General features: G+C 42.4%; 3 protein-coding genes across 3 annotated transcripts; 2 read left to right on the plus strand and 1 right to left on the minus strand.

Annotated features, from left to right (window-relative positions):
• Window positions 1-798: 798 nt before the first annotated feature.
• cyldl (cylindromatosis (turban tumor syndrome), like) lies at window positions 799-8,928 on the minus strand. Its single transcript, XM_041040827.1, has 15 exons — window positions 8,635-8,928; window positions 7,935-8,397; window positions 6,611-6,874; window positions 6,033-6,111; window positions 5,772-5,947; window positions 5,347-5,512; window positions 4,651-4,792; window positions 3,702-3,812; window positions 3,521-3,612; window positions 3,363-3,426; window positions 3,090-3,222; window positions 2,525-2,633; window positions 2,320-2,438; window positions 1,934-2,147; window positions 799-1,849 (listed from the first exon to the last, which is right to left on the minus strand). The coding sequence occupies exons 2-15, from the start codon at window positions 8,364-8,366 to the stop codon at window positions 1,665-1,667; spliced, it is 2,286 nt and encodes a 761-aa protein (XP_040896761.1). The 5' UTR covers window positions 8,367-8,397; window positions 8,635-8,928; the 3' UTR covers window positions 799-1,664.
• Window positions 8,929-9,685: 757 nt separating this feature from the next.
• zc3h3 (zinc finger CCCH-type containing 3) lies at window positions 9,686-58,113 on the plus strand. Its single transcript, XM_041041110.1, has 12 exons — window positions 9,686-9,744; window positions 10,298-11,744; window positions 12,009-12,181; window positions 37,133-37,277; window positions 44,070-44,233; window positions 46,257-46,332; window positions 46,770-46,925; window positions 47,446-47,515; window positions 50,215-50,346; window positions 55,172-55,335; window positions 55,444-55,601; window positions 57,822-58,113. Exons 1-12 carry the CDS (start codon window positions 9,699-9,701, stop codon window positions 57,851-57,853), a joined length of 2,763 nt encoding a protein of 920 aa, XP_040897044.1. The 5' UTR covers window positions 9,686-9,698; the 3' UTR covers window positions 57,854-58,113.
• A 6,349-nt stretch (window positions 58,114-64,462) lies between these two features.
• On the plus strand, window positions 64,463-67,695 carry mafaa (v-maf avian musculoaponeurotic fibrosarcoma oncogene homolog Aa). Its single transcript, XM_041040872.1, has one exon. It carries the CDS (start codon window positions 65,441-65,443, stop codon window positions 66,374-66,376), a length of 936 nt encoding a protein of 311 aa, XP_040896806.1. The 5' UTR covers window positions 64,463-65,440; the 3' UTR covers window positions 66,377-67,695.
• Window positions 67,696-144,179: the final 76,484 nt, after the last annotated feature.

The following is a 144,179-nucleotide window of genomic DNA, read 5'->3' on the forward strand; positions in this document are numbered from 1 at the left end:
CAACAGTTTTCTTCAGAATAAAAACATAAACCACTCTCTCTGAGGAACTTAAGGTTTTTTTGTGTAATGAAAGGTAGTGTTAGTAATGCTGCTGATGACAACATTTTGGAAATCAAGATGACAAACAGCAATGAAAGCAAAGGTTTGTGACCTGTGGGCAGAGTGAGAGGCTAAATGAGAGCATATTTCCTGCTGCTGAGGCACCAAGAAAAAGAATCTCTGTCATTACCGAGTTGCAGGAAACTGTGAGGCATCCTGTTTATTTATGTTTTTAATACACTTCACCGTTAACTGGGCTCAGGCTTTCAGGGGACAGGGATGAGTACAGCATATTTAACGGTAGCACAGTGTGTGCAAAAGTATAGACTAAACATTAGAGGACCATGAATGGATCCCCGGGGAGCACCACATACAGTCAACCTTCATTAAACACACTCAAATTCAGGGGTTCCTTGCAGACATTCCACTTAAGGTCTTCATCTGGGATTAAATTAGGACTTTGAATATGGCTGCAGGAGCATGTGATCATGTAAGGAACTTCTCCTTAATTTTTTGGACCGCAAAAACAACAACAAGTTTTTGGAAACTGCAGTTTTATACCTACATAAAAATATAATGACAACAAAGAAGATATGATGAGTTTCAGAGTAACAGAAATTACTACATACTTTGGATGATCAGGTGCAACTGATAAATAAAGGAATGGGGACACTTTCTATATCAAAACATCAAATATTCTTTTTCATTTTTGCCATAGGAATGTGTGAGCTGCTTTTTCAGTAAACACACATGTAGGACTTGCTTTAATCATTTGTATTTATTCACCTGAACCAGTTGCAATTAATATACAATATATATGAAAAAGGCTCGGCCCTAAGTAGCTATTCGAGTGCAATTTTTCCAACTTTGAATAATATTGCATACATTTAGTCCCAAAAACATCAGTCAGGATGCTGATAAATTCAAAACAGCATTTTCATATCCAAGAGCAACAAATCACTTCCTGAGGTGAAACTCAAATATCAAATATTCGAAATTCCAGAGAACAGAAACAAATTTTGCTGACATATATAAAGTAACTGATCCAGTCACCGTCCTAAAGTCTAGTTTAGTCAGAAAACATTAAGCTACAATACTGAGCTTATTTAGCAAATTAACAACAATTATATTTACAGTAGTTCTGTGCAGTGGCATTCATTAGATGCCACACTAAAGTCATTACCGCGCTGCTTCTTTGGTGGATTTTTTTTTGTCTGAAATAATTATTCACTCTTATTATAAAAATTGTAAATAAAAAGTTTAAAGACAATTATCAAACACTAACAGAAAACATTTTTTATCTCTGCCAACACATCCTGCATGTCTGTGACTGTCAATTGTCTTGTCTCTAGATTATAGTGCAAAATTACCTAAGCTATGTTGTTGTACTTTTTCTTCCTACAATACTAAACAAGTGAAAAAAAACAATATTCTTCTGAATTATGCAAGCCTGATCAACCTTCCCGGAACCGACACAGAAAATTATATAAATCTCCACGTTTTAATTGTTGATGTGTGCACTTCCACACATTCATAAAAGAAAAACAAACCAATCAAGTGAAAGGATATTGCTGAAAGGACAATGAGTAAGCTGAGGGGGGTTTCCAGCGTGGTGAAGTGCCCCCTCAGCGATAGAGACACATGCTGGTGCTCTGATACAGATACATGTAGGCATCGCAGAAGAGGCGCTTGGCCACACCCTTCATGTCTCGAGGCACCTGACTGGCCAGCTCGGCGGGAGACATTTCCAGGTACATGCCGACCTCGGGGCAGGCATGTACCTCAGGGATGTTGAAGCCATCTCTTTCTCCTGAACACAACAAACAACTGAGCCAGAGAGTATCTGTATAAATGATGCATGTGATGAAACCATGCATAAAAACAGACTGCTCACCTTGTCTGTCCGCCATGCTGTCAAAGAAGATCCAGTCCTCACTCTTTGGTCCGTGTTTGATGAAGGACACGTAGTGGCTCGTCTCGATGCAGAGCACAGCGAACAGCTCCAGTTTGTCTCTGCTCAGGGTGTGAGGTGTGCTGCGACCCAGGTAACCTTTGGGGATGTCCAGAGCAGTTGGCTGATGGGACTGACGCTGCGGATGAGAGTGCACCTGAAAAGAGAGACAAACAATAAGAGCTATAGCTTTTCTAAATAGATATTTGTTTGTTTCTTCCCTGTATTCTAGCTCTTAATAATAGCCAGAGCTGGTGAAGTGAGGTGGATTGTATCATATTGAAAATTAACAGACAAAATCACACAGGTGTCGAGACGATGACACAAACCTGAGATAAGCATGTCTTACAGAAGACTTTGAATCCCGTCTGGCTGAACACGGGATCTTTAAAACAGTCGGTGCACTGTTTCTCAGCCAGGCCTCCACAGAGTACGCACTGCTGAGGACCTGAAATGCACACACATACCACAAGTTGTCTTCACTTGTGTTTTTGTGTGTCAGTCTGTGTGCACCATGTGTATGTGTCTGTTTACCTTCAGAGAGGAGGTCAGTGATGTCCAGCTCCAGAGAGGGAATGATTTTTTCAAACATCTTGAATTTCTTTCCAAAGCGAGGCATCTGGAGGATGAGGCAGGAGGGCACCTGCAGTGATACGACAACAAAATGAGAACAATAAACACTGCACAGACAGAAAACACAAAAAAATAAACTGGTTCCAACAATAATATATTTCAAAGTGTTTGTTCTTTACCGCTTCAAAAATGCAAAGTGTTTGGTGCTTAATAGGTATTTAAAGGAAAAGGAATTCATGGTAACTGGATTCATAGATCACCTTTATCTGGAGATGGGAAAGTGCCTCAAAAACCACACATTGAAATGAAATGACATGAAAATTATTATACACAGCAGCATTTGTTATTTAATTTACTTTTAGTTCAGCCCATAAAAAAATAATTTGCATACATATGAAAAGTTAGTGGAGATACATGTCACTGCTCATCATGGTGTGAGAGACTATTTGCAAGAATGACATGAAAGTGGTGCATCAGTAAAAGTGCAGTATATGAGGAGTGTAGCTGAAATCCAGGGGGGTCTCACCTCTGCCAGTTTGAGTCCTGCACTGTGGAAGGAATGTTCTAGCAGCTGCTGGACTGTAGGCAGCACCAGGCTGTGGTTCTGGTCAAGGAAGATCTGATAGCAGTAGCTCTCCTGCACTTTGCCACCAGCTGAACTAAATGGCAGAGGACAAGTAGTTCATGAGGACAAGTAGTTCATGACCGTTCCATAATGGAGCCGTAACAGCTCATTATACTCTTACGGCTTTACAGTGGGAAGTTAGTATGTAAGTATTCAGTGGTGTTGTAAGCCTACAGTTTGAGTAGAGGGTCCAGGGCGAGAATATGCTGCATGATGACAATAAGGAACTCCTCTGGGTCTACAAGGCAACAGTCACATCAACAGTCACTTTAAACCAAAAAAAAAAAACAAATCATGTGTTTGTTTCCAGCAGCTCTGCATGTCACACTAACCCTTCTCCTCCGTGGTGAAGGAGCGACTGTAACCGTGTTTCTGCAGCTGCTGCCGGAGCTTCATGATGTGCCGACCTTCCACAAAGCCTTTACTGCAAGGAGTACAGACAACATAACGTGTAGTGTTTTTATAAAATAAATAAATAAATAAAATAATGTTTTGGAAAATCCATAAAATCACCTGCGGAGGGGGTTGACAATGTCATGAAGCAGTGTTCTCTGGATGGGGGCATCTTGAGGTGCTGTTGATTTAAACAGCATAGAGTCCAGCACAGAGGAGCAGGAAAACAAACTGAACACACACACAAATGAAACAGAGGTTTGACATGAAACACCACAACATTACAGCAAAACAAAAAGCTAATGCTTCACTTGGTTATCTACAATGAAAGCTGCCGGTTTTGATTCTATAAAAAAATGAAACCAGCTTGAGAAAGGTGATGAAGTGCAGTACACAATCCTGTACCCTGGGATTGTGTTCAAAGCATGTCCATTCAGCTTTTTAAAATTTGGAATTGACGGCCAAAAAAAAACTTGCCTTTGTGAGCTGTAGTTAGAAACTGTAATTCAGAGGATTAAAAGGCAAATACAGCCTCAGTAACATGGGTGATGTGAATATGATTAACAGCTGCCTGGGACGTAGGAAATTATTCCAAAAACCACTGACACAAGAAAATGCTCTACAATCAGGTAATTTACCTGTGATTCATAGAGTTAATGGGATTAAACCTGCTAAATTTCAGCGTAGACCTTAAAACACTCTCTTTGAAAATTGAATCGAAGGCAACTGGACATATGTTTGTCTGGGAAGACGTTTCGCCTCTTATCCAAGGGGCTTCATCAGTTCATACGCATCGGTCTATCTAGTCCGCACTAGTCTGACGTCAGAGTCAGACTAGTGCGGACTAGTGCGGACTAGTGCGGACTAGTCAGACTAGTGCGGACTAGATAGACCGATGCGTATGAACTGATGAAGCCCCTTGGATAAGAGGCGAAACGTCTTCCCAGACAAACATATGTCCAGTTGCCTTCGATTCAATTTTCAAAGAGAGAACTATGACCTGGATGAATGAGAACATTCACAGACACCTTAAAACACATATTTATCATTATGTGTTCATCATCCTGACCTGAAGAGGGCAGCATCCATGTAGCAAGAGTTGCAGTGGCCTTGGATCCCCTTCATCCGTCCAGTCAGAATCTGCTTCACCTGCTCAGTGCTGATGGGAGGAACAGTCTCCAGCTTCCCTGCACCGTGCTCAGTCTCTCTCTCTGTTGTAACACACACACAAACACACACATAAATTATTATGTATGTAAACACGTCAAAGCAATAACACATTACACAACAGGCAGGTCCAGCTGGTGATAATTTCTGATGCAGTGTTGCCTCCAGCTGCTGGACCAGCTGGTAAATGCAGCATTCAGCTTTATGTGAGATACTATTTTGTGTAATTTATATATGTAGCAAAGCATTCAAAATACAATATATAAATGTAAATTTTTCTTTTTTTACTAACATCTCACTCCTATTGTTTTTTTTAATAAGGATTGGAAAAAGGGTAAATGCTTTACCAGAAACTGCCTTTATTTTCTATTGCAGGATTGTTAATTTCTTCATTTTTTAAAAAAATATATCCTCCACATAAGTGGACAGTAAACAATGCAAAAGACTTCTCCAAATTATCTGTCACTCTGCTGCCATCAGGACCACTGTGTCCACAAGAGGGCACTGAGTGTTCCCACAGTTAAAACTGTCTATTAGAACAAATAATCCAGAACAAAAGGAGGGAAGTTAGACGTCAGATGATCAATCCTGTTCTAACCTGTGTCTTCCTCTTCTGGCATCTTCTCATTGTGATTGGCTGATATGCTCTGAAAGCGTGAGTCGGGGCGGCAGGAGCTCAGCTTCACAAACAGAGCTCTCTTTGGAGGACAGCTAAAGTAACGCACATTTTTAAAGGTCCCATCACTCACTCCCCTTTCTTCATCCTGCAGACAGAAATACAGACTGATGTGACTGATGGATGAAACAAAATCTTGTTGTACTGTACAACTCGTGTTCTGCAATGACGATAAAGATTATTCTAATTCTGAAACTGAATCCAAGGTTAAGGTTAAGGTTAGGTTGTCTAAACCTAACCAGTATTCCTAAAACTTCTAAATGAGTTCCATGACATTTGAATTAAAAAATGTGGCCTGGCAGCTAGTTTTGAAGCTGCACAGTAACATAACTCAGTATAAAGATTACCAGCTCTAGTCCAGCCATGATGTTCCCTTGATCAGTCAAAGTGCCGATCCAGCGGATGATTCCATACGAATTGCCTGCAGCCAAGGTCACCTCTACCACAGAGTTCAGACTCAGACCCATGTACAGATCTTCACTGTGTTCCACTGGCGGTGTATCAAAGTTCATGCTCTCCGGCTCTATAGTGAGGAATATATTTGGGTCTGTTTTATCACTAATATGAGAAATAGCCTCACACTTCATCATGTAAACAGTTGCTCAAACCTGCAGGTACCACTCCCTTCGCGACACACTCTAGTGGAACCATAACTTCCCCTCCTGTGTTTACGTGCTCATCTGTGTCCTAGAAACACCAACAGAGAAAAGTTATAAATGTTGTGTCAAAGGAAGTGGCAAATTTGTTTTAAATCTGAAGGTTTTGTTTTATCAGAGAGCTCATGGATGTGCAGGAGCATACAAAGTGTGATAGCATGGTGTCCGATGGCCAAACAAGCTTACAGTATGTGTAGATATGAAAAATAAAAAACAAACAGCAGCTTGAAAGATCATTATAATCAAATTCACAGAAGAGGCTGTTCTGACAATGACAGGATGGTTGCTAATTTCATTAACTTCTATTCTAAGACATTTTTAATGTTATTCACAATAGAAAATAAAAAAAAATCAGGTAAATTTTATCAATTCAAATCTAAGACAACTGGTCACATTAAAGGAATTAGTCAGCATATCTGGTTCAGTTTATTCACCAGAGGAGCAGCACACCATGGAAACATTATCTGAAAGAGCAAGCACTGCATTTTATTATTAGTGTAGATAAACTAAAAAACTGAAATATTACTTACTGTTAAGATCTGAACAAAACGTTTTCCGTCCTTTTCCTGCGCACCCACCACCAATCCATGGCAACATTTATCACTGGTGAAGTAAGTGACACTGTCCCCTAAGCACAGCTCCTCTCCTTGTAGCTGTGGAGAGGGTGACAAGGAACTGGGAACCAAAGGCCTGACTGTGGAGAATGGGGCAAAAATGCCACAATCTTCTGAACAGGTGAAGAGGAATTCATACTTGTACATCCCATCGGTATTCCCCTTGCCCCTGTCTGCTCCCTGGAGGTGGAGAGAAGCATAGTCCCTGTCAGTTTCTCTCAGTTCCATTCTACTAGAAATTGAATCTGTACATTTTATTGTTAAAGATGAAAAGGCATATACCTAAAGTCTTTTTTTTTATCTCTAGTGATACTAGTCATGCAGATACTTATGGCTCCATTTATTGCCTGAATAATACCGAATTTTTTTGAGGCTGATACTGATTTAAAAATTTTAGAGTGTAAAAAAAAAACCCTTATGTTTAAAAAAAAAAAAAGCATTGACCAATACGTACTTGTTAAAATATTAAGACATAAACAAGTGTTGTGAGCACATTGTGTACTAAGTGGGACATTTTCAATTTGAAAAGTAAACTATTCATTACCGTTCATTTTCCTAAATCACTGCATTTACAACATATATTTTGCAAAGCTGCACTGCTGTTTATTTTTACATATGTATCTGATAATCTGCAATAAACTACCGCACAGCAATACAGCAGCCAGACCAACTGAGTTTCATTTTCTGACCCTCTGAGGTATCTGTCTCTCAGATTCTGCCTCCACACTCACACCATAAAATGGAGGTGAATGGAAATTTCTTTGTAGCTCTCATAGATCTGAAAAATGTGGTGTTTTGCAGCCCAAATTAATGCAGTATTGTCTGGGTGTTCTGTAAAATTAACATATGTAAAAAGGAGTCCCAATGAAAATTGTTCATGGCCTCTGGAATACACGTTATTACTTATAGAGGTAGTTTGTGTGTAAAAAAACAGAAAGCAAAAACATGCAATCGGAGAAAGTCTGGACATGTAGTTCACAGCACAGAAAAAAATAGATGCTTTTTCAAGCATAATTGAAGGTGCAAAACACCATATTAAACTAAATGTTTTTAATTCTGTGAACACCACAAACACAATTCCATCCCCCTCCATAAAGTTGGAAATATAAATCTCAGAGAAGCATATTTAAAGCGAAATGGAGCCAAAATAACTGCATATGCATGGGCAGATAAAAGTAAGGGAAAGATACAAAATATTTTTTTTGTTTTTTGTCTTGAACTAACACTTCACAGTCCTGACCTGCAGCTCAATCCCAAAGAATGTTCCCGGTGCAGGATTTGAAGCAGATGGTTTTGTCAGGCTTCCAATGTAGCGGATGGTGCCTCTCAACTCCTGTCCTCTTTCCTCTACGGTAACTAAAGTGCCGATAGTGAGTCCTAGTGCTGTTCGGAGAGCAGTTCCCTCTTTGAACCACTTCAGCCTGTCTGCGTCCTCAGGCAGGGCTATCAGCAGCTTGGCTTCCTCTGCACTCAGCTGCTTCATGCAACTCAAGTTTATCGTATAATCTAATACATTATGTGAGCCCAAGGGGATGACTGGCAACTTTGAAGCAGGGCTGTGTCTTCTGTAGGTGGATTCACGGATGTAACATATGCTGCCAGAACTGATGTGTCTAAAATATTCTGGCTTTTCTGTTACGATGAAGTAAAGGTTGTTGTCTGTTGATGTCATGTTGCTGAGTGCCAGGAGATGTAGCAGGTTACTGTACAGAAACACACACACACACACAGTATGTATACACAGGTGTTAATATAACAACAATACGCCTTTCACTAGATTATTTTGCTGGCGACGTTAATGAACACTGTTCAACATCAAACTGAAATCACAGGTAACACTAAACAACTTCAGTGTGGGTTAGCTAAGATTTTTTTATTCCTTACTTTCTCAAACAATCATTTTTTTCCTTTTTAACAAACTTAGCCTTAGTTTACGTTACCTTCACTTATTCAGCGACTTTAAAGTTTGCTTTCTGTTTATTCCTCGGCTCCTCTTGATTTATGTCCAACCAGTAAGTTTCACTTCCCCTTTCATTTCATTTCAGAGCGGCGTCATTTGTCGTTTCACTCCCCTCCGCTCAGAGTTTCACTTCGCAGCTAAGTTCGTACAAGTTTGTAACCCAGTTAAACAACCATGTTTTTGTCCGACAGAGCTCATTAATGTTTTGACCGAATAGTTTCAGCCGTTCTCAAATCACTTGACAGGCTTCAGCAAGTCGTGCTATATGAAAGGAGTAAAGTAGACCCTCCGTGTGGTCTTACAGGCAACCTCCGGCTTTACCGGATTAGTACTTAAACTTTATTCTGTTGAAAAGCAGGCGTAGTCACATGGTGCTGAGTTTAAATCTGGTTATATAGCACGTACACTTTGAACTAGTGGTTCGCTGTTTTCTACCTTTGCATCTTCGTTCTGTAACAGCTGAAACCAGAGCTGTCTTTAAATCTTTGTTACAAAGTCTCGAGTCCTTCGTTCCAGTCATGCAAGAACTTCCACATGGTTTGGATTGTGTCACAAGCATTAAACAGCTGTCCCATTGTATCCACATTTGTGCTGCATGGGTGATTAAAATGTAGGCGCTTTGGATTATCTGCATCAAATTTAAAACATTTAAATCTCGTTCTGATGAATTCGCGTGAAGGCTAAATTTTATTAACACTTAAAATGCATTTCCTTACGTTTAGGAGGATGTGGGAATTTTAGGAATTTTATTCTAAATGGCAGTATTTTTTTTTTTAATTAGGTGCCCTCCTCATTAAATTAGCGTATATCGTATTTATCAAATATTGAATTAAAAAAATGTATTATTGCACCTTTTGTGTGTACCACAATCGTCTCCGTAAGGAAAGTCCACCCTGTAAGACAAAAGCGCGGGCATATTTCACCCAAGGATTTAATACTTAGGGTAACTCCGCTGCGTATGCTGTACTCTGATTGGACAGTACAAAAATCGTCATCCGCAAGCGCCTGTCTAAGTCCCTGTTTGATGAGAGTTCAGGCGTCAACATGGAGGAGAAAGAAGCACTGAAGAGGCAAATTGAACTTCTTCAGAGTAGGTCTTGGTTCGTAAATGTCGACAGTTGTATGAGTAGCAAGCCGTTGAGTGCGGCCCGCCCTGTCTGGCGTTTACAAACGAACGTTAACCGTTAGCTTTTCCTCCGTCTTCAAACCAACCGTTAACGTTACTCACCCGTCTAAAAATAGACATACCATCATAACATAGGATATCATTTGTAGAGGCAGCTAGCTAATATACCTGTGTCTAATTTCTGTTAGAAGCGGGTAACTGGTTATTTATACAGCAAACGGTTAGCTGCCAGTAAACGGTTGATCGTTTTCAAGTTTTTTCATATCATGTCATATGCGTTACTTTTCTCTGATTCTGATTCTTTTATATATCATTGATCAGATTGTCGATGACAGTGATGCTGAATGTCCTTGCTTCTAACATCTCACTCAGCAACTTTCATTTACATTTGATGTGACAACGTTAAATCTAATGTTTCTCAGTGAACAGACCCATTAAAATGCTTTACGTTTTCCTATTATTGTTTATCAATGTGCAAGTGAGTAACAACTAATTCACACCCATTTTAAACTCCCAGATCTCATCAACAAGCACAAGAGTGTCCATGGTGACGCACCATTTACAAGAGCTGAGCAGAGGCATCTAGACGCTCCAATCTCTGCGAGAGGCAGAGGCCACAGCACAACTGTCGTCCATCCTCACAGCTCCAGAGGGACGCTGTATGCTCCTCACACCCATGAAAGTTGGAGGAAAACGTACTCACTGAGAAACAAGAACCCTCAGTCCTCATTTGGACATCACTCAGCTTCTGCCTCCTCGTCCTCTGTGGATCAGTCTAGTTCCCAACCTGTATCTCACAGCATCTCACTGCCCAGCCACAGCAGAGGGGAGGAAAGTGTTAGAACCAAAACTGCTGCTTTATCATCAGGGACTGCTCAACAGAAGAAAGAGGGACATGTCAGCAGGATCACAGGGATTAGGGAAGGTACAGCAAAGGGACCATCCACAGACGTTCTTCATAAAAGAGGTGAAGGGCCAGCGGTGTCTCAGCACCAAGATGGAAAAGGAGGTTCAATCTCAACAGGCACTGGCTTTCAGCAGAAGGCTGACAGTAGGTACGTTGTACTTCCAAGAAAGATAGACAGTGGTTCTTCAGAAGTGCCTTCTTCAGTCAAGACCAAGACCTCAGCCAGTTTGCAGAGCACCTCTAAAGTACAGATCAAACCTTCCCTGACCAGCAAAACAAGCACTGTGACTAAACAGACTCCAGCAATTCCTACGACTGGTAATGCCACATTACATCTCTCTGCGCTGTCTAAGGAAGCAAAACAACCTTCCCTCCAATCTCAGAGCAGCCAGGCCCAAGTCAATCAGTCTTTTTTGAAAAAATCCAAGTTCACTTGGGTAAAGAGCCAGAGTGTGGGAGGTGTTGAGTCCAGACAAGGTAGCTCCATTTCTTTACAAACAGCAAAAACTGTGACTGTTGCCCCAACGTCAGTTTCAAAAGCTGAAGTAGCCAGTGGGAGCTCCCCCTCCTTCACAATAAGTAAGAGAACCCCTGCTAAGAAGTTACCCCGAAAGCTTAGCCCAGTCACTGTCGCACCCAAGACCTCCAAATACAAATGGGTCTCCTCCTCTGCTGGAGCCCAAGCCAAGATGTCTCGAAAACCACTGTCGCCCAAAACCCTGAGTCTTGCTCAGAGAGCTCTAGAGAAGGGAGAGACCACCAAGAAACTCAGATCACCCTCCACTCCCTCTGCTAAAATAAAAAAGGCAGCCAGTTCTTCACTCAGTAGCCGTTATCGCTGGAAAGCTGGGGGCCAGAATACCACTGGAGTGGCAACAGCAGGGGTAGCAGTGGCTCGTCGTAGGTCTGCCTTCCACTGGACTTCAGAAAAAAGCAACAAAGGAGTGAAAGGAGTTGTTTCCCCATCTCTACCTCAACGTGTCTCCTTCCCATCCTCCTCCCCTGCTGGGTACAAACTCCGCAGCAGGATGAAAATCATTAGGAAGTCTGCTAACAGGTATATGATGGAAACATGCACATGATCAAATTTACTTTCTTCGAGGTTTCTTTCTGTAATTATGTTATTTTAGCAGAACTTTCGTTTGCCAGAAGGTGGCAGCAAAGTATGGCCTTACATATTTATGTTTCCTTGTTCATGTTGACTGTTACATTACTGTACATTATTTGCATTGATTTTTCTTGTCATAATTTGGTTAATAATAACCTCTAGTGTCTTGCTGATCACACTGTACTCTTTTTGCCCTCTGCACTGGGACCACAGTGGAGGCGGGTCAGAGAAGGGGAGCAGCCCGTCAGCAGTAAAGTACTCCCCACGGGGCCGAACATACACCTCAACTAGGACTCCCATGGGAGTTAAGAGGACACCCTCCAGGGAGCTTGTGTCTTTTGGCAGACACAAGTTGAGGCGGCTCTCCCCCACCCTGTCAAGGACAAGTAAGGAACACACACTAGAAACTATAGCACAAGATTATTGCTGTTTAGATCTGTTCTGCTCAGTTTCATTAAGGCCAGTTGTTATACACAGCTTTTCTGTCTTAAGTTTTCCGTCGCCAACCAAAAACTTTTGCAGGTCTGAACTTTCTGTGATTTTCTGCATTGTCAAAACGCTTAAACTTTTGTATGTTGTTATTTACATCTCCTCCAAAGCTCACCAAACCTGATTCTCACATCCACTTTGGTTTATCTGTTTGTTGTCCCTTAAAAACAAAAGAAAACACATGTCCTTGCTTGCAACATCTCACTCAGCATCCCTCCTCTTATATTCTTCTGCGGCCTCAGTTTGTTGTATCAACTTATTCTGCCATCATGGGGTTTTCGGGTCGAGCACATCAGTCTTCTGAGCAAAATGCTTGTCCTGATCGTGTGTTAATTTCAGATTCTTAATAATATCCACTCAGAGAATCTCCAGTTTAAGTTTTCACCACTGTTCCTCTGCGTTTCTGTTGCTTTCTTTCATCCTGATTTTAGTGATTTGCTTTGCTTTTTTTCATATCTCTCTTCAGTGGCTGTGTCAGTTCTACATGAGCTGTGCTCTAGTGTTCTCTGACTGCAGTTAACTACATGCTTTCTTATGTAGTTTGGGTTTTACTCTTACTTCTGTTGTTTGCTATTTTTGCGGTTAAAACAAAAAAAATATTTTTACTTTTGTGGGAAATGGAGAAAAAAAAGGGAAATCATGTAGTAAGTGTTCTGACAGAGGTAAGAAGTGTTTTCAGTTCCATTCTTACTCAATTTCAAGATTTTTCAGTTAGTAGCTTCTGCGCTGCCTTTGTGTGTTGCATTTTAAGACAGTTGTGTAAAGTGACAGCACATTCAAAAAGCAATTTAGTGTCCTGACTCCTCTGAGTATAATTTACTTTTGGACAAATCCTCTAAGTAATTGGCCCGTCAGCTGTAACTGACAGTAACTATTACGAAGGTCTCCAGTAGAGGGCAGCAGCTCACACCCATGTCTTCCTTGTAGGGGCTTTGTGTTGCTGGCTGTCACAGGAGAGGAGTACACACGGGCTATAAGAGGAGGGGGGAGGTTAATTGATTGCCCAATTCAACCGTGATGGCGAACAAGTGCCGATAGCGGGTAATTTGCAGAGGTGGAGGCAGGCAGCGACACTGCTATCAAGCCCTGGCACCGCTCTCCCTCCAGTAGATAAAAAGGAGCTAATGCATAATTATCCTTTTGCAAATTGGATTGTTTTAACGAACTGTAGAATATAGGCCTAACCTGATGGAAAGCAATCATTGTTTTTACAGCCCCCCCTCCCTCTCTCTCCCTCTCACTCCCCCTCCCCCCTGCACTTGCCCCTCCAACCCTCCGGTCATTCTGTGTGTACCCTACACGCCTCATGCCCATCTTGGTGTAATCTCCCATACTCAATGGAGTCAGAAGACATTAGAAAAGCCATCACTATTAACATTAGGGTTTATTCGTCCCCATGGCTCTGCGTCTATCAGTCCGCTTCTCTTTTTCTGATTCTTTAACTTTCAGCATCCTTTCTTACACCTCCTACATCCTTTTCCTTTTCCCTTCCTCTTCATCATTCCTCCATGCTTTTTTATGTTTTGTGGAGAACCTGAACGGCCTACTGCAGGAACACTTGCATCTTTAATTAAAGATGTGGATTCAGAATCAGGGACACAGGCAAGGTGGAGCAGGGGTGAGAGCAGAGGAAGATGGAGTGAGGAAAGCTGCTTGTAGCCGTCTGTGCCTCTGATAAGAGCTGCTAATAAAGAGCAAATTGAATTACTAATGATGGGAAGGAGAGTCCCTATAGATGAGCCCGTTAAAAACCAACCTTACGACCACTCACACATGCATGATAATACACTCGCAAACAATGTTTCTTAATTTCCTCCCCAATGAGCAGCTTCAGCCTCCCCACTTCACGTTAGAGGGTGAGCGCTTTCTGAGGTGCTCGGTTATCTGCGGTTTAATTTAAAGAGGGCATAAACCTAAGTAAGCAGTTAAAGCTGTAATGAATCAAGAGGTGTGTGTATGTATATATCTATATATATATATATATATATATGTATGTGTGTGTGTGTGTGTGTGTGTGTGCTTGCATGCGCTTGGAGACAGCCATGTAGCCCAGATAATCTAATAAAGCAGATAAATGTCAGGAACGGACAGAACACAGAGAGGAAGAGTGCTGAGCCGAGCGGCTTCAGGCCCCATGTGACAGGCTTCTGGAGCGTTTTAGGTCTCTATCTCACTCTGCTTTCTTTCCTCCCTCACCATCTCTCATCCAGTCTCGCTCAGTCGTTTTCCTCTCTGTAGCCGTCTTCACTGCTCTGCTAATATTCCCTGTGACTTTTTTTTAAGCCCAGCACTATATATCACTTTGCAGACTGCAGACATTTTCTGTATCATCTCATTTTAGGTCTGAACTGTACCATAAACTCAGTTAAGCAGACTTTCTGAATTGAAACTTTCTAAAAATACAGTGTGCGGAGCTAATGTTTAATTAACAACAACAAATCAGCACACAAAACATCTGTTTTTACAAGATAATGAAACATCACAGTGTGTAAAGTAATAAATCTTGGGATTAAGCACATTACAGAATAATTAGGATCTAGGGCTGCAACCGTTCTTCCCACTATTGATTGTTTTTTCAATTCCTTGGTCTATAAAATATCAGGAAGTGGTGAAAACTGATTTTTACATTTTTTTTTCAAATCTCAGGGTGATGTCTGTAGATGTCCTATTTTTTTTTTAGTTTCAGTTCAAAACCCAAAGATTCAGTTTACTGTCACATAAGAGAAAGAGAAGCAGCCAATCCTCACATCCAATAAATTGTAATTAAGAAATGATTGGTATTGTTGCTCTGACAATGAAGATCAGTCATTTATCCAAAAAGCTGCAGATTAATTTTCTGTTGAGCAGCTGATTGATTAGTTGTCCACTCGTTTCAGCTCGACGCTGACTGATAACTGCACGTTTTCAAAAGACACTTGAATAGGAAAAAGGTAGTACATTGGAGATTTATGAGAAACACTCTACAGTCCACTGGACTGAGGCATTAGAGTGGGCACCATATACAGGGCTATATTGTATGTTACCTTGAGGTAATGTTTTACAGCATGTGTTAAAGTATTTATTTATAGGGAGAGTTTATGGAAATGTTATTATTTTTACAACTTGGGTCTGTTATTTTTCTTGTTTTTCTCATATTTCTACCAGTATATAACATTTTACTCACCGCTGTCAGTGCAGAGATCTGGCTTTGCAACATGTAGCTTTAGGCAGCCGGAGAGATTTGTCCAGAAAAGCTCGATATTTTAGGAAATACACTCATTTGCTTTCTTGCTGACTCCAGGTTGATACTGGTCCATCCATGACTGTGCAATCAAATATTTCTATCAGTCAAATATAAGTGCAAATTCCAGTGAGAGTACTTAACTGTACTGTAAACTTAATAGTGTAATTTAACTTTAACCTTGCAACTGTCCAGACAGGGAATAAAATGATTGCTGCTGTGATACCTTTCTGGAGTTGTAAAGTCCTGTCTTATGGTGTTTAAACCTGTGGTCTTGTACTCTATTTTCAGTCTGAACAACGCTCTCTTATTTCTCTAAATTAGCAGTTGGACTTTGATGTGTACGTTACTTACACCCCAGTTGTACTTCTGTTTGTGTAAATCATAAAATGGCCAATCGCACAGACTGGGGTCAGATTGTTGACCTGTTTGTGTGTTGTAGCAGGAGTGGCTCTCTGATGGTGGCAGTGCTGCCACCTTTGCTCTCTCAGCATCAGCTTACCAACATGCTGCCCCCCTCCACCCGCCAACACCACGGATCCCATTACTACCACAAAAGAATCCTCCCTCCTCACCCCCCCCCCCCTGTCAGGGATCCTGTTACTGCTCCTACAGTGATCCCATTTATTTCACCCATAAATCACATGTGCTGCTTTGCATCGAGGCCCTGCTCTCACTGACATTTTCCATGTTCTCTAGTGGTATGTATGTACACCCTACTGTATGCACAGACATATGCACACACAGATGGAATACTCTTAATGATCATAGGCTGTACTGTGCAGTGTAATCATTTGAGAAGCTCAGAGCCATTTTTATCGAAGTGAATCAAACTTCCTCATGAAGTGAATCAGCAAATATGCCTTCAGTGATTAATGTAAAACATGGCGACTCTTAATGTTGTTTAGAGCCAGTCTTAGTCATTTGATTGGTTTATGAAATTCAGGCAAGATGAGCGCATGACAGTATTAAACATGAAAGGAAGTTTGTGGTGCAGTGTTGCATTATTCAAAGAGATGCGTCTGCCATTTAGCCCACCCTCATTGATTTAAATGGTGTGGACAAAATAATAGGGACACCTGCCAACATAACGCAACGCAGTTCAACAACGCCACAGACTACATCCTCCAAAAATGATCGTGCAGTGGAATCATCGCCTCTTTAACACAGTTTCAACACAGTCTGAAAATTGAAACCCTTGTGGAGGAGGATTTATTGCAGGACTGTTGAATTAAACTGCATTCGTTTTAGCTAGGTGGACCTAATAATGTGACAAGTGAGTATACGATAACTTCACAGTTGTATATTGGGAGTTATGTCTGTCTTGTCTCGGTCTTCTCTCAGTCTCAGTTACAAGACTGGTAATCTGATTCTTGGAGTATTATCAGTCTCTTAGTTTATCATTTATATGCTTTGAGTTTTGAAACCCTACTCATTTGTTTGTTTGTGCTGGTGGGTGAAAACCGTGTATCTCCTTGTCAGCCATGTTCTTTTTGGCTTAACAACATTATATTTGATGATGTTAGCTTTGAAAAAGTTTTTGTACGCCCAAGTAGTCCATGAATTTTGCTCTCAGTGGTTATATGATAACACAATAAATATTGCAGCCAATACATTTTTCATGCATTGCAACATGTGCAACTGCACTCTAAAGCCCTGTCTGTCCTTTTGTGACTTCAGCTTGGCACGACACACGTTTGTTTATTTTTGTTTGTTTATTTGCATCACTCTCTGGTTCACACTTGCTCCAGTTTCTCCCACTTTTCCTTCACACTGTGGCCACTTGTCCTGCGCTCTCCTCTCACTGACTCATGCTCCCACATTTACACACACACACACACAGAGGGAGCTTATAGAGGACACTGACTCACTGGTTGTTTGTTTGGACCTCAGAGCACACAGCTAGTGTTGCTATGTGCATACTGGAAGTGTCACTCAATATCCTATGTATTTGTATGATGATCTTTCTCCGAACTTTTTATTGGTCAAATGATTTTAATAGTTTGTTTGTGTGTGAGTGTGTGTGCGTGTGTGTGTGTTTTTTAGTGTGTATCATTGTCCCATCAGCTGCTTTTCTACATACCGTTCTCTAAATGCCATTCCCCAGTGCTCCCATAGTATTATCAGTTGGATGACACGCACACATTTGCACCATGTGGACCTTAACTTAATGCAAACACACACACACTCTCATACTCTGGCATTCTGCTCATTCCTCTGCACTTTCTCAGGCTCTCTGTGTCAAACAGGTGGACCTCTGTCTTCTCTTTCCGTCTGTCTGTCTCTAACTATGGCTTTCTGTCTCTTCCTTTCTCTTTATATCTGTCACCATTTGTCTTGCTCACACACATGCTCTACAAGACGTGTGCCTACACACATGCAAACAAATCATGCATCCAGATCTGCTACATTGCTGTAATGATTTAAGTAGAGACTGCTGTTGCCATTGCAAACGAGAGGTACAAAAATATTTTAGTTTTCCTTTGTATATTTTAGTATTTAGGATGAAAAAGTAGCTTGAGCCTCCACATGCATTTATCTTTGTGCCTATATATAAACAGTATGCCTATTCGGTTGCATGAATGATTCAGTTTCTCGTGTAAGATGGTGTCTTGTGCAGGACTGGCTCAGTATAGCTCTCTGGCACGGTGCACAGTAACATTTGGCATTTTGATTAACCCCAGGACCCAGGGGGCCGTGCATGCTAGCGACCAGACCCCTGTACCTACAGTATGTCGACATGAGTAACTCCTCCCCATCCGTGTTGTAAGACCTCTCCTCCTTCCTCAGACTCTCATCAAACTGTCAACTGGCCATAATTAAACTTCTGACTCATTTGAGATCAACATGCAGAGTGACCTCTCTGGTCTTCCTGAGGACACACAGCGAGTAGTGAACACTTGTAATGCTTCACTAAACCTGGTCAAATGACTGGTCAAGTTATGTGAGTGAATGAGTTTCAAATTACTCAACAGAGTTTATGTATTTTCCTTAAGTAATATTAATTTCACGCAGGATGTTCGAACAGTCTTTTATTCATATTACTTGATCAGTGTGTTTTTATTTGAACCCAAAATCTGCTTTCACACTTCAACTTTTCTAGACATTACCCATAGGAGCTGCATGTGAGAACGCAGACACGCAAATCGGTTGAACTTGACATTAAAGGGACTTTACCCTGCCTGCTCTCTAGTTCAAAGTCTTGTTAATGTCTGATTTAGCTGGAAGTTGTCCGCAGCAAGCGAGTGAGTGTGTTGTATGTTTCTATCTGGCCTCCTGCACGCTCTGCCCAGGTGCCACGCCTCACCTAAACCAACAGAGTATTCCTAGTAGGTGTGAACATGTCTCACACGGGCATTCTCTGGTTGTGCGGTGCATATGTGAAAGGGCAACTCAGGGAAGGAGAATATCTGGACCTGGCTCTCTGGACATTGTGCAGAGTTCAGATGTGAAAACGGCCTAAGATGAGCTCAGAGTGCTGTGTGTTGTCGTGAGGGGGTGTTTTTATGCAGAGTATCTGCGATGAGGGATGAGCAGCATGTGTTGAAATGTGCAATCAATACTATTGAGTCCTGAAACTTTAGCCTGAGATGACTGTGACTCCTTCCCAGTTAAGGAGGTAAATGTTTTCTTGGTATCCAGAGGAGTGGCCCATGTGCCAGGCTGCCTGAATAAATCAGAAACCTAACTGGATGCAGGCAGAGCCCTACTAATTATCTGAGAACACATGGCAGGCAATGCAAGTGCCATTTATTGGTAAATGGCTTGGCTGTGGTAGGAAGTGTTGCCATAGGAGTATGAATCCTGATGATAATCTAATATTCCAGTATTTAACTATGAACGTGCCAGATTCCCTATGACATTCTCTTCTGCCCACAGATTGTGGTGTCAGATTTATTCTGTTCAAGTAATGTTTGCTGAAACTCTGTTTCTACAACTTTATTTATGAGTGTGTTTCAGTCCAGTGGGGTTTTGGTCTTGTTGTGTTACATAAAGCTCGTCTGTTCTGGTAACAGGGAGGGGAAAGTCAGGGGCTGTTAGGAGCTGCTCCATAAATCTTCACCTTTTGTCAGCTGGAGAGCACGCTGGTATAGCTGCCCAGACCCTCACCCTGCTGTACCTCCGACCCTATGACAGTAACCCTATCCCCCCCAGCTCTCCTCCATATGTCTGCACACACTGACGTGTTACCATAATAATCATTGGGGGTTTGGCGTTTACGTGGGAAGACGAGCAAAGAGTCTGAGGAGCGCTCGGCATGTTAATAATGTCCCACACACACAGGCACGGACACATGGTAGAACAGGGATTGTGTGACTGATTGGGGGTGGTTGGTCACTGGTTGGTCATTATGGCCAGAGCAGGGTTATCTGGGCACTGGGCATGGCTGTTGACGTTGGGGATGGTTTATGACTTCAGGGTCTTGTTGGGAATTTCTCAGAAGTTTATAAATTGCACTGTACAATACAATAATACATAATGCAACAGTCTTTTTAAGGGGTTGACTCTGGGATCCCTGTATTAACTTTGCAGAGCCAGAGTTGCACTGTGGATCAATCTAAAACACTGGGCGCTTCCAGTTGTTAGGGTCCAGACGATTGCTAGGTGTAGTTTTTGTATAGACAGTTTCAGTCTATCTAATCAGGGTAGAAAGAAGATGATGTGTTGGGTGCACAAGCAACGTGCAAGATGCTTCAAAACTCTTGGAAGCATTCAGACCTAAGGTATCTATCATTGTAGGCTTCAAACATCACAGTGTACCTCGTTATGAATGATGTGCTGATAGTTTTGCAGTGAGTGTTGATGCTTTCAAAAGGCATTTATATGGGAGGATCTTCGGAGAAAGAATCATTAGTAGTAGATAGAGTAGAATTTTCACTGCATCAGGGCTCTAAAGCCAGCAGGGATCTTCTGCAGAGGTCACTGACCACTCATGTGTACAGCATACAGGTTCATTTCTGTACTTTCCATCTTTTTTTCTCTACACTATCCCTCTTTCAGGTCTTCCATCTGCAGTCACATTTTGTAATTGCTCACCCACACTTTCACTCTTTCTCCACTTCCTCCCTGTCCAGAGGAATTAGCCGTATTTCCCTAATTGATGACTTGGCTGCAAGTCCGAGTAGGTTGGTGGAGCCAAGTAGGGGCCAAGACCCGTATTCCGTGAATTCTGTGTGGTCATGTGAACTGATCATCCCTTCTAGCTCAGGACTCAGGTTTTATGATCGTAAGCTCTTATCTTTTTAATCTCTGTCTTGCTGTCTGTCTCCATCTTTCTGTCCCACTTTCGATATTATGCCCCCCCCCCCAAGCTCACCTGCTCCTCCTGGCTCTCCAACTAAATCCCAGAGCCAGGCTTCAGGTTGAGACAGCAAGCTGAGGAGAAACCTGACCCCTTATCTTCATGACGTTTTTTTTTCTAAGCCTTTCCAACTTTCCATTTCAGTCATACCAGCCTGGACACCCGAACCCCCCCAAGTCTATTCTGGTCTTGTTGAGTTATTCAGTGACCCCCTACTATCTCCTCCACTGGCCCTTACTACTCTTTTCCCATCCATCTAAGTACCTCCTTTCCTCTCTTGGTCACCACTCGTCCCCCCTTTCCTTTTTCTCCTTTGCGTCTTTGTCCCTCCCATGGGGAAAGTTAAGTTTTGTCCACTCTCTCGGGGCCCCACGGGTATTTGACAGTGTGCCTCCAGCCATGATTGGCATGCAAACCTCTAAGCTCAGTGCCCTGACTTTCCCTCACATCCCTGACCTCCCTGCTTGCGGTCAGAGGGTAGGCTTCCTAAGCCCACGGTAGCCTCCCTACAGGTGTCCCCCCAAATAAAGTAATTAGTAATAATGCTAGGTTGGAAACAAATGTGGTACAGATTCTTCAGCAGAGACATGATGGACAGGTGGAAACTGAATTATAGATTGGTCCTGCCAAGCACTTCCTTTTATTCCTCTCGTTATTACAATTCTTGTTTACAATCTGTCTGATCATCTGACTGCTCATGTTTCTGGATGTTGCTGGACTTTGTTTCAAGATATTTGAGACCTTTGTTTCCAGATCTCAGCAATGACTTTGGAGAGTACAATTTAAAAAGGATTGATTTGACGACAAAAACTACAAAAGCAAGTTGCAAAAAAAAAAAAAAGTTGCAATAAAGTGGAAGTATCCTTTAATTTGTCCTTCTTTCTCCATTTCATTAGTCTGTTTCTCCCTCCTCCTCAATCTCATTTAACTCCCCCCCCCAACAGTCAGTCTCCCACCTCCTCACCCTCCTCCCATCATCACACCACTCGTACCCTTGATGTTTTCATGTGCCCCTCCCTACTCCCCTCCTGTTCCGCATGATCGCGATGTTGTTTTGGTATTTAATAATGGATGATTGTTTGTATTAGTCAGTCAGCACGCTATTGTTAAAAGGTTTTAAGATAACTGCTAATTCCAGCAAGGCTGTATTGATTAGCTGCAGTGGGTACGGATTGTTTTATAGCCAGAGAAGAATGCTGCATCCCCCTCCATCATCCCCTTCCCATGCTCCTTCTGTACCCTCTCCCTTGCCTCTCCCTTCGTCAAGGGTCTCTCTCTCTCTGGTTGAATAATTAATGCTTAACCTATTTAATTAGTGAGATTTGCTCTGAACAGAAGCAGAGTAATTGAGTCCTCAACTCTGGTGTTCTCTGTGGCTGTGTGTGTATCCGTCGCACATGCAGATATTGCAGCATTAAGTCACTTCCCCCTGCACTCCCAGTTAAAACAGCTCGTATGATTTACAGTAGCCCTGTGGCTTCGATGGGACTGTCTGTGAGTTGGCATTAGCAGTTCTGGCATTTGTTGTGGCGGAGGTGTAACCGTTTTGATATGGCAACTCTGGCGCTGGACGCTGTGGTTGTTTTGAGCAGCAGTCACGTCAGCAGGCTTGTCATGGAGTGCAAAGCGGAGTTCAGACTGTGAGCTGTGATATTAATAACCGGTAACACAGGCCAAAACAATGATGAAGGATTTGTTGATCATCTTTGGTGTTGTAATTGAAGCTCAACACTTTGGCCCTGCATTCTGATCTGACGCTAAATGTTCCAGGAATCACGGTGCTCTGTTGGGAAGTTTGGCTGTTGTGAATGTGAGACACTGAAAATGTGACAGTGACAGTTTGAGACACCAATTTTCAATTCAGCACAGCATTATCTAAATTGTTCCCTATGTTAACAACCCTTTTAATAACCACTTTTAACTGAAGCAAATGACTCTGCAGACGCCAAAATCAGTCATAGTTCAGAAAATGTTATTCTCAAATAAATGTGGAAATTCAATGTTTGCATTGTTGTAGAGTTTTTGATCAGTAAGTTATTAAGTTTATAAAATGTGAGAAAATGGTGAAAAATTCTCCATCTTCCAATTAGTTGTTGTCCAGTAGACGTGAAGCAGCATGTCTTCACAACTTTGAAACTGGAAACACATCATTCTAAATTACTTAAAAATTAAATTCAAGTCCTGTTGATTGTTGGTTTCAGCTTTTTTGATCCCCTAAAATCAACGGATTTTTCCAGGGTGACATAGCTGAGCAGAAGTAAAAATTAACTTTAGTAAATTTAATAATTTGATGATGTCTTGATGATTAGTTGGTCTGTTCCTAATTTAAAGCCTGGCTGATTATCAGCAGTGTTTAGAGTCTGCTGGCAGTGATAAAGATTTGACTGTTGTCCCACACTGGCCCACGGTAGAGACGGCACTGATTGGTCAGAGAATTCCATCATGTCCTCTTGGCCTGGTAGTGACTTGGCAGAAAAACCCAGAATGGGGGGTCAGTACTATTTATACTCACCTGTGAGTGGGTCAGGGTGTACGGCCAGATTCAGGACATGCACACACACACACGTTGACACACTCACACTCTTTTAAAAACACACCTGCACATGTACGCTTGTGTGCATGTGAACCATCAGATCCTCCTTCTGCATTCCTGCCAGTGATCTGCAGAGGGGGCTCTGCACATGTTCCCTGCTGGCTCAGCAGCCTGAGCAACTGGTGGACTCCTGCCACCCCCCCACCCCCTTCCCCTTTTCAGAACAGGGCTACTAATCTATCACTTTAACACAAAACTAAGACCGAGGTTTCTTTGGCTCTCATAGATGCGCATATTTCCTGAGATGTGCATTTGTGTCAGCATTTAAGACCACTGGCAACCCTGTCAACTTTTTTCAGCATTCAGTATCAAAACGTTGTGAGGCTAATGTTTACACTCATTAGAACAACAAAGGCAAACAATGTGGAAGCTTGTTTTGATATAGGAGCATCTCAAAAGCAAGCATAATATACATACCAGGGACAGAATAACATTTAGCAACAATTCCAACATTACAGAAACATAAGGTTTTAACAATAGTGATAAAAGCTCACTATGAGAGCCAGCACACATAAAAACATCGAATATTGCATATAGCAAACAAAGGAAAGCAACACACAAGACAGAATGTGCAAGTACTGATGCATGTAGAAGCTTGACAGTATTACTTATCATATGTATAACTGGCACATTTAAAAAAATAATAAATGGACAAATCAAGATGAAAATATGATCTAGTATCAACTAAAGTCATCATAAACATGTTAGGGAGCAGCACTCACTGTGATCACAGGCTTTTCATTAAAGTTTATTAAAGTCACACAGTGGTGCTGAGAGATGACGCAGTAGCTGGTGGTTCTGTTGTTTTTATACTGCTGTACTTCTGTGGGTGAATCATTTTATTTGTGGGTGTGTTGCTCCAGGTAAACTGGTTGATTCACTGAAGGGGGGATGTTGAGTTGCAGTGTGTTAAAGGTTGACCTTAACCGGAGTATGACAAATAGCCAGGTCGCATCACAAATGCAAACATACAGGAATATTCTTACATGGGATACCTGCATCTTCACTGGTGTCCAGGGTTCTCACTTGCAGTCTAAAATACTTGCACACTTGCCCTTTTTTTTTTTTTTTTTCAATTAACACTTGCGTGAGGTATTGCATGCAAACACAGTCATTCTTATTTCCATCTCCGAAACTGAATGAAAACTGAAAGTGTCCTCCTCTGCTTGGTGGGCCACACAGTGCTGTGTGTCTGTGGAGGAGAGCAGAGAGTGACTGTGAGAGAGAGTACAGTATTGATCCGGGGCAGTTCATTTTCTGCTGTCCCTGGTGAGTTGCTCTGGGGGAAATAGCTAGTTTGTCTCCTGTCATTGTAGCTTCAGAGTTAAAGAGGAGTTAAAAAAAAAAAAAAGAGAGAGAGAGAGAGAGGTGGGGGAAGAAAGCCACTTGTCTAACAAGAGCATCATGACCACAAAGACTTCCTCAGTCTCAGAGAAACATCAGGATCCAACTGGCCTCAGTTGGGTCTGAAATGTTATGTTTATGCATAGGATTTAAATGCTGTCCCCTGGAGACATGTTTGTGTATTTGCACATGCACTTGTGTATTTACATGTGGGGCAAATACAGTATTGTGTGGGCTTTCCTGAAGGAGGCAATATTGATCACTTGCCGTTTACTGTCCCCTGCTCCCTTGTGAATTTCTCTGTGGGAAGTGGTTAATTTGTCTCCTGTCCAGGGGGCTTCTGTGTGTGTGTGTGTGTGTGTGTGTGTGTGTGTGTGTGTGTGTGTGTGTGTGTGTGTGTGTGTGTACGTGTGTATGCCTGTAGTGTGTGGTTAATTTGTGTCCTGTCTTTGGGGGGCTTAGCTGTTAAATACCTCACTCTGTCTCTGTGGCGACACACACTGATATCATTGATCGTCTTGTTCGATGACAGTAATGCCGGACTGATTGGCAAATAGCCGTCATTAACCAAGCTCTAATGTAATCCAGAGTGTTCTGGTGAAAGTGAGGAAAACCACAAGTTAATGTTTTTTTTTTCTCTTTTGTAATTAATCATGTTTGGCGTTTTATTTTTATATTCCCAGTGTTAACCTGTCCACCATCAGACACAACGCAGAGTGGACGCGTTTACAGCCATATTCCTCCTTTTTTCTGTCCTGGTCTAAACATCGACATCTTAAAAACTATAGACAAGGATAAACATAAAACAGCAAAAAAAAACAACACACAAGTACACATAACATCATGGTCACCTCATAATACGTCCATAGTAAATCCCATAGAAACACAACACAAAGCATATTTACAATGATAAACTAACAGCTACAAGTCCGTCGATCTAAAAATACAAAAGTAATTAAGCAGGAATTATGTAGTTTGTTTTGAACCAAACTCATCTGCAAATCCTTTGTTTTTCACACTAAAATGAAGAAATGTCTTTGAAAGATGAGGGTGGATTCATAGGAGATATCCTGGTATGAAAACCTCTACAGTGTGCTATTTATGATGCCAAAGCTATCAAGTCTCATGCATTTACATCAGGTTTATACTTCCAAACCATCAGTATGATGATTAAACTCAAAGACCAGGTCATGCAGTGAAATACAGAACCCTTAGATCAGTTTCTCCTGCTAACACCTCCTGTTTACAGCAGCCATCCTTTACTTGCATGTGATATTTTTATAGCATATCTGCTCTCTTACAGTTTCGCTTCTGTACTTGAAGTTCATGGCCTCTGGTCTATTTTGGAGAGGATTACCATGCTTCTATTTCCTCACTTATCTGTCTCACATCGAGGCTTGGCTTTCAGTGTATTCTTGCTTTAATGAGTTTGTACATATAAACAACCAGTTTGAACGTGTGTTGAATTACCACGGTGATGGGGATTGTGTAACTAATGCTGTGGCTTTGAGAGACGGAAATGGAAAAAATATTCCTGTGATGTTACAGTCCTGGTCATTTCCATCTGTTTTTAACAGTAGTTTCTCTAAAACCTTGGTGTTTTTTTTGTCATTGGCTAAATTAATTGATTCATCTCTTTCATTGTTGAAAGAAGAGACATTGGATTGTACTGGAAAATAATTGACAACCCACAGCTGGAATGATATGATGTTTTTCTTGCTGGGCAGTTTTTATGTGTTTAGCTTTAGTTACAATGCTGGTAGAGTCGATAGGTTTTCTGAATGTAGCGAAGGTTGATGGTAGTGTTTCAGCAAACACAATATGCATAAATAAGTGTACCTATTGTTTTCTGTGTAAGCCCACACGTTAGCAATGTCGTAACACGGGTGGATTGATGCATGTTGATGTGTCAGGGTATGTCGCTGTCCTATTTCTTAACATGGATGCTTCACAAAAGCAGAAAATGTATCACATTTCTTCCTAAAATTAGCACATTTCAGCTGCCGTTCATAAGCTGTTTTTTTTTCCCCACTAAGTGCTGCTGGTGTCAAATGACACGAAACATCACAGAAAGTTTGCTAACCTGCTGGCTAATGGTGATACCACCAAGTAGGCAGTGATTTATTCACTGAGAATACTCACAGTTTGGAGAATTATTGTTGAAAATCTAACATCTTTTATATATACTTTTTTCCTCTTTCTCTGCTTCAGTAGTCTGTGATGTAGTCAGCGTAGTTTAAAACCAATAAATGATAATACAATAAATGACTAGAAATGACTAGACTGTTGTGAGTCTGATCTTAATGTTATTGGGTAGAGGCCCTTTAGCTGTTATGTTAAGGTCTGCTGTGACTTTGAAGGACCTTTATTAGTGCATATGCCTCAGTGCATTTGTTTGTGAGCGGACTCTGCCAGTGGTTCAGCAGCAATGCCCACTCCTCCTGGTTGTGATCAGCATTTTAGCGGGCTGCTGCCAGTTCTTCCTCGGCCCAAAGGGACCAATTAGGCCCTGGCAGCTGCACCATGAATGCCACCACGGAATGAGGGGGCTGTGGGTGGGTGAGGATGTTGCACAAGAGAAGGGCAGATAGAGCTAAGGACATACATGTAGATGTGGAAAGTAACAACACTGAGCTATTACAAAAAGGGTCCACAACTTAGACTAAAGAGCAGATGGTTTGTTGCGAGCAGAAAGTGACCAATTACTGGAGCTGATGAAGAAGAGAAATTTGGAAAATAGCCGGAGGTGCACAGTGTTTATTTGGATCCTGTCTTCTGATTCAGAGCACCTGCTGGTCTTCTAAAGGATCAGAAAGAGCAGAGTGGAAGCCCCTTGGCCCCCTGCCCTCACCAAATTAGCACTCAAGCCGACAAGAGACTTGACTGTCCCTCATCACGCCGTCACCCCCCTTTTTCCCTCCTGACCTTTAGCCCCTTAACCCTCACTTTTCACCCTGGCAAATGCTGTGCCATGTCCAGAGCTGTGTGGCCCTGTTACTGAGCTGACCATGGCCTGTGGCCAGAAGGAACCATTAGACGTAAGTTCTGTAGTTATTCCAGCAGGCCCTCCTCATTACATTGAGATTCAAAGGGCAAATATCAGTGTCATTGCCGATGGTCATCTGAAAATCTGTACTCTGTATATTAAACACGGCAACCCTTATAGTTACTATATACTTACCACTTTCTTATCCCAGTGTTGTTGTCAAATGTTGACATTATTGTAAAGGAAGGTAACTTCTAAATACAGTAGTGATTAAAGTGGTAGCAACGTAAGGATCAGCATGATAAATCTTGGTGAAGAAGACAATAACAAAAACAATAAGTTATTGTTCAAATGTATATTAGGTTAGATATAACATCTTGTTTTTGAGTGTATCGCGCAAAACAAATACGAGGAAAGCGACAAAGTACGACAGTGCCAGTAATAATAGGACAACCAGCAGTCAACACAAAGTCAATCAAACTGCATTAAAGAAACAAATTGGACTAAACAATTACAACCACAGGATGGCCACAGAGAATGCAATAAGGAGGCAGTGATCAATTTGGGTTTTAGATAAGAAAACAAAGAATTCTTAAATAAACCAAACTAGCACAACAATCAACTCTGTACAGGTAAATTATCCTAATCAAAAGCAGCTTTAAACATAAAGGCTCCTATTTCCAATATTTGTCCTATGGGCTATAGGGACCAATAAAATGGAGCTCATCAGAGTGCCTCAGTGAGTAATGGGAAGTGTAAGAGAAAAACAGACTGTTTTTAACAACACTGTGCAAAGGTATGTGGACACCCAGACATTACACTCACATGTGATTATTCAGCATGTCATTACAAAACAGTGGTCATTTACCTCCTGCCCGCAGCGTCCACTCTCTTAAACAAAACTTTCCCAAATTTTTGGAAACCTGGCTTCAAAGATTTCATTTTATTCATCCACAGGAGCATTAGGGAGGTTCAGTACTGCAGGGGTTTGCATGTGTCTTCAACCTGTCACTCAGTATGATGAAACAAAGTCAAATCAACATAGTGTAGGTCCGCACACCAGCCCTTTCTCTACATTAAGGAAGTAAGTAAATAGTAAAAAAAAAAAAAAAGTAAATTTTCTGTCCGTACAGCTGAACAATATAATGAAACTCAGCATAAAGCTCCATAAAGCTGCGGGAGGCTACAGATTCAGGTGAGAATTCTCTGTAGGCTCATCACTAGGAGCAACTGTCAAGTGAAACATTATTATACAAATAAAATTATACAAATTATGGCCCATCTACCAAACTGTAATTAGGATACAGTACTGAGATGGACATTTTACAGTTGTAAGTTGTCACCGCTTTATTGTCTATTATAATAGCTTTAAAAAAGAAAAAAGCAAGTGAAAATGAATAAACGAAGTAATTGAAATGAACTGATAATAAATTCAAAAATAAAAACTACAAAATCCATCAAAAATAATAAAAACAAATAAAAACCTGTCCTCAGACCCATTAGTGGCCTTTGTGCGCACATCTTTCCGTTCTTCGTTCTCTATCACTCAGACTCAGGGCTGCTTCGGTGCTCGGGGTCTTGATGTGTGTTTTTAGGGCAGAGGTTCACATCCCTTGTGGAATCTTGTGTTGCCCTTTAGGGATACACTCACTTAACCTTCAAGTGCCCCAGTCACATTTGGAAAAGGTTTTTATGACACACACTTATCCCCCAAGCTTTTCACTCTCTCCCACAAGCACACATACACTGCCTTACTCTCTCCATACTCACAAACAGATGCACATATAACGTATGTAATAATAGCAGCCCGTAAGTGGACAAAGCCTCAGGCTCTTCCTCCCGATGCATCTAATGGGATCTGCTGATTGACAGCCACAGTCATCCCTTTGACCAAACATGACACTGTGTGTGTAGCACACTTGTCATGGGACACACATGAAATATTTGTGGTGAATCACAACCTGACGGAGTCCCAATCACAGCTAAAGATTTTGTCAGCTCTCGAGGTTGGGGTCAGGGTCAAGGTTGAGTTCACAGGAAATAAGTGTTTTCATCATGTCTTATTTACGTTATTGATGTTCTTTATGGCTACGGGAGCATATGGCTACTCTGGAAAAGCACACATAGGGGCTATTATCATTTAATTATTCATCAAGGATGTTGTCAGGTCTCCTTGCATATTGGTCAACATTTGGAAAAATACTTAGACGTGGATGATGGTCTTTAAGTGTGGAGACTGTGTGTTTTTATCTTTTGATTAAGATGATGTGGTTTTTAAACTTGTAGATCCACAATGTAGTGATAGAACTTTAATGCTGATTACACATGACAGTCAAGAATATTGGCTCATTGTTAAAATATGTGCTAATTTACAGACCTTGCTACACTTATCTAACCCTTCAGGGCCTGGGAATCAAACCTTATTTGATTCCATTGAAAATGTGTGTGTTGCACAGAGTATGGCACTTTTTATGTTATGCGTGACTGCTTGTGTTTCGACAACATCTCACAGTTGAGAACTTTTTTTTTTTTCCCCCTGACGTAATGCATGCATGTTTTAACTTTCTTCCCGGGAGGTAGATGAGAAGGTCGGTACACCTCTCATGTGTCTGAGTTAAGTATGAAGCTAAAACCAGGTTTGTTTAAAGACTGGAAGCGGGGGGGGCAGCATTTAGCCTGGATATGTCCAAAGTATAACACCTGTCTACCTCACTAATCAATATGTTGCATTTCATTTGTTTAGTAAAAAAAATAGGAAAGTAAAAATGAGAGTTTGTGGGGTTTTTTTGGGTTACTTGTTGTAACTACTTCCAAAATGCAGCTGTCATATAGGCTCTAGAATTTGAAGAATTTCAAAAAATAAATGACAGACTGTCTCAGACTATTTCTGGCCCTCTAATATCTTGTTGCTTTTAATTACAGAGTTTCAATCAAATTTAATTTCTCATTTTTGTTTTTGATTTAAAAAAGCTGTACAAATAATTTACTTTAAATAGCATAGCTATAGCAACAACCTACCAGCATGCATTTGTGTTTGCATTTGCCTGGGTGGAAGAATTCTCCCTCCCCGAGGTTCCCCAGGTCAGCTGGTATATGTTACAGCTGATGGCTCCACTGCGATGATGGACGAGGCCACAAGCCAGTAGCCCCCCCGTCCCGTGCTCCCCCACCATCATCACCACCGCCACCACCATCCCCCTACCACACCCCCCCAAAACGCACTCTTCCCCCCCGAAGACTCCTCTCTGAGGTGATATCACCACCACACTGGCTGACAGTGTCTGTGGATGGCACGCACCAGGGGCCTCCTGTGTCAGTATGTGGCCCCATGCAGCCATCAGCCTGTCAGTTCATGTCAGCCCAGCTCTTCATCCACATACACACTAATGGAGCCCCTGAGTATTCCTCTAAAAAGACTGTTGCAATTCCATCATACAGAAATACTTTCTTAAATATAATACTGTTTATTCTCTGGCATCTGACATGCAGGCAAGTGTTAATTCGGTAATGACACAGAATAGAACTGAAGAGCAATTGATTAATGTTCGGCCATCTGTCATCACGCTTACAGTAACATCAGTTCTCTGAAGGCAGTTCTGTTTTTAGTCTGCAGGAATGAATCAAGGTCAGATGCAGTATTACTTAAAGGATTCAGAGTACATAAACAGATACTCATGCATCCTTAAAGCTCCACTAGTCATTTTTGTAATCTTAAAATAAAATCAGATAACTGTGTAGTGTTCCAGGTGTCACTGGTATTGATGGGCTGACAGGATTATTTTGGACTCTGCAGCTCTGTGAAGCTTTTTAGCCTCTTTAATTTCATAGTTTTGGTTTTATGACACGTTTACTGTCGAGTTCAGTCTCATTACTGTCATCAACCCTGTTTCTGTTTCTGTTGTGAATGTAAATAGGCGATTTTTTGCTAACACTCTAACCATAGCAACTTTGTAAGGCAATAATATGCAAGGGCTGTGTTTCTGTCAGTTTGTTTTGGACTTCCTTTGCCCCTTAGTGGGGACTTTTAATGGCTAGGACGCTTGTGTGGCAGGTGTTGTGAGGACACTGTGCATGGGATTTCATATTATGAACGATGTAATTCTGACCAAATCCATATGTATAGCTGCATATCTATCCAGCCACTACATGACACATGAAACACGGACGCACATCTGGACTTTAACAGCAGGTCAGTGATTATAAATGGATCCACATCCTGCAGCAAGGAACCCAGTGACCTTGTCTCTCATCTTGGAAAGATGAGGTACACTCTTGAGACTTCACAGGCAGGGATAGCTCTGGCATTGAGCATCAGTATAAAGAAGTGTATGAACATTTTATGATCTCAAAGCAAATTCTTCAGTCCTTAATTTTCTTAAAACAAGATGTTAAACTCTTTTACACGCAAGGTCTCCATGCAAAGCTCATATTCTAGTCATGCTCTACGAGTACATGATGTACTCTGATGAGTTACAGGAAGCAGTATTTTTAAAACCATGGAATGCACTTCTCTGTTGGCAGGGTGGGGTATCAAACTCTGTTGACATCTCTGGGTAGTGTGTCAGAAAGTATCACTGGGTGTCAAACAGGCAGAGATCATATTATCATAACTGCTCTGGCTTACAGCGGGTTATTAAATTGTGGTAACTCCCTTGTTAAGTCTGATGTTAGCATGGCACCGCTGTCTTCTGTAAGAGCGGCAGAGCAGTGGGAGTCGGAAGATGAGCCCCAGGGGACAGGAACATGGGATGGCAGGGGGAATAGGCCCTGTCAATAATAAGATTTATTATCCATTGGGTCGTCCCAGGGAGGGGGCAGACGGACACCGCTGTTCCCTGGAATTAGCCGTCAGGTATGGAGGGGTAGACTGCTGGGGGGGATCCCTAAGAGGATGGTGGAGGGGAGGTGCGGTGCAGTGGCCTGTCAGTAGCCCCAGTCAGAGGGCTGAGGATAGAGAGATCGAGAGCAGGGAAGTGTCAAAACTCTGAAGTGGAAGACAACTTTACTCAAAGTCTAGTCCACACTGCTTAGACGAGGCTCAGTCATCTTACTAATGTGGCTCTAGTTCAACATTCTCAGATCCACTTATGTGATGCTACATCTGCTGCTTAATGTTGATAAAGCAGAAGCTACATTAGTGATTTGTCACAAATTTTGAGTGGATTCCTCTCAGGATCAGACCTGTTAAATTGTAGAGGGGATAAATGACGAAAAAAATAAAACTGTGATTTTGTTTTGAAGGGTTGGTTCACCCATATTACTTTTAGTGGTTTCTAGCCAGGCAAATCCTTGTGGTTTTACTTTCCCAGATTTTGAGATATGTCAGATTTCTGCCTCCACTGATTTAAAGTTTAGATGAGTGGAATTTTGTTTGAGAAATAAAATTCAAAGGATAATTACAGTTCGTTACAACTTGGATCTTATTTTCATAGCATTGGCTATATAATTTTTTTTTTTTTTTTCTGATAGCATATTACACAACAAAAGTAATTGTAGGGAACATGGCTGCATGTCTTGAAGGACGACCAACAGTGCAAGAAACATGCAATGAGACAATCAGAGTTTTCACTTTTTCAAATGTGAACATTTGGTAGTTTTTAGTTTTCCACAAAAGAAAGTGAATATCTTTAGGATTTGGACCAAAAAAAGCAATTTGAAGATGTCACCTTGGCCTCTGGGAAACAGCGAATGGTCAGTATTTTCCAATGTTTCATTTACCAAACAATTAATAGAGAAAACAATTGGCAGATTAATCAATGAAATGCCCCTGTTGAATTGAGTTGGAGGCACAGATTTCAGAAATGGATACTTGAAAACCTGGATAAACAAAGCCAAAACTATCTGCATGGGTCCATTCCACTAGAGTGAGAAACTGTGTTAAGCCCACCCTTTAATGTGGCTCTGGTACTAGAAGCCAGACCACTTGCAGAAGATAAGATAAGATAAGATGAACTTTATTAATCCCAGAGGGAAATTAGTTTGTACCAGCAGCACACATACAACACAATACAGTTAAATAATAAATAGGAGCGATGAGAGCAGCTTGGAGCGACTGGAGTAGATTATCTGTGGATTCACAGCAGCGAGTCAGCGAGAGATGGATGGACCATGTGCTAGCTGCATGCGTCTGCAAACGGTGTCTCCACAGCACAGGGCGCCACTTTGCCCAGCCCACCCCCCGTTGCAAGGCAAGCCACTGTCAAAGGTCTATTAAGGGAAGATTGAGACCCCAGGTGTATATGTGTGAGTAAGTGTGTGTTTGTGAGTGCGTGTGTTCACATGCTCATTGGTCATGGTCCTATAGTGGAAGATTGAGACCCCATTGCTCCCAGAGCCACTCAACCAACACAACCTGCAGTGGTTTACAATCAGAGCAACACCGTCCATCCATCCCTGCTGACACACACACACACACGCATGCTGAGAGATCACACCACACACCAACCAACAGCACAGCTCACTATAGATGTCATTAAACAGTAGCCAAGGTGGAACAGCTGTGTGACAGCATCCTGGACACGGCAGGTGTCATGATGTTTGGAACGAAGGTTTAAAGGCAGATTGAGGTACAGGTTAGGGATGCAGGGGGGAGGGGGTGAGGGGAGTGTAAGAGGTTGTGGGGTGGGAATCATGGCAGCACCTTTGACAAGCCCTATTTGTCATCTGCCAGGACGCCCAAATAGCTCTGACTGCAATACAGATGGACTGTGGGAGAAAAAGTGACTTCAAGCCAGGCAACTAATCCTCTACAAAACACCACCTCCACCCCCACCTGCATCCATATACTCTCTCTAGCTCTCTCTCGTGCTGTCTGTCTTTTTTTTTTTTTTCTCCCAGGGTCTCTCTTTCATAACACACCACAATCCTTCTTTACCTACAGATGTGGGGCTGGGTGATATGGTTAAAATGAATATTGCCACATTAATAAGAGTTTTTTTAAATGATATTGATACATGACATAGTCTCGCATGTAAATCTTCAAAATCACATACATAATACCCAAAGTGATCCTCTGTACAGACCTATGTTGCACTGTTCCATTCCACAAACAAAACAAAAGAAAATGTAAAACAAAAACTTTAACAACTGGTGGGCTTGATTTGTCAGTTTTATAATGCACTTAGCTTGGATTTATTGAAGGATAGTAAAAATGACGAAAGTAATAAAGTCGTGAATAACTGAGACATGGGAACACAGCAACATTACCAGATGGGGCAAGGAAGGTTGTAAATTGACCAACAGTTTATCAGCCACATTCTCTAAACCACTTTCTTTGGAGGTAAAACTGAAAGTGAGTGCACGTGATATGTAGAAAAAACTCTCTAACTGTAAAGGAAACCTGTGAGCACACAGAGTAGGACAGGTCAGGGTTGAACCCGGAAGAGTGTCCCTTAACAGTAGTGGATTTAGTGTTTCTTCTTGTGTGTGCGTTTGTGAGTGTCCTAAACATGTATTCAGTATTTCGGCACCCCCCCAGCTCGCAGTGATTTGCTCAACAGTAAACGTTTGTCTGAGATGAATTCTCCAGCTGATCCAGAGCTTCATCCCGGCCGACAAATGAAAGCAGTGCCTGAGGGGGAGTAAGAGGGAAGGGGAGGAGTGGAGACATAGAGGGAGAAGGTGGAAATGTGTAGAAGTGGAAATCGAATCATTTTATTGTTTGTCACTGCAGCCCTTGTGGTCACGGTTTGTTATTGGATGCTAATTAAAACGGCAACAATCCTGATAATTGGCAATTAAAGACTTGTGAAAGAGGCGATTGGAAATGAGCTCCTCACCGGGTGTATAAACTCATTTGTTATCCCTCTCTCACACCTCTCTTCACTCTGTCTTTTCTTTACTCATTAGGGAGAGTGCTGTCACTGACCACCAGTGAATGATTGGTAGAAGGGGGAGGAAGGTAGTGCAGACAATGACATTTTTTGGGGGGATAGAATAATTTAGATATGTTGAGCAATTGATTCACATTGCATTAAGTGTTTTCAGGCTGTACCTGTTTTTACCTTTGCTTAATTTATAGAAGGCCTGATAGAATGCAGCTTCTCACAAAGCTTTTAATCCATGTCTGTGAAAGCTTATCCGTAAGGATCCTGTTTATTACAACTTGGATCTTATCTCTGTGTGTGGCCATTGTTTCTGTCTGCAAGATAGGAGAGATCTGGAAACATGGTCACAAGCGGACCTTCAGGTTTGCCAAACTTAATTCTGTCAGGAGAGAAAGAATTGAAAGAGGGGCATAAAGAGTTATTAAAAATGAATTCATTATAATGTACACAAAATGAAGATATGTGGAAATGTGAGGAGTGTCTGAAAGTCTTTATTTTACATGGCCATGAGCAGTACTGACAGTGATGGTAGTGAAGAGAATGTGAAGAACCGGCCAAGCTGAAGAATTGAATGGTTGAGATCTGCTGGTAAACAGCTGCCAGCAGGGTGAGCATCCCTTTGGTAGTCCAGTGTTCATGTTAAACGATCTTATTAGGAACCCCTCTGGCATAAGAAACTTTTTATGAATCATGTTCCTCGACCTGTCCTAGCAAAGACAAAAACATGGTTTCAGTATGAAAAGTTGTGTGTCAGTGTAACAGTGTGGAAAAGTCATCAGGTGGACGCACTTCCTGGTTCCTGTCATTTTTCTGTGCAGTGCAGGATTGTGGTTATTTCTGCTTCGTTCACTTTGGGTTTTACTCTGACTGCTCAGACCTTAATAATTAGCATGAATGAACTATGAAAACTATGAAAATAATACTGAGTCTGTAATACACTGGGATCCTCTAAGTGTACAGTTTAACAGAGTCTTCTACTACTACTCACAGTGACCCTACATTTCAGGCTTCAGTAGAAAGGCTCCTGGCTCATGTAGTCTTTAATCTTGGTGAACAGGGACTCAGATGATCCACAATGCAAATTCTGTTCTTTGTGCGAGTACGTCAGCCAGCCCAAGCCCTCATAAAACAACATGATGGATACACAGCCAAATAAATAAATAAATAAATAAAAATACTTAGTCCTCTTTTTTTTCTATTCCGATCTCTCTACTCTTACACCTCCTCTCTGATGGATCTGTAAAATGATATAATGAATGAGAGCCGGGCAGGAGGGATGAAGGCAGCGAGGAAAGAGACGGAGGATATGATTTATTAGCCTCATAAAAATTCTGCCTTTGTTATTCCCTCTCATTTTTATATGTGAAGCTTATTAAAGAGCACACCTGCCAGAGTGCTCAGACAAACGTGTGTGGGTGTGTGTGTGTGTGTGTGTATGTACTCACTGTTTCGAAATGATGTGTATATGTGCATTTGTTCACACACTGACTGGACGTTTAGCTATCGCTTGTGTTTTGTGTGAGATCAGATATCCATTTGAAATTTTCATACTGATTTGTCAGTGTTGCTTTCCTCAGGTCCTGCCTCCCACTGCAGCCCCGCCTCCCAGCGGGTGTTCAGGACACGCTACAAGATGGTGACCTGCCCGGGCTCCAGCACTGCACATACCCTCCACTACAACCCTGCCCTCTCCTGGAGAGCCAAGAGGATCCAGTCTGCCAGGTAATCCACAAAGACAAATTCACACGCACCTCCTGCAGGTCTGAGTTTAATGTGTCTCAGTGGCTAATATCCTTCAGTGCAGAGCAGTGCCCTGTCTTTTATGTCACCGTCATGTGTAGCATGAGTGGAAGAGGTCGGAAATTTATGGTGCTCATTTTTACACAGTAGATAACCCAGAGAATAAACCATTTACACCAATGTGCTCCTCACATTAATTTACACCAGCAGAGAAAGCTTCTCTACTTGGGCAGATACAGAAAGAAGGGTGGGTGTGTCTGTTTCTTAATGTCATTACAGCCCTCGTCTCTTCCTTTTTTCTTTTTTTCTTTACCTTCCTTTACAATCCTCACATTTGAGAGCCTGGAACCAGCGAAAACTTTGCATTTGAAAGACTTAATCGAGTTAGTTGTTTGGCAAAATTGTTGTCAACAGTTTTTTTTTTCGTCAACTACTAAATAATTGACAAATCCTTACAGCGTCAGTCTTTAAATAAAGGAATTTGGAATGGTGTGGTGCCAAGCTTTTTTTTCCCTGCAGTGGCTACTCACAGTTTGAACTTTGCTTATGAAAGCTCTGGCGGGTTTGTGGCTGGTTTTCATGATCTGTTAATGTGTAGAGAATTAGCAGGATGCTCTTCCTGGAAACTGGCTGCAGTGTGACTACACTGTCACACACACACAAACACACCCAACACACCCAATCTGCATGGTTGAAAATGGCATGAGTGTATCTTTGTCATCTCTGTGTGTTGTTTTATAGGTAAAAGAGCTTTGTAGGGCTGCAACTGATGATTCTTTGCAGTATTAATAAATCTGTTGATATATATGTTTTGAATGAGTCCTAGCTTACTGTATACAATATCAGAAAATTGTTTACAGATTCAGAAAAATCAGACATGGCATGAATTAATCAATTATCATTTCAGCAAACATACCACCCCCTGTGATATCAAGCCATGCACATAATTCCACTATAGTGTCCCAGGGTTTTCAAATATGCCTGACAACTTGGGTCGCCAGAGACACTGTCCCAGTGTGTCGTCCACAAACCTCACTGTCAACAGATTTTACACATGGTTTATCTCTTTGTTAGAAAGTAATTCTTACTGTCTGTGTAGCTACATCCCACTAGTGTTAAGTGCAAAAATATGTCATCTTTACAATTTGGATGAATCCTTTAAGTTGTTGTTCGTTTGGGTAGCCATTAATAATTAAAGCGTTCTGTGCATTTGTCTTGTGTGTGTGTGTGTGTGTGTGTGTGTTGGTGATGGAGGGTGGGGGGTTCATTTGTGTAATCCAGATTTGGTGAGACAGAGGGCCCCGGACTGTGGCTGGACTCAGCCTCTGGTGACTTATTACTATTCATTTAGGTGCTGCAGTAAATATTGATTCATCAAGGGATTTTCAATTTGAGCCCCGTGACACCTTGTGAAATATCACCAAGTGTGTAGAAGAGAGGAAAGAGATAGGGAGGGAGGGGGACAGGTTGGGTCCCCAGGGATAGTGGATCACCCCACCCACCCACCCACTCATCCACTCCTTTCTCATGCTTATCTATCTGTTTAACTCCCTCCACTTTTATCAGTTTGAAGCTATTGAGTGGATCATGAGCTCATATTCTCTGCTCTTAACTACTGAGTGCTGCTCTTCATCTTTGTCCTATCAGACCCACTGATCCCTGTCCTCATATGTTCTCAGCTCTTGTGTCCTTATCTGGTCGCAGCTGAACCCCTTTCTCAGGGCCATGCATTTAAAGAAAAAAAGAAATACCAGACATAAGCTCGCACTATGTCCAGAGGATCCCAATGTCTTGGGTAATCTGTATAGATCTGACATGGTGACATAACACAAATATATAATGTGAAGACATTGTTTTGATTTTAGATAGGGCTGGGTATTTCTTTCATCCAACACAAACAGAACAAAAGTTCTCAAATGTCATATACAAGCTTACGTAAGAGGGTAGAAACAGGACAAAAAAGAGGCAGTTGGTATTACTGGGGGATTACAGTTGTTTAGTCTGCACCAGAGGTCGACTGACAATGGTCACGGCAGCCCAGACTGATTGTACTAAATGGGAAAACGCACCAGACTTCATTTTTGCTGAAACAAACAGGTGACTCTGCAAAATTTAGATCTAAACCAGGAGCTATCTGATCAATAATAAAGAATATTAGTAACACTTTTCAACGAGGCACAAAGTTCTTTAAGTAAAGATAGATGTACTTCAGCAGTTGTGTTATTCTGTGTGTTTGGGTGTCAGTTGAAGTGGCTGCATTATAACACCAGGTGATCTTCAAAGGGCTCTGACCCCTCTGTAAACCTTGCTCCTTCACCGGACAGTTGAAAAAAACACAGAGACCCTGTTTATTTCCTTTTATAATCACAGTTGGATTTTTTTGTCCTGAAAGACTTAATTAATTGCAAACTAAGCTGTTTTCACCTGCTTGTTGTGAACATTTCCTGTTCCCAGGCCAACAGGAAGTGAGGTTATCCTCAGCGTACCTCTCCTCCTACCCAGCATGCTATGCTTTCCACCTAGTACCAGCCACAGCAAGCATGGTGGGTGATTTAGTGCTGGGCAGCAGTTTGAAGAGGCGGAGGAATCAGCTGCAGTATTTCAGCCCCCTCCACCAGAAAATAGATATAATCTCAACATTAACTCCATTAATAGTAGCAGGAGTTGAATTAAGAAAGCCGTAAAGCATGCACACTGCAGGATAAATTACAGCCCAACCCTCCCTTCATCTCTCTCACACCCACTCTCTATTTTTCTCTCCCCCGTCTTTCCTCTAAATTTCTGTATGTGTTTGCTCTGTTGCTGTTCTTTAAATTCGCCTTTTCTCTTTCTCTTTAAGAAAACAAGAATGTTGTGTCACATCCTACATCTGACTGGTTTTGTCTGTTTCTTGTCTTCCACTTGGCTCTCTCTTTTTCTGATTTATTTCTGCCATAAATGTTGAAGCCCCAAACGTGACAAGACACCCCAGTCCCAAATAAGTATACTGTTTTTGAGTGTATGCACCTACACACACATACACACACACATACACGCTCACACACTCGATTCAGCCGCTCATCTCCTTTAGTGCTTCAGTATCGATCACGACAGGATGTAAGAGACTGGGCAATAAAGTGAAGCAGTGCTCCCTCTTCTTCACTTCTCTCCTTTTCCCGCATTCACTCCCCCATTCATCCCATTTTATACCCCAATTCATTCATTTACTCATTACTTATCACATTACTCATCTACCTGTCTCCTACAGTTGCATGTTATGAGCCTTTTCTGGTGCTCTGCACAGATACTTACTGGTTTGCCTTTGTTCATTACAGTCGACCCCCTTTAAGTTGGATTTGATAGGATTGTGATGCGTAATGACACTGCTTTGGTTTCCTTTAAGTGCCTGAAGAAGAGCAGCAGCCCTCACTGCTGGAATTAGCCAGATGACTGTTTTTGCTGTGCTCTGTTTCAAGGGTAACTGTTTCCCAATATGAGCCCGCTAATGCTTGGGTTGCAGACAAATAGACAAGGGCAGCATTATTCTGAGCAGTCGCGCGACCCTCCAAATTCTTCCCTGTCACTAAAACAAAAGTCGGATCATTCATCAACAGCGCCGGTAGTGCTGAATCGCGCTCTCCTTTATCTGTGCATCGCATGGTCAGAGCAGTCCACGTACACACACCTGCACACACACACACTCACAACTTGTCTTACGTTAGTTGTGGGGACACCCAGTAACATAATGCTTTTCATAATCCCTTACCCTAACCCTAATCTAAACCTGATTCTAACCTGAACTCTAAAACCAAGTGTCAGCCCTCAAACAGGCCTTTGGAGATGTGTCAGAACTTGAGGTCCAGCCAAAATACTCTCTATATACCACTCTGTATGGTCTATAACTCAAACTGGTCCTTGCAAAGGTAGAAGTACAAGTGTACACACAGTCACGCACGCATATACACACTAGCACATTCACATGCATCGTAGTCTCAAGGGGGTTCCTTTGTGCCCTTGCTCACTCCTCTGTTGTTTCCTTTTTCCCCTCCCTATTTTTTCCTTTCTTTTTTGTGGCGTTTTTGTTCTTTTACTGTGACCTCCAGTGATTGTCTTTGTTTTATAACACACCTAAATGAGTGTCCAGTACACAATCTATGTTTCAGGGCTGAAACAATTAGTTGATTAATCAGTTAGTTGATTAAATCAAATTTGATTTATTGTTCGTCACTGATCAAGCAAAAATTGACCAAATGACTATACAACTCATCAAAACTCACTCACTCAAGACCAAAGTTCACACTTCAGTCATTGTTATTCAAATCCAAAAAAATAAAAAATGTGTGGAAGTGTCCCCCAGGCTTTGTAGACAAAGAGAAGGTGCTGTTATATCTGTGCAGTGGAAAACCTTAAACCCCCCCCCCCCAAACAACTTGGCTGTCCAGCAGGGTAGGATTTGTGCATCCAATGGGCCTTTAGGCTTTCTGATAACAGATATCCCTCTGGAGGTCAAGGGCATCTCGGGGAACAGGCCAAGGAGCCTGGAGGCAGACAGACAAAAACTCCTCTGTCTCTTTCCGATAATTTTTTTTTTGTTCTCCACTGTTTATTTCTGTTCTTCCTCCCTCTCCTCCTCTGTCATTACAGGCAGATTACATTATTGTGTAGTCAAGTGCTCCCACTGAGGCTGTTTTCATTTATAGTGTTAGACCTGAGGCTAAACCTCATTCACGTGGCTGTATGTCTCACATTGGTCTGGTGATTAGAGTGTGTGTTTGTTTGTGTGTGTGTGCGTGTGCGCAAGCAAACATTCACATAAAGTCTAAGAACTTTAATGCACAAATGGGTCTTTCAAACTCTCATATTCACTGACCAAAAACACTGATACCTGATTGTACCAGCTGTACCAAATGTTCTTATTCTTTCCTACTTTTTCCAGACCAGAGTGAAAATCTTGAGAAAGAAATAATTTCACTCACTCATTCACAGATGTATTAGCAGAAAATAACATTCAGACACAGGTTGATGTTGTTTGGGGTGTTATTTTTTTCCCCCCATATACTGTTCACTTATAAAGTGTCTAAAAACCTAGTGGTCTACAAAGCATACAGCCTGGAACATGTTTTTCCATCTGCATCTGTGCACAGGTGTTGTTTGGAGACATTTGTTTTGTGTCATACAGATTTTTGCATTAACACATTATTATTTTCAACCTCTCCTCCCAGGAAGTTGGATCTTCTTTTGAGCTTGTTTGATGGACAACACATCACTGACATGTTACTGCATCTCTGCTTTGAATCTGACTGAGGACCTTTGTCATGCTACCCCCCCCCTCCCCGTATTTTCTGTCTGTCTCTAAAGATTAAAATCCCAAACACTAACATAAACAAAAAGAACCTGTGCCAACATCATTTCCTGGCAACAGTGATGAATATGCATTTTAATGTGGAAAACATGGAAGTGAAGTTTCGAATTGAAATAAGTGTATAAGCAGGGCAAACACTTTAAGATTCGGGCTCAAAGATACGAACCCAATGTGAAACAGACTGAGTGTTACACCCCCGTCCCTCCCCCCGACTGCAGCCCTGTGTCAGGGTTAACTGCTGTCTGTGTTAACTGTTCGTGTCATATCCCCATTAACCTCCATTGCGGCTCCCCAGGCTGCCCGGTCCTTGTTTAAGCCTCCCTGGGTGGCAGTCAGAGCTCCAACATTAGCCTCCATTACAGCTCCCCTGGCTGCAGTTGCCCTGTGTAGGGCAGCCACTGATCAGTGAAACTGAGTGTCTGTGCCTCTGAGTTATGGTACGCAGTCAGGTAGGCCGTGTACGTGAACGCGGCTGATGGCTGATATTTGCTCCCTTTTTTTCTTATTTGCAGCAGTGCAGCAGCTCTCCGCGGGCTGCAGCGTGTTAAGCATCTGTGTCAGTTGTTTTGTGCGCAGCGTGCGTTTGGGGTAACCCTCTCTTTTCTCTGTAATGGGAGGCATGAACTCTCGCTCTAAACCCATTTCCACCCCATCTGAAATACGGCAGCAAATTACCTCCAGTGGCGCCCCGCACACCAGCCCCAATCCGCCCCAAATAGAAGTGACAGGACAGCGCAATTTATCGCCATAACCCCTGCACCGCCCCACCACCACCCAACATCTCTGCACACACTGCAGGCTCACACATACACACGTCTACTGAGTGACTCCTGAATGGTGAGCATATTTGTGTAGAGGCCTGTGATTGTGTGTACTGTACGTACTGTAGCAGAAGTGTGTTGTGATACCGTGTGTGTGTGTGTGTGTGGTCTCTATGCTTCAGTGTAGGGGCCAACCTTGCTGCTCTGGCCCCCTGCCCTGCCTATTATCTCATTGATTTCCTCCTCTCCTCTTTTCAATTCTCTCCATTTCCACACTGCCGTCCTTTCCATTAGAGGAGCAATTTAACAGAGTGCTGTGACATGGGAGGGAGAGAGAGAGAGAGGGAGGGAGGAGGGGAGACTCGGGGATGGGAAACATAAAGTGAGGAGGGGAGATACAGTGGAAGAGCTGGAGGGAAGACGGGCAAAAGAGGGGTGGAACTGAGGGAGAGATGAGCAGATACAGTATTATCATTCCAGCATGACTGAAAATTTCACAGTTTGTGAACTGAGCTTAACGGATAGTTATAATCATCCCAAGCTGTAATAAACTAGAATCATCTTCTTATTGACTGTATGAATATAGGACTTAAATATGGCTTCCGAAGATGTTTGCTTATCTCTTATTTAATGTCGTTCTCTCTTCTTCTTTGCCTTTCTTGTCCTTTGCAGGAGTTTCCTTCAGAGCCGCCTTCGAAGTCCCCACTACAGACACCCATCATCCAGCCAGCACTGGAGAGGAAGTGGCATGTGCTGGATTGGTGGTTCCCTGTACCGGATGTCAGCCAATAAGCTGTCCCGCACTGTGGCGTCCAGCATGTCGATCAGCCGAACAGGTACAGTTTTAATGAATCTGCTGCTTCTGAGCACAAAACAACTGAATAAAGTGTGAAGAGTTTTACAGGAGCTGCAGAATCACTGTCAGAATGCTCATACTCAACTCCTGCACAGTTAGAGGTGGTTCACAAATAGAGGGGTCAACTTTTTTGAGCCTTTTATCAGCTGTTATCAAAAAACAAAAAATCTAAACTAAACATGATGTTGTACTTATATTTTAACCAGAATTTACAGATGAATGGCACTGACTGAATCTGGATGTTCATAGTAATTCTCGATTAATTATTCTCTTAAATACTCTCTTAATTATTAATCTCTTCATTTATAATGCATAAGTATATTCAAATGTTGAAATCTACTTTGGATATTTGCATTTGTTCCAATTTGAATTAATTCCAATATATGTGCATTCATTCAAATTGTCGTTATGGTAAAAGCAGATCAGATCAAAGGGGTGAAAGGTTATTCTGATTATCGGGCAGTGCACACAAGTGAATATCAAGTTTGTACATTCAACACTAAAGCTGGGCCTCGTTTGAACAATTTGAATTTGACATGTCATTTAATAGTAGCATTAGATACCTAATAGTTTTTGATAGTTAGTGCTCAGGAAAATCTCAGTCTGTACTAAACAGGTACTGAGGTCCAGTACCCTGCTCTGTTCAGGACATGCCATGTGAGTACAAGGCAGTAAATCTGTGTTCACCCAGAGGTGATACGAGGGTGTTTATTCATGTTTGTGGCTGCAGCTCTGTCCACATGCTCTCTAATGGATTTAGTAGAGCTGGCTGGATTTGCCATCTGAAATAATAAAGTTGTCATCTGTCAGAGCAGCAAGGGGGAGGGCCTGGAGAACTGGATGGTGCAGATTAAAGCCCAGATCTGCCTCTACCTCCTTCACACTTCTCCCTTATACACACTCTGTAGCAACTACACCTGCAGGAGAAATTGAAGAGCTCCACTCTGTTAAACTCGTGACCGGCATCCCAACACACACGTTCCTGCATCCTCCAGAAACAAGCCTCAGGTGTCCTCTCAGCTGGAGCTACAATTTCATATCTTCCCTCAGCGATTTTAACATTTGTTCTTGGTCCGAAGCCACCGGCCTGTAATCCCGCTGTGCTGAAATCGCACCACAGCACACACTTGATAAGAGTCTTAACAGTCAAAACTGTTCCAAAATTAGAGGTCAACTGTCATCTGTAACCCCAGCCTCCTCACCTCCTCGTCCTTTTCTCTCCTCATATTCATGGCCTCCAGCAACCCTGCACACACACACATACACACAGACACACACACAGTGCATTGGGTACATAGTGTTTGTGATGTTCTCAGAGAGAGCTGGACGTCACGTTCGGCATTGGCACCTATGCGTCAAACCGCCACTGTATAAATAACCAGTCACATATCAGGTTGTTATTGTATCTGGCTGCACAAACACACACTCTGGCAGTTTCTTTTCTGTTATATCTGATGTGAATAGTTATAACTAATTTTAATTCGGGTAAGATTTATGTAACGTAACATGGAAATGCATGATGAATACACTTAAAGCTGACCTCCACTCTGCTGTCAGATATATTCAGTGTATTATCACCATGCAAAACTATTACCTTGTAATATTGTGGAAACATTTCACAGCATAAGTCGGTCAGGAGGAGTTTATTCCTGATGTGCCATCAGGGATAAACTCCTCCGGACTGACTTGCACAAATTGATCCTGGACATTGTATGATTTTGTTGTTGAGAACACTAACACAGTGTAAAATGAAAAACAGTAATGGCCCTAGATTTACATCACACTGTAAATGTTTTCTTCTTCTGCTTCTTGTTTTTGTATTCCTGTTCCATTCTTGTGTAGTTATATTTCAGTGACAGTCTTCATCAGGCATTTGATTTAACTGGTTTAAGTTTAATGATGATTATTGATTTCTGTGGAGACTTTTGCCTGGATTAAACTGACAGTTGTGTATGGGACACGTGCCCTTAAATTCCCTGTTTGTCCCTTTTCTCCTTATTTAGGAAGGTCCCCCAGCCCCCACGTCTCACCCATGGCTCCTGCTTGGAACCGACCCTCCAGCACTCGTCACTTAGCCAAGTAGGCTTTTCTCAGCACTTACAGTGCCTGTTTCATCTCTTCTCATCAGAAGCACTCTACCAGAAGTAGTGTGAACATTTCTGCATGCATATTCAACTTTTCGACTAATAACATTTATATGTGGACCATCCTTCTGGCTCTCTTCATACAACAGCCCCATCTTGAACTCAACTCCAGCCAAGATTTTTGTATTTGATCCTCCTCTCTCTCCCCCAATATTAGCTGTCTTTCATCACTGTCAGCTAAGGGCTGTAAAGCCAGAAGTAATCTTAAAATTAAAATTAGCATATGGAGGATACCTCTGCCCATAGTCAGTCATAGGGGTGAGAACTGAAACAGTAATCCTGGCATTGTTTTTTCTCCTCTTTAGTTTTACAATAGGCTGCTTGTTACTGATTTGTGGATGCCTGTGGTTTGTCTGTGTTTTCTGAAACAAGTCGAGCAGTTCAGCGGAGCCTCGCCATAATTAGGCATGCTCACCAGAAGAAGCAGCAGAAGCAGTACTGCATGTACTACAACCGCTTCGGCAAATGTAACCGCGGCAACAGCTGTCCCTACATACACGACCCAGACAAGGTGGCTGTTTGCACAAGGTAACATGCACATGTACACCTACAACTTCTAGGGAACATATCCATCATCTAGTCACAAACTATCAGATTTATCAGTTGCATGTGCCACCAACAGCAAACTAAAGATGACACTTTAAAGGAAGGTGAAGAAACATTCAGAAGTTCAAACCAGTACACTTTCAGTCTCTGGATAAATTCACCAATCAACAAAGCATCTGAATAGGGGGCTGGTTTGATCAGCACCTCTGGTTGGTTAATTCTTCATAGAAACGGCACCTGAGGCACATGGGTACTGAAGTACTTTAGAGCCCTTTGCCACACAAAACTGATGGAAAGTACGTGATTTCTTAGGATCAATTCTGAAATAATTATGACCACTGTCAGTACATTATGTAAGAGACTCTTGTGTTTCTCTGCTGAAGAGCATCAAGGATGTCATTAAAATAAACTTGGCTGGAATTTACTGTTCTGAGAACCAGCAGCACTTCACAACTCTTTAGGCTTCTGTTATTTCAGGCTTGTTTTTGTTGTTTATGTGCAGGTTTCTGCGAGGAACGTGTAAGCAGGCAGACGGGACCTGCCCATTCTCCCATAAGGTGGCTAAGGAGAAGGTAACAGAGTCGTACATGCACACGTGACCTAGATGTTGGTCAACATAATGTTTTATGGGTTTTCATTGCAAAGGCCAGGGTTGAGTACAGTGAGTCGGTATAAGATGACACTGTATTGGGTAGAGTCACCGTGTATCGTATTTGCGTTCTTGGCATGGTTCCTGTTTCCATGACACAGGAAAGAGTGAGGAAGACTTAACCTGATGAGGCATTCAAGGAGGGGCTTATGGGTAAACGAGCAGCCTAAAGGTTAGAGTGTGATCATTTTTTGTTTTTTGTGTGAGTTTAGTTCTGGTTTTCGCATATAACAAAGTGGAACATGAGCTTCACCTCAGACCTACGATTACATACCTCATCCTGCTCATGAGCAACAGCAACTGTCAGTAAAGGACTAGCTGTTATGGCTGAAATTAATGTCACAATATTTAATCAATGCACCGAAAATTTTGAAAATTGATTAAATGCTGGCAATCATGATAGACATTGTTCACAAATTACAAAATGATTAATCGGTCTACTGTAGAGAATTATTATCTGATTAAACAATAATAAAAATATGTTAGTTGCAGTCCAAAAAATGTTAATGAGAATATTTTTTAAGTATCAGTGTACATTGCAGATATATTGAACCATGTTCCTGTAAACTCTTCATATGTACGAAACTAAATTACCAATTACCAATTTTTCTTGAAATTATCAGTCTAACTACATTTTTTAAAATGAATGTTGTTCTGTCACAGTATGATTCTACCAAAGGTTTGGTAATACTGAGTTGTCACACTGATCCATCTCAACGTCAGCAAACCAAACTCTGAGTAAAGATGGATCTTAAACCCATTTTATTGAATTACAGACATTATGAAACTCTGAACTGACCTAAACACATACTACAGTATTCAGTAAATGTAAATGTTTTCAAGAAATATCTTTAACTTGTAGTAATTTAAACAGGAGAAACATATAAGTGAGTCAACATGAATAAAGAAAAAAAGCACATTGTCATCAAGGTTAATCTGATCATGTTTGTTGATACAGATTTCAGGTCATTGTCACTCCTCTCAGACTCAGACTCCAGGAAATCCCTCCTGCATTCAGTAAAACTGAGCCTCCAAATTCAAAGCGATAATTTGGACATATAAGTGGAGACTCGTTGATTTAAGTTGTATAACACTGTGTCACCTGGTGGCTCCATCCACATTTGGCCAAAGTCTCCAGCTGAACTGTGGGGATGTGTGTGTGTGTCTTTTCTTGCCCGTCTATGGGAAAGTGGAGACATTCAAAAGGGAAAGCTTTTTTTTTTTTTTTTTTTTTTTACTTGAGACAACCCTACAACAGGTGTCTTGCCTCACCCTCCACACAAACACACACACATACACATACAATGCCCAGCACCTGTGTTGGTTGTCACACTGCTGCCTGTAAGTGCTGAGAGCCCAGCTGTCTGTTTGTAATGCCACCTCTCCAACTGCCCCCCCTCACCCCCAAATCATGGGCCCCTCCCTCCAGAGGATACACCTGCTCTTATTTCATGTGGACCCCCTTAAACAGGACTGTACAGGGGTCTTAGTGAGAAGGGGGTGAAGGGGGAGGTATACACCCTGCAGACCTCCGAACCTGATCTGGGCACTAGTGCGTATAGGCGAGCCCAAATCCTGAATCCTACACCCCACCCTCCTGTTCCCCCATTACCACAAATACCTCGGAACCAGACACCCCTTACCACCCCCCCATCAACCCCCTACACCCGGGAACCCCACCCCCCACCAGCGGCCCAGTCTGTGCACACACATCCAGAGCACATAAACACATCATGAGAGCTGAACAAGCTGCAGCCTGGATAAATATTTCTGTAGCAGTTAATTAGATAGAACTGATCCCATCCCAATGAGGTGGAGTCCTTCTCACACTCCGCCTCCCCCCATCTTTGCCCGCTGAACTCCCTCACTGATGTATATTTAGACCGGCCTCCACCAGGCTCGCCCCCACACACCACACAGTAGATCTCTCTGCTCACACACACCCGCACACATGCTGTCAAGACACACACTCACTCTCACTCTGCCGCTGTCAACTGCAATTAAGGTCATTTAGCTGCTCAGTGTGACAGATCACTTGGCACATGGGACACGTCCGAACTGTACATGACGGTGCTGTGGTTTAAAACCGCACATTTGTTTACAAACTTGTACATTCTCATGTAGCCTCATGCTCTCATCACGCCTGCCTGCTTCACTCTCTTTCTCTCTCTGTTAATGTTTTCTTTATTTGCATTTTTTTTTTGTACACCTCAAGGAAAGATGGGCATTACAGAGAACAGAAAAAATAGATAATAAAATTTGTTTTAAAGGAGTAAAAACAGCAACACTGTTTTTAACGGACTTATTGTCCCATCTTCTTCTTCTCTGTCACATAGATCACCTTAACCCTTTCATTTCATGTTTCATTTCATTTATTTTTGCTTTCACAAGCACATCTTTATACCTCAACTTATTGTCTGATATGTTTTCAGGAATAACACCAGAAATTAAAAGTGCTTAGATTCATTCAGAGTTAAATTCATACCTGAAATCAATTCAGCCTCTTTTTGGACATATTGCCAGTAATCTGGGATTTTGGACCTTTGACCCTGTCTGTGTCCAGCACTGTAAACACTTTCTCTGGTTCAGATGGTTTAAATATTTGTGTCTGTCTCTCTCCAGATGCCGGTATGTTCTTACTTCCTGAAGGGAATCTGTAACAACAGCGACTGTCCCTACAGTCATGTCTATGTGTCCCGCAAAGCTGAAGTGTGTGAGGACTTTGTCAAAGGCTATTGTCCCGAGGGAGAGAAGGTAAAAATACACACACACACACACACACACACACACACACACACACACACACACACACACACACACACACACACACACACAACATCAGAGTTTAGGTTGAAGTGTAATACAAAAGGTTCAAAGTGAATTTGTGTTTTATGTCATCTGAAAAGACACTGTCTTCACCAACAACAACATACGTGTAGCCCCTGACAGTGTGTGGGGTTTTTTGACTCAGACAGCAGTGGAGCATGTAACAGTGGTCTTCTGCATTTGACCGTTTCATATAAGATGAAAGTCACAGGATAACTTCAACTACAGATCGAGGAGCCGCACTGATAAAATACTGATTTACAAAGAACGACAAAGCACCAAATAAAGAAAGGTTTCCCGTCTCACTTCTCTCTGCTTCCTGTTTTACCTCTTTGTGCGCAACCATGGGCACATTGTCCTGCACACCCACTCTGTTTCTCTCTGTCTCTTTGGGAAGTCCGTTAAATGACATTAAAATATGAATATCTTTAAATGAGGTAAGGACATCTGTTCACAAAGTAAGTCAGTATCTGACTCGTTTTTATTTAGCATTGAGGTATTACCTGGTTACAGAGTCTATATAACCTACAATTATATTGTACAACACATATACAGCTCCACTGAAGTTAAACTGAAGCTTAGGTAAACAAGTAGTTTGGTAACAACCTCCACAACCCCCCCGTGCACACACACACGCATGTACGCAGCGACACACAGGCAGGAACAGCTGCAGAGGGTGGTGGTCCATAATGGCATAACTGTAGTGTCTGAGTGACACATTGAGGGCCTGATGGGTAACAGAGAGCCACCTACACATGACTAGAGACACTCAAGTCACCACACACACACAGTGTCCCCATGTCGAAACACACCATCCACAGCTCTCCTCCTCCCCCCTCCTCTGTCTTTACCTCCCTTTGTCTCCCCCTCTCTCCCTCTTTTCTCCTCTCTCTGCTTGGTTTTGGGCATCGAGTGTGAAACAGATGCTTTTTCACACTGTCAGACCTCATTTAAATAGTGCACGGGGAAATGAGGATATAGAAAACAAAAGGGATATTAATATTTATTCTATTAGCTGAAGTGCTTAGGTCTGTGATTTTTCCCTATGTGTGTGTGTTTGTATGTGTGTGTGTGAGTATTTGTGCCTGAGTACATGTGTGTGTGTTTATGGAGCGCTGCACTGTGAGGCTCTGGCGGCTCTATGATGGATAGCAGACAGTAATTATAGATGGGAAAACTGCTGAGGATGGCACTATGGGCCAGGCAGGCAGACACTCCAGCAGCTCAAGGGTTAAGTCTGCTCCTCGCCTCCATCCTCCTCCCCCACACAGACTTTCTGCCATCCTGCCTCATCCTGGCTTTGTCTCGCACTCCCCGTCCAAATCACAGCATCTGTCTGTCCTTTCCTAATTGTCCCTCTTGTTTATTTACTACACAGCATCAATTTATATCCGTTTTGAATCAATCAAAGGTGGCTCCTGCCTCAGGTCCATCTTCTCCCAGGTTACTGACACATTAAACTGACAGTCGGTCACCAGGTGTCACTGAGTGTCTGTGGCAGACTGTCATCCATAGTTTTTGGGGGGTTGGCTATAGTTAATTTTATTGGATTTTATTAATGGCCATTTGGCCAATTCAGCATGTTGAAGCTTCGTCTGTGCCAGTCGGTAACGGAGAGCTGTCTGATCGGCTGTTTAGCTTAATGAATCAGTGAATTAATCCTTTTTAATGCAGTTTCTCCTTATTTTTCAACTCTGCCTTTACTTTTTTTTTTCCACAGGCAAAAAAGAACCAGAGAGAGAATTTGATTTTTAAAGATATATTATCCATTAGTGCTAAAAGAAGAATTGAAACAAGGTCAATGTGTTGTGTGTTGGCTAGTTTTTCTTATTCCTTAGACACACATATAACTGCTCAGTTATTTCCTGTCATGCATGTGCAAAACACACAATGCGTGTTGGCTGTCAGTGCTAAACTTTGCTGTGTGTTCAGGTGCAGCTTTTAAGAGGAAATGCGAGGTGACAGTTCACTTTGTCTTTGTTGTGCAAAGTGATGCGCAGAATGAAGAGCAACACGAAAGGACTAACAGACACAGTACTCGTTTGGTAACCTGGTATCCTCTCTGACTGGTTTTCTGCCATGCTTAAGATTTTTAATGAAATTCTGGCAGCATTGACATTGGTTAAAAAGACATCATTTTCTCCTCTGTCAGGATGATCAGTGTGTGTGTTTTTTTTAATGCAGTGCACTAATATCAATCTAATCACAGCCTAAACTCTGTGAAACACACACTGTGAAACCACGTTTTTCTTACTATTTTCCTCCTTGTAATCTTAATCTTTCAACCTGGGCTCATTTATGGTTCTATTCCACTCACTATAAGTTCTTCCAGACAAGTGTCGGCTTAATGGCCAGGATGTAAATGCATGTGATGTCCCTTTTTTTTTTTATTTTACTGTCTTTTCCATCTCCCACCCTCCCTGCTTCTTTTGCTACTTCTCTCAGTCTCTTGGTAAATGTGCTGACTCCTCCTGGTTTTGGCCCTGCAGAGAGCTCTCTAATAGGCCCCAGAGACATCCCAGCATTCCTTAAATCAAGTGGAAAATTGTTAACTTGGTGTGGGATAAAGATGTTCTGTCCACTTTAGCTTTTTCCTCCCATTTCCCATCTCTCTCTCTCTCTCTCTCTCTCTCTCTCTCTCCCTCTCTCTCCCTCTCTCTCTCTCTCCCTCTCCCTCTCTCTCTGTCTTTTTATGAAAATGAGGATGTATGTGGTGAGTGAACACAGCTTTTACAGTCAATTTCTCTGACACTTTCTGTTTCTCACACTGGTAAAGTGCTTCAGATTTAACTCTTTTTGTCCCGTCACACTCACTCATCTCCACGTGAGAACTCTGTCATGTTTAATGTTTTTATTTAGTTGTGCAGAGTTGCCTGTCAAATTGCATAACTGTTGTACATCACAACATGGTAATTAGATATGAATCAGAGTTTCCTGTAGTGTGTAAGAACAAAATAGTTTTTCTTTTTCCCAAACATTTGAAGTGGACACAAAAAAACACCCTCAGATGTACACATTTTGCATGCACAGGAACTAAAACAGGGCTCAAACTGAAAATGCAGACGCACACAGGTTGCTGTAAAGTAAAAAAAAAAAAGCTGTTGATTACTTGAAAGAAAGTCTGTGATTGGTCAGACAGTTTACCAGCTTAGTAGTGAAGAAGTGTTTAATCAGCTGTGGAAAAATAACATGTGGATCATGGTTATAGTGCTTTCACTGTTTTTCAGAGATCTGGATCATTGTTTTTTTTTTGGTTAATTTAAACAAAAAACTGATGCAGTGCTGTAACAATGGGTCACTGAATCTATTAATCAATCAGTAAAAATTTTGATAGTTAATGGTTAAACTAAAAATCCAAACAATGTCTGGTTCCAGCCTCATAAATCTTCTCAGTGTTTTGGCCTTGGACTGATTTTTATGTTTCATTATCTTTGTCAACGGTGGCGAGAGGACAAGAAAGTTTAAGAAGTTTAATAAGCTTGTTGCAGCCATGAAATCATGTATCACAATTCATGATATAACTGGGCCTGATGGGGTCAGTAGTGATGTCAGATACCAAATATAAAACCCTGGGCATCATCGACACCAGTGGCAGGCCTGATTTGTTGAACGAACTGTTGTGTCAAAACCGCAGCCCTATAAGATGATCCAGAGAAACATTTGACAGCGAGCTGATCCCGGGCCGCCCTGGCACCCAGGAGTGCAGGAACATGGGTGTGAGGGGGGGTGAGAGGAGCTCTGATGGCAGCAAGTCAGGGCCACTGGGCTCCAGAGAGAGTTGACCAAGAGTCCACAGCGTTCCTGGAAAATCGATCTGAAGATCCCCCTCCCCTCCACACACACACACGCCCACACACGCACACATCCCCCAATACACACTCTATTTCTGGACCAATCTGCTTCCCTGTCCCACACTCCTCACCCCTCACACACACACTCAGACACACACACACACTCCTCGCAGCCTGCACCCCAGAGTGAATATAATTAGCTTTTCTGACAGGTGGGAGGGATCGGATCTCGTGGAGAATGAAGCCACCAATTTACACCCATATTACACTGTCATACACACTCAGTTGCAAACATGCATGTGAAAGCTTGCTCTCTTGTGCACAATGCTCCTCAGCGTGACGCTAACTGTGACCCACTTGCTCAGCCTGCACATTAAAGGAGAGGCTGAGTGTCTCTTATACGTAGTAACTTAAAAAAGAGTGGACAGAATCACGGAGCAAAATATCAAGGACCTAATCAGGAGCTGGGCCCTTTTCCCACTTTAAATCATGTCATAGAAGTCCTGGTCTGTGTGCAGTGAGATCACTGGACCACTTCTCAGGACAGACCAAACAATAAAAACTTTGTCAGCTCCAGATCTTCCCCTTAAATCCAGCCATGTTTTACGACTCTGATGAACACTGTTATCTTTGTTGCTTGTGTCTGGTTCTGTAAAATGTTCAAACAGTGACTTTCATAACAGTTTTAATGTTTGATGTTTGTACCTGTATCATACAAACACGATACAGATAAAGATTATTATATGACTTAATTTGTAATATAGCTTCAGCTTTTTTTTTCTGCATCTATATTTTATGAGGACATCCTCTTCATATGGTGTCTATAAACACATAAGTGACGTTCAGAAGTTCAGATTTCAGAAGTAAATCTACCCATATTAGTATGTTGTTATATGAGCAGTTGTGACTTTCTTTGTGTATGCTGTAAAACTTCGAACACACTCTTTCTATCTGACCACCAGTGTAAGAAGAAACACACTCTGGTGTGTCCTGACTTCTCTAAGACCGGCTCCTGCCCCCGAGGAACCCGATGTAAGCTGCGGCACCGGCAACCCGCCAAACGAAGCATCAGCAACACCTCCACCACACCAGCTAAGAGAGCCCGAACCAAGGAACCCTCCAAGAGGTTAGAGGAGCAGATGTTGCAGATTTTAATTGTTACTGATACAGATCATCAACTGCTTACTATAATTAAACTTTGGTCATGTGTGGTCGTTTTTTTTCTTTCTCTCAGGCCTTGCCTGTCCATTGTCATGCCACACAGCCCTCAGGCAGCTCCTCAGACACCTACTGCAGGTCCTTCGGCACTGCCGTCCTTCATCTCCCTCTCCAGCTCCCCAGAGGATGCAGATGCTCCGGACACACTGCCACCCGAGGCCTCACAGGTTAAAGGTAACGAAGTGCATAACCTAGCAAACACAGAGCACCTCAGCAGCAGAGCAGTGTACACAAAACAACTCTATGTGTCATGAAACTGTGAAAACCAATCTGAGACAGGAAACATTCATTTGGTGGTTTGTGATATATATACATGTTGATTTTTCTTTTTTTAATTCCATGTTTAGTTCACATATAACTGCTTTTTCCCTCTCATTTGTTGAACTCTACTTTTCTAGTCACCAGATTTGCCAAGTAAAATGTGAAAGTTGATACAAATGATGGCAAAAACAAGGTAAATTACATCCAGGTTGTCGTTAAGAGGACTAACTAATGCTATACTTCATGTGAAAGTGCTGAGTGTCGGGCACATAGTCCAAAGACGGTTTGTGGAAGGACATTGTTTGTGGTGAATGGCCCAGGATCATTCCTCGGGCAGGGGGGAGTGATCTAAGCTGCACACAGATAATGATGATCAGAGCTGGGTTGTAGAGTCAGTGTGATGATGCTCAGGGGACAGAGGTAATAATATTTAGGTTTAGGGCCGAACAGAAGCACAGCTGAGCTCTCTGTCGACAGACCTGACAGATAGAGGATTAGGAGAGAGGCCGCCTTCCCCGATCGCCCCCACCCCCCCCTTCCTCCTCCTCCTCCTCCTCCTCCTCCTCTTCCTCATTCTCCCATTTGGTTCGACCATCCACCTGTCCCTGCGTGCTGGACACACACACACACGTATATATATACAGACGTTTACACACACGCTAGTTGACACTGCAGCACAACATTTGACTGCCTCTAACACCTGTGCTCAGTTTGTCTTGGCATTCAACACATTACTTAACAATTTCTCTCTCTTTTGATACAGAATCTCTCCTTAATGTTATTTGACCTTTATTTTTTATTTTTTTTGCTTCATCTGAGTAAAATGAAAATTTCAGTATGAATGATGGAAATTTATATTTTAATTTTACCTGGTAATTAACAGTCGGGAGTCATATTGTGATTCTCTGTCCCACCCGAACAATATTTTCCTGGGTAGTTCTCTGAAGATTGCTTTAAAAAAATCTTTAGAGAAAAATATCAATTGCATTAGTTTAATTATTGTCCTTCATAAATAAGTTCTTTTTCCATGTGTAACAGGCTTCTAGTTCAGATTGGTCATGGTCACACAGTGATGAACAGTGATGAGTCGATCACTATTTTCATTGAACCTGATGAATTTGTGAGAAGTTCTGTTTCTGGTCACTCTCAGTTTTTCACGCTTACGTAATCCTCCTTCCCTGTCATTCTTAAATTTAGTCTGCTCTGCTTGGAAACAAGCCAGACCTTTGACCTGACCCGACCCGAGACATCAGGTCATGTCAAAGGTCCTCTTCTGCACAGACACACACACAGTTTTGTGTTTCTTATAATAATATTTGCTACTATTATTGTGGCAACAGATGTTTGTTTGAATCCTAAGAAGCCTCTCTACGCTTTTGTGTGTTTTATGTCTCTACATTTAAGTGTTTGTATGTAAATGTATGTTAGCCTGTTGTATGTATATGTGTGTAGGTCTGTGTACACAGTATGGACGGATGGACAGATGTGTTGTTCACCTCCAGAAACAGTCTAAACATTGGTGCTGACCAGCAGCCGAGCCTGAGACACCTTTGGACAACGTCTCCTTGAACGCTGAAGAACTGAGCGTGGTTTTATGACACGGATCTTACACTGATGTGTCCACTGTAATAAATGTGTCACTCAGTGGAACAGTACAACCCTTCAATGCGTCTAAACGCACTCGCAAACACATGCGTGATCCAGCTATCATTTCCACATCTCTCCACCCCCTCTGTCCAGTTGGTCTGTGCTCTTAAGTATTACTAATGACACTCTGGTCCCTCACTAACACACTGCACCGCCCAGAGCCTCATTAAAGGTGGAACGCAGCCAAATAAGCTCCTCTTCACTTTGCATAAATTAGCTTTGATGCAATGTATCACTGCCACACTACAAACTCACACACACACACACACGCACACACTCAAACATGTGCACACACTTTCATCCATCCCTGTTGTCCTGCTCTCTTCCTCATTTACTCATCAGCTGAGATGTCATCACTCAGTGTTTCAGCAGGATTCGATACACAGTAGATCAGAGTCAGTTACGCGTGAGGGATCACACGCTTCATCGTTTTATAACTGTATCTTTTTGTCTTTTCATTTTAATTTTCCTGTGTTTCTTTCACAGAGAAAAAGCTGCAGATCAAACCTCGGCTGTAAGCCTACAGAAACCAGCAGCATGGGAGGCGAACAGCTCCTATCAATGATCTCTGAGCTCCAGGTTTGTCCTGACAGGTGTACCTGTGTCTCTGACAGGTGTATTGGTGCCTCTGAATTACTTACACTAAATAACTCAGGGCCTGAAAGTTTGATCTTCTATATCTACTATATCTACATCAGTTTTACATATCAGTTTGGATGTTGACACGGATTTTCTCACCAGGTTTTGTAAATTTTAAAACAACAAATAAAATCTAAACTTTTACTGTGTGGGTTGGTGTTTCACACACTCTTTTTGACATGTGAAGTCAGTGCTGTGAGAGTGTTTATAGGGTGTGAGTGTGTTTCTGTTTCGGAGCGGCGGTGTCGTCACATGACCCGAGCGTGTTTGTGAGAGTTTTCATCAGGAAGGTGGTGACAGAAGCAGCAGTGCCCCTCACTTTACGGGCCTGGAGACGAGACACATGAGCGCACAGTGACTTCATCCTCACCATGCTGTGAGTGTGCATTTGTGTGTGTTTGAGAAAGTGTGCGCGCAGAAATCTGTCGTTAAAACAATCACAGTTCTGAGTCGTAAACGTTACATCTGAAAACACTCTTCTCCCTTCTGTTCTACAATTTAATACGTTTGTCTGGACGGCATTTTCATATTCGCTTGTGTTGGATTTGGACATTCTGCAGGACAAAGCCAAAAGACAATATGGCAATACTGGTGCTTACGTGACAGCTTCTTTGGGGTCTTGCTCTCTTGACAGTTCATTTCTGTTGTCATGTTGGTGATGGTGTTCACATTAGATAACATTAAATTTGCAGAAACTGAGCTGATGTAAAATAAAAAGGAAGAAAATACATGACAACGATCTCCTCACACTAATAAAACCTCAGAGATCTTCTGGAAATGGCTCCAGACAGGATTTAAATTACAGGAGTTCAAAAACAGTAGATAATCACGGCTGTAATTGCAATTGTGTTAGGGATTAAAAACTGAATACATACGCACCCTCTGATCAGTACAGGTAAAGTCAGAGTCAGCCCATCTCCCCCTTAGAGGTAAGCCCAGTCTGAATGGGGCTTCAATAGCAGCACTTTCCAGAGTGTTTTTCCCATCCTAAAGAGGAGGAACTAAAGATTTAACAGTATTCATGACTGAGTGTGGATGGTCATTCTTGAATATGGAAGTTGTTCTTTAACAGAATAATCTCGCCTCAGGGTCAGTTTACTAGATTCTTGTGTTGTTTGGATGTTTCAGTGTGCAGGACGAACTCATCAGAAGGAGCTTCTCCAACATGTAAAACTGTTTTTAAAAAGATTTATCCACCTCATATAAACATGAATTTTGATCTATATCTCATTTGTCTGCTCATTATCCTTCCTTTGTCTTTATTGTTTCCTTCTGCTTTATTTCTCTGTATGTGAGCTAAATGATTGTGTGGCAGCGCAGAGCAGAGAGGATGCTGGGACATGTAACTCATCCACTGCTCTGCAGAGCTCACACCTCCATCCAAAAACTATTAGCACGCTGTTGGTGTGTGTGTGAGTGTGTGTTTGTGTGTGAGTGCTGAGCCTCATATTTACAATATTAATACTCGATTTAACTGAGGAGTTGTCACGGCGACGACAAACAAGCTGCACGAAACTCTGGGGAGCAACACAACATTAATAAACAGCGAGGGGGTCACAATAGACACACACACACACGAGCAGATAAATATATCTCTCCATGTTCACAAGAGCCCCCAGCACATCACTCTGTGTCTGTGTGTGCATCACCTGTGTGTGTTGTGGCACATCTGTTAGTGATGGTGTTTTTCTCAGCATGTCCACACTAATGGAGAAAAGTTTGAAAACATTTTGCTTTCTCAGAGTGTGTATTCTCTCCCTTTTGGACAGAACCAGGCGAGCTGTTTGCCTGATTCACACTCCAGTCATGGACTCGTGCTTTTGGAAGTAACTGATCTCAGTGGCTTTTTAAAGCTGATTTTGCAGATGAAAAAAATACTTGCGTTTGCATTTGTGAACCTGACCTCAAACAAAGCAGAGATTTGTTGGTAGATGGCTGTTCAGCAGCTTGGAAATCTTTGTGTACGGACTGTCACATACTGCCAGTTAAACTGTGTGTTGAATACATTTTGTCAGGGTGGATATTTGTCTGTGTGTTTGTGTTGGCCTGTGAGTGTGACTGTTCAACTTGATTCTCTCTCAGATGTATTGACAGCAGCGAGCGGAGATGGAGAGCTCGACATGTTTCTCAGAAAAGGCAGGAGACAGGGAGCCATCACTCTTCTTTTCTCACCGCACATTTTTTTTTCCTTCCTCCTCCTCCTCACCCACGTAGCTCCTCTCCTGCGCTGAAGACATAAGTGCCTTAGACAGATGTCTGCTGCCTCTTGTCTAAAACCCTCAACGCGAGCTGCTGAGCTCGGCAAACTCTAATTAAGATCAATATTTCAATTTTTAGTAAAAGCGCACGAGACGGAGAGAAGACGGGGGAGAGAAATCATCTGTCCACGGAGACTCGGAGAGACAAAAGGAAAGGTCAACTGTGATTCTTCATCGTGTGTGTTTGTGTGAGAGTGTGTGAGATTTGATAAGAGCTGGTTTCAACTGTGTTTGTGGATCCTCTTTTCATTCCAGTTTTTCACTCCTGTTTAGCTTTACTTCTTCAGCAGGATATTTTCAGTTTATTACAACTTTGATCTTGTGTTTGTAGTGATGGCCGTCAGTTTACTGTACTCATCTAAACAGACAGTTGGATAGACAGACTAACTTTACTAATTGTCAGTGGGGAGAGTTGTTTGAGCGCCCACGTTCAATAAAGACAAAAGAGAAACAAGTCAGATCATGACAGATGACACATGAAAGACACACATAATGTGTTTTGCAAAATCACGTTAGTTAAGCTAATTAGTACAGTTGGCCAAATACCAAAGACGTGCACAGGTAACACAGCTCAAAACAAGACCAGACAAAACAACCATAAAAATTATGTCAAAAACATCCAGTATCATAGAAAACATCAAATATCTTATGTGTAACCAGTCCCTCAAACGCTTTTTAAGATTTCCACTTTCTGTTTCTTTCCTTCTCGAATGAACGAGGTGCCAAACGAATTACAGCACCAGTGGTTTTTAACACACTCATTTATGTTTCCTAACACGCATGAGCATAACAGAGGCCACGTCTTTAAAGGCTTTTTACTGACCTGAAGGACAAAGGTTTACTGTTTCTTCCTCCATCTGATTCCTTTTTAAGACTGTGACACATTGTGATTTCATGGGGTGTTAGAAGTTAGACTGTAGTAGATGGACTAAAGGCCATGTCTGGTTCAATAAAACCACATCATACTGGAGGATTCTAGTAGTTGTTGTTCATCTTCATGTTCAGCATACTGGTAGGATTTCTTTCAGCTCAGTCCACGTTAACCCATGCTGGCCCAGAATGGTACCAGCTCGGCAGGATTTCTCCCAAACCTCCCAATTACCACACAGACGCTGCTTCTGATCCAGTCACCACCTGTTATTCTCATTTAGATGATTTTAAACATGTTTTTATTTTTACAGCTAGAATCAGGACCTTTAGCGTCATGTGGAAACCCAAGCCTGACCAGAGCGGGTGAGAAAAGAGCAAACTGTGATGCTATGAATGAGTAAGTTCATCTTATTTTCTAATCCACCTCAGGTTTAACTCAGTCTGGTGAAGTTCTCTCTCTCTCTCTCTCTCAACACACCGACAAATTTCCAGTCTGTTGTTTTCATCTCTCCATCCAACATCTCATCCGTTTTTCCTCAATTTCCTTCCCTCTTCCACATGGATTTCAGATCCATTAGCAAGGCAAAGTCTTTTTGATGAATGTCTGCTGCTGTTTTGGTACATGAACACATGAGAATTCATGTTCTTGCAAGATTTTGGCAGTTGCCCAACGATGCAGCAGTAATCAGAGCTGATGTATGACCCAGTGTGTTGTCTCTCTATTTACTTAGAGAAAAGCACACACTGAGTAACTAACTAAAAACAAACTAAAAAGTCACTGCATGTAGGTGGAAACAGTCTTCCTGTGGTTCCGTTTGTCAGGACACTGTTATCACCAGAGGACATGTCCATCAAAACAGCAACACTCAAGTTGTTCTTGGCGTTTAAGTGTAGTTTCTCATGTTGCTCCTTTTCAGCTCAGCCTCTGTGTTGTCACATTTTCTGCCTCTTTGGGACCAAAACCCTTTGATCACACTGGTGAACAAACGTGATTTCTATACAAGCAGGTCTTTCTACATGTGCCCAAACTCTTGATTTCTAAAGTAAGCCTCCCTGTGAACTTCACTGTGCATGCACAGGCATGCGTGCGTGCGTGTGTGCGCGCCACATCCCTGCACAATTAAAGCTGATTCCTCCACAGCGGCATTAGTGACTTAACAGCAGTGACAAAAACCTCCAGGTCTCAGATAACCCTGAGCCACCTCCTGGAGACGGTCTTTTTTGGTCTGGATGCCGGCTAGCTTGGCTCAAAGCTCGCCTCACGGCCGGCTCAAAGCCCACCGTCGATCCTCCACCTTGCTGATGTCCATTTTGCTTAAATCGGTAGAACTGCACTTGCAGCGAAGTCCCAATATGCAAAGGCACAATGAAAACCCTGACTTCAAAAATTTATGTCTCAAGCCCTCGGCCGCAGACACTCCCCTTCCCCTGACAATGAATGGACCACAGCAGATCTTCTTAAATGTGCCATTTCAATGCAGACTGCTTAGCTTGGAGTTTGAGGGCCAGTTCCTGCTTATTTGATAAAAAAAAAAAACCCTCTCCTAATGACTTAGCGCACCTAAACTTAAAATACCTTGATATGATTTCCATCCCTTCATCTCATACTCTTCTTTTCATCCTCGCCAGCAGATTTGATGGGAGTAAGGGGGTGGGTGGGCGCGTATTTCATGGCCAGTTCGGACTGGAAGTTAAGCTCAGCAGCTGCGCAAGGTTTTCCTGTTCACATCTGACCACGTTAAACTTACTGCCACCTGTTTTTCTCGCAGATATGCACTTTATTCCGCAGATATATCACTCACAGATCGGTGGGGAGATGGGACTCTGGGGGCGGCCCCTGCTGAAAAGGCCAAATGGGTCAGGTGCAGCGGTGTCCCGGTCTAAGGCCTGCTTCCATGATACCTATCACCGGTATTGACGTCCTGCTCAATCTTCCGCTGTGATTTGCTTTACACCCCCCTGAAAGCCCCTCACCCCCGAAAAAAAAAGACATATGTGTCCAGAATGGAGACGCGCGCGGCGGAGCTTAATTATCCGTCGATCCGCGGGGATGAGTCTCGATGCAATTTGTGGTTAATTGCGAATGAAAACCCTGAAGACCACCGCCAGGACTATCCAATCATACTTAACCCGGCGCGCAGCCACAGCGCGGCCTCCTCACTGCTTTGCGGAAATGCGGATTGATTTTTGGCATAAGGGCGCGCGGCCTAAAAATCGATCAGTGATTGATAGATTTGGTGGCCTGTGGCGTCAGAGACATCCTCAGGCTTCCTCAGAGAGACCTAAAAGGTGGATACAGGAAGCCTTTTTTTTAAATTATTATTATAAAGCTAATGAAGAACACAAACAGGTTCACCTACTCATGGACGGTTTCTTTTCTTTTTCTTTCTTTCTTTTTTTTTTTTTTTATTCAGTTTTCAGTTTCTGTTTGACAATGACTGTAGTCATATTTACAGTGCATTTGATTTACTCTTGTTCTGCGTATAAGTACACTGACATCCACCAGAGTCCTGCTCCTTTAATGTGTCTCCAAACATGACCAATCAATTAAATCCTAATTTAATTTTAACCCCAGAAAGTTTTTTTGTTTGTTTTGTTGTTTGTTTGTTTTGTTTTTAAATCACATTTATTGGTCACATAATCCAGGTTATATTATAGAAAAATCCATCGTGGTTTTATGAGAACTCAGTGTTTCCCTATATATTACATATTTACCATATTTTGCAATGACAAGCTAAGTCACAATAATATATAAACCTGTAGGTATCTAACATATGTGAATACTGCGGTTATAAAAAGTTTAAAAGTGAAATTAAAAAAACAACATTTAAATGGTTTCATACGTCATAGGGTCACTATAAACCCTCTAAGAGTCTAAAGTAGACTCACGTTTAAGTCTCTCTAAAAAAGCAATGTTGTCAGATACCACGAACTAACAGCCTGGAGGTCATTTTCATTTCCTGTGAAATGTGAATCCATGCGGACAGCCTCATTGCATAACAGACACCCGCTTTTGAAAAGTGTTTCTCTTTTCCGAGTAAACATTTTTTTTCTCTGAGAAACTACCGGAGCTCTCGTCTTACTCCGCGCTCCGCCGTGCAGTAGCATCTGCTCGGTCACTAGAGGGGGGGATCTGCTGCACCTGTTCTCCGTGCGCGCTTCGCTCACTTCGGCCCCGCTCGGCTCTTCTCGGCCGACCGCTTCCAGAGCAGAAGCTTTGCTATAGGAGAATGCAAATTCGCCGCTGTGATCTCCTCCCATTGGCCCGTCACACCTCTGTGTGGGAGGGTCGGGGGCCACGCTGTCTTTATAAGTGCAGATTGCCTTCCAGTGCCTCAGTGACACTACGTGGTTGCACCGTGAAGCTCTTAGAAACAGTTTGAAGGCCGTCAGAGAGAAAAAACAACTGGAATTTATCACCTCTGGCATAATAATACACACACAGCGTGTGTAAGGTCAACAGCGCGCCCCGGTGAGGGGGGGCAGGACCGTGGGGACCGAACCTGTAAGTAGACGCTGCTTGAATTAAATATCTGGACTGAAGACAACAGGGGACCAGAAGTTCCTGTCCCTCCAAGTAGGAGAACTATCTTGCAACTAAAAAAAAAAATCTCAGATTCATATGAACTTTGAAAACTTTTGCACGCGCCATTCCGTTTTGGATTCCCGGGACTTCTGGCACACCTTTACGCACGCCTGCGCAGCGCCCTGTGACTGTCACACAGCGTCTGATGTGTGATCGTGTTAGAAACTTTTAATCCGGGCCATGCTGCAGTGACTTCAGTCCGCTGCCTGGGACTTCATGATCAAGTTGTAAACAGCGGGAGGCGAAGAAGGATGCTTGGAAAATATTTATAACACACCGAGCGGAGGAGACGAAATCTTTTCGTGTTACTTGATCGAGCAGCACTGAGGACAGTAAATCACAAGGAGGCAAGTGGCCTGCAGAGGTGAAGCGAGGACAAGACAGGTTGGTGTCTCCAAATTCACCGGGATCGAGTTTCAGCCGCCCCGGGGGCTCCTGGTATTAAAGCGTGCATTTGACCTGGGATAAGTTGTCAACAAGAACAGCGAGCGGAGGCAAACTGGCAGGTGTACAAGTTCATTTACATGCATACGTATATTCACGCCACTATATATAGAAGTTGTCTTAGGGACGAGCAGCCTTAATAAGTTTCTCCACCCACCCGCCGGCCCTGCAGCAGCTCCACGCACCGGGCGTGTGCGTGTGTCTATATATACACCATACAGGCTTTTATTCCTCTTCGCAATCTGTATCCGAGAGGGCTGCCCGCCGTCGGTTTGGCTGTGAGGGCAGGAGTCGTCGCATGGACTGACATGGCCACCGACCTCGCCATGAGCGCAGAGCTGCCCAACAGCCCTCTGGCCATCGAGTACGTCAACGACTTTGACCTGATGAAGTTTGAGGTGAAGAAGGAGCCGCCGGAGGCCGACCGCTACTGCCACCGCCTCCCGTCGGGCTCCCTCTCCTCCACCCCGATTAGCACACCCTGCTCCTCCGTGCCTTCCTCGCCCAGCTTCTGCGCCCCGAGCCCGGGCGCACAGCAAAACCAGAGCCTCGCCAGCGGAGTCAACAGCAGCGGCAACAGCAACAACAGCAGCAGCAACAACAATCACAGCAACGCGGGCAAGCCTCAGCTGGAGGACCTGTACTGGATCCCCAGCTACCAGCACCACATCAACCCCGAGGCGCTCAACCTGACCCCGGAGGACGCGGTGGAGGCCCTCATAGGCAACGCGCACCACCATCACCACCACCACCAGGCCTACGAGGGCTTTCGCGGACAGCAGTACGTCGGGGAGGACCTGTCCACGGCCTCGGCGGCCCACCATCACCAGGCCCATCACCACCATCATCACCACCACCACGGCCACCACGCCCGCCTGGAGGACCGCTTCTCGGATGAGCAGCTGGTCAGCATGACGGTGCGGGAGCTGAACCGGCAGCTGCGGGGCTTCAGCAAGGAGGAGGTGATACGCCTGAAGCAGAAGAGGCGCACCCTGAAGAACCGGGGCTACGCGCAGTCCTGCCGCTTCAAACGCGTCCAGCAGAGGCACATGCTGGAGACCGAGAAGTGCACCCTGCAGAACCAGGTGGAGCAGCTGAAGCAGGACGTGGCGCGCCTTGTCAAGGAGCGGGATCTTTATAAGGAGAAGTACGAGAAGCTGGCCAGCCGGACCTACAATGCCGGTGGACCCGCGAACACAAGAGATCCGTCCGGGAAACAGGCCAACACCGAGTTCTTCATGTGAGAGACTGATGATTTGTAGCATAGACTCTGAATTACACCCCCACCTAAACATCCTTGTTACATTAATTTATATTTTTCTGCGTTTGTATTTTGTTTACAGTTATTCCCTCGACAGAAAAGACTTTAAAACACAACATCTTAACAGATAAGCATTAGATGTGCACAAAAGTAATCCTTGTGCGCATTTTAAGTCTTAAAGATGTTTCGGCTAAACTTCTGTAAGCCTACAACGACCTGTCATGTAGTGATGTGGACACATGGGATCACTTAGCCTGTAGACTTTTCTCTGGTGCAACACAACCTGGTCAGAAGTCTTACTGAACCAACCTGACATGTAAGGTGACTGTCTTAATTCAGAGAGAGAGGTGAGTTTGTCTTAAAACTGGGGGAAGAATGATTTTTCTAATAAAAAAAATGAGATTGGACTGAAATAGAAGCAGAAAAAGCAATACACCGCCTCTCCTTTGGCTGTAGAGAGCTCACCGGACTGTTTGTGTCAAAGAGGGGCGGTCTGTGATGCAGAGATGAGACCTTTCAATATTGCAAGTCTATAGTTTCCCATCCCTATTTGCGACCCTGCATGCAGGACATGTATGGTAACCTCCAGTCATCTCCCAGAATCCTTCCACCTGTATGGAAAGCATGGCCCATGGTTCTCTCCTCCTCTAACGCTTCTCCTTCCTCCTCCTCCTCCTCCTCCTCTTCCTCCTCCTCCTCCTCTACCATTAGTAAGGCCTGGGTATGCAGAAAGCCACAAAATGTTTCCTCCACAAACCCCCCTGAGAGGTGCAAGGACTGCGGACTAAAATGCAAAACAATCTGCTACTGCGAAAAATGGATGCGTCTTTAACTGCTATTTTCAATCAATTTTTCTATTGTTTTAAAAAGAAAAGAAAAACGACAAAAAGAGATTAACTGAGCCAGATTTTAGACTGTATTTATTTCCACCTGTACATAATGTGTAGAGAAAAAACAGTTAACTGTGTTATTTTACCTTCTCTCTTTTTAAAGAAAACTGCTTTTGTTGCTTGGATTATTCGAAATGTCTTAATACAAATGTTTGTATGTGACAGCATGCAAATCGTCTATGGTATCCTCCTCCTACTGAACATGTGTAATGTCAAAGGCAAGCCTATACTGCACTAAGAAGAGATCAAACCTGACAAACGTTTTGTTTTCTCCTCATAGGACCTTTGATCTGTTACTCTCTAAAAACCTGGATGTAAATTTGATGAGGTCAGAGCCTCATTTATTAGACGGACATGCGTTCGCTGCTAAAACTCTATGCACCAACCTGATGATTAAAAGGACTTAGTTTTTGTTTGTTTCTTTGATTTTGTTTTTTACTTTAAATATTTGTAGACGAAAATTTCTAGGGCCTGCAGCCCGCTGTCTTAATAAGATCTTGTGTCTGGATAGGAGGATGCTTGATTGTTTGTTTGAAAAGAGGAGACTTTGCCTGGTGGTAGAGCTTACTGTTCTCGGAGTAACTCGATGCATTATTCTTTCAAAACAAGAAATCCCTGGTTCGTGTGTTTTCTGCTGCCTAGATATATGTGCAATATTGTGCAGAAGTGTCCGAGGCTCAGCCAACCTGTTGGGCGGCGAAATGTGCAGGAAGAGAGAGACTGAGAATTCGACGTTTAATATTAAATTTAGATCAAAAGGCCAGAGAAAAACAGCGAGAAAACGCGAAATAAATCTGAGATTATTGTTATGAATTACGTCTGATGTTTTTATGTGATCAAAATTAAACTTAACTCTTGCGACCAATCTAAAAGTCAGTCTTCTGGTTTTTTTTAATGTAGGCGAATAACATTTTACCTTGGATACCTTTTAAAACAAGTACAACCTAAAAAGTCCTGATCTGATGGAAAGAAGACTGCGGCTAAATAGAGGAAGAAAGGAAAGCAAACTTCTGCACAGTGCTGTTTATGTATATCTGTACATATAATTTCTATATTTATTCGATGAACGTGTCCTAACGTGTCAACAAGTGAAAAACCTACAAAGTGGAACGTTGTTGAGAATCTTGTTTTCATAATGTTTAATAAAAAGTTCTGTCCCAAATCTGAGACTGCTGCTGCCGTCATTGTTTCAGGGAAGGTTTCATTATGGAAAAAAAAAAAAAAGAAAACAAGAAAGAAAGAAAAACAAGAAAGGCTTCCTGTCTCTAAATTATTAAAGCTCGGACTTTATGTAAGAATGTCATACGTGCAGTAGATTTCAGTTTATTTTAAACCGGCTGAGTTTCGTTGTGACTGTGGATTAAAAAAAATAATAATAATAATAAAAAAACGAAATAATCCTGAAATAAATTGTCTCATTCAAATGAGCCCGTTAAATAACCCGCGATTATTTATGACTGAGGATTATAGTTAAAAATATCTTCATATTTGTGAAACTAAAATCAGACGTTTGGAGGAGTTTCTCGAGTTTAACTCTCAGATTTTTAAAGTAAATAAATAAATCAATAAAAAAAATTATTTTAAATTATAGCAAATGAGCTAAATACATGACTGAAGAAGAGTAAAGACAGCATGTTCAGGAGAGTGTCAAAAATCTAATGTAATGAAGATGTTGACATCGTTATTATTATTATTATTATTGTATTTAGAAGCAGTCTGTGATGAGTCTGTTAGTAGTATCAGAAGTATTAATATTAAGTTTTATCAAAATCCAAGGCATTTCAATCCTCATTTGACTTTTAATTAACGAGTTCCCGAATTTAATTTCGGCTTTCCTTTTCCGAGTTTTATTTCTGTGTTTAATTCTTTCTAATTTGTCTTTAACCGTCAGAGGTGGTGACACCAGCTAAACTCCAGTTGTTTAGCTTTTTGTACCGGGAATTCTGTGTCCGATGAAGCCGGTGTGGAGTGCAGGATGTTAGGGGAAAGGCTGCTCTGATCTCCGGGAACATCACAGCCCAGATTTGTCTGTGTGAGAGAAGCACCGGCGGAGGCGGACACAGCTGCCGTCTTGCTCCGCTGCCAGCCGGCCTGTGAGCTCCTCATCAGCCGGTGATGGATGGATGAAACCTGCCCGCTCTCCGCCTCTCCCTGCCACCGACAGGCAACGAGGTAGATGAGCACAACTCTTTCTCAATTCATGTTTTGAGTGTTTCCGTAGGGCAGCTTTGCATGATACCCCTCGATGTCCACTGTGTGTGCGCGCTCGCGCACGCGCCCCAAGCTGCATTAAGCGGTCTCTCTCCTCCTCTCAGGGTGGAAGCTGCGCGGGTTGAGACAGATGCCACCCCGCGTTGGTGCTGATGTGACACCGCCGTCAGGCCCGGTGGGTGGCGGCTCACTTCAGACTCACCGTGAATGAGTGTGTGACTGAGATTTTGTGTGTGTGTGTGTGTTTGTGTTTGTGTGTGTGTTGAGGGGTCAGGCGCTGGAGGCCAGTAGATGGTTAGAGGTCAGGATCAGAAGGTCAGTCATCTGCACAGCTTTGCAGCTTCTGCAGCTGCAAGTTTTACACGTGCCGCTAAGCCTGTTTACATGTGTGCAGCTGTGTGTAGATCTGGCTTTTTAAACTAACACAAGGTACCCACAAACATATTTAAACTGTGATTTTTCTCTCCCAGGCTGTCACATCATCTGCATTTAGAAAACTGAAAACTGGCAAATGCGATAGTTTCGTGCGTCTGAAGTGTGTAACGGTGTCGCTCTCAGTATCAGTCAATACTCGTGAGTGTGTTTTGTCTGTGTCAGTGAAAGAGACGGGTTCACTTTAGGTAGCCACATTTTTCCTCTTTTCCAAAAACTCTTACTATGTTCCATCTTTCTTTCTTTGCAGCGCACCATCTCAGACATTTCAGTCTCATCACAGCTCCCTGTAAACACGAACATTAAACCTGCTTAAACACATTTGATCACATTCAGCTCGTTTTCTCCCGCAGTTACTTACTTACATCACACACCTGTACGTGCGTGTGTACATATAGACTCACTGTGCAGATCGACACTCATCAGTGCACGACATGAACATTCCGCTTCTGAAGCTTAAACGTTGCGCTCTCATTAAAGTGAAACCATCCATCTGTACCTCCCTGTTCATCATGTCCGGAGCTAATTAAACTGCTGAGTGATGAAATCTTTTTTTGGGGGGCAGAAACGCGCAGATTTCTCCTCAGTTCAAATTTGGATTTTCTCTTAATGTCCCTCTCTTCCTCCTCCTTTCCTCCTCTCTCTCTCTCTCTCTCTCTCTTTCTCTCTCTCTCTCTCTCTCTCTCCCTCCTTTCCGCCTTTCCATCACTCTCCTCCTCCTCCTGTTTTTGCTGACTCAGAGGAAACGTTGAGCCGTGTGACAGCCGTCACCTCACTGAGAGTCAGAGAGGGAGTGTGTGTGCTTACAACACACACATACATACAGATTGTGGTGGTATGCAGTGGAATGAAGGAACATGCAGACCCTGTGTGTGTGATCACTACATTGTGGGCTTTTCTTTCCATAAATCAGGGCAGTGTCCATCCGAGCTGCATCTGAGAAACGAAACAAGTGAAGCAGTGAGAGGGATGGAGAGAGAGAGAGAGAGAGAGAGAGAGAGAGAGAGAGAGAGAGGGAGGTAGAGAGAGGTGCAGTGTGTCTCTGGCGTCTGGAACTGCTGCTGCTGAGATTCAACACAGTCAGCGTCTCTTCGGCTCAGCTTACCTACAGTATACCCACCTACACACACACACACACACACACACACACACACACACACACACACACAGGTACACACATTATAAACAGAGTCCAGACAAACACAGTGGAAGCCTCATGCTGCTGATAGAATCACTTCCTTTTAATAAGACTGATAACGACCTCGGCCTCTACCTCCTTCACCTGTTGTTGTTGTTTTTGTTGTTGCCAAACCTGGGGCCCTGCAGACCCCCAGGGACCCCGAAAACCTCATGTTCTCAATGCCACAATTAGACAATTTGCACCATTAAAGTGCTAAAATATCACCTAAGTCAGGCCCAACTTTATTGTCTAATTGTGTGGCTCTGTCTTACGGAGGAGCTTTGTGTCAAAATGTAGTTTTAAGACTTTAGTTTATAACTTGCCTTACATCATGCAAAAGTCTAAATAAATTTGTGTAAAGTATGTTTCTCGCAGGAGCATTGACTGGTGAATCCACTCTGTGTGCATTGCACTTAATGGTCAGTGGGGAGAGAAAAGAGTAAATACCTGCATGCTGACTTTAAATCCCAGCTTTATTCTCCTGACAGTTCTCGTGATAAATGGTGAGACAAAACTACAACAGCTGTGGCTACGTTTGGTTTTCAGGGTCCGAGACAAAAATTAGCCGCTGGGCTTCACCTGACGAAAACAGAAGCATCTGAACTGGTCACTCATCACACGCAGCAGCAAGACAGCTGGGAAACAGCATCAGTGAGAAGACTGCGGACAAATCACAAATTTAAACAGATGTTGTTTGAGGACAGTTTCCACACTCTTTTCAATAGGCTGATGGGTTCTATGAGGAGAGGCAGGGTTTTCCAGGCTGATACAACATCTTGAAACAACCCTAGTACTTGTGTGTAGGTCTGTTTGTCTCAGGATTGTATAGATCAGGGTTGGTGGATTTTGTCCACCTGTCAGCACAGAGCGGATCAAAACATCACTGATTTACAGAAGTTTGTGATTTTAAGCATCTCTCTCTTCACTGATGCTGCTGATGCTGCACCTACATGTGATGTGCATACATTTACACTACTTCCATGCTGATTAACAGGGGCCCAACAGAACAGTTTTTCCCCAGAGCCCCCATTAAAAGGTTAAACCTGACCGTGGTTGTTGTTCCGTCTCAGCATCCGTGATCCAAAATTCAGGTAATGAAAACTGTAATTAACCGTTAAGTAGGAGGAAATGAAAGAGATGGATGCATTTATTTTGAAGACCTGGTGGTTGTATTAATAATATCCTCCAAGGTGCCATTCAGGCCTTTTCATTTAGCACAAACCCGCACGGCTCCATCGTGTAGAAGTGTTCTCGTGCTCCAGTTAGACCTGATCCCGAGGGAGGGGTTCAGCTTTAAAAAGTTGTCACCCTGCGCAAAATGTAATCGACATTTTTGATAAATCACCTGCATGCTGTTAACGCTCACAGGGTATTAATAATTATTACTCCTGATCTGGTGATTGAGTTAGTGACCTGGGGCCAGGAGCCCCCACAGAGCGGGAGGGGCCCGGGGGGGAGGTGGGGGCCACCACATCGTCCTGAGCCGGTCCCCAGCCCCGACTCGCCCAGGAAAGCAATTTGGCACCAGTAGTGCCGTACTGCTGCTGCGACCCCTGAGCGTGTGCCCTGCCTCCACGGGCTCCACACTGTCACACACACACACACACACACACACACACACACACACACACACACACTGACACGCCGCATGCTGAGTAGACAAATTCAAACATGCTATCACAGGAGAAAATATGCCCAAACAGCAAATCTAACCTTGTCCCATGCTTTGAAAATACAGTAATAAACAAACCTAACCAGCAAACAAACAAACAAATAAATGAGGGCGGTGGGATGATGTGCTGATCTCCAAACAAGGAGGAGGCTGGAGCATGAAACAGGCTCAGTTTTTCCAGAAAGGGGAAAATAAAGCCTTTAAAACCTGCCATGAAGAGAAAATGACCTCTTTTAAGTATTGAAGCAGAAGAAGTGTTATCACATATGAAGAATCACAGCTGGTTTTACACTTCTGTATTTATTTGTACTGTTTGCATCTTGTGTTTATGCGCAGTAGCAGTTTCAGCTCATCATTTGTTGCCAGGAATTCACTTAAACAGAATTTCCTTCATGCTTTTTTATTTCCTGTTGCTGTTGGTCACGAGGCGATTTACTGAGTCAACCTTTTAACGAGGGGTCGAGTTCCTGCTGAATCCCCCAAACCACCACTATCACTTCCCTTTAAGTTTCACTTCCCCATCCCTGTGTGTGTGTGTGTGTGTGTGTGTGTGTGTGTGTGTGTGTGTGTGTGTGTGTGTGTGTGTGTGTGTGTGTGTGTGATTCAGCATTTTTGTCATTATTTCTCAAACTTCATTCATTGTCTTTGTGTCATGGGTCACACAGACCCTTTTGTTTTCATAATGGTTGGTTGGTTTGTGGCTGTGGTTTGTGGTCAGAGTGATCACACACACACTCACCCACACACACACACACACACACAGATATACACAAACTAAATATACACACAGTTGTGAAGGTGCACACATGCTGTTGACCAGATGAGTGTGTGCTGTAATGCAGTGGAGAGGACTGTCCTCAGTGGCAGAGGAGGGTCAATCAGCAATCAATTATTCCACTCAGCCTGGCCTGCAGCCACACCACAGACTCACTTCCTGCGCCAAATGCTCACACACACACACACACACACACACACACACACGTACTCACATACCATCAAAGACACAGTGCGCTGACATTCCTTCAGTCCCTAGTTCACACACAAAACACACCTTTTTATTTTGTCACATGACCAGAAATTTGAATTGAAATTTGTTTAGGTTGATTTATTTTGGTTAGTAACATGATGGTTTTGCTTAATTTACAATAAATAATCTCTGATTGGATCCACACAGTTTCACTGTGGGACAGTGAACATAGAATTTATTTTTGTAAACTTAGGTCAGAATTTCTCATGAGATCAGGCTCAACATACAGACACACAGCCACTGTGGCTCGTGTCCATATGTCAGTGCTGCACAAACTCTGCAGCGATAGGAAACCTCAAGTGTGACTGACGTTTGAAGCATCACCACTGTTTTATGTCACTGAAAGTTTTTCAGTTTAAAAAAGCTCAGTGAGAGGAGCTCTTTTCCTCTGATATTCAGTTTAGTTTCTGTTTCTTGTCGTATTATTTGACAATGAAAAAGCAAAAACTTTTTTTAGCTTTCTATTAACTATTTTTTTAGATTTCGTCTCCTTTACACAGTCATCTGTCACACTGCGATGTTAGTTCTTTGTAAAAGTTAAAAATAAAGAAAAAGATCTGTTTTGATGCACAAGCTGGCCAGTGTTTTCAATAGTGTACCTGAGTTATACACGCTAACATCACCTGTGCAGTGAATACACACCACTGTCTCAGCGTTTGTAGACTGAAGCTCCGTAGAATCTGCCAAATGATGCAAGTTCGAGCTCATTGGGAACAACAGCTAGACATAATCAGAAAATGGAAGTTCATCCCTCTCCGTCTCCTTTTTTAAACCGTAAGACATGAGAGCTCAGTACAGCTCTCTGACACAGAGGTGTAGTCTGAAAAGATGAGAGGCAGAGACTGACTCTGCTGCAGGGTTTGACCCAGGCTTGGAGGGAGGAAGGAGCAGGTCGCCTCAGGAATCGATAGGTTACATGGTGTGCGTCTTGGGGCTGGATCAAGCCTCACAAGCTTCATGCAGCACCGGGGTCATCAGGAGGCATTTGTTTATCTGTTTTGTACTTGTACAGATTTTCAGTATAATGTTTACAAACCATCCTCCTGACAGGATTTAGATCAATCATTCACGTTGGTGAGATTTCAGAGGTTTATTTGTCTGTGCATCCATGAGCCTCTGCAAAATACAGTTACCCATAACACCCTTCTCTCTGTAGATCCATAGAGATGACTACATGTATCTTCTGAGAACCATTGTTCCAGCCTTAGACCACTAGTCCGAGAGGACCTTTCAAACAGCTTCTGGATTCTTAGATCAACCACCATCATCTACTGTCAGTAGGACTGTGTCAGTGTCAGACCACATGAAGCCGGGCCAGACTTTAAACTCAGTCCCGTCACACGAGCTGTTTTTCTCTCTGAATGATACCCTCTTCACCCTGAGGGCAGATCTGTGTTTGCTTGGTGTCAAACAGACTTTTACAGATGACAGGGAGCTCCGGTACCACACCGCCTGCTGTCGTGCACCCTGTCACCATTTGCGCCCGCAAAATGCCGCGCAGGCACTCGTGGTGGCGACGATGGTTCAGCTGCCGAGCCGAAGTGACTGAGGTGTCACTGAGCCTGACACACACACTGAGGACCTGGACCCAGAGGCAGACACACACTGTCCGGACGGATGCACATCTAAAAGGTGGCTCCCTCCAGAGAGACTGACGGTACGTGAGCCACGTCAGTATTCTCGCTGTTACTGGCAGTAATAGTTGTTCGGAGCAGTTGTCTTAAGGTTTGTCGTGCTGCCTCATATACTTTCACTGGCAGCCATGTTTGTCTAGTTGTGGTGTTGCACATGGAGAAACTTGTTTTTTAACAGTTGCATCAGTAGATATTGTTTTACCCATTTAAACAAATGTCAGCTGCTCTTGTTTCTCTGGTGAGAACAGGGTCAGTATGGTGGAGTTCTACATGTGCGGGTAGAAGTTTGTTGTATGTAGCTGCTAAAAGTTTTTCTCAATTAAATTTAGAATAGAAACATCAGACAGTGAGAGGGAGGAGGCGTCTAAATTCAATCACACTGTGAGACGGAAGCTGTCAAAGTAACAGAAAGCGACGGCACAATGTCCCCCTTTCTTCTGCGATGTAACTTAAACTGGGGTACACTCAAAGCTCGCGCCTTATAAAAGCATGTCCTCATTTAGCCTGTTTAATAGCGAGCAGAGGAATCGTTCTGCGGGAAGAGTAAGATGAGGAGAAATAAACAGAATGAAGAAGTGTTTGTGGTGAAGGAGTGCAGACTCAGCGCTGCCGCCGGCATTCAGAGGAGACGGAGACAGAGTGCTGAAGCCGTCATGGCAGCCTTCGCTCGGTGACAGAGCGGTGTGAGCCGTCACAGAGAAGACGAGGAGGAGAAGCAAAGGAGGAAGAAACAGAACAGAGAGAAACTAAAGGGAGTTAGTGGGAGAGAGAAGCTACTTGTCTGACATGTTGCCTTTTCATTTAGAGGTATTTTTTGTGGTGAGAGATGTTGGCAGTTTGGGGCCAGCTGTTCTTTCTGTCTCGCGGTCGTTTCTCTAACTGATACTGTTCTCTACCTTCACAGCTGCTGTTGTTGTGGTTGTTGTTGCTGTTGTTATAAGCATTATTGTTTTGGTTCACAGTTTTTCTCGGTTAACTTCACTCCCTCCACTGAACAAGTTCTTGTCCGTTCTTGCTTAGTCTTTGGTCAAGGTCAAGATTGACAATCTTTGATTTCATATGCTCTTTAAAATCTGAGAGTCAGACACTTCTGTTGAGGCTGCGGAGTATCAGCAGTCTCAGCTCGTTGTCACGTTAGTGGACGACCAACATCGGGTCATTTGCCTGATAAACACAGAGGAGAAAGAGAATGTACAGCAGCTCATGATATCTTGTCTGCGTTGCAGACGGTCATCAGCACCAACTGTACGTACGCACCCCCATCACTGCCTCCAACAGTCTGTCTTTATGTTGACTCCACCACCTGTAATTCTCGGTGGTGTAAATCAGCATCTGAGCATGGTGACATTCACACGCGATCAGCCTGATGAGCGGTTGGACACACATTACCGCACCCCCCACCCCCGCCCCTGCACCCTCCACCTTCCAGATCTCAGTCAGATAGGCCTCCATGAATAAGTCATCCTCCACAGTCCACTCACCTGGCCCTGTTTACAGGGATTAAATTTGCATGGCCTTTATTAAGATTTAAGGACAGACGCAGACGAGTTATCGGCAAAAACATTTGCTTCTGAATACACCTGACCTACTCCCCTTGAACTAAACACAGACTCAAAACTATGTGGGATTTTACTTTTGGCTAAAATCTGATGTGAACAGTTTTTTTTTTTTTTATTGTTGAAGTGATTTTGATGAATTCGATAAAATGATGTTTTTCCATTTACTTGAATACGTTCAGGTCTTGGATCCTGCCAAAAAAGGCAATAATGCAGAACATTTACTCAAACAGAAAAAAAACAGAGTTCCCTAACAGCACTGACCCTGTGAACTCTTCAGTTTTTATTGACACCTGAAAGATGCAGCTTGGCATCAAACGTCTACAAACCTACAGAGTTTCAGATCCTTGCCAACTTCTCTTTCAGCTCTTTAAACCAGCCTTGTTGTTCTGACCTTTGGTGAAGATCCAGCTACATTCTGTACCTAAACACTTATTTCTTACTCTGGTACTTGATTATTTCCAATTTGGGTGACATTTTCTGCTTTGCCCTGAAATGTAATTTCCCTCCCAGTGGATTTATCACAGAGCTGCACAGCAGTTAATGATTCCTCTGTTCTACAGTGGCCACGTTAAGACTCAGGCTCAGCGCGTCCAGCTCAGCTCTGTATCGTTGTGTCTGTTCTTCTTTCTCTACATCTCTTTTCTTACTTCTTTCCTTTCTCATTTCTACTAATAAACTTTGATGATTTGAATAATCATCACTCAATTCAAGTCTCTCGTTGTCAGTTGAATCATGTTGACAGTTCATTTGGAGATTCAGGTGTGTCATGCTATTTGCAGCTGATGTAACCTCGAGCCTGTAGCCTGCAGCAGTGATGGGGGTGGGGCTACAGGGGTCTGGTAAACTCACTTCTCTTTCAAGTTTTCCCACCAATGCAGTTTTACCTCCCAACACCTGTAAAATCAGTGGAGTTCCTCTTTAAGGTATCAGGATGCTCTTCAGCAGACCCCCCCCTCCCCAGCACCCACAGCTTTCCGACACGAGAATCGGTGAGGCAGACAATCCAACGTTCACATCCACTTTGCACAGTGATTAGCCAGGTGTGTGGAGGTCGGACTTGTCTCTGAAACTCTCCTTTTTCATTATTTATGCAACTTTTTCTGTCACTTTTCATGTGCAACACCACTGAACGCCTTCACAGAGAGTTTGTTCAAAAGTGTGGGGGCTGTTATCTCCACTTTTAAACGTGCCCCTCCCTCCTCCTTGACAGCAGGCCTTTTACCCTGTCTGCCGGTGAAGCAGTTTGGAGGCTAGTCTTTAGTTTAGATCCCACCACAGCCTCTTCAGACCTGAACTGCTGATTATTATGGGGGTTAGTGTGTGGTGGCTGATCTGCAGGTTTACTGGACTGTAGTGCAGCTGTGCAGAGGCACAGCAGTAACACACCCTACTTTGCTTCTGAACAGTCAAAGAAGGAAATTGAAATTTTAATGATACCAATTTTGCTTTGTATGCTTGTGTACTTTTGATTAAATAAAAGTCAGTAGTAGACTGTCATCACCGCACTCTCATTTCTTGACAGTATCTAATGTGAGTAAAAGATGTGACTGCGTCTTTCACCATTGGATTCTGTTGACTTTGTCCAAAGAGCAAAAGGACAAGCCACCTCTGCAGCCTGTCAGGTTGAGCTAAGCTGGAGCTGAGGTTGAAATGTCATGTCTCTCATTAGTGAAATGTCCCACGGTGCGTCTGCTACCCCTCTGAAAGACAGAGCAGTGGTGCGTTTGGTTAAAACCTCAGGATTTGCGTCCGGAAAAGAGGGGAAGGGGAGATTCATCAAACCTGTCAGGAGGGGAGCGGGTGGGAATCCCCCTGGAGAGGGAGCTCACCCTGGTCCTGATGAGACAGATTCATCTTCCACATCCTGTCAGACCACCAGACCTCCACGGCTACGTAAGGAATGAATGAGTGTAAGGCTACGTAAGGATGAATGAGTGACAGCTTTGGGAAATCCGGAGTGGAAATGAATGGATGAACAGTGGGGCAGAGCATGCAGGGCTATGGTCAGATTCAGAGAACTTTATTTGTCCCTGGGGGGCAATTTAAGTTTCGGTCCTGACTAATTCACAGCCTGCTTTATATTTGTTATGAGAACACATCTGAAACCACAGATATTGCTTTTACAGATATTAGCTCTGCCTAGTTTTGTTTTGTTTTTTTTTTTTGTTTTTTTTAACAAACAATCACTAACAAAACAATCACATCTCTTTTCTTACAGTAGTCAATCAGGTGCATCACTCAGTCTGTCAGTCCATCTTCATGTTGTCTTCCCGCAGAGGTGATCTGTTGACAGAGGTGGAGATATGGAGATGTCAGAGCATTCTGGTGGCTCATTGATGTCAAAATTAAATTTTAGTGGTGACGTGACTGTAACACAAAGTCAACAGAAAGATGCAAGTGGACACAAGCAGATGTGGGTTGAAGGAAGCTGGAGCAGATTTAGGCAAAGAATCTGAAATGTTGAAGTTCTGAACAAAACACTCATCCTGAAGCTCTTTGACACCAGTTTATGAACTGAATGTGGAGACAAGGTAAAAATTTGTATGTGTGTGCGCGTCTGTGTGTGTTTTTGTGGGTGTGTCCCTTTCACACTCTGGTGGGTTAATAATCAGTCTCTGTGGGGCTCTGATGGGATGTTTCTGCACTGGTCTGATACTGCATGTCATAAGACCAGCTCTGATTAAATATTGATGAAGCATACAGTGTGTGTGTGTGTGTGTGTGTGTGTGTGTGTGTGTGTGTGTGTGTGTGTGTGTGTGTGTGTGTGTGTGTTTGGATGGGGTGGATGTGATGTGACAAGGGTGTCGGTGTACTCAGTGGGAGGTCAGCTTCAGGAGAGAGACAGGGGAAAGGTGCTGAGTTACCAAGGAGATAGTTCTCACTCGAGGCAGGCAGAGTGACACCCCTCAAACACACACACACACACACACACAGAGGTATGCAAACACAAACACAAATACACTGCCTGCACATTAAAAAACAGTGTTGATACAAGCTCTAATTATTAATGTGCAGGCAGTGTATTTGTGTCATTAACTCGTGTTTCAGGAAGTAGCAGAGCGCATTCAAACTGGCTCCTTTACCTTGTTTACCAGCAGAAAGAACCAGGATGACGAAGAAGCTTATCTTCTGAAAGTGGACTTCAGTATTAAGTGGACTAAGCATCATATGTATGAGTTCAGAAGTAGTCTGCTCCAGTTGTGTCAGAAATTATGTTCTTTCTTCCTGAGAGTGATATGATCATGTCTGTGTGTGTGTGTGTGATGATTAGCCTAGCTTAGCACAAAGAATGAAAGCAGAGGGAAACAGCTAGCCTGCTTCCATCCAAAGTTTAGAAATAAGCCCACCGACGCCTCTGAAGCTCCTAAATTAACATGTTTTCTTTTGCTTGTTTAATTTGCACATGAACAGAAATGTGAAAGTGACAGTTTGTGGGTTTATGTTATGGTCTGGAACAATTTCTTGGTGAACACCAGCTCCACCACTGTATAAAACATGAATGTAAAGAAGACTCTGGGAAATCACCCAGAGTCTTCTTTACATTCATGTTTTATACAGTGGTGGAGGAAGTACTTGGATAAGTAATAATAATAATATCACCACTTAAAAACACTTACTAAAGTAAAATATGCTTGGAAAAATGTTACTTAAACATACAGAAGTCTTATCAGCAGAATGCAGTTATGGAATCATTAACATCACAGAGGAGATGTTAAAAGTCAAAATTTAATTATTCTGAGTGGGTCAGTCTCTACTTCCCTGCTCCTTCTCACCTCCTGCAGGTAATGAGTGAAACACATCCAGTGATGAGGCCTGTGGAGATTTCATTAATCTTTTCCCTCCTTCCTCTGACTCCCATCCCTCTTTTTTTTATGTTGCTCTTCTATCTCCTGTCTATCTTTACTCAGTGCTGTTATTCAGTGTTGTCCCTCCAATGCAACGCAATTTCTCACAACCACATGTACATTTTCTTCTGTCACTTTTACACAACAAAGGTTTTAACTGTGATGGTGTCATCTATGTGTCACCAGGGTTTCTCTCTTCCTCTCTCCAATTAGGGTTTATTTCCCATGGTGCCTGTGTGTGAGTGTGTATGCTGTCCATGGAGACTAAACACCTATGTTTTCTGTGTATGCGTGTGTGTGTGTGTATGAGCCTTGTATGTGTGTGAAGCAAGTATCAACTCTGATGAAGAAATTCATAGTCAGCAGGAACTAAACACACAGGAGAAAGATATGATGGGGGGAACGACAAGGGGGACGGTGGAGAGGGAAAGAAAAGAAGCAGAGAAAAAAAAAATAACCAGGAAGAGAAACTAAAATAAACCAAAACGAGTGAATTTTACTGCAGCTTGAGATTCTCTTGGACTATTTTCTAAAGTGTTTTTAGAAACACTTCAAACCCTTTAAATAGCTGCACTGACAAACAGTACATCCTCATAAATCACAGTGAACAACACTTTATAACTGTCCAGAGAAACAAGTTGTTATGTTTGGTAAAATAACTTTTCTGCTGCTTTCAGCTGATTTAACTCGCAGTCAGAGGGTTCGTGGGAAAGTACTTTTTATAGAATGAGTGACTTAATTTTTTTGTTTTTATGTTGGTGTCATTAGCTGTAAAGTTTGTTGTGTCAATTAATGATCTGTCCTCAGTAACACTGTGTTTTAAAGGCATCACCAAGTTTAGGGTCTTGGTGGAATAAAAAAAAAATGAAATAAAAAAATACAAACGGGAAGGCCTAACTGAAACTATCAGCCAAAATACTGAGAAAAAAAAAGACTAAGATTAGACTAACTAGACACATTTACAGAGAAATCAACTGTCTGAACTGTGACTAAAACCATTGTACCAAATGAAAACCAGGTGCAAGATTTAACACCGGAGGATGAGGGGGGGGGGGTTAAAAGCCGCAGGGGCAGGAAAGGTGAAGGGACTGATCAACAGAGAGATGAAATCTTGCCAGACCACTCACTGAATTATTCAGGCCTCCCTTTTCCGCACCTGTCATTCCACCTTTACTTTGCTCTCTTCCTTAATCTCCCACACTTTCCCTGTGGTTTGGTCTCTCTCTGATACAAAGCCAGACACTAACAGCTGATGGACACAGACGCAGCTGCTGGAAATTGATGAGTGTTATTGTGTTTGAACAGGTTGAAAAAGTTTCATCTCAACTGCGTAAGCTGTTACTTTCACGATCCATAGACCTACTAATTAATAGATACAGCCTGCGGATTGGAATGTTGTGCAGTGGTAATGTGAGTGGACCATCATCCTGCCGTGTGACAGGTCTACGATGGACAGGTGACTCTAATGGGGACAGTCCATTTCTAACCTCCATTTTCTTGAATTATTGAAGGCGGGGCTAAATCCAGGTGGTGTGGATGAATGACAGCTGTACACTCCACCTGAGTGAGATGAGTCCACTCTGAGATCATTCATGCATTGACGTACCTCTTACCAAGCACAGTCATATATTTCAGAAGACTGAAAATGATTCAGAATTAAGTTTGTTTTGTTTTTTTTTTTTGTTTTTTTTTTTGGTGTGTAAACTTGAGGCTTATTATTTTCAGATTTTTGCTAATTTTGTTGTCAGTTTTTGCTAAAGTCCACATCAGTTTAAAAACATAACATGGTCGTCAAATCACAAAGCAGCTAAAATTTAGTGTTATGCTGCAAAAAGAAACTTGTGACTAAGGTTGGGTTCCAATGAAAATCCCTGGATTTGCTGAGCCACAGAGTCTACCCACAACCTGCATGTGAGGCGTTTAGGGAACACTGTAGTGCTCCATGTTTATAAAACGGTCAATTCATATTGGCAATTTGATAAAAATAATTGGACTTATAAACAGAGCTGTGATGCTCAGGCTGAAAAGCCCCACCTGACTGTCCTTCTTGTCCCTCCTCAGGCTGACTCGTGTGTTGACATGCACGGGTCATAATCAAGTCCTCCTGGAAAGGTGTGTCAGCAAACCCAGGATGTCATCAATATTAATCAGAGCTGGTCAGAGAATGCATATGCATTCATTAGGCCTCATAAAAAGTAATCATGGGCAGCATCTAAGGTCACAAGACACGCAGGCGTGCAGGACAACATGCAGGACAGGATTTACTGCAGGGGACACTTGCCAGATCCTGCATGCAGGGCTCAGGCTGTCATAAGGCACTTCAGACAGCTGTTACCCAAACTTAGACCAGAAGTGGAATCATATCAATGACTGATAGAGCTGTTAAAGATAGTGACCTGCATGTACAGATCCTAGCAGTCACCTCTGAAACTGATAATCGTGAACCTCATCATAGTGGAACCAAACTTTATCTGTAAAACTTGAGGTCAGACTTTCTGATGGTTTGTATTTCTTTCCCTGCTCAGCTTAGTTTTAGTGATGTTGCTGCGTTTGTTGATCCCAGCAATTACTCTTGTGAGTCAAATGCTACTGTTTCTGATAGATATGATACAAAATCTACATACAAACAAAAAACACCATCAGAGCGGATTGTCCTGTCGTCTGGTGCCTCACCTGGAGGTACCTGCCGTGGGAGACTCCTCTGCCGCAATAAGGTGGAGAATCCTGAAAAATGGATGGATAGTTAGAAGAAATCATGCCTGGACTAGAGGTAAGACAGAATGACATTTTTAACCAACATGCTATTTTGGTGAACCACTTCTGTTTTTGTCGTCTGGATCCATGTTTCTCAAGAATCTTAGACCCCGAAAGTCTTTGAGTGAAATGTGCCTGCGGCCTTTCCTCTTGTGTGCGTGTGTGTATTTGCAGAGATCCCGATTCGGCCCTGATGTGTAACATCATTTGAGCCTGCAGCTAAAACACACACCCAGGCGATGTGTACATGAAGAAGCTGAGAGAGAGTGTAAATGGTGAGTACTTATGTCAGTGTAAACTTTAAAGCAATAGAGGAGAGTTTCAAGTTCAGCAATGCCCTCAGTGCTTGGTATCTGAACTGGACAGACCTTGTGTCAGCAGGTTGGTTTAAGAGAACACAAACGCATACACACCCGTCACATGAACACACACACATACACAGAGTGGCTGAGCAAACAACATCAGCAGCACATAAACAGGTGTAATCAAACGCACAAAGTGCTGAAGAGGGTGGAATCTGTGACGTGCATGATAAAAGGACTCTTTGAGAAACTAAAAAGCCGACGCTGAAGACCACAGAAGAAGAACAGAGGAGAAGAGAGATGAAGAAGCGGCCTTGGCCTGAGGCTTGTTAGTTTGTGTCTCTAACAGCAGTTTGTTTGAACCTCTGCGTGGCCTGTTTTCTTACTGACAGCTTCTCCTTCATCACCCTGCCAGGCTGCGGGGCCACTGGGGTGGTGGTTGGGGGGGTGGGGTAGGGTGCTCCTGAGCGGGATGGGAGGGGGAGGTGGTCTGACACACCCTGCCCCCCCTTCAGAGCTGGACTCTGCAGCTAAAGCGCTGATGGTTAGCTCCCTTTGTGCTGAAGCCCGAGCTTTAAAATGCTGCGTCTGCCTCCGACACACACGTACATCCACACACACCTCAGCAAAAAGACAAACTTGGCCCGTCGATACACACCCGTCACCTGGTGCTGGGAAACGAGCGAGTAAAGCGTGGACGACACACACAAGCTTGAGCTAACACACGTGCAGCCACCGACGGTGCTGTGTGACATCACCTGGGCCCAGAGGTGCCTCCCTCAGCTCTTCCATATCCACTGTCCTGATCACACACACACACACAGCTCACCTCTGGTCATGATGTACACTCTCAGAGGACACCGTCTGCCCCACCAGCACTGACGAGGTCATCAGAAGGGTCATTAATTGTGGCGTCCCTCAGGGGGAGGCACACCGAGACAGGACGGGACAAGATGGGGAAGGTGTGTTTGTGTGTGTGTGCGTGTGCGTGTGTGTGTGTTTTGTTGTTGTATGTCTGTCTTTGTGAGGACCACTTTGAGTTTTGCACCTTGTGCCTGAGGGCATTTGGAGAGTTAAGGACACTTTTAAAAAGAGAGGACATTCTTGCAGAGTGAAAATTGAGAGACAATTTGGAAAATTTGGATAATTTTTGGAAGCGAGGAAAGTTTGGAAAATGGGGACATTTTTGGAAACTGTCACACAAAGACATTTTTGGAAGTTAAGCAGATGTGGAAATTGAAGACATGCCTGGAAGATTATGTTCAGAAAGTTAAGGATATCTTTTAAAAAGTGAGGACATTTTGTTTTACAAACACATTTTTGGAAAGTGAGGATAATTTTAAAATATGAGAACCTATTTGCAACTTTTGGAAAGTGTGGATATGCGAGGATGTTTTGTCTTCACTTTTTCAAAGTCAAGTCTAATCTGAAAGTTAAAACTTGGTTTTAGACTTAACTTTACAGTCAGTTTAACATCAGGAGTTAAGGGCTAGGAAATGCATTATGTCAACGAGGGCCCTCCAAAGTATAGGAGTAAAATTATTTGTGTGTGCATATGTGCGTGTGCGTGAGGGGGGTGTGGAGCCCCGATGCCGCATCTGGCATGGGGAAGATATTTTGCTGGTTTAGCATTTTAGCATGCTGAGTTGTGTGTGCACTTTATGCACAGTAGGAACATGTATGGAGTGTGTCTCTGTGATTGAGTGTGTGTGTGTATAACGACAGTGTGTGAGCTTGTGGAGTCCTTCAGGGATAAACATAGAGCACTTTTCAAAAGTCAAGTCACAGAATTATAGAATTAACAAACCCAACGTAAAGAAGTAAATTGGTAAATAAAAGACACATCTGGATCTAATTACTTTCACCTTTGCACACACATGTATTTTGTGAGTAATTATAAATGCAAAACATTAATTTTTTACACAGTATGAATTTTCATCTTCACTGGTCTCTCGAAGCTTCAGTCTCCTCTTTTTCTGAATGTTTGTTTGTCCGTTTGCTTGTGTGTGACAGTGAAATAGTGCGCATGTGTTGTGCTGTAAATCCCCTCTGTTTGTCTGCTTTCCCCCTCATTAGTGAGAGAGAGTTAACGTTAGCACAAGTGTCCTGCGCTGGACCGTGAGATTAGTAATTAACGCCGAGTCTAACGAAGGGAGAAAAAACAACACCTCGACAAAGTCTGACCATCAAGCAGCCAGACCTGCTGACAGAGACAAACTTATCCACTGACACTTCCAAACACTGCCTGGGGTGCACAGGCACATGGGCGGGAGTGTGTGTGTGTGCTTAAGGAAATTTTTTTTCATATTTTATTGCCATGGAGCAAAGATGGAGCAGGAACAAACCAGAGACAAAGAGTACAGAAGTAATAATCCCTGTATCTCTCTCTGTGGTTCTCTATTTTTATATCTTCAACTTTCATTTTTTTAAAATTTCTTATTCAATCTCAATATCAGATTTTTGGCCAATCACACGCCCTGGTCTGTCAGTCTTGGGGAACCACTCTCCCTTGACCAATCGGCCTCTCCCAGCCCTTCACTGTCTGGCTTACAGAAATCCCAGAAATCCCAGAGGATGGAAGCTCCCCGTGGTTAATGATGTCACAGGCTGATCCATTCCTGTGTCCGCTACGCTCCCGTTCAAATCCCCCACAATTCCCATATGTGCTCCATGATAAGTCCCATCATGCCTTTCAGCTGACCCTCCTCGGCCCCCTTATTCATTTCGGCCTCTCCTCCTGAGCCTGGATTTGGGTGGACCAGGGGCGGGTTTGGAAGGGTTAATAGGAAGCTAAGAGGGAGGAAATGAAAGAAGGAGGAGGAGACGTTTAGCTCAGCATGGAAAACAAGAAGTGCTCAATCGAAGGAACAGGAGATGTCCTCTATTCTACACTGAGCTGGAAATCCTGTTATTAGCCCATTTAGAATGTAAAGGGAGGGGAAGGAGGCTTGGCGCTCGGAGTTTTGTGTCTTGGTTGAATTTTTTTTTTCTTTTTAAAGTCAAACTTTCTTAATATTTTGAGAAAAAGGGAAAAAAACTTGTGATGTGTCTCTAGTCTTACAAGCTAATCAGCCATTTATTTTATTTTTGTGTTTTTTTGCCCCATGTTGAACGTAATATTTTACATAAACCAAGTTTCCATCCAAGTGCAGTGTATAGTTGGAATCAAATGGTAGAAACAATGATAGAAATCTGACTTTTACATTTATTTAATGTAATAATGTGAGGAAGGCTCCAGTCATCGCTCCACAAAGATCTGACGTTTGTGTCTATACTGGAGAAGTTTGAGTCACATTTGAGTCACATGCTTCATGTATGTCGTTATTTATTCCATTTCAATTTGTTTTTGTACAGATACACCAAATTTTGCATCTCAGCCACGTGTGGAAACGTGTCTTCATATTCAGAAGTCTGGAGTCAAGAGTCCACAAGAGTTTGAGTCCTTTGAAAACTGGACAGTTTAATGGGAACAAATGAAGAAGAGAATGTCAACAATGAACAAACCCACAAGGCCGGGACCATGGCTGGTGAGAAACTACAGAAAAAAAACAAGTGGACACTGAGTTAGGATTGTTAAATCAAAACAATCCTCCTGCTTCACTCAGCTCTTACTGGTGGAAATGAACTCAACCTGAGGTTAAAATGACGACACTAAAAAACTGATGACAACTTGAGCATATCTCTGTCTCTTCTGTGATCTCTGAATACCTCATACACCTCGCTGTGTATTATCTTGTACTCACTGCAGTTTGAGGTACGTTTATAATTTTCTGCCAACAAAAAAATCAGCTCTAACTCAACAAGCTACAACATCAGGACACTGGTAATATTTGAATGCATCATCAATAATATGTGAATGGTAATATGATTTGTGAAAAACAGTTTTAGATTTTGTGAGGGTGAGTGAGGGTGGTTTGTCCAGTCCCATGAGTTAAGACTTGTCTTATGCATTAGTGTTGGAATTAGGTTTTGATTAAGTTTAGGTGACATGAAGTTATGATGGTCAAGGCTTAAAACACGTGTGCATGTGTGTTTGTTTGTGTGCAGGCTGCTCTAGAGAGAGCGAAGAACTGCGGGAGGTGGAGGCCGACAGAGTTCTTCGCTTTCTCTAGAGTAGCCCAGAGGTGTGTGTCTGTGAATAATTGATAATAAGTAGATTCCAATTGACTGCACACATCCCTCCTGATGAGTGACCTGTCAATCAGTCGGGACCTTCCTGTCATTGGACTGGTACATGTTGAGGTGCTGATGGACCAGACATGGAGGAGATGGATGGAAAGGGGATAAAAGAGAGAAGAAGGACAGGATGGAGAGATGGAAAGGTAGGGGGATTGGTAGGAATCAGGCCGCCCCACACCCTCCACCTCCTCCACTCACCTGGAGAGACTCATGCGTAGCGTTTATTCCTCAGACCTCGGGGACGTCAAAACCAAAATACATCTGGAGCGGAACACTGTGAACCCGGGCCGTGACGAGGAGCTGAATTAGAGGAGGAAAGTGGCTAAAAAGCTCTGAGGAAGTTGCTGACGGAGGCAGTTGTGTGGATCAACTCTCTCAGGTGGCTGCCAGCTTTGGTACGTTCCTTCCCAACTCTGTAAACTCTGTGTGTTTGTGTACGTGTGTGTCTATATGTGTGTGTGTGTGGATGGAGAGGCGAGGCTGATAATGGCAGCAGCGACCGGCCATCTCTCTCAGGCCAAATGGGCCTCAGCTGTCAGCTGTGGTACAGCTAAACTGAGTTTAGGGGAGATTAACACAGAATGACATCCTGTTGGCTTCAGTCTAATCCTAATCTAATCTGACGGGGCTGCATGTGGGGAAATGTTGCGCTCACTTTGCCTCCATGAAAAACTAGTTTTACATTCTTTCATTGTGTCAGACAACTCTGGGAAGTTGTTATTAAAATTCTGGTACCAAGTAACATCAGAGAGAACGCATGAATGACTGGTTGGTGAAAGGATGGACAGGTGAGTGGATGAACTGAGGGGTGGATCAGTGGATGCATAAATGGTGGGATGACGGACAGATGGATTAATGGGTAGACAGACAGGTGGCTGGAAGGATAGGTGGATGGACTCTAGATAGAGATGGATGGATGGATGCGTGGGTGGACAGATGAATGGATGAACTAATGGATAAGATGGATTATGGGTGTATGGATGGATGGATGGAGTCATTGATGAATAGGTAAATGGTTGGATGGAAGATGATGGACAGAGAGATAGGTAAATGGATATACCAGTGGATGGGTGTGTAGACAAAAAGATGGTGGAAAGGACGGATGGGTGAACAGATGGATGAAGTGAAAAATGACTATAAAAGATAAATATAAATGAATGGATGAGTGTTTTTTTTTGTCTCCCATCAGAATGAATGTGAAGCATGAAATTCCACACATGAACATGACTGTTGTTGCATTACAGTAACACATGTACCTCACTCATTCAACATGTATTGACTTAAGTGCTCCTCTACTGCCCCCCACCAGCCCCCTGCTCTGCACCACACACACACACACACACACACACACACACACACACACACACACACACACACACACACACACACACACACACACACACACACACACACACACACACACACAGGGCGGGGTGTGTCTCGGATATAAATTTTTCACCGCTGTGATCTTCGCTGTAAGTGGCAGGCCCTCGACTCTTCTCCTAGTCGTCTCTGCTGGGAGCTTCTCCACACATGTGAAACACTGCTAACAGCTACCCAGGGAGGAAGAGGAGGAGGTGTGTGTGTGTGTGTGTGTGTGTTCATGCATGTGCGTGTGTCCTTTGATTTTCCTTCCTCTGGGGATGAGAGAATGAATGAATAAATCAGCTATTCTATGGCCATCTTCTGTATCTTTCTTAGAAAACATTTGCTCCTGAACGACTCTGAGACTTTTCAGATGTTCACCAATGCTGCAGATGTGTGAGGAGGACACACACTTCGTTTTGGTCTCTGAACACATTCTTTCAGGTGAGTGGAGCTGGGTGGACCACTGTGTGTCCTTGACAGTCCTGTTGAAAAATTAAACTCCCTCTCCTCACCCCCACCAGCCCCTCCTCCACCCCCCCCCCCCCCCCCCCCACTCCTGGTGCACCCATTTCTCCTGTCAACCCTCTTAAGCACCATGAGAGGTCAGAGGTCAAGTTGCTGGGATTTCCAGCTTGTGTTCCCCTTTGATGTTTAAGGGACCTGTTCAGTAATAAAACATGAAACAAAACAACATGTGTATTGTAGGATAATTTTGTTTTTTTTTCCTCTTGCCATGAGGCTGCAGATTAACAAAATGTTCCAGTGAAAAGTGAAACGGAAAGTAAAAATCAAAATGGGAAGAAAATGGAAATGACCTGCTGATCATGCACCAGGGTCTACTACTAAAAATAGTAGTTTCTTTATAAATTGTATTTTCAAATTCACATTTTCACCTTGATTTTTGTCCTTTTTTTGCCCAGATTGTGTAAATACTCAAAATAAACAGATACATTCTGCTGGTGATGCTAACTTTCTTTCTCAGTTGCTATCCAGTTTCATCTAACCATAAATGGCCCAAATCAATTGAGTGCTGAAGTTGGCTAATATTGTGTTCTTTGTGTTCACCTAGTAGCAGCAGTGTTTGCTCAGCCAGTGGTGTACACGGTGCACGTCCACCCATCAGAAACCGTCACTGCAGGTTAATTCTACAGAAAAGCAGTATTTTTTTTTTTTTTTTTTTAGCAGACTAACTCCTGAGATCAGCAAATCTTGACCACTGTACCTTCTCCTGCCTGTGTGCTGTGCCTGGTCTGTGCTACAGGGGGTTTCACTGCCAGGCATCCTTAACTGCAGCGGAGAGATCGTGGAAAAAGAGAGTGGCAAGATTAAAGCAGCAACAACAAGCACAAGCAACAACAAGCATGAGAAACGCTTGAAATGATGCTCGTAAACATGCTGTGATGCAGCTGAACGTACCCACAGCAGTTCTAAATGTTTCTACATGATGAGTCTACAGATGCAGGTTAAGATTCAAATGCATTAAAAATCTCATCTACTCAAATATAGTAACATATATTCACTCAGACAGATGTAAAACAACAGTCAGAACACAAGCCTACAGTCCCTTACACCAGTTCAAGCTCAGAATAGCTGTGCTGTGATCAACATATTCTTGTCTCTAAAACCATAAGCAGAGCTCCTCATGGCTTTGACAGTACATGTGTGTATGGCTGTGTGTGTGCATGCATGTGTGAGAGACAGAGAGCTCCCTGATGCTCTCCATGCTCTGTGATTTTATTGACATCACTTATTCATGGCCCTGCTGTCTCACACAGGTCCACTTAAGACCATTGTCACCACACACAGTTTGAGTGGTACTGATCTGCATTTCACCCTGTCATGTGCTGTGTGTGTGTGTGTGTGTGTGTGTGTGTGTGTGTGTGTGTGTGTGTGTGTGTGTGTGTGTGTGTGTGTGTGTGTGTGTATCAAAGCCTCTTTGATGGTAATTCAACTCCAGTATTTTAATCAGAGCTCAGTTCACTGTACGTGTGTGTGTGTGTCTGTGTCTGTGTGTTTTGGGATATCTGTGGCGTGGTCAAATATTGGATGTGAAAACAGACAGCAGCTCAATACCAGTCAATGCACTCTGTTATAAATACCAAACCTGCATTATCCATCACTTGATCACTTTTGTTTACTCTTTGTATCATCACACTCGGCACAGCAACATAATCTTTATCTACATGATTGTTTTGTTCTTTATCCCCAAGCAAAAGCTCAGAGCTGGAGGCAGAGGTGTGATTGTGGACTTCAGTCTGTCTCACATGACATCCTTTTCTTTCTCCTCTCAAATCTGTGTCTCCAGCAGCTTCTCCCTAAGCTGGCGAGAGTGGTCTTCTTGATCCTGTGGAAGCTGTTTGAAGAGTTTCAGTCTCTCTGCCTGCTCTGACTGACAGCCGCGCTTCGCTGGCCGGTCGCTGGCCTGAATCCCCCGGCTTTGGGCCTCTGCAGCCGGCTCTCATCCAGGCCTGATCCTACAGAGGAGAGTCGCAACGCCGTCAGGATGGATTTGACAGTCCTCCCTCATCCCGGGGATGTCCAAAGTGCTTTCACAGTGGGTGACCAAACCCCTCCCATCCTCGCTCTCCTTCATCCCAGCCAACTGGAGTGGCACAAGTGAATGTGTGTGCACCGATATGTGTGTGTGTAGCTTGATTCCCGTTTGTTAGCTCTGCAAAGGAGGTTTGGTTTTCAGTTCTGTACATTTATTGGTCTATTTGCCAGTAAGATGTCTAAAAAAGTAACTCATAACTTTGAATGAAATTCGATGGAAAACCTGACCATAGGTCGAGGAAGAACTATCAGTTGTTACTATGGATAGCATCACCACATGGCCCTTTATTAACTACTCTGTCTAAAGCTGGAACGTAGCCTTCTTTTTTTTAAATCTAGGTGAACCAGTCCTTTGAAGATTATTCAATGCAATGGGCAAAGTTCTTTATTGGTGCAACTTTTCACCACTGGATCATTATTTCGTGTGCACATGTGTCAGGAGACAGACAGGACATTGACCGGGTCAGGAAGTGGCTGGACTGTGTAGACAGAGGAGCGGGAGCTGAGCTTCATTGATAAACCTCCTCCAGTCCCAGACGAGGAAGGAAGCTGTGCAGGCTGCAGGCACAGGAGGGAGACTTTATGGATCCAGTATTGGGACAGGAGTCCAGCCACTGCCAGCCATTGATCAGGATCACAATCAATCAGGAAACCATTGAGCAGCCTGGTCCATAAATAGAGTGGAAAAACACCTGAGAATGAGCAGAGAACAGGGTTAGCCTGGAGTCACAGCTGACCGCCCAAAGACATCGTCCCCAGCTCTGTTCGCCTGAGGCAGGAAGTGGGTCAGAGCGCTGCTGTTAACCTCAGAGATGTGTTTCATAATGGAGTTTACAGGTTTATACCACTTGACCTCTGACCCTCAAACGTTATTGACATGTTTCCTTGTTCATGGGTCAAATCCTCTTCCCTGGAGCCAGGGATCTTTTAGCTTAATGCACCAGGTTGAACCAGTTACAGTCAGACATGAGACGGAGGAAAACCTTAATTCATTTCTTTTATTGAACAGTGCCACTAGCACCTGTCATTTCAGTGACAGAGAGAGCAGGACAAGTGTTCAGTGGCAAGTTTATACAATTTGCATATCATTTAGATAATGTTTTTTTAGGTAATCTTTTATAATGTACATTTTTTGTCATTTTTCCTTCATTCATCTGAGAAAAGGTGACTCAGTGTGTTTGTATTTAACAAAGCCCTTCACATTTAGCAAGTTTGTGCTGAAAGTACATCCTCAGAGGGTTTTGCTTTTATTTTCTTCATCCAAATATTAAAAAAAGTCAAGTTAATGTTTTAAAACTCATGCAAACCAAAGAAACTGACCCACATAAAATGTATTTCTCAGTTTATAGCCCACATTTCTCGACTAAAATTACCAGAGAGACGGAGAAAAGATTTAACACAGGCACCCACAAATTCCTGGACATACCTGTGTTAAACCAGAGAGAATAAAATGCTCTCCTGAAGAGAAATATCACTTTAAGCTGCTTCGCTCGGTTTGGGAGCCAGTGAGCCACTGGTGGTGCCAACATGGAGTAAATCTTCTTGGGTTTGTGTGTTAAAGCCTCAGAGAGAGGAGAGGGAGGTTGGAGGAAGACAGAGGTGGAGGAGGAGGGCAGAATGGGGGCCGGTGGTAAGACGCCTTGGTCCTGCCCATGGGAGATAAGTGTCTGTCCCCCTCAACCTCATACAGCAAACCCTGAGAATATGTACAGTATGTATATGATATGGAGATGCACAAACACACACTATCCAGATTGTTTGCTGGAGGAGGTTTACACAGACCTTGTGCACATACACACACACACACACACACACACACACACACACCCACACACACACACACAAACATTTTTATACACATGAACATATCCAAAGATAGCGTTTAATGTGGGGAGGACAGCGTGCATCCGGCGGTGGCTGTGTGGAGAATTGGCCTGACTAAGCTCTGAATTTACATGGCTAAGCAAAGTTGTTAACCCTGAGAGGCAGGGCCAGAGAGGGAGCTAATGGGATTTCTCTGTTAATGAAATTTATGAAAGAGAGTGAGAGAAAGAGAGAGGCAGAGAGAGGGGAAGAGAGTGAAGACGGGATGGAAAGATAGTGGAAGTAGTAGAGGAGGAAAGATGAGGGGAAGGCCTGTGCGGTTCCTACACATTGCTTCTGGCAGCAGCAACAGAGACAGAGTGACAGACACCTCCCTGCACTTTCTTTTTTAAACATATTTTGAATGGACGTGGCAAAATTAAAAAACAAGCAAACCAAAAGAACCTCTGGTTCAAGTCCACATAGGGATTCTTGATGCCACCGTCTGCATCATCAGAGCAGATGATGATAAAAAGCGACAGATGCCTTCATTAAAACAAGAAACATCTGTATCTTAGGTTGGATGGACAGATGAACTGCCAGGATCAAGTCACTGGTGCACTACTAATCATACAATCTTATCACAACCTTTAGAATAAAATCACATGATGAAGCTGATGGAAACATTCAAACACAGTGGTGAAACTTCAGAAATTTGCCTAAAACTTGAGCAGCAAAAGAATGAGTCAAAGAGGAAGAGACCTCAGACCTCAGTTCTGTGAGGACAGAGAACATTCAACAGCAAAGGTGGCTGTGAAACTGTCTTCTGAAACTGTCCTGAGTTTACGCTCTCATGAGTTTCTTCTCTTGGTTGTGGGGCCTCTCTCACTAGGAAATGCTGGTTTCTTTTAGCCATGTAAGAGATCTTTCTCGAACCTTACTCCACAGATTTTGCATTGTACTGCTATGAAATTGTCGGACTCAGAATAGATAATGTTATAGTTGCAGCAGAAGCAGAGATATCATCTATTTTATTCTTCTTCCATGTCAAAACCTGCTCCCTGTTTATCCACAGTGCAGCTCGACCACCAACAGCTCGACCCGAGGGTTCCTGTGTGTTATACCAATAACGGCTACTGTAGCCAGGAGTGTCAATCAGGGAAGAGGAGCAGGCGACAGAGGTCTGGTAAGCTCACTTTCTTTGTAACGCCACACTTCCAGATTATTTTCTAACTTTTGATCCTCAGCCTTAACCAATTCTGACTCAAGCGACATCACTGATTAGCACTCCTTCAAGAACAGGAGGAGACAAGTTGACCAATTAGTGAAACCAGTTTCAGCTGATCATCTGTTGAGGCAATTGCCTGAATGAAAACCTGAAGACTCATGGGTTTCATGGCACATAGTTGGCCTTTTTTGAACTAAAGGGTAACTCCACCAAAATCAAAAAAAAAAAAAAAAACTGCTTGAATTGAAGTGTTTGGTTGTACAAACTGTCAGATGTATTTTCCCAGATATTCAGAGAGATTGGCTGTTGAAACTTCTGCTTTTGACAAGTGAAAAAAACTTGAAACTTGCATTTCCAGAAACAGTGTCATGGTTACACCAAAAAATTAAAATTAAAAAAACGCCCCAAAAACTTTTTACTGGAGCTACTTTTTAATGAAGACTCACTTTGTTCTTCTTATAAGATAAGATAAATCTTTATTGTCATTGCACAATCATACTTTGTACAAAAGTACAACGAAATTGAGGTACTGTCCCACATCAGTGCAAAAGAAGACATACAATCACAGTGCAGAATAAAAAGTAAAATAGAAAAAGTAGAATAAAATAATAAAATAAAATAAATATATCCAGGATAGAAATATACAGTATGTAAAATATATACAAAGACAAAGACATTGTTTATTGCTGTATACTGTTGCTTATACTGTTTCATCAGTTAAACAAACCCCACAGACCTTTGTAACCCTGTAACTTCAGTATTATAAACCCTCTCCCTAGAGTTGAGTTCAATAAGACATACGGTTTATTTAAACATAGTGACAGAGAAAGTTGACATGTTGGTTGATGCCAGTTTGCGTTTCCTCAGCAGGGTTCAGTGCTTAAGTCAACAGCTGCTCCCCGTCTGTGTGAGCTGGATCTCGGCTTTTCATCACAAACCCTGCAGCAGCGAGAAGGTCTCGTTCCCCTTGTTTGCCCTGGAGTGAGTGGGCAGGAGATTGTGATGAGCGAGGAAGAAGAAGAAGAAGAGGGCAAGTGTTGAAGTGAGTGAGGGTGTGCTGATGGGGGAGGAAATTACTCCGAGTCTGCACCTTCTACTGCGCAAACACACAAACACACACACCTACGTTTTCCAGGGTTTGGTTTGCTGTTTTAGTTTGATGCTGAGGCAGATTTCTTCATGTGCCCCCCTCCTTCTCCCTCCTCCCTCACCCTCTCACCAGCACCATCACTAACACACACACACACACCCAACAACCCCCCCACCCCCCCAACCTCACCCCTTCGCCCCTCTCGCCCTCCGAACCCGGCACAGTCAGCATCGGCGTGGTGACGCCAATCGATGCTCCGCGCCCCGCTGAGCGTGTCCACAAGGCCGAGCGAAGGGCCCCTCCGCAGGGGATTGTGGGAAATCTGATTTATGATGCCCGCGGTGCTGCTGACCACTAACTTTTGCTCCCTCTCTCTTAGTCTTTCCCTTTGTCTCTCCATCTCTCTCCCACTCTCACTCTCCTCTCTCCGTGACTTACCTGTTTAACTCTCTCCTTCCACAGAACGTCATCGCTTTATGAAAATGAGAGCGAGAGTCAAGGAACCTCAGAGAGGAACTAAGAGAGAAGAGAGTAATATACAGTGGGGCAGTAAGACCGGAATTTGAGCAAAAGGGGCTGACCAGAGGATGAGAAGGGGTTTGTTAAGGAGGATGGGGTGAGATAAAGAGGTGGAGAATGAAAAGATGATTCCGTTTCATAGGGATCTGCTTGCAGAAGGAGGAGGATGTAGAGAGGATTTTCACGGCTGCTTTGGTGCTCAGCCTCTCTCATCTGCTGTTGTCTCTGCCCTGGCACTCCTGGTGATGTTTTAACCACCAAGCGCAGCTCACACACGCCACTATCAGTCCATCCATACTGTATCTCACTATGTCACACGTGCTGTGTGTTGGCATCCTGAGGCTGAGTGACGAAAAAATTACTGGACACATCAACAACAACAAAGTAAAGATCAGAGCATGCGCAGAGACACGTTTTGTTTCGTACGAGTTTTGATATGTTGCACCAAACTGTGAGCGAAGCAGTTTTGAGCCTACAAAACATATTTCATCAGTAGGTTTGAGTGAAGTCCAGATTTGACCTGGAAGTGATGCATTATCCTACTAAACCCAACCTACTGAATAACGTCAGGTTCGTTCTCCATCATATTTCAACACATTTATTTGTCTGCTCACAAATTTTCCCTAAAGCTGCATTCACAGATGGAAGGTGGAGAAAACTATAATTAACTACAACCTTTGCTTGCTGGCTTTATTTTAGGAAGAGATGTAAGACCTTAACCAGTGGACTGATACAGCCATGTCTGCTACTTTCTTGTTTGTTTGCTCTCATTTCTGTGATTTATTCAGTCAGATGTACTTGAGTGCAGAGAAAAATAAAACTTTCAGCCATAATTTACGATTGCATGTTGACACGTGCACTGTATTTCAGTTTGAACTTGTTTTGTGTTGAATTGTTTGGTCATTAATTAAGTTCCATAACACAAGTGTTTGCTTGCAAACATATACACACACAGAATCATCCCATCACGGTGACACTCACTGTGTAGATAGAGTGTGTAGTGCAGTGACACTCAGACTATCTGATTGTGTGTCGGGGGCTGCAGGGGGCCCCCCAGCCCCCGCTGTGTGTGACACAGGCTCCTCCTCAGGACGTTCATTCACTGTCTCCTCCACATCAAGAACACAGTAAATTAGAAAGTTAACGCACTGATGGGGCGGAAGATTGCCTTGCTGGGCTGTTGTTTGTGTGTGTGTGTGTGTGTGTGTCAGCAGTAAACGCAGTTCCCCAAACAGCAGGAGATATGCATTAGACTAATGTGTGATTAAACACATCCATGCATGTGATTGGCTGATTTATCTGCTCTGACAGTGGTAACTGGTTGGTTTTATAGATCAATCATGAGGTGCTGAGGAGGGCGGGGCAGGTTATACATGATTGTTAGCATAGTAAAGCATTATTACTGTCACTTTTTACATGCACACAGTTTAGCCTTAATTTCACTTTCCATCCCTTAAAGATTTAAGAACCATAATTAAAGAACCATACCAGTGTCGTTCTTTTTTTTTTGCCAGTAATATCTCCTTAACATCGAATTATTTTCTCTTACACTACATTTTTCTGTTATCAAACACATATTTACCAGTTTTTCTTATTAACAGTAATCTATCACAATGAATGGGTACCAGTGGCTCCAGGACCTTATTTCAGGTATTTCTGGACATGATAAAAATGCAGAATAAAAAATATTCATGTCTAAATACTTACAAATTTTATATCAGTGATTAACTGTGAGACAAATTGTACCGTTCATAGTTTTTTTATTGAACATGCAAAAGCAGTGGTGTGATCCTGATCGCTTCCTTCCGGAGCAGACGGCTGTGAAAACCTTGTCGTCGGCCTCAGTGATGAAGGATCATTTAATGGTTTTAGTTGAGTCTCTCTCTCTCTCTCTCCCTGAGTTGTAATTCTATAATCACTGTTAAAGGAAGATGTATATTTAATATCTCATCTTGCTGTGCTGATGATGTGGCATGTTTTGAAACATTGGTTTCATAACTATATCAATACCTCATCTCTTTTTCATGCCATTGATGATCGTCTCTCTTCAGAGGTAACATCTGCCTCTCAGGCAAACAGAAGCACTTAGCTCGGCTCGTTTCTATACCTGATTGAAATTTGCTGCTTTTCTTTTCGTCACCACTCATCAACACAACGCTGTCACAAAGTAGTAAAAACATATAAGTCTGCGGTCGGCTACCTGAGGAGATGGGTGGATTTCACAGGCCATTAAGTCGATGAGCGTGAAGCAGATTTGCAGATGTCAGTTTTTGGTTTTAACTAGGACTCACCTCTGCCGTGTTTGTGTTGTGTCTTATCTGTGTAGTCGTTTATTGAATCTGCAGAGGGGAAAGTTTGTTTTCATAGGCTCCGTTTTGAGACTAAGTAGTTGTGACATCTCTGCTACCCACAATCCCCTGCGGGAGGAGCTGGCTGTTAGCGATATTTCCCCGGTGGCATCTTGGGCTTGGGCTTTACACCGTGTTACAGCAATTAGATCTCAATTAGCTCAGGAGTAAACACACACGGAGGGAGAGAGACACGGAGTGTTGGAGGCAGAGCTGTTAACAGATGTAAAACGGGCCTGTTCTCTCCGGGGTCTTGTTTGAACCTCTGTGTCCCATGTGGACGTACTGTGGTCCTGTGGGCAGGATTCAATCTACAGCTCCAGGACAGAAGCACACACACAAGCAGGAACACTAAGTCAGAAACACAACATGGACAACGAGCACACCCAAAGGAAAACCACAGTGATGCATCTTGAGGCGTTCAGGTGCCTTCTTTTAAAGCCAAGTTCAGAAAAATTGTCATTGATTGATTTTACCCTGATTTAATGATTTAGACTTGTCACCTCATTTTTTGTTCCACCTCCTTCCTTCCTCCCTTCTTCCTCCTCTTTTACTGTCCTTTCTTTTTTCTCTCTTCTCCTTTCCTCTCCAGTTTTCTCTATTTCTTTTGCCTCCTTTCCTTTGTCTCATTTCCTCTCCCTTCTTTCCCCCCCCCTCCTTATCTTTTTGTCATCTCTCCTCTACTTACCCTCATTTTTGTCTCACCTGCTCTTCCTCTTCTCTCCTCTCTCCTCGCCTAACCTTCTTTCCATCCTCCTCTCTTTTCTCCTCTCTATCTGTCCTTTCCTCTTCCATCTCCACCTTTTCTCTCCTCTGCTGGGTTGGGTTGGTTTTGTCATAGTGCTGAAACTAGTGGTGTTTCAATAAAGATGGTTCAAAACCAGTCTCCTCTCCTCCTCTGTTTCTCCTGGCTTGTCTTTACCATGTCTCCTCTCCTTTCCCCCCTTCTCTTCTAACTTCTTCTTCCTCCCCTCCTGTCTTCTGTCCTCTCTCTTCTCCTTACCATCTTTCCATCTTCTCTTCTTCTTCTTCCCATCCTCTTCTGCCCTCTCCTGTTTTTTTCTCTACTCCCCCTCTCCCTCCCATCTCTCCTCTTTTATCCTGCTTCATTGTATCTCACCTCCTCTTTTCCTTCAATTCTTCCATCCTGTCCTCTCCATCCTCCTCTCTTCTGACTCCTCTTTTCCTTCCTCTTTCTCCTCTCCTCTTGTCTCTCCTTTTCCTCTCTTCTCCCCCTCCTGTCCTTCTCTCCTCTCATTCCTCCTCTCCTCTCCTTTCCTCTCTCCTCCTCTCCTCTCCTCTCTCCTTCTTCTCTGCTCCTTCCTCCTCTCCTCCTCTCCTCTCTCCTCCTCTCCTCTCCTCTCCGCCGGGTCGCTGTGCTTGTCGCGGGTGATAATCCGTGTCACGGCGGCTGATTGGGGATTAGGACTAGCAGTTTATTCACGGCAGGGAGAATGATACAGCGCTTAGTGGCACAGGCTCCCGCGGCAGCCGCTCTCTGCTGAATTAGCAACATGTTTGAATGAGATAAAAGAGACAGCTTACCCCACCGCACTCCACCACCTAATCCCTATACAGCTGTGAAATGAGCCGGGCCAGCCGCACCACACCTAGACCCACTCCGGCCGTCTCTCTTCCTCCCTCTCTCTCTCTCACACACACACACAAACACACACCTACACACACATGCACATGCTGTTTATACCATACCTGCCTGCACACACACACACACACACACACACACACACACTAAGAGCAAACTCTAATTCCAAACTAGAAAGCCCCCAGAGAGCACATACCTCCACCAATGATGCACAATCCTCCGAATGTGTTATTTCAATAAAAGAAAATGCTAAGATTTTTAATTTATTTATTTTTAAACCTAGATCCAGAACTGCATCAGACTACACACAGTGCTAGACAATTATATTGATCAGATGACAATACCTTAATACTGCGAGGGAATATTAAGGTTTTTGTATGAGGATGAACTGAGCAAAATTTCAAGTGAGTCATGTCACTGCTACGCAGCCACATTTAACAGAGTCACTCAGGATGTACGTCGACTAAATTTGGCAGCAATTGCACAATTTGTTCAAGAGTCAAGTGTTAAAGATGGAAAAAAATTCAAAATTCTGGATCTTTGTGGAGAGAAAGATTATTTTTTATGTTCCTGTGTTGAGTGAAAGAAGTCAAGTAAATAAATACTTTTCTTCCACATCTCATGGTTCAGAAGGTACAGAGAGTTCACACACACTTTCATTACAGGGAAATTTTGGTCCACACTCGCTGCATTTCAGTGACCTTGCTGAAATCAGTTGATTTGCTCTATTTGCTCCTCATTTTATTTTATTTTTTTGCATAGAGTGAAACTTTGATGAACACTGTCGTGACATTTGCACTGTTGACCAAATGTAAACTATCAAAATGGAGGAAGTTATCAAAGCAGCAATGTCACACCTTCCAGTTTTATATGAACCTGATCTACTGGAGAGTAAACTGCTCTACAAACCACCTGGTTTACAGTCAGTGTAAGGTGCAAATCTATCTTGAATAACTTATTGTGAACAACCCAGCATGACAGGTGGGATCTTGTAGCTGATTTGCGTTAAATGTTCCTAGGTTGAGAGCAGGTTACCGGTAAACTTGCCATGAATTCTGGGGGCTCTGACGGCACCTTTAAACCACACAGTGGAACAATTTAAATGCCAGATTTTCATTTTTAGATAGGCCTGTCTTAATTGCCTTCCTAATTGACTTATCATCTCTTATTTGTGTCACAAAGATACAGATTCTTGTTCAATCTAGTCATGATAAAATTAGTCATAGTTGCAGGTGATGGGCTTAATTTGAGACCCAGTTTTCAGTGTCCAGTTATTTTCACTGACTATCGTAGCAGAAATCTCTGGACAGCTGTAAGTTGAGTTGATTTGTTGTTTGTTATTTTCTTCATGTGATTAAGCTCTAAAAATAGCCTCCATCTCCTCAACGCACAACAATTTGAAAACCACCAGGAGACAAAGTGTGGTCCATTTTGTTAATGGTTTTGGCCAGAAGGGATTGGCCATCTCCACCAATAAGCCCGGCCGTATATCTCACTTCATTTGGCTAGTGTTGTGTCAGCAATATAAGGCAGGGAAATAATAATGTGTGGCTATCTACATATGGAGTAAGTAAGGAAGTAATGAAGGAAAGAGGGATGGAGTGGAAGGAGGAGAAGTGAGGGGAATGAGCACAGGAGTGGAGAATTACAGCTGATATTAGAACTGGAGGATTTGCAGTCATCGCTCTAGTACAGCGAGGTGAACGAAGGTGATTCACCAAAAAAAGCAAAGCCAGCATTTTATTCTTCACTGTCTTATCAGGGAACAGAAAACAGTGACATATTGTGCACTCATGTTTAATTTGCACCATCTTTGTGTCTCTATATTGGTCTCTTGTAAATTCCTCCATCATTCATCCACCAGATGCCAGCCCAGCGTGGTCACAGGTTATATTTTTACCCTGACTGGCATGTGTGGAGTTGCTGTACATTTCGTCATATAAATAAACTTGAAAGTTACCTGACACCACTTTTGTCACCAGCAGGACAGACGAGAGGGACACAGATTTCCCAAGGGTTTGGTTTTCTCCGTCCTTTTTCACTACTGCTGCTTTTTTTTTTTTTTTTTTTGCCAGATTGAAAATAGAAATGCAGAGGTTAATTTTAACAAAGATAATCCCTGGTTGCAGCAACATTTCATCAGAAAGTGTGAGATGATGTCTTGACCTGAGGCACCTCGACACAAGTCTTACAATGAAATCTGCTCTGGCTGCTTAATGAGAGCCATGTGACACAAAACCAAAGAGGGATGAAAAAATATTTACCACCAAAATAGGCAAGATAGTAAAAGAAGGATGGATTGCACCTGGGACACTATCCGTAAACTTCATCACAGAGTGAGGAGGAGGGAAACCTACTGGATCTGTGAATTTGATGCCAGGCTTTCTTTTATTTTTGATTTTGTTTGTTCAAGACAGACACAGAAACAGTGAGAACAGTTTCTTCATCACACCATTTAATATTTTTTTATGTCAGCCATTTTAAAATTTATTTAATGCTTTTTACTATAATTGAATGTCAATTTTCTATTGGCATTAGCTACAACGTTAAATGCATTGTCCACATTTAAATGACACATCATCTGTGAGCCTTCGTCCAAAAGGTAATGACATTTGACCCCTTTCAAAATGTTCTAATGCATATCTTAATATTCAGATGACTTGGTTTAGGGTGACAAACCCACAGAGAATATTTACTGTACTCTGCTCCCTGATTTTCCCGTCAGCTCTATAAAGGTTTTTAGCATCTTTCAGCTCATTGTGTCAGTTTCTCAGCTCCGAAATTTACCATATTATTTCACTGTCATCAGCAAATCAGTTTCAGACTAGCATTCATTTGGTCACTAGAAACAAGACCCCAAATACATGTCACTGTGTGTCTGCTGGATGTGTAGATGGGCAGCTTTGTAAGATGATAATACGTCAGTGTGTTCTGTGTAGCTTGTTGTGCTGCCTCCATGTTACTAAAAAAGAAAAAGGTTTAATCCACGTTTAAATAGCCATAGCTCCTCAGTGCATCTGACTCACCTGAAGTTTTGTACATTTCATCACAAAACCTGAACAGAGCTTTCCTGCATAGGTTTGAGGTGTCTTCCACCACCAGTCAGTAGACATGTGTCTGTTCTGATGCAGATCCAGTTCAAGCTGCAGACTCGAAAACATTTTAAATAATTCTTGTTCAGAGGATTGTGCAGAATTGGCGGCAGGATGTTCTTTACAGTTTGTTTACGTTCTTGGTCTCTGGCCGTTTGTCTCGGGGCTCAGAGGCCATGTCAGTGTCACCTCTGTGTGCCGCCGCCTCAGAATCATCTTTAGTTACCAATGGATAAGCACTTTTCCCCTGATTGGTTTAGCCAGCGTCTCTTAATATCATATTGATGATAATTTCCCTGTAATGCGCCATTTGCACTAATTGTGATGCAGGGAGTGAGTAATGGCATGTGACTGCAGCCGCTCCCCAGCCACTCCTCAACACTTAATCTCCTGATTGTCCCAGAGAGACGAAACGTGACAAGATCGCCATAAACAACCTGCTTCCCCATGAACACACACACACGCACACACACACACACACACACACACACCAACCACGGCCCCTTCCTCCGCTCACTCCTCCATTACTGACCTCTGTGCTACCCTCCATCTCTCTGTCCTCTCCTTCCTTCTCTGTTTGACTGAACCTCTTTTTTATCTCTTCCTTTGTTTTCCGCTGAGCCACGCTGTGCGGCTGATTGATCAAACTTCATGTTGGGAGGCAAGTTTGAAACGAAAATAGAAAATGCATTCACACTCAGTTTTAGCATTAAAGAAACAGCAACATGCAACCGTTTCTGAACAACACCCATGCACATTTGCTTATGTGGAGCCCAAAGAGGCATTTTCCAGTCTGCACTGGCAGCAGTATGACACTCCACCAATTGGCAAAGAGCTATGGTGAGAGAAACTAACAATACATGTTGTTCTTCTTGTATTTCAGAGTTTTTTGTCCTGTAAGTTTTCTCAGATCCTCTCTGGTATCAGACTTATGTACACCCAGAACCATGGCGAAGGCTACCCGGACCCCGTTAGGCTTAGAGTAATTTTGACGCGGCCCAACTCAGCACCCACATCTGATCCCAATCACTTGGAACCGAGAGGACCCATGAAGACCTCTGCCTCCTGTGTGTGTGTGTGTGTGTTTTTTTTTTTCCAGATGTAAGTGATATTAATCTTCATTCGTTATCGAATAAGTGACTGCAAATACAGTTTGTCTCCTCTTGTAGAGACACATGTAACTAGATATATATGCTAATACCACTTAAGCAAATGAAATCATATAATTGGCCATAACAGTTTAACCTTTGAATAATGAATTACTGCGTGTCTGTACTCCATATGCAAACCATTTACATAAGAGTGCATAATTTAAATGCACTCTTTTTCATACCTTTCACCGTGCTACTAAATCCTCCTGCACCTGAGTGCAGGTTTTTTCTTTTTTTTCTTTTTTGCACACAGACACTGAGCACACAATCACGCATGGCAGTGGACCAGCTGATTTTCTTCTCTTTATCTGAGTCTTGGGTGTGAAATCGATGTAGGTGGCCCATCTCCAGCCCTGCAGGAGGGAGAACATCAACAGACCTCAACAGAGTGAGTGCAGCGGGAGGAAGGAAATCTGGTGAAATTATGATAATAATCATGGAAAGGTATAATTCTGTTGGTCGTAGTTTGAATCCCATACAAAAGGAAATTGCTGCCTTTCTTTGTGAATGAATACAAACTGATTTGTATCTCTATGTGAGGAGAAGAAATTAGATGTTTGAAAGAAGATGAAAGCTGTTTTCTGTCACTGGATTGTTTTCTCCTCTTCTCTCCTTCTCTCTGAGCTGGAAAAGAGGATGAGCTGCTGGTTGGGGGAGTAAAATGGAGTGCAAAGGGTTGAGTCAGGGACTGTTAACCCCAGGGGAGGTTCAGAACATCGGACCTGATTCCCAGGCTATCTCATTGTTCCTGGCCCCGGCTGTAATTTAGGAGGAGAGCGGCGTCAAAGCGCCCATAAATCCTGCGTGTGCCGAAAGCGTCCCAATCTCAATCTGTCAGCGAGACACTGGTCAGCCGGTAAATACCTATCGCTCGCTCTTCTTCATATGATCACACACATGGGAACACATAGACACAAACACACACAAATACACAGTTTTGTTTGTGTGCATGTATATCTACTTTTCTAGTTCTACATGAGGAAGCTGTGCTTGCTGAGGAGGCAGTTTTGCAAGATGAGTGCTAAATGCACAGATGTGCAAACACACTCGCACAGCACACGGTCTAACATATGTACAGGTTACTGAACAGGCATTGTTCATGGCTGTGCTCTTTACAGCAGACAGCCTGAAACAAAGAAGATTAAAGAGGATAATAAGAGCAAATTACAACCAGTTTAGATTACAGGAGCTGCCGATTGGAAAATTAAAAATAGTCCTGTTATAGTTCACTGATACAGATGATACAGAAGGACTAAAAGTCGCAACAGACAATGTTAAAAAAACAAACAAAAAAGAATTCAGATTCAATTTTTTATTTAAAACGTAGTGTGTGGGAAGAAAGGAAAAGGAACAAAAAAGAAGGGATGACAGAAGTAAAGAGGGAAGGAAAACATGGAAGATGGGAAAATGAATAAAAACAAAATAGAAAAGCTCAGAGACTGTCCTCACATAGAAAAACCAGCCCATATGTTGTTTTTGCAGCAGGTTATACAAACACATTAAACACATTTTAGTGTGAAATGACCTCTAGCAGTTGTGAGACAGCATCAATCTTTTCATCAAATGCCCCAAAACATGTTTGCATTCAAATGACAGTGCCCACTAGTGGCCCTGGTAATTACAACTGGAGAAAAGGAGGTCTTTATTTAAGGTCTTTATTCTTGTACTTTCTACATCCACGGCCCACCCTGACCACCTCCTTGCGACTCCCCTGCAGTGAAAGATTGTAGAGCTTCAATCATCCAAAACATGTTTCAAAACTGAAATACATTAGTTTGAAAGAGTGTCAGGAAAAAAAATTGAAAATTTGTGACTGTGTACATGAATCATAAAATTAAATTTTGTGACCTTTTCGCAACTGCAGTGAGAGTGAGTTGGACCAAGTCTAACCAGCCACAGTAACTGCAAACACATGTGGGTTTACTGGGCCTAGTGTATCATATTTTATAAGCCAGTCATATGTTTAGTTTGTACATTCTAAGTAACTGCAGCTGTTTAATAAATGTAAATGAACAGAAACTAAAACCTTTCCCTCTGCTTCACAGTGAAGTGTAAAGTAGATTAAAGTGAAAATTAAAGCATTTAAAACTATCCAGTAGTTGGTTCAGTGGTTCAGTAAATGTCCTCAGTTATTTTCCTCCACTGCCACCAGCTCAGGCCGTGTGCTCAGTGAAGTGCTGACATAATTTCCACCTCTGTACAGGACAAATACCAAGTCTCTAACAGAAAACAATAATTAAAGATTTTAGGAACTTGGGTCTTAAATGTAGCTCTATATGTAACCTCAATCCAGACATGATGTTCAGGCTTTTGGTCTTTTGGTTTCCTTCTTCTTTCTCTTCCTCTTCTTCTGGAACTTTCTGGTCTGCAGGAGCCAAGAGGTCATTTTAGTTCAAATGAGGTTACAATGAGACAACGACTCCTCATACAGGTAACCCCATGTTGTACCAACCACACACACAAACACAAACACAAACACAAACACACACACACACACACACACACACGTCTTCTCAAAGGTTAGTTTCTTATGATGAACTTAGAATCTCATTTTAATTGAATCCACATTAACTTTACAGACTCTCATAAACAAATAAACAAACACGTGCTTACACTGTCATATGCGTATAGAGACATCTTCATGTCGATCAATAGCCCTCATAGACTGTCAATTACGCTCTGGACAGGGAATGAATGGGATTTGCATATATAGAGCCGGGTTCAACCATGCGCTCACAGAATGTCCGAAAACTGCTGCCCTCAGCATGCAGACCCACGGGGGAGGGAGGGGGGAGGAGCTGACAGGACGTGGAACAGCAGGGCCCCAAAAATATGGGAGCGGACACCTGAGATGTGCTGGTGTAAATTCACATTATACAGTAAACCATCATTATGATTTGATCAAACTCACGGTAACCTGATTGTTGGTAATGCAGAGTTTAAGAGAAAGATGTGGGTGTGATTTAGTGATTTAGAAAGATGGAGAGGAAGGAAGATGCCAGGAACAAAACATGGTCAACTTGACTTTAAAAGACATAGATAGATACAGTACATCATTCTGACAGCTGAATTTTCAAACCAACATAATAAACTGGTTTTACAATGCCAAAGTTTCTGAAATGTGAATCAAATAGTGCACTGGACATTTGGTGTATTATATTTGGTATATATTCATCTAGTGGAAATACTCTAAATGCCCAAAACACTGAGTCTTGGGTTTTATTATATCTCTTGGTGTAAACATATTTCAATATACAGTAACTTCATGAACAAATATGGTAGAGCACTACCAGTATGTGATGCATGTCATACATTGTTGAAACCAATAATTTAATATGTTTTTTAAAGCCTCTGATGAATTTGGGCTCAGTAAGTTTTATGACGTCACAGCTAATGATCAGTCAAAACACTGTTATCATGAATACTGGGCTTCCATAGGAAGTTAATGTGTACTGATATGAACTATGAGAACTGATTTTATTTTCTTTTTCTTTTTTTGTGTTTAGGTTCAGACAAAATCTATTCTCATTCTGATTATAAGTAAATTTAAAATTTTAACACTTACACTGATTTGAAATCCAGCAGAGAATACAGAACAACCCTATTTACATGCAGTTCATTCTACTGTAATTCCAGTTTTGTTTTCACAGTCATATCCTTCTCTACTGTTAGAATTAGTGTGTGTGTGTGTGTGTGTGTGTGTGTGTGTGTGTGTGTGTGTGTGTGTGTGTGTGTGTGTGTGTGTGTGTGCTGTAGTGTGAATATGTATTTCTGTGTACCTGAGTCACTACAGTGGCATCAGGGGCCAATTAGCGGGGTGGATTATGTTTCTGAACTCTGCTCCTCAGGGAATCAAACCACACTGTGAGGAGTGGGGGCGAGATGGTGGGGGTGGGGTCCGGGGGGGTGGGGGGTTTGCATTCAAGGTGCTCACTGCATGAAGCCACACAAATTACACCCGCACAAAACATATCAGTTCACTGTACCAATACTGTAGCTGTCATCACAGCGGTGTGTGTGAGTGACAGTTGTGATTTCTGTCAGGTGTTCAGAGCTGCTAATGTGTGTATTTACTCTGCTCTGTGTGTGTGTATGTGTGTGTGTGTGTGTGTGTGTGTGTGTGTGTAGATGTGAGAGACAAACAGGAACACAGAGAAGAAGCAGATAAACAGTTCATGACAGCACATTACAGTCGTATCACAGATGCTGCTGTCTAAAGCTTACTTACAGTAAGTACAGCACAGCTGAAATATTGATTGACTGAAAATGAAACTAATTTGATGATTTTCAGTTGATGTTTCAGCTTCTCGAATGTGATAGTTTGCTTTTTTCCTCCTGGTCTTACAGAATCAGAAACTGAACATATTTGGAGTTTTGTGGTGTTGATCAGACAAAACACCTCTTCAAAGATACCATCTTGGGCTTCTGGAAATTGTGTTTTTCAGCAAATCTGTTTTTAATGTAATATGATAAATAGTCAGTAGATGAATCAAAAGCAACAACAAACATTAGTTGCAGCCCTAAACCTCTGTGGCCTTTCACTAACAATTAATATAATCTTGTCCTCCAAGACAAATGTGCGTTTGATAAAAATTTACTTTTTGATTTAATTTGTATCCCGATGAACCTACTTAGCCAGTTTTGGCCTTCCTGGATGTGTGGTTTGGTATTATTAGAAATCCATGCATTTTGTCTGTTGCTGTTGAATTTGTGGAGACATCAGACCTGTTTTATTTGATGAAACGCTTTCTCAAATATATGTATTGTGGTTGTGTGCATCTCATGCGTCTCATTGTGTTTAAAATAAACTGGAGTTGTGTGTTTTTATTAATAAACACTCGGTTTGGTTGCTGTACACACATATTGCGAGTGTTGAGGACTGTAGGATCTGTGTGTGTGGTGAGAGCCAGTCAATGGGGACATGAAGCGTTAGCTCGAGCATCAGCGTGTCCAATGGGATTGATCGATTTGTTGTTGATTGCCATAGCGACTCCCAGAGAGAGTGTTTAATATCTCTATTCTTCGGCAGGTGTTTACACTTTGAACACTGAGCGGGTTTTAGTTACAGCACAACATCTGAGCAGATTTTTTTTTTCTTGTACCCGGTGATGTCTGGATTTGTCTCTGTTTTAATTTTAGTGTGCAAAAAGGGAAAACAAAACAAAGAAGTCAGACAGCTGACAAGACAAGTAAAGTCCCTTCCATTCGAGGCTGATGTTGTGTCAGTGTTGGTGTAATGTTGTGGGGATGTTATTGCTCTCTGGCAGCATCAGGCTAATACTGTCGCCCTGTTAGGAGGTCCTGCTACACTAAATCTGCGCCGAGCGATGCTGAAGGGATCAGACTGTCGGTGTCGGGGGGGAGCTGGGGGTTAATATATGTGTCTGGGAGACGGCCTTTTCATCCCCCTCCTCCCTCCATTCCTCCCTCATTCTCTCCATCTCTCTCCCTCCCTCTAGGCACACCCCTCACTCTCTATCCAATCTGTTTCTTTTTGTCAACCGTCCTGGCCTGTGATGTAGGGAGGCTCAGTTCACCAGGACACACGCACAGGCACACACACACACACACACACACACACACACACACACACATATCATGGTGTGTGACTGGTGATTTCCCTTCCTTCATGCCTATGCTATGGCCTTATTTATCATAATGCATCATTTTACCATACCCACTCCCCTCGCTATTCACATGGGCATTATCATATTGTGGAGTGGCTGCAGGGTACACAGCACAGAGGACTGATGTAAGAGTGCACAGTGTATCTGAATGAGAGTTCATCCCTTTAAATAGCTTCCTCAAACAGCTTTTAACAGCTTTACAACAGGACGTTTTGTCAGGGAAATATGACTATGAAACGCGTAAGAGTAAAGGAGTTTGACATACTGTATATGATCCTATAACACATACTGGTCCTCGATTACTGGAGCTTCAGACAGCTTCAGACAGTTTCCTTTTGGTAAACTGGCCCACTGGCCAGTTTACCAAAAGGAAATTTAATTACCCAGAGATTTAATTACCTAGTCTTACTGGGTATTTTCTCACACAAATAAAATTACTGTAAATATTAAAGCTTTCTTATGCCCATGCATAAAAATGTGGATACATCGCAAAAGATGAACATTGTACTGTGGTAGTTAGTGTATGGTAGAATTCTTCCAATATATTGAAAATGCTTAAAATCTTTGGAAAATGCTGGAATTCCACTTATACCACACCATAAGCCTGAGGTAGCATCATTTCAGCACTACTTTATTACTTTTTAAATATTTACATTTATTCTAATTATTTATTTATTTAATAGCAAGTAGCTGAAATGTACTGGTTAGCTCCTGAAAGATGAGCTGAAAGCGGTGTTAAAGGCCTGGTTACTCCAGCAGTTTGAACAGAAAAATTTTGCAGCGAAATCAGTTCATTCAAATGGAATCGTAACAGCCAGTGAACCTGATTTCAGGTGCAAAGTAAGTTGCAGTTTGGTCAAAATGCTTTGTAGTTTTGCCACTTTTAAGGTCAAACGAAGGCTTTTTGAAACTTCACAACCAGTCGCAGCTACAACAAGGGTAAACTCCGCTGAGTAAGGGATCATCTTCAACTGTTATACCGACAAAGGGCGGAGAGGCATAATGTAGATTAGATGATTATCTCAGCTTCAATAAAAATATACAGACGCAATGAGCAGATTAAATCCCCATCCAACGGACCACACAGACACACACGTGTAGACACACACGTGTAGACACACACACACAAGCCCTCAGTATCACTTTGCTCTCCAGATCCTAATGAGAAGAGAAAAACCTAATTTGATCCATCTCAGCCCTTTACCCACCCTCCCTGCCCTCCCTCCCCCCCTTCTTGGCTGGTCATGGGCTATTCCCGCTGCTCTGATTATTGTTAATCTCATCATATGTCTCTTTCCGCTCAATAAACCCCCCCTCCTCCATGAGCGCTCCCCATTTTCACTCAAATCAAATTGTTACCGAACATAACCTGCCTGAGCCCCGGCATGCCGCAGCAGTAATGCAGTTTGTCATAATTAAGTGCCGAGCCTAATTAATTAAATGGTCAGAGGGCTAATCAGTGCATTCTGAGGCCATACTGATGCATGATGGGAAAGAAGTAAGGATGAATAGAGATTGAGTGATGGATATCGCTATTGACGGTTCGTGCTGAACGGGAATGACAAAATTAATTGTGGAGGCATCCCGGTGCATTTTCAAGGTTTAGGACGGCTTCAGTACACACAGATACACACTTCAGTGTATCTGTGTGTACATACACACACACACACACATTTAAAGCCATGGAAATTTGGCTCCAGTGCATAAATGCATGCATTTATACACACAAACATATGCACATACACAAATTAATACAAAACACACAAAAACAGCTATGCACATGGAAACTCACACAAACTCGCACGACACACAAACACACCACACACACACACACACACACACACACACACACACACACACACACGCACGCACACACACACACACACACACACACACACGCACACCGCTCCTTTCCAATCCAACCATCACATTATAGTTTGCATTGAATTGCTTGAATACACAGTGTGTATTGATTGAGTAAATGTGCTAATGAAAGTGATGCACAAAGACAGTTCATTAAAGTTAGGCTTGATTAAAAGAGAGAGAGCCCATACCAACCCAACAGGACCCTGAATACACACACACACACACACACCTACACACACACACACACACACACACACACACACACACACACACACACACACACACACACACACACACACACCTACACACACACACACACACACACACACACACACACACACACACACACAGACTCAGTCCTCTTGTTTGCATTTTTAATCTCTCAACTTTTACACAGGTTCACCTTTGCTTAGGCTCAGTTTTCACCTCAGAGTTTCAGACTCATAATGCAAACGTCCAGATTGATTATTCTGAATTTTCAACGTTACAGTGCAGGATAATTAAAGAACTTTATCTGGTGAATGAGGACATAATTCAAAAGGTTTAACCAGAGAGATTTTTTATGAAAGTTTGATGAACACACAAGAGTTGCTGCAAGTGAAATAATGAGCACTATAAACCCTGGTAAATTTGTTGGGAGTAATTAGTTACCCAAATGCTGGATTTCCTGATCTGCAATAAGTAGTTAATATGTTTTTGAGCACTGTAGTAATTTTAGGAGAGTAATGTGTAATAATGTAATACAAATTGGTAATTGTGAACTTTAAAAGTGTTCTGAAGTTGAGCTACAGATTTATATTAACAGAGATATTAATAATTGTTCACTTTAATGTTTGATAAAAATGTTTAATGTAATCAACATTGGATACATGTAAACACCCCAAACAACAGTTAAATCACATTATTTTTTCTGCTTCTAGTGTTCTCTTTACTCAAAGCTTATTCGATGAGAGATTAGAAATTGACAGTCCACGTCCTGCTTTTAAAGTTCTTCCCGTAGCTTACTGTCCTTCCCCACCTTGTCCTCTCCCCTCTCCTCACTGAGGGCATTGTGAGAGCAGTAAGTGCTTGACCGCGGAGGGGAAGTTGGCTTGGAGAATAGGAAGTGCTTGGCGCAGCAACTCAGGGACTAAAAACTTCGCTAAGTTTCTCTCCATCCATCCTTCCTGCCTTCGTCTCTCTCTCTCTCTCTCTCTCTCTCTCTCTCTCTCTCTCTCTCTCTCTCTCTCTCTCTCTGTCTCCCACCCTCTCTCGCTCTCTTATTTTTTCCCTTGAAATTTCTCTTAGGAGATTATCCGCAGGTAAGCTTGTTACCTCTGCCAGCCTGCGTCAGCAGCTCTTCCCCCTGCACTGACCACTGAGGGATGAGGAGGGGTGGTGGGAGAGAGGGGAGAGGGCTCATGTGGGGGGAGGGTGAAGGGGGGTCATCAAGCCAGGGGAGGAGGTGGTGAGCGGCAGGGGGACAGGGAATAGCGGAGAGAGGCGTGTGGAGGGCTGGATTGGCGTGAGGGCCTCGCCACTCGCCACTAACACACCGTGACGACATCATAAGACTGAGGAAATGACTCCACTGCCTCTCCGGGGGGCTGGGGAAGAGGGGGGGGGCTCAAAGCTGTCCCTCTGGTGAAGGGAGCTTCATCCTAACGCCACCCCCCCCCCCCCCCCAGAAAATACACACACCCTCTCCGTAACACACAGTCCAGCCGTGGTGACCAGGTAGTCAGACATGCTGGAAATGGGCCTAAATTGACTGCACACACTGACACACAAAGCACATTAATGGAGACGACAAACAGAAAAAGGATATTACCAGGCTTCAGCTAAGCCATATTGACTCTGTGTGTGTGTGTGTGTGTGTGTGTGTGTGTGTGTGTGTGTGTGTGTGTGTGTGTGTGCCTTAGTCTACACTTCTCAGATAACCAGATTTTTTTTTTTATTTGGTAGTGTGATCAACCTGCATTTTTTTGTGAGGAGTTTCAGACACACCTGGAATCATTTTAAGCTGAGATAGAGAGATCAGAAATAAGCTGTTGGTTCACGAGTGTGTGTGCACACTCATAGAGGAATGGGTGAATACACACATATAGGCATGTCTGTGTGAATGTGTGTTTGAGAAGCGTAGTTCTTTCTTTTTGATGGGCAAGTTTACAACTTGTAAAAGTGGACATGTTGAAATTAAGGAAGTAAGGACAGTTTTCATGAATTATGATATTTTTGGAAACAGGAAATGTTTGAACAGTTTTTGGAAAATGAGGACAGTTGTGTAATGTGAGGAAACTGTAGAAATAGAGGACGCATTTGGAAAGTGAGGACATTTTTAAAATATTAAGGACATTTTCGAAAGTGACAAATATTTTTGACCAGAATATTTTTGGAGGGTGACATTTTGAAATAAGAAGGAGTTTATTAAACGTGGAGGACACTACTGGAACTTGTGAGAGATCTTTTTCTCCAGTCCTAACGTCTTCAGAGGGTTGTTTGAAGGTTAAGTGAGCTTTCCAACCAAAAAGCAGGCCTCAGTTGAAACAGCATTAGGGTTTTGGGCTGCTGGAGAGGTTTTGTTTCAGCTACCGGTGTCTGAGTTTTTGCTGGAGCCTCAGTCAAATGAATGGGACGGCTGTACTGTATGTCGGTCTGAACTTGGCCCAAGGTTTGGTTTTAACGACAAGGTCAGAACAAGGTTTAGGCAAAGGTTAAGGTAATGAAGTACAGGGCATGCATTCTGTCAAGCGGTGTGTGTGTGTGTGTGTGTGTGTACTCACAGGGAGGCTTACTGAAGCCTTCACAAACAGGGTTTCCCCCTTCTTGCAGGCTTTGGGGGTGGGGTGGAGGGATTGGAGGTGCTCTTCGGAACAGTGGAGAGATAAACGGGAGAAGTGAGGGGATGAAAGGGATGTACTCCTCCAGACACGGAGGGGAAGTCTGTTCAGATCTTCTCTTGTTAGAGGAGAGGGGAGAGGGGTCAATACTGCCGCTCTCCTCTCTGTCTGAGCCTCCACGACAGCACAGCTGGAAAAATTCTCCAGCTCCATCATCCAACATGATTTTTCTATCCACACCTACATTCCTGTCTGATTTTCTTCTTTTTCACTTTCAACTTTGCTCCTTTGTCTTTTTCCGTCCGTCATTTCAAATATAATTTTTTAGCCAACAGCCCAGGTGGGTGCATTTGACAAGGGAACAAACCAAACAGGGGAGGGGGAGAAGAAAAGAAGCACACCCAAAATATAGCAGTTAAGTTTTAATTAATAAGCCAGTTTCCATTTGTGACACAAGAAGTCCCAAAGGAAAGAGCTGGAGCAAAGAAAGCTGGAGGAGAAAGGGGTGACGGGTGAGGGGTGGGGGGTGTAACAACACCACGATAAGAAGGGGGTACAGGTCTGAGAAGAGATACTCACAAAAAAAATAATGGTTTGTAAATGGCTTTATGGTTCTACAAAGAACCACCATCAGTTAACAAAACTTTATTTATATGGTTCTTTGTTGTATCAAAAGGTTCTTTATTCTTATTTGAGGTATTTAATGGTGGGTGATGGCATAAAATAAAATCAAATTAACATAGTCACCATTGGCTGAGGTTAACGTTAGGGCATGTGTTTGTTTGTGGTCTTATAAGAATAGTGTAAAAAGTGAGAACATTTTTAAAATATTAAGGACATTTTCGAAAAAATAATTTTGACCAGAATATTTTTGGAAGGTGACATTTTGAAATAAGAAGGATGGACACAAGATGAAAATGCTGGATGATGGAGAGGAAGTCATTTCTTTGACTATGGCATTGATCATCTTTACAACATTGTTTGTCCAAGTCAGTTGAAGAAAACATTTTTGGCCATGCTAGTGACGTGGCTGTAGAAAGACTTTAAATGAGTGTAAATTAATAAATTAATGTTTGTATGTACGTCTGTGTGTAAATCATATTTTCTGTTACTAGATCTGTACTTTTAGCAGTTGTATTTTAAATGTTATTCTGGTTTTTTATTGAAATACATAGATTTTTAAAGAAATGCAAACAGACATCATTTAATGCCATGTTCATGCACTTTTTTACAGCAGTGTCCTCAGAGAATTTTCTTGAAAATGGTTCCTTAAAGAACCTATTTTTGCACTAGTTGGTGCTTAAAGTCGATTTTTTTTTTTATTGTTCTTTGGTGCTCCGTTAGGGTTCCTTCAAACAAGCATTTACAGAAACTGTTCTTTGAAGAACCATCTTCTAAAATGTTTTACAACCAAAATGGTTCCTCTATGGCTTCACTCTGAAAAACCACTTTTGGTTCCAGTTAGCACCTTTATTTTTCTGAGTGTAGGGGAAGGTGGGATTGGGCCACAAGAGAACCTCAGGGCCAAGGGTATCAGGTACCTGTCATGAATTAATCAATCTCCTACAGCTCACTCAAGTGAATTCATTAGCAAGTACAGCTGCTGCATCCTTGCAGTATCATATATTAATTAATTAAAAAAGGTGAGACAGAGTTATGCTCCAAAATAAACTCCACAGCTGGAGAGGACTGACAAGACAGACAGGGCAGGTGTCATGTCTTTGTTTCATCTCACACAGGAGGCTTCCTGATCTTTGAAAGTAAAAGACCATAGTTAGATTTCTGAGGGTTGTGTGTCTGTGTGTGGTCAGGTCAGGAGGTTCATGTATGTCAAAAGACAATTTAGGTTATTATTGCATTGATATATTTTATCTTAAAGTCATCCTTTAATTTTAATTGGCCATTTATTGTCGTTACATGCTGTAGGCTAATTAGTAGTCTCCTCACATTACATGTTACGTTGTTCTTTCTTGATACCAGGCTTGATACACATTTTGACGCTTCATTCAGCCTGTACACAAGCTTAAAGAGTTCAGAGGAAATTATGCATGCATGTACAACAATAAATAATGCAATGTCTCAGCCTACAGTTTGTTTGGCTGCACCGTGAACTGATAAACCAGTTGCTCTTCTTCTGTTGCATTTTTAAAGGCTCATTTAGCTGCTCAGGGTGTGTTGCTGCCTCTTGTGGTCGATGCATATTTCTTCAAACCAAACTCTGGCAGCTCTATTTCTACAATGCACTTGCTCCATTGGCTCTTACAAACACTTTTTAATGTTACATCCAATGCTACAATGCACTAGATGTGAAGTTGTGTACGGCTGTGTCACCTTCATCCCCATCTCTTTGCAGATATCAAAACTACAAACAAGAAACCCAGCGTCACAAAAAAAAAAAAAAAAAAACTACTAAATTAACACCCAGTTGTAAAAAACCTACATTTTCCGTTGACTTCTGAGATCTCTGCCATGGCCAAACTTGTTCCCTCCCTGCCTTTTTTCGCTGACCACAGTGGATAGATTAATGAGTGTGGGATCTTAGGAATGTTAATTAATTTGATTATGTGCACAGAGAGGAGGGGTCTATGGTTAGGTGGAGTGGAAAGTGGGTGTGTGGGGGGCCGTAGTTTTATCGAGGGGGGCAGGGGCAGAGCTACTGCAGAAGATGAATAGGTCCTCTGGCTTGAGCTGCTGGCAGGCCGGCTGTGCCTGGCCTTAATATATAGCATGTGCTGCCACATAGTCAATGCGCTTTTAATTCACCTCTTACTACACACACACAGACATTAACAATCCCACATGAGTGTGCAGACACGCGCGCGCACACACACACACACACACACACACACACACACACACACACACACACACAGGTGTCATGATTCTTAGAAAAGGGACCCAGAGAGTCTTTACTTAGAAAAAATAAGCACATAACAGCCCAAACAGGCAAACAATATAAGAAAGGTCGGGCTGAGGCAAAACCCAGAGTAACACAGGCAAGGTCCAAAGGACAAAGAACACAGCGCTGCAAAGTTAAAGCACATGGCACAAAGAAAACCTGGCAGAGAGCAAGTGGAAACAGGCCAGTATATACCCTTCTCTCTTCAGGGAACTAATGGGGAGGAACAGGTGAGAGTGGACAGGAGGAGCAGTTCAGGTGATTCTGCTGGCAGGAGAGGCAGGCAGGTGGGTCTGTGATGACTGCAGGATGACAACATGATCTCACAGACCACTGGACTGAATGAATGAAAGGATGAATGGGCAAACTGAAACTTAAAACCATTATATCAGGAAGTTCATTACCACTTTTACTAATAGAAATATAATCATTACTTGACCTGCTAATTCATACACACGCACACGCACACACACACACGCACACACACACACAAATCTGTGCTTTATTTATCATTGATATCCCCCAGTGTATTAATACAGGGCCACAGGGGGTGTTTATATGCTTATGAAGCCTCGGAGCAAAGCCAGACTAATTGTGTTAACTAACCCAGAGAGAAGCTCATGATTCTGACCCTGAGCTGTTTATGACCCGCAGATCAATTGACCCCCTCGCTCACTTTTCTCTGATTCTCTCCTCCATTTTCTCCTCCAGCCTCCTGCAGTTCACCACTCTCCTTCAGTGCATTTTGGTGCAGCTAAATCATCCCTGTAGCCTGCTGTCTAATTACCATCATCGTTAAGATACTGTATATGATTGAGCCCTGACCGTAAAAACACACCAGTAAAATGGAGAGGAGCAAACAAACATGAGCTTTACTGCTCCAGCCTGGTGATGCTGATATGGGACAGCAGTTATGACCATTTGGTGTCTATTCCTCTGACATTTTCATTTCATATTTAATTGCACACTGGTGATTATGGCACTTAAGGTTTTATTTTGCATTTATCTAATGGTGCTCTGGTGGCACGGTGGTGACACTTTTTATTTTATTTGGTGCTCAATCAGGCTGAATTTACTGTCACTTTGCCTCTTTCTACTCTGTATGAAATATCTGCTAAATGATTGTTATAAAGGTTGGATGGCTGTTTCCTGTCCTGTGTGTGTGTGTGTGGCTGTGGGACAATGCAGAGTAAATAGCAGCAGAAAGGCGTGTTTCTGCATTAACGACAAAGCTGGGTGTGTAAAAATTATACTTAATTTTTTTTTTACTTAACATTCAGTTTCACACCACAGTCTGTTCCAGCTGCAGGAGCCCAAGCTGGTGTTTAGCAGGTGCACAACTGCCTCTGCAAACATAACAGGTTTTGTGATCGTGCCAAATAAAGACTGTGACTTGATAATTTCATGTTGAATATTTTTTTTGAGTGGTGCCACTGATTCACTCCAGGGCTGTACTGAACGACAGGTTAGATGCTCTTGAACTTCACTTGCATTTTTCCATTTTTGAGAGACTTTTTTTTTCTCCTCTTAGTTTCAGAGGGAAATGTTCTACATTTTACTGCACTGATTTCTTTGAAGGCTGGAGTTACCGGTTGCCTTCAGTATTAAATAAATAAGTCTGTTGTTTGTTCCTTGTACTGTTATTTTCTTATTGCTTACTTCTCTCCTTCACTGTCATGAGCTTTTGTCTTTCCTTCTTTTCCTTCTCTCTCTTTTCCTTCTTGTCATTCCCTCCTTTTTCTTGTTAGTCTTTATTTGTCCTTATTACCATCCTTCTCTACACCCTTCATTTCCACTGTCCACCTTTTTTTCTGAACTTTTCGTCCTTCTGTCCTGTGAGGGTGGCCGAGAAACCCGGTATAAAACAATGAGTTGCAGCAGTCTGGAGCAGCTCCCAATTCCATTTTATTTGTTAAAAATGAGAATCTTGCTCAGAAACTCCAATGTAAAAATTCACATTGGGCAACCAGAAAGAGAAAAGTAAGCAAAAAAAAAACAAAAAAAAAACAAAAAAAAAACAAAAAGAACTCACTTCTCAAAGGAATCAAAGTAATACACAACAAAAGAATTCACTCTAACTGCCTTCCTGGCTATACCCTTAAAACTCGGGCCCACGGCAGGAGCTACGTTCTGGAGCTGTGTTTGGGAGCTGTGTTTGGGAGCTGTGTTTGGGAGCTGTGTTTGGGAGCTGTGCTTCTCTTCTCTCTAGCCTCCCAACCACCACAGCCTCCTCACTTTTATACTGGTGGACTGTACCTTCCCAGTTAATCTAAATCAATTATGTCCTCCATCACACTTACAGTAATTGCAATATCAAATAACACATTGTCACATAGAAGTTCAGTTAAACTTACGTTAAAAACACACATTTCTTTCTAAACAGGATACTTAAACTGGTTATTTCAGCACAAAAGACAAAACACCCCTCCCACTCTACCACACTTGGTTTCTTCCCCTGTGAACCCCCTATTTAACCAACTGGAATGCTCCAGCTCAAGTTTGGCTGTTCCTGGTCTGACAGAGGAAGACGCGCAACAAAGGAGACAGGTGAACACAATACACAATCACAATGCCTCTTCTCTTCTTCACCTCTTCATCCAAATGTCCACACCGCACAAATCACCAACATTTCACACCAGGATTGACATTCTGATAAAGTGAGAAGTGAGAAAGAGTGTGTAGTGCATGTGCCTTACTAAAGGGCACAGGGTCTCCCCGTGACACCTTGAATCTCTCTTTCCCTCTTTTTTAACTTCCTGTCTTTCCTATTTTCCATTCATCCTTCTTACTTTCTTCTGTCAGGCCTTCCTTAATGTGTCGATTCATTTCTTCTGTCCTTACTCCTTTTTGTCTTAACCTCTTTCCATCCCTCTTTTCATTATTCCCTCCTCCTGTCATTCATTTTGCTTTTATTTGTTTTCCTCTTCTACAAAACCGGACATAGAGGCTTTTACTTTTACACCAAATACTTTTAAATTTGATGTTTGATCACATTTTAAGATTAATATTTGTTTACTTGAATAATGTAATTATTTTTGCACTTGGATACCTTTACAGTTACAGCATATGTATTTTACTATAGAAAGGTATCAGTGTACTTCTGCCCCTCTTATTGACTGAACATATATCATTTAGAATTATTTCACTAATAGCTTTTTTCCACTTTTAAGTAGGAGTTTTAATGATCTGACTTCCTCAACCCTTCCCAGCACCAGTTAGGTAACAGACAGGTGTTTCTCTCTTACTGGCCCAACAGTCTCTGACAGCCCTGTCACCATGGAGATGACCAGTCACCACAAACTCTGTGTCACCGCAGAGACAGGGCCAGGCAGGGCCAGGACAGCACTTGTCACAACGGCCCAGCGTCCCAGACCAGCCGAGCTTGCAGTCAGAGCTCATTGCACAGCGGCGTCTCCGGCAGTCAGCGGCAGTCTGCGAGAAAAGACAGGTGGAGGAGAAGAAGAGAGAGATAAGAGGAAAGAGAAGAGGACAGGTGAGGAGGAGGAGGAGGAGGAGGAGGAGGAAGGGGGGTGGGCGGGAGTGGAGATAAGCGGCCTCTTGTTTACTGAAAGGAGTCATTAAAATGTTTTTCCTTTGTCTTCTTATTGGCATTGTGTCGCTGTGGTGTTCATCATTCGCCCTATTTGTTTAGTATGTATTGTGCATGATGGGCCCGATACTGTGATCACATTAGCCTTCTCACTGCTGTCCTGTCAGCACTGTGACAGCTGCTGCTGTTTTATTAATAACAAGTCATGGCTATAAAGCAGACAAACACCTCTTCAATAGGATGGGCCATTACCCTTTTGTTTTGTATCTCTTTGGTCTTTACTCTATCTTTAAGAAAAGAGAGGTAAACAAATCCACTTGCCTGTAGCTCGTGGAGGAAAGGAAAATGTTTTCACCAGATGGCAACTGTTAGTTGGATAATAGAGAACTTCTCAGGTGATCTGTATTTAAAGGATAAGGCTGACAATATGCTGTATTTCTCCTTTTTGCCAACAGATTCCATGGTGGGACCAAAAACAATGGTGCGTTGTTCTGAATCTTATTACTCTCTGACTTCCCTATCCTGTCTGTGGCTCTCAGCCCAAAGCCCATTGTTTCCTAATGAACAAAATCTTTCAAAAGCAATCATGAATATGTATATTTTTTAAAAAGGATTACTAACTTAAAAAGACAAAAACAAAACAGCTAGTTACTGTAGTCACTGAAACAGAAATATATTTTTTGGAGACTACTTTTAGAGGCAGATTAATTCACATATTATTCTTTAGTGAGTGCTTTTTTGTCAAATTTGTGCAGCAGCTATGAGGATAGTGGTTTCTGTTAGCTGGTCAGCTTCCATTTTACCTGGGCAAAACCATGGTGTGGTTCTTCAGTGAATAAGAACAAATGCAATTTGACTGCTTGGCACCTCAAATCTTTGATGTATATCCCCCTTTTTCTTGTTAGCGGCTGTTGGACAAGGACGAGGTTGTAAGTAGAGCTTCAAAATGCAAAAAGAAGAAACAGGAACAAGTGACAAAAAATACACTGCATTTAAACTCAAACAGGCTGTTTAAGACCAGAGCCCAAAAGAAAACCCCATCAAAAACAGAACTAAGAGTCAAAAAAGGACTCAGTAGTGAGTAGCCCCACTGTTCTTGTTGATCACTTCAATTTGTTTAGGCATATTTGATGTAAGTGTTTCCAGGAGGCTGGTGGGAACGTTGTTCCATGTGGTGAAGATGGCTTCGCAAAGGGCATCCATGGTCTGGAACTGACGTCCATTTTTGTAAACTTCCCTTGCCATCCATCCCCAAATGTTCTCAATGGGATTTAGATCAGGAGAACATGCAGGATGGTCCAGAAGAGCAATTGTCTTGTTGAAAGACCCAGTCCTTACCGCACAGACGGGGGCCCTCAGTCAAGAGGGATGCCCGCTGCAACATATATTGCCAGCTGCCCTTTGACGCCCCTGCACAACCTGAAGCTCCATTGTTCCATTGAAGGAAAAAGCACCCTAGATCATGATGGAGTCTCCCCTACTGTGCCATGTAAAAAACATCTCCAGTGGGATCTCCTTGTCATGCCAATAACATTGGAAGCCAACAGGACTGTCCAGGTTAATTTTTTTCTTGTCAGAGAATAAAACTTTCTTCCACCTTTCAGTGTCCCATGTTTGATGCTCCCTTGCAAAGTCCAAAGGGGCAAGTTTGAGGCGGGGAGGAGACGTGGCCTTTGAAGATGTTTTTTGTTCTTTAAGCCCTTCTCTCACAGATGCTGTGTTATGGTTATTGGGCTGCAGTCTTTTAAGAAATTTTAAATGACCTCGGCAGCGATGGTATGTCTTTTAGCCTTTGCCATCGGGAGGTCATGACAGTGTGAATGAAAGCCATGAAAGCCAGATTTTTGCGCAGATTTTGACTTTTTAAGGCTATGGTCTTAAACTTTGGATCAGCTGATGAACAGCTTGTTTGAGTTTAAATGCAGTTTTCAATAAATTGCCTTCTCTCTATTTTTTGTCTCTTGCTCATGTTTCTTCTTTTTGCATTTTGAAGTTCTACTTACAACCTTGTTACGATCCTCCTCCGCGAAATGCGAATACTTTTTCCCCTGGTCTTAAGATTTTGTTCAGGAGTGTATATCAGGCTTTAGATACACACACACACAATAATTGTTAGTAGGATCAATTAACTCTTGAATTTGCTGTCATCGGATTTGCTGACAAGAAGAAAAATATTGAATGTCACCAGACTTATCCTTTAAGCCTCTACAAACCACCAATTATGAGGGAATAGTGAAAAAAAGTCTTTAATCGTAAGAGAAGTCTGGCCTGAAAAGAAGAAACTCACACATGAGGTTAAACTATTATCAAAAAGGAAAAAAAAAAAAGGCTCTCCCTTTTGGATTAGCCATCACTTTATGACCCGGGAGAAGCAGAATGAATATATCGGTGTGTACATCATGGTGTATTATGCCCTGGCTCACCTGTGCTTCTGTCTCTGTTCCCGCTGTGTGCCTCTAATCAATGAGATAAACCCCCACACGACTTGTGGGCTTGTGCCCTACATCAGCGCTCAACCGCATGTCTGCAGAACTTGCTATAAACGCTCCGTAAGCACTTTATCAGAAACGCTTGTTCTTTTGGTCTTTTTCTGCTTTCTTGTTGTTTTGTTTTTCTCCCCCCCATTTCCCCCCAATCCCCCGCCCCCCCACCCCATCCTTTAAAAAAAGAAACCTGCATTCTGACACTCATTAAAAGAGAAAAGAGGGAAAAACATCAAGAGATGGAAGCGAGGCACTCTCATGCTCGCCTCTCTCCAACCTGCGGTCACGTACAGCCGTCACTGCGCGGGGAGGTGCGCTTGTTATCTAGATCAGACTCCCTCTGTTTCCTACTCACCAGCCATCTCATATAAAGGCGATCAATTATGGATCAAATGAGGGCTTCCTTTTAATTCATTGCAGTTTTCCCTTCAAACAGTCTGTCCCCCTGCCAGGGGTGCTGCCAGGGATTTTTGGCCTCCATGAAAAGATATCACACTGGGCTCCACCACCCCACGACCACAGGCCACAGCAACCCTGAAAATATAACACCGTGAACACGTGCATGCAACACTCTGCGTATGGTGAACAAGACAGAAACTCTCTGAGAAACCATCATCAAAGTGTTTGAGCCTCATGAGTTGAAGGAATCATTTTAACATTGGCTGTCAGTTTAATACTCAGTGCTTCACACTGTCCAGCATCCATATTGTGATCACATAATGATCACAATGTGGAAAAATAATTACAGTGTTTGAATTCTTATCACTGAAAAGGATTTTTCATAATAATAAAAAAAAATTGCTATGGATCCCCTGGTTCAGAGGTAGGGGTATACTGTAAATAAAATATTCTATTAATGATGATAGATTAATAGATTTAACACTGGAAAAAACAAGGTCACAGGAAGTTTCCTTCTGTACTGGTATAGAATGGCTTTTATTTATTTTCATTCTGACATTTTCCACTACATTTTACATTTAGAATTAGATAAACATGGTTAAATCTTTCTTTATTTTTCCTCCTGTCTTCTCCTCCTTTACCATTTCTGTACAGCCTTTTATTCTTTCCTTTTCCTTCTTTCCATTTTACCTTCCTGAACTTTCTTTCTTCTCTTCTTTTTTTTTTACTTCTGTCCTCATTTATATTTTTTCCTTACATTATTCATTTTTTATCTTTATTTTCCTCCCAGCTTTCCTCTTTCCATCACACTTCTTTCTTTTTTCCTTCTGTCCTTTTGCATTTTCCTTGTTTCCCCAATTGGTTGCTTTCTTTCTTCCTACTTTCTTTCATCCTTGTTTCCTCATTTTCTTTCTGTTTCTCTTCTCCTTTTTTTCTTCTTTTCTTTCTTTTCCTCTGTCCTTTCCTCTGTTGCTACACATTCATTATTTATTTCCTTCATTCATTCCTACCTTTCCCCCTTTGCTGTTTCTTTTCATCATTGTTTCCTTATTTTACTCCTACCTTTCTTTAATATTTCATTTCCCATTTCCTTCATTTCTTTTTGTTTGTACATATTTCCTAATAAATTTCCTTCATTGCTTCCTTTCTCCCTTATTACATTCTTACTTTCTTTTCTTTCTCTTTCTTTCTTTCCATATGTTTCCTATTTTCCATCTCTTTTCCTTCACTGTTTCATCCTTCCGCAGTTTTGTAGTTTTGCTCCCTTTCTTCCCTCCTGCCCTCGCTAATTTCCTTCCGTTCCTCCTTCAGCTGCCTTGAAAACATGAAAACCCTGGTTTTCATCCCTCAGTGTAACTAAACTCGACTCCTGTTCACTTAAAGCCGTCTGACTTTTTGCAGCTGATTCAAGTTTTGTTTTACTTGTTCTCAGTTTTGAACACAGAACTTTTAGTTGTGATTGGGCTTTTATCAGCTGCCGTAAAAACATTTCTTTACTACAGTGAGAAGAAGGTAGGAAAACGGACACTGCACTGTGTTTGTGTGTGTGTGTGTGTGTGACACTTATCTCCCTCTCAGTTCTCCAGCTGTTTCAGTAAAACAGAAGATAACACTATAACGTCATACCTCCTCCTTCCGTCCCTCCCTCCCTCCCTCCTCCTCCTCCTACTCTTATCCCCTCCATCAGTCTCATTCATAATTTATCCGGAGGCTGATTTTTTGCCGACACAATCGCAGCGTAGCAGCGCAAACACTCTCTCCAGTTTCACTCGGGCTGCGTGCTGCGTGGCCACTTCCTCCTGCAACAGGAAGCAGGTGTCAATAAGTACAGGAAGTGAAAACTGGCACCGGCCTCAGGTGAGTCTGTCCTCTTAGGTGTTAGATATCCCTTACCACTTATCTCTCTGACACACACGCACTGTATATAAACACTGCTGTACAAACCCTGCTTACACACACACTCTGGAGGATATATAGTATTACACCCTTTACTCAATTTCTTAAAAAAACATCAAACTTTTCTAACAATTCATGGCAGCAGCAGGGATTTTAACAAATTTAAAAATAAGAGATTATGTTGCTTCACTGCTCAAGACAATTTACTGCCCACCTGTAACTTTTAGTACTGATTTTCAAGTTTTATAAAGCTTTAAATAATTAATCAAATTTTTCCCACAAGAAAGAAAGTGATTCATTTCCAGTTAAAACCAGGTAAGGGTTTTTTTTTTTTTTTTTTTTTGTCAGTTGATATGTCTTATCAATGAGAAATATTTAACTATATAATATGAAGTTTTTAACATCTCTCTTATATAGTACAACATAAAAGCATCTTATTAAACAAATCTTAATGTAACAAGAAACTTTGATGTGACTTTAATTTTTTCATGGCCCAACATGCATCTGTTTAATATGACTTTGAATTTGGAGTTAATTCTAGGAATGCCTCTGTTTAGTACATGACTTTTATTTTCTTCTTTGGTCTTAATTTGTTGCTAGTGTTTTTATCTTAAATCCTCATATATAAGTGAAGCACTTTGAGCTGCTCTTCTGTATGAAAACTGTACCTCAAAACATTAGGCAAAGTTTCTATTATTAATATGTATTTCATAAGTAGGATGTAAAAGATGTTTGACTACAGAACAACCACGGCTATAAAATATACTGCTAAAGTGCACCCTGGTCCAGGCTTGCAGTGACACCCAGGTGAGCGTGTCCTCCTTGGTGTTGAATATCCCTTACCTGTGGGCTTCACTGAGGCTGCACTACACAAATCAATTGTTTCTATTAACAGGTGGCAGAGGTCTCTGTTAACCCCGGGTGTCATGGACAACCTTTCATAGAAGGAGACAAAGTAAGAACAAGCACATATTAAAGGATGGTATTTAAAAATCACTGGGTCAAAGGTCGCCCCAGTGTTGGGCCGATATGCTGTGTTACTGGATGTAATTTACTGCTGACCATTTTCTAAGGCTGAGTCTGAGTCTGCTTGGAAAATAAAAACAGAACATTACTATAAGATAAGATTTATCAAACCAACTATAAACACAGACAATAACCCTTAAAACCATTCACTCTGACCTGAACCTGAATCATATACTGATCATCTTCATTTGTCTGACCTGATGTCACCATATTTTCCAAATATGCTGAAAAAAGATGTTTTTGTTTTCATTTATCTTTATTATCTAATCATATGTGTCTCCACCAGGTTAGAGGTTCCTTCAGTGGTCTGTCTGTATGTAAATGAAATGATTATGAGTACATTGTCTACACTGAAGACATTTATATTTAATCTTTGGTGAGAGAGTGTGTTTCGTGCGAGTTATGAGAAAGGATGTGATTTATCTCTTTACAGTTTACACAGTGATAATGTAATTAAAGAAATCAGCCTCATTCCATTTGCCTTCATTGAGTGGGATCATATAACTAATTTGTAAATGTGCAAATCAGCAGCACTCAGTGACCACAGCCAGAGAAACCGCTGCATTTTTACACATACAGCTCTTTTTACTCTGTCAGTGTTGGTATTAATAGTCCTGCTTTTCTTTATATTCTTATTTTAATTACATTAAACAATGAGTCGTGTGGGTTTTTTTTTTTTTGATATTCAGTATCTTGTCTGGACTTTTTCTGAGAATCTGTTTAGTTCTGCTGCTTCATTGTTTCTCAGTTTTATTTGACATGAATTGAACTGATCGTGTCGTATGACGAATCTGTTTCCTCCTCCTGGTTTGAATGATTTTACTGCAATAAATAAATAAATAAATACATATTGGTCTTAACAGGTTATTTAAATGTTCTTTAAATAACCTAATTTTTAAAATGAATTTCAGTGTCTTGAAACAGCTCAAATCAGTGTTCTGATTTCCAGAAAATTACATTTCATTCACAAACTGGTTGAATCTTCCTGTAAATAATTGAAATAATTTCACTCTGTGAAATAATGAATTATTTGAGATTATAGTTCGAAAATTAGATGATCGGCCACAAACATAGATTTGGGTCAGGTTTTAAAAGTAGACCTGAAGGTAAATAAACCTAAAAGGTGAAACTGTAATTTCTGCCTTTATTAGTAAACAGCTGCTGCGGCTGGATGGATCACAAACGTCTCTTCACTTCTCTTTATCTTTACTAAATGTGAAACAATGTGAACTTAGCCATGCTTTGCCGGCTTTGTTTATAGGAAGTGCCAGTGTCAGATCAGCCAATGAGTGAGCTGGGACAAAGCATCTCTGACCAATAGAAGAGCAGGATGTGATCACATGTCACACACATGTTCATCAGCTGCTTGTGCTTGAGGCCTGAGAGTAAACACGTGTGTTAATCCACATTTTGGTGGAAACGTGTTTTTGGAACGTATTGAGCGTGAGGACAGACTGTGGGAATATGGATTAAGCTGCAGGAGATCTTTGAGAAGTTTCTTTGTATGTTAATATGTTTTTTTGCATTGTTAAAAACCCAGGTTGACTAGGGGTCGAGTGTTTCATCTTACAAATGCAGATTTTCTGTGGAGCATCACTTCGAGAGAGAGAGATTTTTTACTGAGGGTTTAAAGTTGTAGTAGTCACAGCTCCTTGACAGTAAGAGTGGTCTCAGATCCAGTGTCTTGACTTTGACTCGCGTCCTACAGCAGTGAGAGCAGGATGGTTTCACTCTCAACAGTCGATTGGACACTGACTCCACTCTTCTCTTTGACCTCCTGAACACTCTGACAGGGACAACGTGTGTGCGAGACAGTCAATCCATGGTATGTTTAAATCAGACTAGATGGAGTTTTTGTATTCTGTGATTTTGCTCTGTGACTGCAGCCCCTCCTGTGGGAGAGGAGACTGAAAACAGGGCTGGATCCCTAAGAGGGTTGTTAGTGAGCCGTTTCAATTAGAGACAAAAGTGGGCTGGAGAGACTCAGGGTGAGTAAAGAGTCTGAGGTGATTACGAGCTTCCTCTTCTTAATGAGACGCAGGAGTCCTTGTATTTATTCGCAGTGGAGATCTAACTGTCGGGCAGTCGATGGTACTGAGAGAGAGGGAAGAAGGGACAGTTTGAAATGATTATTATCAGACAGACTGTATTCTGGGTGGAGTGCTTGCAGCTTCATTTTATTGCTCATGTCTTTTCATTTTATTCACTTTTTTGATTCAAATTTTTGGCACAATCTTATTTTTTGTTCAGATTTCCATAGCTTCATTAAATTGAAGGTTTGAAAAAGGCTGCTCTTATCATTGTGTTATTCAGTAGGTGGATGTTTTTATCATAATGCAGCCAAACATACTGTACAATTAAATCTAAAGGATCCATGTAATCTGTATTCACAGTGTGAGAGCAGCAGACCTGTGAGGTGGATGGACTGTAAAAAGCCTTTCTCTGGAGCAACAGCACAAGCTCAGTCCTCGATTGTTCTGAGAAATTGGTAAGAAGACTTTGTGTTTGAAACCCTGCTGGTGTCAGCATACCCCTATAATATTCCAAGTGATGGAGTAAATGAACATACCACCAATTTTTATGTTCTTACAATCTTACCAGTTCTTACATATAAATATTTTTATCTTGAAAGTAGCACTAGAAGAAATGGGCTCATTAGAATCTAAGGGATTCATCCTCTGGGAAGCCTGAATGTACATTTCATGCCGATATGCTGTTTTCATGGCAGACGTCTTCAGGAAAATCACATGTATACCTAACATTAATGATGGTTCTGTTACAGAGGTGTCTTTGTGAATCATTAAGCAGTAAGTTTAAATATCAGTGACATAACTGATTGGAATGCAGCTGTTATTGTTGTTATTGATAAAAACTCGATCAGTTTTGTGTCACTATCGAGCGTTGTCATGATGAGCCCCTAAGGGGGCTGCTCTCTGAACCATTTTGTTTTGTTTTGAACTCTTTTGAGGACATTTGGACCTTTTTGGACTCTTGTTTAGTTTCTTAAGTTTTGTTGTTATAGTAGTTCCAGTTTTATTTTGAAACTCTTTCATAGCCCTTATGTATCTTTTCTTGTTCTACTTCCTGTCTTTGTCTAGTTTCCTGCCACTTGTGATTGTCTTCCCCGCCCTAATTGGTGTCACCTGTTGCCCATTGCCTTGTGTATTTAAGTCCCTGTTAATTTCCCTGTCTCCTTGTCAGTTTGTCTGTGTCTGTACCTGAGTCTGTACCTGAGTCTGTGTCTGTGTCTGTGTCTGTGTCCATGTCCATGTCCATGTCCATACCTGAGTCTGTGTCTCTGTCCGTACCTGAGTCTGCCCATGTCTTTACCTGTGTTGGCTCCCTGTGTTCATTCCTGTGTGTGCTTCTGCCTTGCCTCCTCTGCCTTGTCAAGTCCCCGTGTTCGTTTGTGTACCTGTGCCTTGTGTTTTCCCCACTCATGGACTTACCTTGGTTTCTCAAGGGGTTCGCAAGTAGACTCCATCTTACTGGGTCACTACCCAGTAGATTTACAACCACTGCTTAATGACTTGAACAAGGGAAGACACAAGACTAGATATATGTCAATCACATTAAAATTTAGAGGTGTGCCCACGAGGCCATCAGTATAACCATGGACATTCATATTAAGTTTTGTAGTAAGGTGACCAGTTTTTGTTGAGACGTCTTTGACTTGGATGAACTGACTGACATTATTATTGCCATCCAACAGTCTTGCAAAACAAACACTCTCATTGGCTCTCAAACCACAGGTGCTCTCCTGAGTAAAGCCCAGATTTGTATCTCTTCCACTGACAGGGGCCACTAGTCTTAAAAATAAAGCAAAGCAAGTCCTGAAGCTGATGAACCTTAGATGACCCATTCTCTGCTTCTGCCCCAGCATGCAACTACCCTCCCCTCCCACCTTCCATTCCTCCCTCTCTCCCTTTCTCTCTCTCCCTCTCTCTCTCTCTGGTCGTGGCGGCATTCCCAGGAGGCAGTTTTCCGGACGGTTTTCCGCGAGCGGGATGGGATGAACTCCACATCTTTCACCCGTAAAGAGACGGAGAGAAAAGCAGCTGCCTCAGCACCTGCCGGCCCCCAGTGAAAATCAAAATATCAATAAGCTCTTATAGCATTAAGGAAAATGCCTAAATCTGACACTTTCTCTCCCTCCATCCCCTCCTCTCTCCGTTTGCCAATATCACTCAACCACTTACACTTGGCATGGGCCCACTGGAGAGTTTTACATGTACATTAAGAGAGGCTTTCTGCCTCTATTTGTCCTCCTCCGCCTCTTCCTCCTCTCCACTATATCTATTAAAGTAAATATACACTGGCTGGGTGGTGACACATAGTCCATCCTCATTCATTTTTGAGCAGGTGATTGACAGGTCTTGAGTTATTGCACCGGTTGAAGAAGACTGCGGAACACAACGGCCCTGCCAGGGTCCTATAATGTTAATGTTTTAATACATGAGGGGACTCGTAGGAAAACAACACGACTGTTTGTTCCATTAGAATGAGGTGGGAATCAGTTCTGTTTAGATAATCCATCACTGTAAAAGCTCAAACTGACCTCATGAAAAAGTGCCTTGCCAAGGCAAAAAGGATGAAGATATGATACACATAAAAGAGCTGGAGAAGTGGGCCGAATAAGCAAAAAGAGATATCACAGAGTGAGACATGTTTAAGGAGGGAATAAGGTGTGGAAGGGAAGAATGGCCTCGGGCAGGAAGGGGATAAAGGGAGGAAGAGAGGGATGAGGGACAGAGACGGCGGGAGAGAGAGGGAGAGAGCGGTGGTAAAGCTGAATGATTGCTCTGTGAGAATTATTATTGATGATTCAGGCAGTGTGAATTATTAATGGGGAGCGAAAAGCATCTTTGAACGTGTCTCTGACATTCAATACTGACAGAGATCAATGAGCTGGCGTGGACACGAAGAGGAGAGATGAAGGGAGGAAGGAGGAGGAGAGTTTGGAAGAGAGGAAAAATAAAAATAAATAAAAGGAGAAGCAAAGAGAAGGGTGGAAGGAAGGTGTGTTTGGACAAGTGGAGTCCTTCAGATGGGGGGGCTTGTCAGAGGGGTTTAGGAAAGAGGATGGAGGGCATGATGGCCAACTGTGAGGAGTCATGTGACAGTGTTGAAGGTGATTGGCTGTGACATTGTCTTGGGTCTAATGCTCCTCCTCGGACGCAGGAAATAGCAGAGCAGCTCCTCCCTCCCCCACTCCGTGTCTTGGAATCTGTCTTCTTCCTGGCTGCCACATCACTGTGTGTGTGTGTATTGTGTGTGTTTCTAAATGTGTTTGAGAGGGTGACAGTCATGGTTTCTCCCATAACATCTCACGTAACCACACATGGTTAAAGATGGGTCCAAGGCTCATTCATCTTCTGCATGTTTCACCTCAGTCAAATCATCCAGCGTCTTGGTCTCCACTCCTGTGCTGATCACTCCACCCAAGCTAACTGCTGTGCTGAACTTTAATCATGGATGCAAGGAGTCTGACAGCATTACAGAAGTGTGATGCAAAATCAGCAGAGAGAGTGCTTCTTTAAGTGTTTAGTGTTGAGAAAAAAAAACTTTTTACGCTTAATCACATATGTGCACCTTCTTTGGGCAGATCACAGATTTGATTGCAATGCATCTTAGTTTCCCCAGGCTGCATGCAAATCGGGGCCAACTCAACTCCAGTCCAGGCGGTAATGCGTCTAAAGCTGTTTGGGAGCTGCTAAAACACCAGAAGATGACTAACTAATTCCCTTTAGTAGTTTACTTACAACAATATCAGCTTAGCTAACAAACAGCTATCCGTAACCTAAGTCATACACATAGAGGAACTGTAATTACAGACACAAAGGCTGCTACCTCACCCACACCGATCATTCAAAGATTGAACTGATCAAGGATCACATAAACGCTACAGCAGCTTGGTTATTTCTGCAGATCACTTACTGATGTTATTAGCTGCAGGAGTAAAGATTAAGTCTTGAAGAGGCGGATGCCTGCATAAACATCTATCAAGAATGCATCCCAAAGCACCTCCCAAAGTGGAAATCGGATTTCAGTCCATCTCAAGTCCTGCCCAGCTGTATTTAGAGTTAGAGTTAATGCCTTATGATATCCAAACATCCCAAAGCCCTCACCAAAACCACACACAACTTCTCTCTTTCAGTCTCCGTCACTGCTCCAATCTGACTACATTCGGGAAATCACTCAGAAGTGACCTTTTAAAAATTGCTTTTAACATTTAATTTTAGGTCTAATGTTGAGTTTTAGTTTTGCCATGTGAAGCATCTTTGAGAAGCTTGAAAAGCTCTATAAAGAAAACAAAAAAGTCAAAACCACCTTCTTACTTCTGAATGTCCGAGTGCAGTAGACAGTACAGTTGAGGAAAGTAGAAACCTCCACTGTGTGTGTGTGTGAGAGAGAGAGAGACAGAGAGTGTGTAGGGGTCAGCAGGTCAGACAGGAAAGACTGATCCTAAGGGACAGACTGCCAGGGCCACTCAGCTGCTCCCCAAAACACAAACACACACACTCATGCTGTTCGTTCAGACTGACATGACATGGACGTCGCCGGGGCTGACACTAAAAGGGGACAGGGCTCAGCTCCTATCGTCACGGTAACAGGCTGATGGGGAGACAGACGAGCCCCAGCCGCCACACCTGATCATGTAGCAGGATGGGAGTTTCTCTGAAACAATCAGAGCCATGCACCGAGCACTCGCTTTCTCTCACTGCCACACACACACACACACACACACACACATACACATACACACACACACACAAACAGTGTGATGGTTCAACATGGATTTACCAATGTGTCTTCATATGTGCATGTTTCCAGTGACAGCTGATGGCCATATTCAGCCATTTCTGAGGGCGAATCAGATCCTGCAAGAAGTCGGGAAGAGTCCGACACACAAAAAAGCACACATGTACATAAGTGAAGGCAGGGAGGCAGGGTGTAAAGGAGGTGAAGAACTCACATTTAATCCCACAATGTAAAGTAAATCACTGGAGTCTAAGTGAATACAATTCTGAAGATAAAAGACTGGAATGTGTGGTTGTTGTACAGAATCAATTTTATGCATGTATTGAAGATCATGGCATAATAGCAAAACATTTTCTGCTCTAGATCAGTAAGAACATCTGTGCAAATGCCAAATTGATAAAGTTATCAGAGTTTGGAGAGTTCATAGCTGAAATCTGATGCTGTCTGCACATCAATGTGACTTCTGAGATGTGATGTTTAAGTTCATGTCCGCCCTGAAAAGAGCCTGTTGTGCATTTATCTGAATCTGTTTCTACAGTAGGTTTTCCTGCTCTCACTTTCTGCCTGGAGTGCATCCAGGTTATGCGCAGTTCCCATCACAAGGCAAACGCTGAACGCTGACATATCTGTTTTTTTATGGTCTGAGAGCAATGTGAGCAAAATCCAATTTTTTTTGCATCCAGATACAGTATGTCATTTAATGCATTCTGGTATGATAAAAACTGCACTGAGACGGCAATAACTGTAACCAGGGAGTGTAAGCTACACAGACATGTATATTTGTAGTTGTTGAGTCAGAAAAAAATATTTATATTTGTAGTTGTTTGCAATTCGTAACAAATGTGGGTGTGTGTGATTTTGTCACTGACAACTGACTCCTTGTGTTGTGATATTGATGCACTTAACTAATATTTGTACAATTAGCCATTATAATGATGAAGTAGTCTGTAACAACAGCCACTGATCAGCACTATTTTTAATGCAAAGAGGGGTAAAAAAATTTTCCTGGCACTGGAATATTCAGAATATTGCTTATGGTGTTGCACATGAATGCATCACAAGTCAGAGGTGGAGTCCAAAGTCTATGCTGCTTTGACTTATAATGCTCCACTATGAATGAAATAAAAGAGGATATGTTCAGCTCAAGCAAGTTTGAAGTCTCTGCAAAATGAATTTTAGTGCAGTGGAATCAAATGACTTACACTGCTGCCCCAAAAAATAGGAAATACTCCTTTAGAAAACTATTGCACTGTATGTTTGGGGTTTGTTAATTTCGCTCTTCATCATAGAATATCTGTGACTTCATTGTTTATTTTTAATTATACAAAAGTGAAAAATAATGCTTTCAGAAATCAATAAAATATACTCTTTTAATAACACTTGATAACAAAACTTGATAACAAAAACTCAGTAGTTGCAGCTCAGCTGCATTTTAGTGACAGAAAATGTCACTATTTTCTGGGTCATAAAAGATAAGACAAAAATGTTTCGGCCTCTTAGAAAATCTTACTACTTCCCTAAGACAATTGGAAGAAATCTGGATAGTTCTTTAAGAGAATTAGAAAAATACTGATATTTCTCTAGAAAAACTGGAAAACTATGGAGCAAAAGCAAAAACAGTGTGTTTTACTTTCACAGAGTCAGAAAAGTAGCTTCTAATACTCCTGTGTGCTCCTGCTGGCCGTGAAGGCAGGTACTTACTTAACCAATGAGCTTGACATACACTTAGAGCCCAGTTGTTTGTTCCTCTCAGTTGGTAGTGAAGCAGAACTACTGTGACTAAAAGCTGCCTCCTCCTCAGCTCCCCCTCATCCTGCTGCTCCTACTGTCTGTCACCTCTGAGCTTTAATACAAAGGGACACATACGATTGACCTGGCACTAAAGCGCTAACAGACTGTCTGGGCCCTTTACAGCTGGTAAAGAGAGATGGACTATTAACCTCCATCACCTCCACCTCCCTCACCTTCATGCGCCTGTCACTCTCCCCTCTGTCCCACCATCACTACCTGGAATTGGCTGGGGGCGGAGGGGTGGCGAGATGGTCGGCAGGGCCGAAAGAGAGGGGTTAAGAGCAGGGTCGGTGGCTTTATGTGACATGTCACCCTGGTGGTTTTACAGGCATGTACAGCAGCGATGATCACTCAGTGTACTCAGTTATTGGATTGATGCAATCGCTGATACATGAGTGCAATCATGTTGTAGCTGGTGATACGTGGTGCCTCCAGTGATGAAAACCACATGCACACAATATATTGTTTAGAGGTGTAATGTGTGTGTGTGTGTGTGTGTGTGTTGGGCAGTGTAGTCACTCTCTTTAGGGGGAAACAAAACAGAATTTGGACAGTGTTTTTGGCTGCGTCTGAAAGCAGCGTCTGCTTCTTACTTAGCGTGTTACATTTACTGTGCACCATTTGTTTGTGACCACATTTTTTGTTTGTGTACAATTAGCTTACAGTTCAGAGCAATACACAGGATGCGCGATTTAGCTGATGAACACTTACACTGTATTTTTTTTTAAATAGGTTTGAAAACAAGCTCTGATGGGTGAAAATTGCTCATTTCTTAATTTCCAGAGCTTCTCTTACTGCTTGTAAATGAATATGGACTGTTTCTGTACTTGTATAGAAAATTCTGACATGTCTCTTTTGAACTTGACTCTGGACAGGAAGTTGACTCAAAGGGGGAAGTAAGATGATGTTTCTATAGAGCGATAAAATCCACACAGGGACAACAGACAACAAAACATCAGACTTTAACACAGGAGGCCACTGTTCATTTCCCCTTTTCAAACTACATTTCAACTTTTTTTTGTTTGTTTTTCTTTACATGGCATGACCATGATCATCGTCGAATTGTACAACAACAGAGGTTTCCAAACCTTAGCAAAGTATTCGGTTTTGTCGTTTCTGTCATTATGGAAGACACAGGCAGACTGTTGTCCTGCTGATGGGGGAGTCAAATCACTGTAATTTCATTCCACTCTCTCATTTTCTCCTTACAGTCACTTTTTTTTAATGAAGAATTGCTAAATTACATGGAGTGGTATAGGCATCATAAAAGTAGACTTTATGGTCAAACAGTTGTATTGGATTGCATTAGATTGCACAGGTGTAGCTCATTAAGTCGAACGTACATTGCTCAAGCAAAGTTTAGTTAGTTGCTTAATTAGATTTCATGCTCACACACACCTGCATGTTTCTCCACCCACATTTATTCAGCTTTTCCCTTTTCATGTGTCACCCATTCATTTTTCTGTAGAAAAGAGTGAATGAGTGAAGAGGGGAGGGACTTTGGACACAGCTTAGAGGAGTTTGAGATGAATGATGAAAAAATAAAAAAAAAAGAAAGAAAGAAAACACGATCAGAGTTGTGTGTTTATAACGTCTGTCACATTTGTTCACCGTCATCTCATGTCAAACATACATTTTAGATTTATTGCCGTGGCTACTGCCCTCCCTGTTTGACTCACTGCCTCCAGTTAACGAGAGACAAATCTCTCCTCATTTGGAGGCAATTCTCAATATGCATCATTTGCCCTGTTCATGGGGCGTTCGTGGAGAGGAACTCTTCAGACACACACACACACACACACACACACACACACACACACACAGAAGGATAAGGAGAACAGATTCAGAGGCAAACAGGGATCTCAGACAGCAGTGGAGAGTGGCAGAGGAGTCCCCATAAAGCCAAGGTTAATTCCTCTGCCTCTCCATCCATCACTGAGCAGCTGAGAGAGGGTGTGTGTGTGTCTGTGTGTGTGGGGGGGAGATAGACCACTTTCGGCCCTATATATACGGGCGAGGAAAGCAGGGGGAGATGGGGGGGTGAAGAGAAATACAGTTGAGAGAAAGACAGGAGGAGGAGGGTCTGCATCGCCCCATTGTCTCCCCAAGCACCCATAAAGGGCGTAGGAGGCGAGGGATCATAAGCCTCGTTTGCCAGGAGTTATGGCTGCCAGCAGAAGGCGAGTCAGAGCAGGCAGGCAGGGTGGACCAATAACTGCTCAAGATGTAGTTGTCACGGTAACCGGTAGGCGCTGATGCCTGGATGGGGTCAAGAGGGATCCTGGGTGGACAGCAGCCAGGACAACACAGCACTGTCCGAGGGCGCAGTAGAGACATCACTGTCACAGGTGATCAGTGGTCAGCTTGGGGGGGGGTGGAGGCAGCAGTGGTTTATGCCACCTACTGAGAGGAGCAGGGAGAGAGATAGGTTTTTTTTTATTTACTCAGATAGTGATGACAATGGGTATAAAATGGAGTAGATGGAAGAATGGGAATGTGATGAAACCAGGTCTGCAGAACAGTTAACAGCTGCTGTGTTAGCAGTCCACCACAGGACTGTGTGACTGGCAAGTTGAACCAAGCTCAGCAAGGTTTAGGCGAGCAGAAAGCATGCTTACATCCATAAACTCGTTTTCTAGCACTGGGTAACAATTATCTACACAGACATACCCTCTGTGATCCATTCCACACTCTTACATTTTACACTGATGTGACAACACTTTGACCACAAATGCTTATCTTGTCTTTGTCAGAAGATGAGATGAATCTCATCTCAGTCCTTCTTATGATATAATGAACCGCTCTGCAGTGTTCTGATAAGACTAGAAACTCATGGATCCCTTACTCAGACCAGCTTTAATTAACGTGTTTCACCTTTGGACGGAACATGAAATAACCATTGTCTATGTATTCTGCATTTGTCTGGGAAAACATTAACATTTCTTTTCCATTTTTCCATTTCTCAAAATTAAAAAGACACTTAAAGACATGCACAAAAAGTGAGAGTAGTCCCCAGTGAATGCACTGTTCACTGCTGTTTGAGTAAGTTTTGCTTAAAACTGCAGCAACCAGTCGTTTTAGAAAATTACTGAACCTTTTAAAAGATAGTAAACAGTAAAGTTATACATTTGTGAAATTTACGTTTTCAGTAGGAACCAAAGGGTTTTAATGTGATATGTTGACAACAAGAGGAATGTAGAAAACCACTGGAGTTATCCTTTTAATCACAGCTAAATCCTGTCAAACTCGTCTTGAGTATCATGACTTTATGTAAATATTTGTACTGTTTTTGTATTGTATTGTGAACCACGTATTCTCACATGTATTGAATCATCATCCAGAATGACAAACGGACTCCCCTATTAGTTATCCATCTCATTTTCCCTGCAGAGCTCTCTTGTGTCAGGCAGGTGGACGTTATTAAAACCATGCTATGCTCGTTTTGCTCATTCTCCCCCTCTCTCTCCTCCTTCCTTTCTTTCTCCCTCTGTCTCTCTTGCTCTGTACGTCTCAGAGGGTCATTTGCTTGTTCAGATGAGATTATGAGCTATAATGGAGGAGGTGTGGAGTGCTGAGACAAGGAGAAATGGCCCGGCGTGCAGATAGGAGATTTGATGGTTAGTCGATAGCTCTTCTCCTTCGTCAGAGAGAGGGAGAACATGGAGATGGGCATGCATGGACCTTGATATTATATAGGAAATGCATTATTTTTTAAGATTACCTGAAACGGTCTCAGAAAATCATTTTAGCATGAACTAACCTTGAACATTCCCATACTTATGTAAATGATCACCATCAGTGGTAATCAATGGATGGAATAGCCTTGAGGGTCTTAAATGTTATTGAGAACATTTTCGATTTAAACCACATTTCGTTGTCAGGTTGGTTATAACAGCCTTGTCAAGATGAGGGGTCACATTGCTCCTGGACCTTTTTTTCTTTCTTTCGTAATGATCATTTAAAAAAGGGTTTATTCAAATACGTCTCCTTCATGTAATATTTGAGTACTTAGCCTGTTACTTACTGTCAGCTCATTCTTCTTTCAATCGATCAGTTTGATCCTGGAATGGAAAGTAAAAAGCTTCTTTGTCCCGCTGCTGCAGAAGCTCAGAGTTCTTCCATACCTATGGTTCAAATGAATTCTGGTGCGTTTGCCATGTTCTTCAGTTTGTATAGACTGATGTGAAAACTGTCAATCAAACTCTGGTGTGAACTAAACAAGCAGACTCAGGTGGATGAAATGCCATTGGCAGCTGATTTGGAACCAGCCCGATTGTTCATTATTAGTTAAGTGTGTAAATGATATATTATGTAAAACTGAACCTGGAACTGCCATAAATGATTCAGTCACAGCCCTGCAGAGATCTGCCACTGCCACCACTCACAAGCTCTTATACACTATTTTAAAGTTTTGGTTTGGCATCTAAATCAGTATGCTGATATTCTACAAAACCTTTCATTACATTCAGTGACAAAGCTGTTGACAAATGCAGTGTATACAAATTTGTTTCTTTGTTCAGTTCCTGTGCATGGTAACTCTGGTGTGGTTGAAGTTAGGGAAGAATTGTGTTTATGTTGACTAAACTCGTTCAAATTCATGGGAAAAATAGGTTGAGGCAAGCAAATATTAAATGTGGGATTTTGACAAGACGTGAACATTGAAGTCTGATCTGCTGCACATCCGTCCACCACCCCGACCTCCAGCTAGACCTCCACACCCTCACAGGGTAACTGCTTCCTGCACTGAGAGTGAATGTTGGTATTGGGCGTTTATTGCTTACTACAGTATTGTCCAATATGAATGTAATTTTGAGGGATGTTGGAGTATATGACAGTGGTTCTTTGCGTGTCACCTATTGGCTGGATTGTGTGTCATGTTGTGACTGGCCTGTAGTTGAAGCCCACCGGAGTCAATTTGAAACCACGGATCCAGTGTGAACTCAGTTACTGAATTTGCCCTGAAACACATTTCTTTCAGAAGCTGCAGCAACTGGAGGAGAAGAGATGAAAGCTATTCGCGAGCTGTCAGTCCACATCTGGACTGGACTGTGTTGTGATGTTTTCCTTATGTCTGTCCTGACAGGTCTGCTGTCTGAGTGGAGGAAGGACACAGTGACATGAAACACCTGACAAGGAGGGACGGGCTCGCCATCAACACTGACAGGAAGTATGAGTGACACCTGACAGCTCAGAGTGCTGTCTGCAGCTAACAGCTGCCCTGAAAGGCCTCTGACTGACCAGACCTGACACAAACACAAGGTGAACATGCACAAACACACACACACACACCCACGCACACAGAGGCATAACAACACAGCCAAGGTTGAAGTATGGAGACGGCTCCACACCTTTTTCACTTAGTTATTATTAGTTTCATTTTAAATTCATTTGTCATTTACCGTTTGATTAATCAGTTAATTGTTTAGTCAATAAAATCTCACAAAATAGTAAAAAAAAAAAAAGGACAACACAAAATCCCACAGCACAAGGTGACGTGCTAATTCCTTGTTTTGCTTGACCAACAGTCAAAAAAACCAAAGACATTAAATCAACAATGATACAAATCAAATTCTCATGTTTGAGAAATTACAACCTGTGTTTTTTGGGTATTTCTGTTTGATAAATGACTCACACTAAATTATTGTTGGTTAACTTTCTGTCAGTTGAATAGTCGATCGATGAACTGTTTGTTTCAGGACACTGGTCTCGGGAAGGGGGTGTTGTGCATCGCTGTCCACCACAGTCTCTGTTTTGATGCTACCTTTGGGTGTTGTAACATTTTTAAGCTTTAAATATAGTGACTTTAAGTTAGTCTGATAATCAGACTTAGTTGCTGTTTCTTTCACCTAATTAATTCAGTCTTAAGTTGTGTTTGCAGGTATTTTGATCCTTTTTACCTGAACACATTAGTGGTGAGCGGTATACTTGTGCCATTGCAGTGGTTACAAGGAACAGTTAAATGAATGTTTTTAACAACTTCTGCAGAAACGTGAATCTGAATGATTTCCTTAATCTAACCCAGGCTTGCTGCCATTTTTCTGGTCCTACGTAGCTATGTAGGGAGGTTACATCCCCATCTGTATTCTATTGTTATTGCTATTGCTTGATTCAGAGCTGGACTGTAAATACATGCTGCTGATCCTGCTTCTGTACTTATACTACAGTTTTGTGTTCTTGTCTCATTTGTAAAGAAATATTCACACCATTGTGATTTTGCTATTTTTATTCACTAAAATAGCTGAAAACCCTTCCACCTCTAATGTCAAGCGGCACACAGTCTCACTGCTCACTCACAAACCAAAGTTCGACCCTCGACCAGTCCCCCCCTCTGAAGGCCACTGTGTTGTGCGTGCAGAGTTGTTAGTGAGGTCCTATGTGAGAATGTGTCTTAAATGCTTGTGAATGTGTGCAGTGAGCTGAGCGAATATGCATCGCCGCACCCTCTTTAATGCATGAAGCCTATCTGCTGCTCATTCATATTTATCTGCAGCACATATGCATCCGGACACACAGCTGTTCCAGTGCGTGTAATCACACGCTCATGGTTTCTAATGTGAAACAAAGCAGTGGTGCGGCAGTGTGTTTTGTTTACTTGGATGTTGTGAATGTTTGCAAACAGCCTGAGTGAACGTTGGTACTGTTGATGTTCTGTACGAAGCAGTGACATTTAAGTGTGTGCAGTTCAAGTGAAATCCCAAGAGACAGAGGCAATAAAAAGCTGTCAAAGCTTTCACTATCAGGCTAATGTACAGGACACACACACACCCACACACACACACACACACACACTCAGCTCCTGTCACTGATGCTATTGACTTGGTGATCAAGTGGAATCAAGGATTATCTTAACCTTTGACCTCCTGCTCCTCAGACTCCACAAACATACAGGAGGCTCTACACAGTCACAGTCAGGTTATGGATCAAAGTGCACTCAGAGGTGGATAAATGGAAATAAATGAAAAGATTAATGCAAGACTGAAAAAAATAGAAATGAGGAAATAGAAACAATTCACAAAGCCATCTGAAACCCACAGTAGCGATTTTTAGCAATTATTAGCTTTTTCTGAGGGGAAAATCTTTTCTTAAAATCTTTGAATTCCCACCAAAGTTAAACAAAACATCACATCACATCAGATAATAAAAACAAATAATTTCTAATTACTTCGATTTATTCTAATGTCTTGTAAGATATTTATATTCAAGATATTTATATTTTACATGATACATAATACATGAGCAGCATGTGAATAATGCTTCATACAGTATATTCAGTATTTTAGTATCAATACATTTGATGGAATTTCTTAATAAAGTCCTTTATGTATAAACAGTGGTCCTCAGGTGCAAATAAGAAAGAAAAGCAGAAAACAGTGAACTCATTAATATCTCAGGAATTCAAAGTAACAACACACAAAAAGAAAATGGCATCTGTTCTGTAAAATATCACATGTTCAGTTTGGTTTGGTTTGTATTTAAATGTTTGTAGGAAATTTGGCTCAAACTAACTTTTTTCTGTTAGCCTTTTCGGCTCAGTTCTACTTCGTTATTGTGCAATAAAATAATGTCGATAACATAACAGTAAACAAAAAACAAAAACAGCATCAGCTTTTCCTCATTGTATGTCCAATTTACACCCGGTCTAAGCTTTCAGTCAATCAGACCTTCATCTGAGTGTTGTTCAGAGGCACTGTACGTCCACAACACATTCATAACTACACAACACATTGGACACACAACCTCCTGCCCTGGCTCTGAACATTGGATTTAGATGTAAATTGGCAAGAGCAGACAAGCTGTATTCTCATCTGCTTTTTTGTCTCTTTCTGTCTGTCAAACTTCTGTCTCTAACATCCTGTTTATTACTCGTCCCGTCTCTAAATAAGTCCTCTTACATTATGCCTTTCACCATCCCACCACATCTCCCCCTCCCCGCCTCCCTCCCTCTGTCTCACTCCGCCTCTGACACCCTGATCAATTCCCCATCAAATTCTAATGCTGCGGTTTAACTCAAGTGTGGCATCTTAATTAGAACGATAACTGCACACTGTCAGGGTCATCGACTGCGCCGGCCGCCAACCAATGCTTCTCATCGACAGGCTGCCAGTGCTCAGAGAGGCTCTGAAAGCAGGGGACAGATAGACAGAGGGGGGACAGAGAGGGATGGATGGACAGAGAGGCGGGGGGAGGAAGAGGAGACAGACAGATGGAGAGGGAGGGGTGAATACGTA

This window comes from Toxotes jaculatrix, chromosome 6 (genome assembly GCF_017976425.1).
Source record: "Toxotes jaculatrix isolate fToxJac2 chromosome 6, fToxJac2.pri, whole genome shotgun sequence".
Taxonomy (NCBI): Eukaryota; Metazoa; Chordata; class Actinopteri; family Toxotidae; genus Toxotes; species Toxotes jaculatrix.

Excerpts from the sequence above, each read along its gene's own strand:
- zc3h3 (XM_041041110.1), top strand. The coding sequence starts at position 9,699 with ATGGAGGAGAAAGAAGCACTGAAGAGGCAAATTGAACTTCTTCAGA. Across the intron at positions 44,234-46,256 it reads CATGTCGATCAGCCGAACAG|GAAGGTCCCCCAGCCCCCAC; the intron begins GTACAGTTTTAA and ends CTCCTTATTTAG. Across the intron at positions 55,602-57,821 it reads CGAGGCCTCACAGGTTAAAG|AGAAAAAGCTGCAGATCAAA; the intron begins GTAACGAAGTGC and ends TTTCTTTCACAG.
- cyldl (XM_041040827.1), bottom strand. The coding sequence starts at position 8,366 with ATGACATCAACAGACAACAACCTTTACTTCATCGTAACAGAAAAGCCA. Across the intron at positions 3,613-3,701 it reads ATTGTCAACCCCCTCCGCAG|TAAAGGCTTTGTGGAAGGTC; the intron begins GTGATTTTATGG and ends TACTCCTTGCAG. Across the intron at positions 1,850-1,933 it reads CAGCATGGCGGACAGACAAG|GAGAAAGAGATGGCTTCAAC; the intron begins GTGAGCAGTCTG and ends TGTTGTGTTCAG.
- mafaa (XM_041040872.1), top strand. The coding sequence starts at position 65,441 with ATGGCCACCGACCTCGCCATGAGCGCAGAGCTGCCCAACAGCCCTCTG.